At 41.7% G+C, this 144179-nt stretch overlaps 2 protein-coding genes across 4 annotated transcripts; one reads left to right on the top strand and one right to left on the bottom strand.

Annotated features, from left to right (window-relative positions):
• Nucleotides 1-25438: 25438 nt before the first annotated feature.
• On the bottom strand, nt 25439-41071 carry klhl31 (kelch-like family member 31). The gene is made up of 3 exons (XM_048531420.2): nt 40891-41071; nt 38516-39702; nt 25439-27489 (listed from the first exon to the last, which is right to left on the bottom strand). Exons 2-3 carry the CDS (start codon nt 39676-39678, stop codon nt 26757-26759), a joined length of 1896 nt encoding a protein of 631 aa, XP_048387377.1. The 5' UTR covers nt 39679-39702; nt 40891-41071; the 3' UTR covers nt 25439-26756.
• eloal (elongin A, like) lies at nt 41067-134887 on the top strand. Of its 3 annotated transcripts, none has more exons than XM_059645579.1 (11): nt 41067-41200; nt 51600-51656; nt 79716-79828; nt 82244-82724; nt 96057-96162; nt 102588-102743; nt 108758-108855; nt 121146-121326; nt 127325-127448; nt 133718-133851; nt 134675-134887. In XM_059645579.1, exons 1-11 carry the CDS (start codon nt 41129-41131, stop codon nt 134734-134736), a joined length of 1584 nt encoding a protein of 527 aa, XP_059501562.1. In that variant the 5' UTR covers nt 41067-41128; the 3' UTR covers nt 134737-134887. The 3 variants fall into 3 exon arrangements, with proteins under 3 accessions (XP_059501562.1, XP_059501561.1, XP_059501560.1); XM_059645578.1 differs by having other exon boundaries at nt 82244-83180; nt 102591-102743; XM_059645577.1 differs by having other exon boundaries at nt 82244-83180.
• Nucleotides 134888-144179: the final 9292 nt, after the last annotated feature.

Here is a 144179-nt window from a genome sequence, read left to right as displayed (position 1 = left end):
TCTCCCCCCTCCCCTCTCCCCCCTCCCCTCTCCCCCTCCCCCTCCCCTCTCCCCCCTCCCCTCTCCCCCCTCCCCCTCCCCCCCTCCCCCCTCCTCCCCTCCCCCCTCCCCTCCCCCCTCCTCCCCCCCTCCCCTCCCCCTCCCCTCCCCTCCCCCTCCCCTCCCCTCCCCCCCCTCCTCCCCCCTCCTCCCCCCCTCCCCTCCCCCTCCCCTCCCCTCCCCCTCCCCTCCCCTCCCCCTCCCCTCCCCTCCCCCCCCTCCTCCCCTACCCTCCCCTCCCCTCCCCTCCCCTCCCCTCCCCTCCCCTCCCTCCCCTCCCCTCCCCTCCCTCCCCTCCCCTCCCCTCCCCTCCCCTCCCCTCCCCTCCCCTCCCCTCCCCTCCCCCCCCTCCCCTCCCCCCCCTCCCCTCCCCCCCCCTCCCCTCCCCCCCCTCCCCTCCCCCCCCTCCTCCCCTACCCTCTCCCTCCCCCCTCCCCCCTTCCCCCTCCCCCCTTCCCCCTCCCCCCTTCCCCCTCCCCCCTTCCCCCTCTTCCCCCCTTCCCCCTCTTCCCCCCTTCCCCCCCTTCCCCCCTTCCCCCCCTTCTCCCCTCCCCCCCTCCCCCCCCTCCCCCTCCCCTCCCTCCCCTCCCTCCCCCCCCTCCCCCCTATAACAACTTGTCACCCTGGACTATGCTGCCTGTCCGATTGAGATAATGCAGCAGTACATAATTAGCATTGTGTTATATGATCACTTTCCATTATTAATATGGATTTAGGAAGTACAAAATATTAGACTATGTCCCCATAGTTTCCTCCTATCTAACATTGCTTCACCCAAATACTACACTTGACTTTGAGATCCCACAAGTAATGCTGTGAAATCAATGAGTAAAATTGACATTCATTGTGCTTTTTAGTTTTGACTTTTGCGTCAACATTGTTATATGTGCAGGTGTCACCACATTACAATTTCCCCTGATAATATAGACAATAGGTGCTGGGGTAAACCATTCAGCCCTTCAAGCCAGCACCACCATTCATTATGATCATGGCTGATCATCCGCAATAATAGTCAATAGACAATAGGTGCTATATAACTATAGACAATACCTAAGTTGTCATAAGGTCACATGTATAACTTTGCACTTTATACCATCAGATGAGCTTCATTAACTACAGATTCCAGAACTACATCAGCACATTAATGCACGCTGAGGAAAACATGTTTGTTCCTGATTTTCTGTGCAGCTGTGTCGGTGTGCATTTTGTTTTCCCACTTATAGTATCTCAAAGAAAGAGATTGCTCCTGTTCTTCTATAGTAAATAATAGAAATTTCATATGGAATTCTTGTAGTCACCAGGCACTGGAGACTTTCATCTTGTTCATTGCTTTTCTTCGTCCAAAGTTGTCAGTTCTGGAACATCTACTGTTAATTTCTTTGATAAATATTTATGTTTAGATAGTAAAGTTCTTGATCACTCTTTGGGTAAAGAACAAATCCCTCAACTCTAGTCCAGATATGTCTACTAGACCTTAGAATTCATACTAAGCTTTATTATCCTTCTGCTTTAATATATTGGAGGAATAGAATTGGCATATTTGCACTTCAAAAATTGTGACTTTCAGGCATAGGCAAATAAATAAGATTTCCATTTACACATCTATAAATGCTGAAGAACATTATAAAATGTAGGGACATTGTCATTGTCATTGCCATATGATGATAATTGTAAGTTTTGTGGATCGAGTGCCTGCACTGTAAAAGAAGTTGATGGATGAAATTGAAGTTATAAGACCAGAGGGAGGAATGCTACCTATACCTGTATGGATTTTAGGGATGAAGTAATGATATTCAACTCAAATCAATATGTTATACAGAAGCAGAATACCTGGATGCGAGAAATCTGAAAGATGGAAAGAACAAATGCAGGGAATACTCATTAGATCCTATTGGGAAAAATCGCCACAGTCCCAGAGGACCATCGGGCTGCTCGCCAATCAGAGAGAGAGGGAACAAGCTGCCAGAGTTGGTGGTGGAAGTGGATACAATTACAACATTTAAAAGGCACGATGGATTCATTAATTAGGAATGTTTTAGAGTGATATGGGCCAAATGCTGGCAAATGGGACTAATTAGTTTAGGACATCTGGAAAGCATGGATGAGTTGGATTGAAGGGTCTGCTTCTGGGCATAACAATAAGTGGTGGTGATTTGATTTAAGCATCTCCATGACTCAGGCAAGTGAAAGATATTGAGAAGGAGAGTCCTTCCTGCTAACTTCAGCTGCCACAGGAATTGAATCTGTGCCGTTGGTGTCACTCTGCATTACAAACCAGCTGCCCAATCAACTGAGCTAACTGACAAAATAATGTCTGGTTGAAGAATCATAAACTTGGGTAATTTTATCAATGATTTTAGATTTTATTAACTATTAGTGGCCTGCCTTAGCCATTTTTTTGAGACCATAGGAAGCTTTAGCAAGACATGTTTTATTGTTATCTTACGGTCAAGATTATCCAAGATAATTACAACTACTTTATTATAATCATAGAATCCCCAGAGTGTGGTAGCAGGCCATTCAGCCCATCAAATCACACTGACCCTCCAAAGAGCACCCCACCCTTACCCACACCTTCCTCTACAACCCTGCATTTCCCATAACTCATCCACCTAACCTGCACCCCCTCGTTCACAATGGGCAATTTAGTGTGGCCAATCCACCTGACTTGCACAACTTTGAACTGTGGGAAGAAACCAGTACAGCCCCAGGAAACCCAATGCAGACATATGGAGAATGTGCAAACTCCACACAGACCGAGTTGTCAGAAACTGGAATTAAATCCAGGTCCCTTGTGCTGTGAAACAGCAGTGCTAACCATGAGACACCATGCTGCACTTACGTCAATATCATAGTGGTTTGCATTTGTTTACAGCTTCATTTGTCTACATGCAAAAATAATGCAAAAAAACTTAATTTTCATTGCATTATTAGGTAAACTCACCTTATGGAGAATTTAGTACATGCAAAATTTACAGCTCTACAACTGATGTTAAAATGTAACGAACTTAATCAAGTGGTGATGTGCAGCTGCTCTATTGAACGGGTATGCCAAAGAAATGAGTATTCCAGCAGCAGGGGGAAATGAAATTTTGGAAGTTTACCACACAAGAAAAGACTGTTCATTGCAGGGAATTTTTATGTTGAATAGGGTGGATCAGGGTGGTTTATTAAAATTCTTGAAAACATCAGTGTGTCCTGAAGCCAACTGTAACCCAAGCCCTCATTCCGGCATCCCTGCCTTCCTTTGTCAAAAGTCTGAAACCTGTTTTCTGCACCCCCCCCCCCCCACCCCGTTCCCTGTATGATCAGTTCTGGGGAACTATACCTGTTGAACCTGTCATAATCATGAAGTCTCTATCAAATTTCTTCTCAACCTCCTCTAATTCAAGCAGAAATACCCAGTGTCTGGATCCATTCTGATAAGTCACCTGTGTATCTTCTCAAGGATCTTTTCATTCTTCCTGTGGTTGAATAACCAGAGTTTATACATTACTCTACTCTAGCTGTGGTCAAACTATGTTTTATGAAGGTTCAGCTGAGACTTACTGCTTTTGTTTGAGCTGGATTAACATTTTCATCCATGGGTCACAATGTTTAGTAGCTATGTTCACCTGAACAGAATGTAGATGTGGCAAATATGCACCACCCTCTGCTCCACATACTTGTAAACTGTAATTCAGCAGGTAAAAACCTCATGACGTACCTATCTGAATGCACTAAAGCACAAGTATCTGAGCTGGTGCCTTGGAAGCACGAGACCTGTGACAGAATATCCTCCCGAGGACACATTTTTGTTAATAATTCATCCTGAAGTGGGTCCATCAACTGCTGTATGTTGTCCCAGTGCCCTGACAGAGAGCGGGTACGTAAATTAACACTGTGTCAAATTAATTGTATTATTCTATCCGATTATTAGAGTTCTTAAAATTTATTTATCACAATATAAGTGTAGTTGTTCAATCAAATGGCTATTCAAAATATCAACAGTTAATTCAATTTCAAGTCAATTTCTCCTCAAATACAATGATGTCCAAGTAGTCAGTTGGGGGTGCAAGTGAGAAGGCTATTTGCCAGTAAGTCTTATTTAAGGAAAAGTTGCATAATTAAAGTGATTTATGCTGTCAGTAATGAAATATAACAGTGATGTGTGTACTCTTTGCATTATATTTCCATTACTATCAATTGGCAGACTCCTGGTCCCAAAGGTACCAGATTAGAATAAGTTTACAGTACTATTTACGCAGCTGCTGCTTAAGCAATAAGGAGAAGTTCAGAGACAAACTGGAGCTTAAGTGTTGTGTATATATGGAGCTTTGGTTGGTAACAGATTGGTAACTAGTCACTCGTCCATAAACCAATGGCAAAGGTCTTCTGCCTGCCAATAATTATGTGATGGTTTCACAGGTAGCTGAACAGGTTGGGGCTGTGAACATGACAGGGAGCCAGCAGTTTAGGAACTCTCTCTCTTCAGACCAGAAAATAAAGCCATTTTTTCTATCATTTAGCAGTTGTTGTAAGCCGTGACTTTTAATTGATAAATCAGAGACTTTTTAATAAATGAACTAGTCACATGGTGCATCTTAAAAACCACTGGAAGCTTCCAGAGAAGAATGGCAAGCAGCATGCTGACCCGCATAAGACTCACTCAGCTGCCCTTGTGAACAGGAACCACTGAATTGTTTTATCTGTAGTGAGAATTGATTTACTTGCAGTAAGTATTTTTTCCCAAATACAGAAACCTGGTCCTTTTTTTTGCCAACTTGGGTTTAGAAGGCAGGTAAATGAGGATTTTGCCAACTTCTTAAAATCTTTAACTCTGGTGACAACTCTGGGAATAACTGTGCTTGTTATTGTGCACTGTCCCAATAAATCATGACATAGCTAATTTCTTTTTTGATTTAGCAGAATTTCTATCAATGGCTCCTACCTGACTTCCTTTCCCTTGACCTCCGCAAACCATAAATGATTCAGAATACTTCATCTGCAGATTTTTTACAAGCATCATTGACTACTTGTGCCTTAAAGCATTGACTTCAGAAACGTTGTTCTCAATTTAAAGTTATTCTACATTCCTTCCCTTTTTCTGTAGTGACTTGTTACACTTACTTTATAATCTGCATTATGGGTAACTACTTTCTCTGCTTCTCCTTTCTTGAATTCTATATTGGTACCCCTATGCTGGATTTCAGAACTGCCTTGCCCTCCACATTCTCTCATCCTTTCCCTTTTCCTCCTCTTCCTTCATATGCAGTTATCCTATAGAATCGAGTGCTCTTTATGCTGTCTTCCTGTATGAGGAAGAAAAGAGAAAATGTATGTTTTGCAGTACATTAAAACACCTGGCATAGTGCCACATAGTCTCACACACATCAAGACTTCAATAACTATATACTCTAAGTTGTTAAGCTGAAAATGTAAATTATAAATTCACAAATTTCCAGAATAGCTCAGCAGGTCTGGCAGCTTAAGAGCTCTGAGGAAGGGTCACTATACGCAAAACATTAACTCTGATTTCTCTTCACCGATGTTGCCAGACCTGCTGAGCTTTTCCAACAATTTCTGTTGTTGTTTCTGATTTACAGTATCTTTCAGGTCTTTTTTTTAGCTTATAAATTCCTTTCCTGAGTACTAATATGAAGCTCTTAATCAATTGGCACTTACAAGTGACTGTTAAGCTACAATTTATTTTGTGCTATTTCTGTCCAGTTGCAACACTGAAAGACATTTGTAGAAGTATGTGCTTAGGAAAGGTTTGGAGGGATATGGGCCAAACCCTGGCAAGTGGGACTAGTTTGGTCTGAGAACATGATCAATGATGACTACTTGGACCGAAGGGTCTGTTTCCATGCTGTATGACTTTATGACTCAGATATGCAGGATATTATAATTTATTTTAAAATTATCCTTTTTTGTTTTAAAATTGACCTTGCTGTACTTCTAATATGGCTACAGATTACATGATGTGCAAGTCGGCCAAAAGTTCTAACATTGAAGTATAGAAAGCAAAGCTAGGTAGATCACTAGTGGAATTTTGCACTCGTTATGGTATGCCCATTTTATAAATTGACAAGACAATAAAAGCAGACCTTTATCCAAGCCTGCACTGATCATAAAACAGACACCAAAACACATTATAAAAACCATCTATCTCAGTGAAGACTGACGTAGTATCATCTACAAGGCACAGTGATAAACACTGTATAGGTAAGTTGAAGATAAATGTGTAACTACTCACCATTCCTGCCATGGATAAGACCTTAAAAAATACTTCATGAGAACACGGTGCACAATGGTGACTTCCTAGGTCATTTCCAGACACCTTTTTGGCAGTACCAGCTCTCTGTCATCTTATTGCAAAGTAAGAGTATTTTCTGTATTCCTTGCAATAAATTAATACAAAGAAAATTTGTTGTTGAATGCACTCAAGAACCAATAACGTATCAACTCATTAGCATTCATGTAAACTTTTTTCACAAATCAAAATGGAATGGACATCATGGTAATCAAGGAATTCTGAAGGATGTTAACTTGCTGTCCTGGATGAAACATTACCACTTTGTAAGTTATGGTCACCATAGTCCAAGAGGGTTGTGGGGCTACTATCATAAGAGAAATACAGTTGGTTGTGAGTTTAAACTGAGGGTCAACATGACTCAGGCTTGGGACCAAGTAAAGAAGGACTGACTTCACTGACGAAGAACTGCAAGGAGTCCAAGTGCTGCAACTTGTGTGGGGAAGTGGGGCCACCAGTACAAGGCTTGCCTATGATTGGGGGGGGGGGGGGGGGGAGTGCCGCAACATACCCTCAGATTACTGGAAGTGGTAACACAAGCTGTGAACCTGAAGACAGTAAGGTGTTACCCCCCTCCTAGCCAGTAAAGTGAAATGAGGGCCAACCAGAAGGAGGGGCAGGCTAGCGAGGAGGAAATGAAGAAGGTGGGGAGTGGTTACCAATGAGAGACAACTGCAAAATGAAAACACATTGAGCCTCCATGTCCCACAGCAAAACAAGAGTGATGGACGCACCAGCAGCTCCTCTTAATAAATACATGTAGACAGATGGCCACCAATAATAAAAAAAGAGGGACAACCCCGCAGAAGAGAAGCAACCCTCAACTGGAAATACCAGGCACCACAAGAGGCCCAATGAAGCCCAACCTCCAGCCAGCGGCAATCAAGGGTTACCCACCACACCACAGTTCCAGGCAACCAGGAGCTGTGACGTTCCCAATCTAGAACAGAGCATACAATCCCTCTGTCACACTCGGAACTGGACCTTCCTGGCTTTGTTCTCACACTGATAATATCAGATTAGGGTAAATCACCTCGGAAGGAACAGGATAGCTACCTCAGTACTGAGAGTGTCCAACAGTTTTCCCACATGTGGGGTTGCAGGGACTCCTCCAGAGACAAGATGCTGGTGAACAGACATTGTGACTATGGATAATTCTATACACTCTCAAAATAGGTTTTATAATTGCTAGCATTAACGTGCATAGCATAAAATTTGCAACACAATGTGTTTCCACATTGGCTTACCTGGCCAATGGACCTCCTGTTCCTGCAGGAGTGTGGGGATACTGCACCTCAGCAGGTACAGGAAATGGCCAAGCTTCTGGACCCACAGACATTTGATTCAGTCAGGGGAAATGATAGCTGTTCCTCTTGTTTGGGTATTCTGCTACAAGGAGGCAACTTCACCATCTTCAAGGTTAAGGAGGTGGGAGGCAGGTATGTCCTCGTAGCAGACGTTATATACAGAAACACTTCCCAAAACTAATTAACGTGTATGCCACAGTGATTCAAAAGTGAGCACTGGCCATTTTGCAGCAACTTCCACTGCTGCTGGCGATATCCAGGCTGGTCATTATAGCCAAAGACTTTAATTGTATTATCAATGTGGATGGAGGATCCAGAGGGGCTGACAGCAAGCTGGACGCCACATCCAGATCCCTGATGCAAATGATTAAAGTTGCCCAGCTGCATGACATCTTCAGCACCTCTGCAGTTGGACTGCACTATACATATGTATCGGTGATAATGGAAACTGCAGATGCTGGAGAATCCAAGATAATAAAATGTGAGGCTGGATGAACACAGCAGGCCCAGCAGCATCTCAGGAGCACAAAAGCTGACGTTTCGGGCCTAGACCCTTCATCAGAGAGGGGGTTGGAGTGAGGGTTCTGGAATAAATAGGGAGAGAGGGGGAGGCGGACCGAAGATGGAGAGAAAAGAAGATAGGTGGAGAGGAGAGTATAGGTGGGGAGGTAGGGAGGGGATAGGTCAGTTCCCTGGACTGGAATTGCAGGAATCTTCCATCCAATTAGGACTGCAGCATCAGCACTCTGTCACAGTCTTCTTCTAACAAAATTGTCAAAGCTATGCCAGTGCAAGTATGGATACTCGACACCCTGTTTATCCAATGTCATGATCCTGAATTTTGTTAGTTAACCCCATTTCCCGCTCCAAAGATACTGTCTATGGTTCCTGCCGAGTATTTACGGCATGTGGTGCTTATCAGATTTTCAGCGTCTGCAGTATTTTGGTTTAAATACTTAAGGGAGGAACCTTGTTCACAAAAGTAGAAAAGATGACCCTTCTCTTTCCATACTACCATGACATTTTTCATTTACACAGTAAGATAGAAAATAATTCAGCTTTAATACAACAATGACATTTTCCAGACCCTTCCTAAGTATTGCATTCAAGTATTATGTTTTACTCAAATTTTGTATCAGGCTTTGAACTCTCAACTCTCTGAACTCTGCACAACTGACAGGGATGATTTTAATTTCCTTACCATAAGACAGGATTTGCCCATGGGCTTTGGTACACAAATGTTATATTTAAATACAGTCAGAGATCAACACTGTGAGGGAGTTTTTTTTAGCCAAACTGTTCATACTTGTCGTGACACATCTCCAGAACAACTAAGGTTTGAACCCAGATGTTTGGGCCCAGAGGTAGGGGTACTATCACTGCATCACAGAAGCCAGTGCATGATAGTAATTTTCCTGAATTACTCAACTAATGGTCAGTTGTCCAATTAATGAGCAGGCTTTCAAAGTTGGAGGGCCAATTGGAGGCTGCCTTCTCAAGTAAATACACTTCCATTTTGAGGTGCCATTGGTCCAATTTTTTAAAAACACTTAATTAATAAATCCCTACATGATATTGCTGTACACCAACAGTGAGTGTAACTTAAAGGGACTTTGTCCCTATGACCTCCTTTAAGGATAACTTAATGTAGTTCTCTCCAGTCATTTCCGAGAGATAACCTCTTCAAAGGAAAAAAAAGACTGCAAAGTGGACAGACCTTCAACCCTACCACTCTGGCGTTATATCTGGATTTCTGACAGTTATCAGAAATTCAAATCAGAACAAATTTCTTCACCTGAAGTAAAGCGAGTTATGGTTGCTGATCCTATACAATAAATGATAAAGCGATCCTGATATAATTGTGCTGAGTCATGCGACATTCAGAAAAGGGAAATTGTTCATGCTTAAGATCTTTAAGTTAACATTAAATCACATTTGTGCTGACTTATATGAACCCAGGGAGAAAGACCAAATGCTACACACAAGATTAACACTATCAATGTCTTGATGCTCAACCTATTAAAGAATTATGGCTTGTTTTGACAGGATTACTAAAAAATGGAAAGAGTCTCTGGATTATTCTATTTAAAGAAAGCAGCCTCCAGAGTTGTTTGCACAACAAACATAGTGTTCGATCGGTTCAGAATTGCTCCCAAGAACTTAGTACTATTGTACAAACAAGGTCTTCATGAAATGTAGTAATAAGGGTGATTTTACAATGCTGTGCAAAATACAACTTTCCTAAATCAACATATTGGAAATTCTTACTTTTGTGCTTCTACAAGAAACAGCAACCAACAGCTGAGAACCACATTTACAAATGGATCAGAATTCTTCCTGTAAGTTAATCCTTTATCTGTTGTGCTTTATCAGTAGTTTCTTATCAACCTAAAATAAATTTTTATGATCTGATCTGTTTGTTTCATGATTTTCTAGAACCTGGACTAATTTCTTTGAACCGAAGGACATATTTTAATGGAACTGACTCACTGGAGGCTGGGTGTCATGCTAGCTGTGTGTCAGAAATCCAGTCAGTGCAGTAGTGAGCATTACAAAGGTATTTTAATACTGACACTGCATAAGAATCCCACCCAAGTTTCTGGGCCAATTGTAGAGCTATGATGCGATAACGAACTACGTCTCATCAATGGAGGGATTTCATGTTAAACCCTAACAACAGTCAGACTGGCTAAATTCTACATCATATCTTGACAGTTCAGCAATCAGTTGAAAAGAAGTGAGATGTAGATTCCTGCCCACTGTTATAAGTAATTCTTCCTTGGTGGATGCTAAAACTCAGATTCTGAATTGCCTAACCCTCTCCTCCAGAACACTTTTCAGACCACCACACTTTCTATGTTGAGGCATCATTTACATTCCCACCTGAACAGCTAATGCCCGCGATCACCTTCTTCCTTTTGTTATCTCACATCCATGCCTCTTTGTCACTTTCTGTAAATGTTGTTAGACCCTCTACCCTGCATGTACAATTTCTCACATTCATTAATCTGTCTTCTATCTGGGAGTGAGAAGATGTCACAGAATTCCAGCAAAAGTCAGAGAACCAGATGGCCCTCCAATGTTGGCCACCTCAAAACATTATGGAGAAGGACACATTGGAGATCAGCAGAGTAATGGAGTTCAAGGCCATTGATAATGGAATGTTCAGATCCTTCCAGATAGAATTGGAAATCACATTGCCACAGAGCATATAATAATCACTTTGTCACATGCTGTCAGCACCAACTGAAAAGCAAGACCCACGCTGTGACGGCATTTTAGCCTTTTCCTATTGTCAATTCAGTTTTCTATCTTCCCTTTCCCAAATGAACTAGAACAGGAAGAGGCCCAGACTATCCGAATGGGCAGGTGCAGCTAATTAGGTTCCTTCTCTCTCCCAGATGCAGAGTTGTTATCACCCAGCAGTGCTGTACGAGAGACACCGGCAGACCCTTTCTAGAAAAGGCGAGGTAGAGTCCCACAGTTTTCCAAGACCACAGGGCTGCTCTCTCATTATAGAGAGATGACTGATGACAGTTTAACCTGACGATCACTAGCCCTCAGGCAAGGGGAAAGGTTGAGAGAGTCCTTCAGTGGAAACGTCAGTCAGTATGGTAATTGAATACATGCTGTTGGCATCATTCTGTATTCCAGACCAGCTGTGCAGCCAACTGAGCCCCTGAATCACTTCGTCAACAACCTAAGGCTTGCGATCAATTGCCTTTGTAGTTATTCGAGTCAGCAAATTCCAGGAAGTAGCCTGATACAAGGAAAGTCAGGGCTACGGTGACCTTGATGGCCACTGGCAAACCATGCCCACTTGCCCCTTCTAGACATCCTGTTCTAGGAGGCTGCACATATTAATAAGAACCACTGGGAAAACCTGATTCATGAGGCACTGTTGCTCTAACATTCTCATCAAGATCAACACAGAATATTTGTCTATTTACAGAATGTTGGTACAAATTGATTTTGATTTAATTGAAATTGATTTTGGAAAAATCTAAGCCAGTATTTGCACGTAAAACACATGAAAACCAAAGACATTTTAAAAAATGAGATTTTGTTAGTGCTGTTGTGGTATGTTAGAGGCCGTAACCTCTCTGATATTCTGCCACAAAGTACTATATGAGTCAAAGTAAAAACTGTAGACTGAATCTTACCATGTTTTGGCAAAATGTAATTTTTGCAGTTTCATTGAGGATTTCTTTTCATATGGCCTCATGAGTTCTCTCGTAAAATTGTCCCAAACTCCCCTCATTAACTACCTACTATGACTCCATGATGGCCCTCTTGTCTGATGCTAACCTGACTCTCCCATTCACCATTGTTGGAAATGTGCATCATTACCAGGATATCCCACCATGTACAGGCATCCCTGACACTGGTGATGTATTTAAAGTGTTGTGTACCTGGTTAACTGCTGAGAGTCTGGTGTTGCCCTGCATAGTTCTACACATTCTTCCTAGGCAATGCAAGTAAGGGCAGATTGATGCCCAACTTTGCAGAAAGGAATCAGGGCGTTGTGTGGATGGGGTAGTGGGTCTGGCAGAGGAGGCCACACCCCCAAACCCTGCTAGCCTGGTCCAAGATCACCACCCGAGTTAGTAAAGTCCATGGAATTACTCACAATGCAGAAGAAGATGAATGAGCTTTTCTGCTGTGACAGGTAACAGCCATTTTTTTCCCCTGTTATCTCATACTTACCATTACCTCTACTGCATCCACACTGCCCACCAAGGCTCAGGCTCTACCATTCTTATGATTAGATGCAGCATCTTACAGACTCACTCTTACACACCCAGGACCCCTACTCTACAAAACCTGCATGGCTAATTCTATTAACTCTGTGCAGCTTATTCACTTACTCAGACATCTCAACATTTTATCCCCGACATGCAACAGTACCAACAGCTGTGCACCCATCTTCATATCACTCAATGATTCCCTCTGTCTGTCGTTCAATGAAAAAAAGACGCACAAAATGACCAGAATAACCAGGGCAGGTTATGGGGTGCCAGATATGCATCTCCTCATCCCCCACAAGGAGAACATCTTGACCCTTGCTGGGGAAGATTGAGACTGCTCTTGTGGAAGTGTGCAAACCTCGATGTTCTGACAGTCAAGTAAAACACACTGTTCATCATCATGCTAACATCTAATTACCTCCACTGTGCATTCAAATGTTAAGATGCCACAACGTCTACGCCTTGGTTACAATATTCTGTTTTTTGTTTCCTGTAGGCAATAATGAGATGTCTATGATCTTCACAGTCAAATGAGTCAACCCACATGCCCTCTCCATTCTAAGGAATAAGATTACAGATGCATCAGTGGAAACACTATCCACTCTGTACCCTCCACAGGCTCAGAGACTGACGCAGTAAAGGGGTGAACACGTTGTGCCCCAGATGCTCCAGATGACCCTCCTTGAAGTTCCTGTGCAAGGCTTTGCATTTCCATGAAGTCATAAATTGCTAATACCATTGGGTCCCCTCCTGCCTGGTATTTCTCTATCAGTAAAAGAAAAGCAAGTTCAATTTCTTTTAAAAAATTGAACTTTAATGTTGACATTGGCATTGTCATGGACTAAACTGTATATTACATGTATTTAGAGCAAACAAAATACATCCTGTTGAAATCTCTGAAACAGCATTTATAAACCCCTTCCAGAAATATTTAGCTCATGTAAAAATAAAAAGAACATTGTCATTTTACAGCTAATTGAATAGCTGTAACTTCTACCCCCCGCCCCCCAAATTCTCAAATGTTTCCAGCTCACAGTAAAATTTTATCATAGACTGAAATATCACATTCAGTATCACTGGCACTGGCTTAAAACAGACACCTGGTATTGCAAATACCAAGTTGTCCATTCAGCTAATTTGTTGACACATCTGTCAGTACATGAGGGACAAAGTATTTGTGAAAGGGAAAATTGACAATTTGTCAGTAATATGTATATTCCGCCTGTCATATGGAAATACAGCATATTACCGTCAGATGGAAATAAACTGGCAGTAACATTACACCCAGTAAGGACTCAGATATAATGACAACACTGTCAGTGTATGCAACAGACAAGCACAGTCACTCAGAACAAAATACAACCCATTTGTAAAGCTAACAAAGTGTGGATCTGGAGGAACACAGCAAGTCAGGCATCATTAGAGGAACAGGAAAGCTGACATTTTGGGTCGGGACCCTTCTTAGGAAACGGGGAAGGGAGGAGGGCTCAGAAGTAAATGGAGAGAGGAGGGCCTGGGGAAGGTAAGTGGATGGTGATAAGGTGAGTGTAGGTAGGCAGTGTTGTGGATTGGTCATTGAGGTGGGAGAGAAGATGGACAGGTTGTGTCAAGTCAAGAAGGCGGGCATGAGAGATTGGGTTGGATGTGGGATAAGGCTGTGGGTGGGGAGTTTTTAAAACTGGTAAAATCCACGTTTAGGCCATCAGTTTGTAGGTTCCTGAGGCAGAATAGGAGGTGCTGCTCCTCCAGTTTGCGGGTGGCATCATTGTGACACTGGAGGACGCCCAGGATGGAATTGTTACCCAGGGAATGGGAGTGGGAAGGGGAGTTAAAATGTTTCACAACCAGAATGTGTTGTTCGTCACATACAGAGCGCAAATGCTCTACAAGTCTCTGCTTGGTCTCGCCAATGTATAGGAGGCCACATTGGGTGCAGTGGACATAGTAGACCAAGTTGATGGATGTGCAGGTGAAGCTATGTTTGATGTTGAAGGTTTGTTTTATGCCTTGAATGGAGGTGAGAAGGGAGGTGTAGGGGCAGGTGTAGCACTTCCTGCAGTTGCAGGGAAAAGTACTGGGGTTGGTGGGGTTAATGGGGAGTTTGGAGCGAATGAGGGAGTTGCGGAGAGAGTGGTCCCTACAAAAGAAAGATTGGGGTGGGGATGGAAATATCTCTTTGGTTGTGGGTCAAATTGTAGATGGCAGAAGTGGCGGAGAATGATATCTTGGATGCAGAGTTTGGTGGGGTGATATGTGAGGAAAAGGGGGATTCTGTCTTTATTTTTGCTTTTTTTTGGGGGGGAGGTGATGTGAGAGCAGAGGTTGGGAAATGCAAGAGATGCATTTGAGGGCATTTTCAATCACTGAGGGGGGAGGTTACAGTCCTTGAAATAGGAGAACATCTGGGATGTGCTGGAGTGGAATATCCCATCTTGGGAGTGGAGGCGGAGGGGGAGGAATTGGGAGTAGGGGATTGCATTCTTGCAGGAAGGTGGGCGAGAGGAGGTATAGTCTACATAGCTGTGGGTGTCAGTGGTCTTTAAATAGATTGAAACAACCCCACCGCCCCGGCATCTTTTCCTGCATCTGCAGGAAGTATTACACCAGCCCCTATACCTCCCACCTCACCTCTATTCAAAGCTAAAAAACAAACCTTCAAAATCAGACATGGGTTCACTTGCACTTCTGTCAACTTGGTCTACTGCATCCGCTGCACCTGATGTGGTCTCCTCCACATCGATGAGGTCAAGTGGAGACTTGGAGACCGCTTTGTAGAGCATCCATGTTCTGTACACGACAAACAACGCCTTCTGATCATGAAACATTTTAACACCCCCTCCCTCTCCCTGGGTGGCATTTACATTCTGGGCCTCCTCCAGTGTCACAATGCTGCCACCCACAAACTGGAGGAGCAGCACTTCATATTCCGCCTCAGGAGCTGACAGCCTGATGGCCTAAATGTGGATTTTACCAGTTTTAAAAACTCCCCATCCACGGCATCATCCCATAACCAACTCTCCCTCTCATCCCTGCCTTCTTGACCTGACACACCTGCCCATCTTCTCTCCCACCTATTTGCCACTCCTACCTCATTGACCAATCCCCACCACTTCCTAGCTGCACTCACCAATCATCATCCCACCCACCTTCCCCAGCCCCACCCCTCGTCTCTCTCTATTTATTTCTGAGCTTCCCTCCTTCTCCCCATTTCTGAAGAAGGGTCCTGACCCGAAATGTCAACTTTTCTGTTTTGCTGACGATGCCTGGCCTGCTGTATTCCTCCAGCTCCACAGTATGTTATTTCAGACTCCAGCATCTGCAGTTCTTGCTATCTCCCATTAGTAAAGCTATATCTTCACTTGTAAAAATGAACAATGTATGATTGAGCTGAGTATCAGTTTCCAGAGATTTAGGATACTGGCTGTTTGCTGTATGGTTTGGTTTGGAAGCAGTGAATGTTTGGTGTTTAGATAGTGTCAGTGGATTAAATTTTAGTTATGTGTAAAGCCTTTAAAAACAAAATCCAAAAACACATGGTTGTCATACATGCAACTACTAAAAGTTCAGCATTAAATCAGGAGTAGATGGCATCATCTCACAATACAAATAATGTATGCATTTCAATATTTTATTGAATTATAAACTTGATTATTTTTTGACCAAACTAGGTGACATTGCTGGACTTGTTTTTGAGTCAAGCCCGACTTGAGGATTACATGCATTATTGTTTAATCACAAGCAAATATCTTGGACAATTTATTTGCTTAAATAAAACATTCTTAGGTAATTGTCAGAGGGCAGAAAGAAAATGATCCTAAATTTTGGTTTCTTTAAAAGCTATAATATCTTGTTTAAATTTCTTTTAAGGCTGTGATGATCACCAACGCAACTAAGGGGCACAGCTGGCATGCCAACGCACAAACAATGCCGCATCTGCTTGTATGACTACCCATGTAGTCAAAAGAAAGGGCGGAGAGAAACTCACGAGTTTTGTCTCACTCATCAAGAAAATCAACACACTTTTGGTTCCTCATCCCGCTACTTGACCAAAATCATGGGAATTACAACTTTTAGTGGTTTAGAAACCTGTTACTTATTATGCATGACAGTGAGGTTTAATCAGGCTTTCCCTGCCCATCCCTTATAAGTACTTCAGATAAGAAATTCAGCAAACCTTCCTATCTAGCTTAATTGCATTTTATTCATCAAATCCAGAACTGAAAATTATTATAATCTGTGCAAGTGGAAGAAATATAAGACCTTGCCTGGCACTGAATGGGTCTTCATTTTAACTGTTTGTTGAGAGTTGAGTTCAAGTCAAATGATGTTCTGAGGAAGGGTCACTGGACCTGAAACGTTAACTCTGTTTTTTTCCCCTCACAGATGCTGCCAGACCTGCTGAGCTTTTCCAGTAACTTGATTCTTGATCAAGTCAAATGATTTTTGGACAACATATCTATTTTGCCACATCCACCGTTGATTTCATCCACACGTGCGCTAATGCATTCTGGTAATGGAGGTCTTGTCATAACATTATGTCACCTTTGGGGAGATCTGTGCATATTAGGTGAGCTAGTGGGCATCTTTTGTATTGACATTCCATTTTTTAAAATGGACTTTTGCTATATTTTAAAATGGCAGCTATCAAACACAAATTGAGCAAGTTGACTGCATCCAGAAATTTCCAGCAATCACCAGACCAAAAGTGAATTCATTATCTGCTGGAGTGTGATACTCCTTGCATTGTATGAACTTTTAAGCAAAAGCCAACACAAAGAAATTGCTGACAAGATGTCTACCTCAGCCAATTCCGAATAAAGGAGACCGTCAAAACCTGACTTGGTGCTAATAACTCCACAATTACCTGCCACAGATTTTTTTGGTCAGGACATCAAGCTCACCTAGTCAGTCGATGGCTAAGCCAGAAACCCCAGTCACTGACTGACACTGACTTGTTCAAATCATCTTTATATGTCCAACTTCTGACTTTGTTCATTAGACTGCTTGTAACATCAGAGAAGTGAGCAGCTGCAAATCAGGCAAATGATTTTGATTTCAATACCATCACAATTTCAAGAAAGAATCAATTCCCAGCTTACAATGTCTGCAACTTCACTGATAACATCTGAGCTTTTGCAGAAGGGATTTCCATGCAGAGCTTTATGTACTGAGCCTCCACTGGACATTGATTTATTGGACTTTCTAATTCACTTAAAAGTGAAAATGTCTTTCAAATACATTTTAACTTCTTCTCCCCTCTTTATTGGGATGCACGTACATTTGAATGTGTGCTGTGAACATCATGCTACCTTCCACCAACAGCCCCCCCAACTCCCACGAGCTGTTTTTGTAATTCGTGATAAACCTTACTTTGTCTTAACCCTTAAAAAGTTGCTGTGGATAATTTTAAATTAGACTTCACAAACAGGGTGTGCAGAAACAAATCACCATCTATTCTTAAAGGAGAAAAGCAAAAAAGTCAATTATAAACAGTGTTGGAAAAAAGTGGAAAGAATAAAATTTGGTTCAATTCAGCCTTCCGTTTTGATCATGACTCTTGAGTAAACAAATTTTATTTCAATGTTGTATTAATAATCAAAGCTATGTCCGATGTAATATTTTGTTTGCCAGATATTTCCTTGTTTGCATTATCCTGGCCAGTTATTGTCTTTGAACATTTAAACTCGCTGCTGAGGTAATGTTCCATTAATCAGTCACTGTGTAATGTCCAGGTGGACACCCTTCCCACTTAAGCCTCAAAGGCGAGTGGACAAAAGTTGTCAGATTGTGCATAATTGCACATTTGTGCCTCATTTTATTCTCACCAAACTCTCAAACATTTTCCATGGGTATTGCTGGATAATTAACAGAAGTAGGAATCAAATATGATATTTCTCCTGCTTTAAACCCAGATGATGAGACCAATTATGACCTTCAACATGCTGCTTTAGCCAAGATCCATCAACTGTGCACAGCGATGGATCAAACTAAGGATGCTCTAAACCTGCACAATTCAGCTGTTCACAAAATAAACATTGTGATCTACTAGGGAATGTGCTCAGATTTTTTTTCAGATTACAATTTGTATATAGTAATGACTTGGATGAAAATGTAGATGGGTTAGTAAGTTTACAGACGATACAAAGATTGGTGGAGTTTTGGATAGTGTAGAAAGTTGTTAAATGATATAGCGTGATAGAGATCAGTTGCAAATATGGGGGGAAAGTGGCGGATGGGGTTTAATCTGTCTAAGTGTGAGGCATTGCACTTTGGGGGATCAAATGTTAAGAAAAAGTATTCAGTTAACGGCAGAACCCTGAACAGCACTGATGTACAGAGGGATCTTGGGGTTCAATTCCATAGCTCCCTGAAAGTGGCGCACAAGTAAACAGGTAGCAAAGGAGATGTTTGAAGGGTGGGAAAACAGCAACAACAGAAATTGCTGGAGAAACTTAATATGTCTGGCAGCATCTGTTTAGAGAGAGCAGAGTTTACATGGAGTCCAGTGACCTTTCTTCAGAAGAACATGCTGCCTGGCCTGCTGAGTTTCCACAACAATTTCCATTTTGCTTCAGGTTTCCAGCATCTGCAGTACTTTGTTTTATTTTAGGCAAGGAAACAGCTTTGGTACTGATTATTAGTGGGGTGAACTTCACAGTCGAGAATGTTAATGAGATGTGTTTGATGAGCTGGTTTAATTTCGCTGACCTTGTATTATATCAACCCATTCAGCACCAAAGCTTTTGATAGGAGAGTGGGGACAGGATGGTGAAGAGAGAAATGCCAGCTAGTTCTTGATGCTGCGATTCCCAAATTCCCCTTGCTAGTCACCCCTTGTGGGGATTCAGATTACCTGTTCTAAATAATTTGCATAATTAATTACAGCATTGATGTGGCATTGACCCAAAATAATTTAGGATTTTTTCACTACATTGTTTTAACTCTATTTCCATAAACATTTTAGTTCAAACACAAAACTGAATCTTAGCAGTTGAACAGGAATTTCAAGGCTTCTGCTCCCCTTAACTGTTATTTTGACAGAAGTGCAGTGGGCCCTCCTTTGTGTGTGAAAGCAGGCAAGTCACACACTTTTGAAAAAGTGGTGCAGGTGAAGTATATGCGGCCTGTAAACTTTCCCTGACACTCCTGCTATGTGCGTAGAAAGCATGCAGATTTCTCCTCTCGTGGAGTTGAGTATGTAAGCTAAGAACAGGGAAGAAAACTAAAATGTAACTAAAATATAATCCTTTATGTAAATGTAACTACAATAGTGACTATACTTCAAAACCAATTCATTGACTAAAAAGCATTCAATCGTCTGGTGGTCATGAAAGCTGCACTATATAAGGAAGTCCTTTGTTCCTGTAATGAATTTCACAACCCCATGAAGTCTCATGACTCTTCACAACCAGTAAGGTACATTTGTAGTGCTATCACTGTTGTACAAAATGTGGCAGCCAACTTGTGGACAGCATAGTCCCACAAATACCGATCTGATAATGACTAGGTCATTAATGATTTTGTTGAGGGATAATTGCTGATCAGGGCACCCAGGAGCAGGACCATGGTGCTGTGAGACTTTAAGGCCCTGTGGAGAGAGCAGATGGGGCCTGGAGCAAAACATCTCATGTGAAAAATGGCAGCAACAACAGTGCAGCATTCCTTTGTATTGCTGTGGAATGTTAGCTTTGCTTATGTACTAGAATCTCGGTTTAGATTATGGGCTCAAACGTAGAGTGGGACTTGAATCCACTACCTTTGGGCTTGGAGATGAAAGAAAATAATTCTTCGCAATAAGTGCTAAATTAAGTAGGAAGTGGTGATACTTTACCATAGAAGCTTGCAGTCCAGAAGGATATCATTTGAACCATTCTGTTTGGGCCAGCTCTTTCAAAGAGCTGATTAGTCCCACACCACTTCCTATTCCTCACATACTGACAATTTCATTCAAAATGTACACCTAATTTACTATGAAAGTTACAGTTGAATTTTCATCTATTATCTTCTTAAGCAGCACATTCCGCCTCATAAAAAATTGCATAATTTTTTTCATCTCCCCTTTAGGGCTTTTCTTAAATCTGGTCTGGTCTGGTCACTGATGCTTCTTCAGTAAAAGTTTTACGTGTACAAATTTGGCAGTACAGAATGCAACAAAGCAGAAAAATAATAAAATTTCCTAAAGCTTTTTGGCTTTGTACTTCTCAGGACAATTTGCAAGAACTACCTAAGAAAAGCAAAAATAGCATTATATTGTACAAGAGGAGAGTGCCGATTCATTGACAAGTGGACTTTGATTGATAGAACTGTGGCATGTAGAATTCACCAGTCGATGATGATTGGCAGTTAACTGCCAAGTTGTTTTTGAAAGAATTTAAACCAGACAGGTGACTCTGATGGATCAATGCATTGCTCTAAGAAATGAACCATAAAATGATTGTCACCTATTTTGTTGGGCTCCGCTGTTAAATACAATTAATCACACAGTCAAGATTATCTAGCAAATGTTGTCTAATCATAGATTCACATCTAATATTGAACATTATTACACGGAACATTGCAAGCCTAGATTGTTTAGAGATGATTAGTACGTTTCTTGTTGTGAGCAGTTGATATGCTATGTAATACAACCAACCAGTCTCTCGGAAGACTAGCTTTTGTAAACAGCATCACACTGGCACTGGAATTCATGCGCTGCGTAATTTATGTGATAAGCAGAACATCTTTTGGCTTGGTAGCAATATCCTGTCAGTGGCAAACACTACTGCTGTTGCTGCAGCATAGTAGTAATATGGATCAGCTAACTTCACTAGCTGCTCAACATTTTGAGACATCCCAGGGTAAACTGAAATAAACTGGACACTTCCCAGGACCAAAAACGACAGCCTCAGGCCTATTTATGAGCAAAAGTGGAATAAAATCAGACAGTTTTGTTGTGCATCAGAACCCAATAATTCATCTTACTTATTGTGGTCACAGGGGACTGCCTTTCTTCCACTCTTGTGGTTCGTAAATAGTCCAATGCTTTTTACTTATACATCCTGAGACAGGTGGGACTAGTAGTCTTGGAAGGGATAGGTAAGTGTGATGCTTGGTCTTCGTGTGCTTCTTCCACTATTGGTATGTGGCCTCTCTCTGTGCGTGTCACAGATGCTTGAGATGATTTGCACTTTTTCAAATGCTTCTTCTCCAGTTTGAGTGGTCTTGGGCAAGAGATTCCCATGAGTCAGAAGGGATATTGCATCCTTTTAAGGGAGACTTTGAGAACGTCCTTCAAGTATTTCTTCTGCCCTCTTGGTAATTGCATTCCTTGATAAAGCTTGGCGTGTGTTTTGGAAATCTTGTGACAGACATGTGGACAACGTGGCCTGCAGCTGATTGACAGTGACTTGTCTCAATGCTGGGGATATTGACCTGAGACAGAACACTGATACTGGAGCATCAATCCTGCCAGTTGTTTTTTAGAATTTTGTGGAGACATCCCTATGGAAATATCACTAGTGATTTGAGGTGTTTTCTGTGCACTGGAGATTTGGACAATGCATCTTGAAAGATAGACAATACAACTGCCCTATGAATTAAGTGCCTGCTCAAGATTTTGTCATCAGATATGCTGTTCCTTAAATGGTCAAAGACTGCAATGGCACACTGGAGGCAGTATTGAATTTCATTGTTTTCTGGTTTTGTTGAAAGAAGGCTTCCACTGTATCAGCATTAATCCATGTTGAGTGGCTAGCCATAGATCATGATAGTCATAGGACAGTGGAGCAAGCTTGGAGAGCACCTTCATCTTCAAAATGCTTAGCCCAAAGTGCATTCTCTCATTCACCTCAGAGATTGCATTGATGGTAGTTTGGAGCTCAGCTTCTGAATGTGTGCACATAGAAGCAACATCTGTGTACTACAGCTCATTGACAAGAGATTGTGGTATTCTTACTTCTGAACTGGAGCTGATGCCATTGCTTTGCAAGAAGCTCCACTCCAGTGGGAAATTTCACAAATATGTGGAGGTCACAGCAAGAGAGATGGAGAACAGCTTGGTGCAAGGACACAGCCTAGCTCGACCTCTGTACACATATCGAGTCTGTGGTGGATCCTTTGGTGAGGACCACCATTTGTACAGCATCATACAATGGGTGCGAAATACTGTCTAATTTCTGTGGTCAACCAAGCATGAAGACGGTGCTTCATTATCCCTCATAGCTGATAGAGTTGATGGCAATTGTGAGGTTGAAAAAGGGTCATGGTTAAAGGTTGCTGCTGCTCTCTGCACATCAAGACAAGTCCAAGAAAAGTGAAGATCATGTCACTGAGCTTCTTGATTGTAACTCTGATAGGACCTCTTCAACCACTGCTATAAAGTGATCGAAGAGAACTTTTGCAATAACCATCCCTATGGCAGACAGCAGGGAGACCTCTCTGTAGTTACCATAATCAGTCATGTCTCCTTTCTTGATGGTCACAATTACAGCATCTTGTAAATCCCGTGGCATGCTCGCCTCCTTCTGAATGGGGGAGGTGAGTTACTGTAATTGTTTTGTTCTCTGCCGTAATTTGGTACTTAGCATTGCCTCAGTTTGTGCCAGCAGATTTGTTCATTCTCAGCTGCTGGATGGTCTTTTCAATATCATTTTGGAAGCAGTCATGCTGAGGGTAGTGATGGGTAGCATACTGTGGAATGTTGTCAAGGACTCCACAATAAGGACAGAGACTCAAGGTAGAAGATTCTCATACAGTGCTCCTAATTTTTGAAGGGATTTTTAATGTTTAGTTTTATCACATGTTTAAATTGTTCTTATGTTTTCAAAGGAACTGACGACGTGAGAGCAAGAGTAGGCCTTTGGCCATTCAAGCTTGCTCCATTATTTAAAATTATGGGTGACCTGGTTGTGGCCTCACAATAATAGAAGGAATTTCAGTTGCAGTTCAATCCTTGGCCTGGCTGTACGTTTGGAAAGGTGGAAATTAAGGCAGGCAGGAAGGTCGGCTTCAGTCCCATTTGACCTCAAAGAATAAATTGTTTCAAATATGAGTGCAAATAAATAAACACATTCCCCAGCACAAAATGTGTTGAATTCAATTGTGCAACTGAAGCGAGCAAACCAATGATGACTTGTGTTTTCACGTTTGAAACAGTGAAATGTTAATACATTGCAGACTTACAAGAATACAACATTATCTGTGGAACTCTATTGCATATTAATACTACTGTTTTGTTTCCTTAAATCTTCCTAGTTTGTTCACATACTGAGATGTCCTTGGGGACAAAAATCAGGCTTGGCCATGGTACAGAATTCTGTCAGACATTTTATGTTCTCACCACACCACATAACTTCAAAAACTTGGGTCAGTATTATTAACGAGTTCCAACACGAGTCTCACCATTGGTACAACTGATTTGTAGTTAAGGATTAAACTTTAAAAATGCATGTGCTTCCAAATTTGTACACTAGATGTATATTTTATAAACAATTTTAACGGTTCTACACAATCATATTCAACTTAAACTAGGGCAGCAAGTTGGCCGAGTAGTTAGCTCTGCTGCCTCACAGTGCCAGGGACACAGGTTCAATTCCACCCTCAGGCAACTGTATGTGTAGAATTTGCACAATTCTCATGGCCGCCTGGATTTCCTCCGAATGCTCTGGTTTCCTCCCCCAATCCAAAGATGTGCAAGATTGACCATGCTATATTGTCCATAGTGTCCAGGGATATGCAGGCTAGGTGGATTAGCCATGGCAAATGCAGGGTTGCCAGGACAGGGTAAGGCGGTGTGTCTTGGTGGGCTGCTCTTTAGGGGGTCAGTGTGGACTGCATCCACGCTGGAGGGATTCAAATGAATTTCCATAATTTAAAACTAACTTTCCTCTTTCGCCACAAAGGTGCATCAAAATGGATTAAGCAGTATCAGCTTTTCAGTCCCCTAATTTAGCAGGGCATCTAAATGACCACTGCAACTGTATTAGTATCTAACAGCCCCAATTCTTAGGGAGTTGGTGGAATTTACAAGAAAGGGTGGGAGTAATTCAGGTGGAAATAAATAAGCTGATTACGATAGGTGAGTGGATAACTTGAACAACAGAAAGAGAATATCCAACAGCATTAGTGGGACAAAAGGAGCACAGGGAGCAAGTCTAGTTGGTCTGTAGGAATGTGATTATTTCAAAATTATCCTGTAGTGTGAAGACATTGAGTTGGCCACAAAGAGGGAGTGGCAAAATGGAATAAAAATTTCGCCTCATGGCTAATCATATGCCATGTGACTCATTCTGAATTGATAGCTTACTAGAAATCTAACAATTTTTTTTTCTTGTCACAGAGATGTACAGCACAGAAAGAGACTTTTCGGTCCAACTTGTCCATGCCAACAAGATATTCAAAATAAATATAGTCTCATTTGCCAGCAGTTGGCCCATATCCCTCTGAGCCCATCCTACTCAGATATCCATCCAGATGCCTTTTAAATGCTATAATTGTACCAACCTCCAACCACTCCCTCTGGCAGTTCATTCCATACATTCCCTCTGCATAAAAAAGTTGACCCTCAGGTGCCTTTTAAATCTTTCCCCATCTCACCTTCAAACTTTGCCCTATAGTTTTGGACTCCCCCCACCCCAGGGAAAAGATCTTGTCTATTTACCCTATCCATGCCCCTCATGATTTTATAAACTTCTATAAGGTAACCCTTCAGCCTCCGATGCTCGAGGGAAAATAGCCTCAACCTATTCATCCTCTCCCTTTACCTCCAACCCCCCAACCCTGGCAACCTCCTTATAAATCTTTTTGGAACCCTTTCAAGTTTCACAACATCCTTCCTGTAGCAGAGAGACTAAAATTGCATGCCGTATTCCAAAAACGGCCTAACCAATGTCCTGTACAGCTACAACATGACCTCCCAACTACTATACTCAATGCACTGATCAATTAAGGCAGGCATACCAAATGCCTTCTTCACTGTCCTATCTACCTGTGACTCCACTTTTAGGAAACGATGAACCTGCACTCCATTTTGAAACTCAGAACCCCCAGGAAATCAGTGTACAATCTCGTAATGAGTGTAAAAATTGCTTTAATTCAGCAAATAGTCGTTAGAAGCATATAACACAATGAGGTACTGCTGTTTTCAACAAAATTTGAAGTCTGCAGATGGTAAACAGGAAAGCTGTTTTTGAATTCCAATTTCAGTGGAATAATTCTACTGCCGAGAAAACAAACTAGGGTGAACACCACTCCAAACTTAGGATATTGCTTACAGGTTTCCACTGTTTGTCTCTGATCTTTGTTTTCACTGTTTCCATAACAGAAGGCAACTGAAATACACCATTTTTCAGTCCAATTTGTAGAGACATAAGATGTGAATTGAGGAATAGCATGCCATGTCATGAATGCCATTCAGAATTCTGATAATCTTTTGCATTTTAGATAAAGCAAAACAAAACATTTTTCTCTGCAATACAATAGTCCACAAATGCATTGGATAGTTCAGCCTTTGGAAACACTGTCTCAGTTCTTTTGTTGGGTTTTTTAGTGGTTGTGTCAAAAATGGCCTCAATAGATATAGACCGACTTGCCGCAGATTTATAAAAAGAAGCTGAATTTCTACCAAGAAACAGGAAATAACTATGACTTTATAAAGTTAATTATGAAACGATTAAACTATCATATTATTTAGTTTTAAATATTAGCTTATAAAAATCTGCCAGCTCTAGACTGAGACTCAGAATGACTTTCTTTTCCTAGGGAAGCCTGAAGCATCAAAGAACACACATATTCTCTGCAAGTGGAATAGGTTAGTTCCTGAAAACAGAGGTTATAGCTTGAGCAGTGACACAACACGTCAAATATGGCTGACCAGAAGTCTCTCTTGCTCCTACTGTCTGCCGTAGGCATGTCACATATTGGAAGGATTTGTAGATTGATAATCAACCTGTTTGCCCACGTTATGAATGCATCTTTTCTAGCCATCAAGTCCTGGAGTTGGGCTTGAACTCAGAGCTTCTGACTCAGAGGCAAGAGTGTGGCCCACTGTGCCACAAGACACCTACCCTCAGCCACGAATGTCCAGACCGCTAAAAAACTGCAGAATTCTTTACTGAAGCTAACTGTCTTTCTGACTCCAGTTATCTGTTGTGGCATGCCACAAACAATTTGAAAGTCACACCTTCAGATTGATTTATTCCTCCTGTAAACAACCAACTTAAGCAGAGCAATATGTACATCTTGTTTGGTACCATTGTTGTACCACTTCCTTTTAACTTGATTGGATACAAACTGTTTTCTAATTATGGAAGCTTATTTGAGCAGCAATTTATATCTAGCCTCTTTCTGTGAAATTAATTGATTTTAGTTTAAAAATCTCTTCAACTGTAATCAAATACTAACTGGGACTGAAGATACTGAACTGGTCCTGGATTCTTGTGTTCTTTGAATAGGCAAGGTAAAAACACAGCAGGACAAGCCAACTATAGCCTCTGGCAAGTCATCTTCATTGGACCAATCATTAATATCTGGATTAAAACACTGAACACATTTCTTATATTTTTTTTCTATCTCATTCCAACCTCCCAGTAAATAGATTTTACTGTCAAGAGTTGTTACACCAGCAGTACTAACACCAACTTGCAGAGGAGCAGCATAGCTCCATTGCCCAGTATAGGGACTGTAACATTCAACAGAAAGCACATCAATCCTTTCACCCCTAGCTCCAAGCTGACTTCCACCCAATGCATACACACGATCTGCAAGGGAAATGGCACAGTGCCACCCTCTAGGTGTGTTAAGATTACCCTTATCTTGCCAACTGTCCACTGACAGATCATAGGCTATGACTGAACGAGAATATGCACTATTGAGGTATCCTCCAGTTACCAGGATTTTGCCATCAATGACAGCACTAGCATGACAGCACCTAGATATCTCTAAAGGTGTCTTAAGCTGCCACTTGTTTGTTGCTGGTACATAGCATTCAACAGAGGAAAGAGGACCATCTGAATTTCTCCCCCCAATTGCAAATAGTAAACCATTAAAAACATTTAGGCTGAAGTGGGTGCGTCTGTGGATCATGTTCCCCAGATGAATCCAACTGTTGAATCGAGGATCATATCTGTAAAATGAATACAAAGAAAATCAGAAGGTTTATATTGTAGATTTCATAATCTTTCTCATAACATCTTAAGAATTTGTTTGCAATAACCGAATAAGCTTGATTGAGGCACAGGGAACAGAATATAATTAATTCAAGATCTGGGAATTTGTCAAGTATTAATTTTAAAAATCATCCACCCTCCTTGAATGGAGGCTCTTATCTAACTATTTATTTGCTTTTTTAAAAAAACATTCTTGTTCTCCTTGTCTGAAGGCAAGACTAACACTTGGTGAGCAAGTTCACAAGTGGGAAGTCAGTTGCCAAAGCATCATGTGACTATGGAGGAGCAGTACCATCAAATATGATTCTATCCAAAAGGACTAAATGGGAATACAGCAATGGCCAGCAAACAGAATCTGGGAGTGAATACTGTGACCGATGTCCTTCTCCAGGCCCCAGCATACTAAAGTCTTTTATTCTGTCACAGAAGGCTTATGTTATTGGCTAGGCCAGAAATTGCTGCCTAATCCATGACTGCTCAAGAAGGTAGTGGTGAAGGACTTTACTTAAACTGATGCAGTCCATACGGTTTGGATGCAGTGAAGAAAAGAGATTGGATTTTGACACAACCATACCAAAAGGAAGGAATCTTTGTCAGACTCCTTCGACAGCACCCTTCAAACTTATGATCTTTATCACTTAGTTGGACAAGAGTAACAGATGCACAGGAATGCACTACGTGCAAATTCTCCAAACCACTCACTATCCTGACATGGGAATATAAACAACTTTCCTTCTTTATCGCGGAGTCAAAATGCTCAAAAACTAACAGTACTCTGGGTGCCCCTGCTCCCAGAGAACTGCAGTGGTTCAAAACGTTTTCCAGGGTAATTGAGGATGGGCAATATATACCTACAGACATAAATGAAGTACAAAACAAAGTCCAAGTCATGAGGACATGGAGAGCAATTTGCAGGTGGTGATGTTCCTCTGCATTTTCTGTTCCTGTCCTTCCAAGTGGAAGATGTTGTGCTTGTGGGAGGTGCTGTTGAATGACCCTTGAGGTGCTGTTGCTAAGCAAGTTACAGATGGAACACACTGTTGCCACGTGCATTAGTGAAGGAGGTCATTTTGAAGGTGGTAGATACGGTGCTGATTTGTCCTGGATGGTGTCAAGCTTCTTATGTGTTGTTGACACTGCACTTCTCCAGACAAGTAAAGGATTACAGCAATTTCCTGATTTGAGCCTTCTAAATGGTGAACAGTCTTTGAGGAGTCAGGAGGGAAGTTAGGAAAGTTACTCACATCAGAATTCCCAGCCTTTGACCTTGTTATATCAAACATCAGAATTTTAATAATTGTTCAATGAATCAAAGATAAGCTGTTACACATGAAAAAAAAACAATAACTCTGTTTGGAATAAACTATCAAGGGATAAGGTCAAACTTCTTCAGGAACTGAAAGTAATTCTTCCAAACATGGCTAAGAGGGAATCAAAGCTACAGAATTGCTTTGACATCTACTTGATAACTGGGTGCTTTATTGCCACAAGGACAACTGATTGCCCTGCAGAAGAATTTAAGGAGTTAACTGCAGGAAAGCTCTGTCTTCAAATGGGCAGTTAATGCCAAATATAACAGGGAACAAAGAAGCTACTTCAGATAAGAAGGCAAGCTGCAGACTTGCAATACTGTGGATGAAAGGATCTAAAGAATCATCAATAATATCACATCAAGGACCTTAAGGATGAAAATCTGCATAAGAATTCAACAACAGATCAATTCAGTGGCAGAACTTTGGGGTGGCACGGTGACTCAGTGGTTAGCACTGCAGCCTCACAGCGCCAGGGACCCAGGTACAATTCCAGCCTCGGGCGACTGTCTGTGAGGAATTTGCACATTCTCCCCGTGTCTGCGTGGTGCTCCGGTTTCCTCCCACAGTCCAAAGATGTGCAGGCTAGGTGGATTGGCCATGCTAAATTGCCTGTAGTGTTCAGGGGTGTGTGGGTTATAGGGGGATGGGTCTGGGTGGGATGCTTCAAGGGGCAGTGTGGACTTGTTGGGCCGAAGGGCCTGTTTCCATGCCTTAGGGAATCTAATCTAATCAATACTGCACAAAGATTGAACTCTGGACACTTTCAAAGGCAAACACTGTTGGTTGGAATGTAGCTAAATTTCACTATTAAATCAGGTAACAGCCGAGTTGAGGAGTTTTATTTTGGTTGCTACATATGATAACATTCAAAACATTATTTCTATACTGATTGTGAGGTTTTTAGACAAGTAGATAAGCTAAAGATAAGTTGGGGTGATTTAACTACAACCAGCTTCTCATCTAGCCGCACTAATTATATGATTACCCAGTTCAGTTTCCTAATCAATGGTAATCCCCAGGATGTTGATAATGGGGAATCAGTGACAGTGATGCCTTTGAATGTCAGAGGGCAAAGGGCAAAGGTTAGTTGCTTTCACACTGGAGTTGGTCACTCCTTGGCAGTTGTATGAATGCCTGAATGCCTAAGTCTGAAAGTTATTTTGCTACATGTGGAGGCAGACTGCTTCATTGAGGAGTAGGAAATGGTACTGAACACTGTTCAATGAAAATTGAACAATCCCACTTCTGACATGCCAGAGGGAACGTTGTTGATACAGTAGTAGAAGATTATTTGGCCCAGGGCACTACCCTGAGGAAGTTAGCTGTGATTCCTTGTACTGAGATGATGCATCTCCATAAACCACAACCATCTTACTTTGAACTAGGTACGACTCCAGCCAGTGGACAGCTTCAACACACCCCTGCCACCCCACTGATTCCTACTGACTTCAGTTCAGTTAAGGCTTTTTAATGCCATACTCAGTCAGATGCTGCTTTGATGTCAAGGCACTCACTCCTAGCTCACATTAATTCAGGTGTTTTGTCCAAGTTTAGACTAAGGCTGCAATGAAGTCAGCACCTGAGAGATCCTGGCAGAATCCAAACCCAGCAGTAAGCAGGTTGTTGCTAAGAAAATGCCACCAAGCACAAAGACCCTGTCCAGCACTTTGTCAATAATCAACAGTCGAATAATGGGCCATCAACAAGCCAGGCTGGATTTGGCCTACTTTTTATGGACAGCATATGGCTGAACTATTTTCTACATTGCTGGGTGGCTGCTAGCATTATAGCTGTACTGCTGTAGTTTGGCTAGAGGCACAGCTATTTCTGGGAAAATGTCTTTCATATATCTATTGTCAGGGCCCACAGCCTTTGCAACATTCAGGGAATTAATATGTCTTTTTGTTATCAAATGGAATGAATCAAAATGGCTGAAGACTGGCTTCCCTGATGCTGGGATTCCAGAGGAAGCCAAGATGGACTATCAACATGGCACTTCTGATTAAAGATGGGCAAAAAGTTGTTCCCACATTCATTCCAAAGAAACAAACACATGCATATTTCATTGGAAGTAAGCGTTTGGAGATAACACTGTAATATTGCCAATCTTGCCATTAATTATTCTAACTTAAGTTTTTTTTATTTACTCATGGGATTTGGATGTGGCTAGCTGGGCCAGCAGTTATTGCCACCTCCTACTTGCCTCTGAAAAGCTGGTGGTAAGCTGCCTTCTTGAACAACTGTAATCCATGTGCTGTAGATTGATCCATGATGCCATTAGGGAGGGAATTCAGGATTTTGATCCGGTGACACTGAAGGAGTGATGATATATTTCCAAGTCAAGATAGCAGGATAGCAAGTGGCTTGGAGGGATACTTGCAGGTGGAGATGTTCCCATGTATCTGCTGCCTTTGTCCTTCTAAATGGAAGTGACTGTGGGTTTGGGAGGTGCTGTCGAAGGATCATTACTGAATTTCTGCTGTACAACTTGTGGATGATACACATTGCCGCTACTGAATGTCAGTGGTGAAGAGACTGAATATTTGTCAACGTGGTACCAATCAAGCAGGCTTTGTCCTGTTTGGTGTAAAGCTCCTGGAGTATTGTGGGAACTGCACCCATTCAGGCAAGTGGTGGGTGGGTTGCTATTCCATTGCTATTCCTGATTTGTAACTTGTTGATGGTGAATAGACTTTGGGGAGTCAAGAAGAAAGTTAGTCACTACAATGTTCCTGGCCTCTGACCTGCTGTTGTAGCCAATATATTTATATGGCTAGTTTAATTCAATTTCTGGTTAAGGATAACATGCAGGATGTTGATAGTGGAGGAATCAGTGATGATAATGCCATTGAATGTCAAAGGGGTGATGGTTAGATTATCTTTTATTGGAGATGGTCATTGCCTCATATATATGTGTTGTGAATGTTACTAGCCACTTTTCAGTCCTGGTTATTGCTGATGTCTTGATGCATTTGAACATAGACTGCTTTGGGACCTGAGGAGTCATGATGGTACTTAACATTGCATAATCATTGGCAAACATCCCCATTTCTGTCCTTATGATGGAGGGAAAGTCATTGATGAAGCAGCTGAAGATGGTTAGATCTAGGAGACTTACTTGAGGAGCTCCTGCAGACATGTCATGGAACTGAGATGACTGATAACCATTTCCCTATGTACCAGGTATGACTCCAACCAGCAGAGAGTTTTCTGTGATTCCCAATGACTCCAGTTTTGTCAGGGCTCATTGATGCCACACTCTGTTTAAATGCAGCCTTGATGTTGCCTGACCTTTGGAAATCAGCCCCATTGTCTATATTTGAAACATAGCTATAAGGAGGTCTGGAGCTGAGGGGCCCTGGCAGAACCCCAACTGGGCATCACTGAGCAGGCTATTGCTGAGCGGGTGCTGCTTGATAGCACTGTTGATGACACCTTCCATCACTTTATTGATGATCAAGACCAGACTGATGGGGTAGTAACTGGCTGGGTCGGATGTGTTCTGCTTGAATAGATGCCAGTATTGTAACTGTTATGGAACAGCTTGGCTAGGAGTAGAGCTAGTTCTGGAGCACCAATTATTTTATACTATTAACAGAATGCTATCAGGGCCCACAGCTTTTGCAAACTCCTGTACCTCCACCCATCTCTTGATATTATGTGGAGTGAATTCAATTGTCTATAGACTAACACCTATTCTGCTGGGGACCTCTGGAAGAGGCTGAAATGGATCATCCACTTGCAGTTATTTTGATTGCCAGTTGATAAACTAATAAATAGAGGTATGCCATATTAGTCCTGTCATACACCCTGTTCTGTGCAAGAAGCCCTAAATTAGTTTCCTGTGCATATCCAAAAGTGTATGGAATAACTTATAACATCCATCCAAGTTATAAGTTGTAACTTCCATTGTAACTTTTACAGCTTTCTGCTATGTCCTTCCAGCTTTGTTTTTGGATAACTTTTCCACCTGTCTGTGGGCTATAGAATAAATCCAGTAATGATATCTCCATAATTTTTTAACTTTCACTAAGTAAATTCTGTCCTTGGCTTCTCTCAGGACTTTTCTCTCTCACCAGAAACCCTTATGTATACTAATAATAATCCTTTGTTTGAGCAAGAGTAGGAAAGAAACACCATATCTGGGAATCTTTAGTTTCTCGTCCTTTTCTTTCTTAAATCAGGTCTCCATTATCGTCACAGCCTCCAAATCCTAAGTGGTTTTCCACACCTGTAGCTCAATAACCTTATTTCCTACATTCCACGCATTTTCTGATACAGTAAACCTAATTTAGGCCTTATTGCATGGAACAGGACAAACATACCATGTCTCTATTTATTAGATTATCAACTGACTTAAATCAAAATCAACTTGAGAATTAAATGGAACCTCATTGGCGACCTATCAATAACTGCTTCCCTTGTAATGACATCATCTTTATTTTAGGACGTTAATTGCATTATCCAGTTGCAGTTTTAATAATTAGCAACAAATCCACAATAAATTAATAATGAAGCATCTTCCTAATAGTACAGTGCATTTGAGCACTTTACACCGCTGCTCAACAATTGAATAAAGTGGTGGATTACTTACTTTACTGTAAATTAGATTATGTATGGATCCTATACATATACACAAATAATGTTTAAAGAAGAATGCAGGAGGGCATGCCAGAACAACTGCAGGAATCATGGTGAAGCAAGAAGCTACACAAATGGTATTTGATAAGATGTCACACAAAAGGCTAAAACACAACGTAAGATCACTATGGTTTAGGATAACATACTAGTTTAGATAGAGGACTGACTAACCAACAGAAAGCAGCGAGTTGGGAAAAACAGCATATTTCCAGTTGACAAGCTGTAACGAATGGTAAAGCCACTGGGTTTGGTCCTCAGGCCCCAACTATATTAATGACTTGTATACAGGGAGAGAATGTAGTATAGCCAAATTTGGTGATGACTAAGGTTCTTGTGTAGATTTGTAGCTCCGGATGTGGATGCTATGGTTGGTTCGCTCACCGAGCTGGTTCATTAGTTCGCAGAGGTTTCATTACCCTGCTGGGTAACATCATCAGTGCAGTCTCCAATGAAGTGTTTTGCGTTTTTCTGCCTGGTATTTAAATTCTGGGGTCTATTAGAATTGGTTACCTCATTTCTGGTTTTACTTTGCAGTGGTGTATATATAGGGTCTAATTCTACATGTTTATTGATGGCCTTCTTGGTTGAGACCCAAGCCGCTAGAAATTCCCGTGCTTGTCTCTGTTTGGCCTGTCCTAGGATCTTGATGTTGTCCCAATCAAACTGGCAGTTCTCCTTATCCATGTGAGTGGAGACGAGTGAGTACTGGTCATGTCATTTTGTTGCTAGTTAGTGTTCATGTATTCTTCTGGCCAGTTTCCTTCCTGTCTGTCCAATGTAACGTTTGTCACCGTTTTCGCATGGAATCTTGTATATCACTTTGGTTCTGTCCATAGTGGGCAAGGGGTCTTTGATTCGAATTAGCAGTTGGTATAGGGTTGACGTAGGTTTGAGTGCCACTCTGATGCTCAGTGGTTGAAGGAGTCTTGTGGTCAGTTTGAATATGTTCTTGATGTATGGTAACGTGATGAGCGTGTCAGGGCATACTGTATCTTCCTGTTGTCGTTTGTGTGATAAGCATCGTTAGACCCAGCTGTTTGAGTACCTGTTGTCCTTAAATACTTGGTAGATGACATTAAAATAGGTGGGAAGGTAAGTTGCATGGAGAAATAAGAAATTCATAAATGGATATGGATAGATTAGGTGTATGGGCCAAAATTTGGCTAATGATATTTAACATGGATCAGTGTGTGGATTTTTGTTGGAAGAATAAAAAGGCAACCTATTATCTAGATGGAAAGAAACTTCAAAATGCTTCAGAGAAAGAGGGATCTGATATTCTTGAGCATGAATCCCAGAAAGCTTGTATGCAGGTAGAGTAGATAATAAGGACAGCAAAAGGAATTTTGGCATTTATTGCTAAATGAATGGAGTATAAAATTAGGGAAGTGTACAAGGTGTTGGTGAGATCACATTCACCGTGTTTCATACAGTTTTGGTCCCTTACATTAAGAAGGATGGAATTGTGTTGGAGGCAGATCAGAGACGAAAGGCTTGAATAAGGGGAGAAATTTGTCAGTTTAGGCCTTTGTGTGATGATCTAGAATAAGAGTTCATTGTTTTAGGCTAAAAGATAGCAGATTTAAAATAAGGGTCATGAATCAGTGGAATTTACCAACCTGGAGTGTGTTAGATGCTGGGACACTGAATTTTTGATTAGTAATGTTTAAAGGGTGATGGGGAGTGGCAAAGAAAGTGGAGTTGAGGCCGAGATTAGATCAGACATGATCACATTAAATGGCAGAGTTGGCTCAACAGGCTGAATTACCCAATCCCACTCCTCAGTATAATATTCTGATATTGGGCAAATGACTGTTTGAGTACTAAACAACAGAAGCAGCAGGCGATAAAAGGTAAAGGTAAACATAAAAGGTATAGTTTTATCAGACCATAGGGCTACTCTCTCATTGGAGAGAGAGAGAGACGACTGGTGGTGTTTAACCTGAGAGGGAGGGTCACCACACCTAGGGGAGGCGTTAGCCTAGTGGTATCATCTCTGGACTGTTAATCCAGAGACCCAAATAATATTCTAGGGACCGGGGTTCAAATCCTACCAGGACAGATGGTGGAATATGAATTCAGTAAAATATCTGGAATTAAGAATCTAATGATGACCATGAATCCATTGTCCATTGTTGGGGAAAAACTCACCTGGTTCACTAATGTCCTTTAAAGGAAGGAAACTGCCATCCTTACCTTGTCAGGCCTATACGTGACTCCAGACCCACCACAATGGGTTGACGCTCAACTACTCTTTGGGCAATTAGGGATGGGCAATAAATGCCTCCTGTCCAACAATGCCCTCATCCCATTAATAAATAATAAAAATCCTCAGGTGGGGGAAAGAGGTCAAGATGGACAGTCCTTCATGGTAACCTCAGCCAGTGTGAGAATTGGATGTGCACAGTTGGTGACACTTTGTATCGCAAACTAGTCACACAGCCAACTGAGCTAATAATTCCATATACTAGTTATAATGCATTTCTTCCACAAAATTTTAAAAGCAATATTTGTTGTGAATTATTAATTGATTTATTAATTGGTAGCACGTTGCATTTCTCTAGGTTCTGGAGGTTTCTTTTTTAGTTTTGATTTCTAACTAATTTTTTTTCAAATAAAGCATTGTTGAAAAGTTAAGTACAAAGGCAACTCTCAGTGATGCAATTCACTATTTAATAAAGAAATAGAATAAGATTAATGTCGTATTGACATTCTACAGCAGTAGTTAATTCCAGATTTGCATCAACAGTTAAAATCTCATAACATGCTTCATTGATGTCAATCAACTCTAGGCCTAAAACTACAGAAATTTTAAATTATACACTGCTTCAGGTACAAAGTACAAAATGTCTTTCGTGAAGTCAGCCATAGTTTGTGTTACAAGAAGGCCTCCTTGTCAGGGTCAAGGAGAGCTCTTCTTCAGGGTAATACTCCCCTTCTGATATTTAAATACTGCATGAGAAGTTGAATTGTATGATATATTCACTCAAATTTTGCTGAGGACAAGTTCTCAGAAAGTAATTCCAAGATTTTAACTATTAAATTAGAAAGGAGGATTAGAATCAAGTATAAAAGTCAAAAATAGTCTAAAGTACATTTATATTGCGCATTTCAAATACCGAAACATGCCAAGGTGCTTCTCAGGGGTAAAGGCACAACCCAGAGCCAAACACATGATCAAAAGCTTGGTCGAAGCTGAAGGTCTTAGCAAGAGTCTTAAGCAACAAATGACCCAGTGCGAGAGAGAACTCGAGTGCTTAATGGCCTGGGTAATTGAAGGTACGATCATCAATGGTGCAACAATTATAATTGGGAATGGATAAGAGGCCAGAGTTAGAGGAGTGCAGATATCTTGGTGCGTTGTGTGCCTGGAGGACATTGCAAAAATGAGGGGCAAGGCCTAGGAGAGATTTGTAAACAAGGATAAGGATTTAAAAAGTCAAGACAGGAGCCAGTATTAGTTAATGAGCAAACAGGTGAGAGGGAAATGTGACTTGCTGAGAGGCAAGATACGGCTAGCACTTGTCAAAATGAACTCAAGTTTACAGAGGGTAGAATGTGGGAGACCAGTCTCAGTGGGTTTGACTAGTTGAGTCTAGAAGTTACAATGGCATGGATGAGGGTTGAAGCAGCAAATGAATCAAGATAGAGCAAATATAAAGGCTTAGTCTTCTCAATATTTAATTGGAGGACTGTTATTTAATTAATCCAGTTCTAGATATTGAATAAGCAATTTGATAATGTTCCAATAGTAGTGGGGAGATTGAGAAGGGTTAAGGACAGAGCTGGATATTATCAGCTTTCATGTGAAATCTAACAGGGCACCTTCAGACAATATTGCCAAGTAGCAGCACGTAGGCGAGAAACAGTAGGGGCCAAGGATAGATCTTTGTGGGAGACCAGAGGAGTCAGTGTGGAATCAGGAACAAAGGTTGTTGTAAGTGTTATTCTGGCTGTGAGAAGGTAAATAAGATTGGAATTACACAAGAACAGTACATACCAGCTGGACAACAATGGATGGGTGGTAAAAGCCTCAAAGGTCATGGACAGTTTGAGAAGGATGGAACAGACAGTTTGTCTGTCATAGTCACATAGGATGTTGTTTATGGTGGTGGGAATGTGTTTGCAAGTTCAATTATGTAATTTAGGAAAGATGGGAATATGTCTGGCAATAATGTATTATGACATTGTGAAGAGGAATAGAAGGATGGAGACTGAATGACAATTTGGGAGATTGATGGGATCAAGGGTATTTTTTTTGAGGAGACAGGTGATGAAGCAGATTTAAAGACAGGGACAATGCCTGAAGGGAGAGAACCATTTAAAAGATCAGTTAACATGAGGGCTAGGAGGGAAAGTTAGGTGATCAGCAATTTAGTATATACTATAAAAAGATTTTAAAACAAGAGAGAAGATGAAAGAAAGCATAAGGAATAAAAGTTCTGAGCAGAAATGTTAAAAGTATTTCCAATTATTTTTGTAAGCTATGCTTAAAACTATGGAATTAACATTGCTGTCAGATTAGGGCTTGAATCAGTAGTTCTTGGAGAGACAAAAGGTTAAATGATATATATTAAAATGAATATGTTATTGTGTATGTATAAAACACATAACACATCATTGAATAGTTTGGAGTTCTACGGTATAATTGTTTTATGTCTTAGATAGGAAAATGAATTCCTAATGTTAACAAGCTACATGTATGATTAAGTGTATTAACTTAAATCAGCATTTAAAGTGATACGAAAAGCTCATCCGTAAAACAAAAACATTGAAATCTGATAAAGGAAACACAATGAAAATTACCTTTACAGGGCTCTATTATAATAGGAGATGTTGGAAACAACAAGCTCAATCTTTAATATTGTGATCTTAATTTATTTATTTATTACAAAATGCCTGCTGGAAACTTTTAAATTTAAACTTTCTACTCCCCTGTTGGTGCAAGCGTGGTGACTGTTCTAATTAGGTACTACAAGATTTTCAACATTTATGACATGGTTAAGACAAAGAATCAATATCAAATTACCTGCAGAAGTTGCTCACTGCATGCTTCGCCTGATTCCTGGCATCATTTTGATCTTCTCCACCAGCTACATACAGAAATCCATCCATCACAGCTACACATTGATTGAAACTTTTATAAGGCATTTCAGCAAGTTTGTTCCAAACACATTCAGAATCTCTATACAGAATATCTCTGCTGAGTGATTTTTCTGTTAGGTCTAGACGGCCACCCGCGATTGCTAGAACTCTGAGGCCACTACGAACTTTTGTTCTTCTGGACTGTAAGGTGTTCTGTTGATAGGGCAGCAGGTGGTAGTTCATGGCCTCTACCAGAAGTTTATGACATCCCTGGTCTTCCATCATTCTTGGCACCGACTGAACATAGTTCACCAGGTCTTGTGCTGAGATTGTACAAAACCGAATGGTGTTCAGTAAATCTGCTGCATACTTAACCCTGTTATTGTCAAAATCCAGCCATTTAATTGCAATCTGGAATGCTGTGATTTCTGAGGGCAATCGCAGGGTATCATCCAGCATAAATTCCATGATTTGTTCAAAGGTGAGTTTAAAAAACTGGTCCCTTTCTGAAAATTCGAGGAAATTATCAGTAATAAATTTATGTGCTGCTTCCTTAATATTTTTGAGTCCATAAGTTTCTGCAATGTTAACAATGTACATGCAATTCTCAACATTGATTTCCTGCATCAAAAAATCACAGCACATCTTTATGAGAGAGTGAATTTTGAGCAGGTTGGCTGTTGCTATTGTGCTACCAATTGTGTATAATGACAGTGTTATTTTTCCACAATAGGCATAAGTAATAACTGTGACAAGACCAATAGGAGAGATGTCGTTGAGATCTACTCTTTGGATTGACGGGTCTTTTGTCAGAATATTCCTGAAGTACTCACTGGAAGAAGCCATCACCAATTTGTGAACATCAAAACATTTGTTTTTTGTAGCAATGGTTAAATCACACAAAAATTTCTCTTGCCTCATTTTGCTGAGTGCTTCCAAAAGACTGGAACTGTATGAGCAGTTAGTTATCTCTGTGGAAATGCAGCTAAAACCATTGTCTCCATCTATGAGGCCATTCAGATGAATGATTGTACTCTCTTCCAAAACAACAGTAGTCTCTTTATTGTCCATTTTATTCTTTTTAACATTTTTCTTCTTTGGTGCCATGACTGTAGTTATCACAGTCAGGATCTGAAAAATATGTATTGATTTATAAACTGAGTAAATAACACTATATTAAATATTTGTGCATTTAATCAGAGTATTAATAAGTTGTAGACAGACATGCATTACAATGATGCAACTTGGGTTATAATTCTCCTCCCTGCAGAAAAGATTATCTTGCAGTTTTCTTTCGTTTATTAATTATATTAGCTATGCCAAGCAATGTTAAAAATTTTAATTTTGAAAATCTAAAACAAGTCAGTAAATGCTGAAATTTCACGTCAGGTCGAAGCTGTATCCTCTGGTCATTTTAATCACCTTCCTATGAAAGGTTACTTTATTTCATGAAATGTCATCAATTTCAAACATTTTTCCCTGCTTTCTTTTCTCCACCTTGAACGAATGAAGTGCTTTTGGAGTGTTGTTACTGTTGCCATATAGGAAATGTGGCAGATGGTATGCACATTTCAAAGTTCCACAAGCGATAACGAATACGACAACGATTTGACCAGAAATAAAAGTTTGGTTTCAAAACCGTTTAAAATAAAGTTTAGTAGTGAGTTTAAGTATATAGGATTTAAGGTATGCTTGTTAGCAATCACTTGGGGAAAGGCGAGTAAAAAAATATGGTCGTAGTGAGACGAAGATTCAGCCCATGACATTCCTTCTCTCTTTACATCTGCTCATGTGCATCACTCAGCTCCCGGAATAGTATCACGGCAGCTTAAATCCCAGCACTCTCACAGGACTTTCCATATTAAGATTGTCTCAAATTAAGATGCTGGCATTCTAGAGTTGGCAGTGGGGGAAGGACTACATTTCATTCATTATAATTAGTTTTCAGCATAAAACTGTTACTTAGTAGATTATCGACTTCAATAGGGATTCCAACAATGATCACATGCAGCAAAGTTAAAGATCTTAACTCATGCAAAAACATATTATTTAAACTGAAGTTATAAAAAGCTAACAACAAAGGTCACAGATATATTAGTCAAATACTTTCACGGCCGAAGTAAACTGACACACCTAATCAATAATTGGCATGAAATTCACCAATTCAAATATAACTGTTCTTAGGAATATTTCGTGTAGACAAGCATTCCTCTTGAAATGTAATCTTTATACGCCTTCAAATTGCCGAACCGCTTTTTAAACATTTAAATAGAATTAAGTATTGCATTACAATCGATTTCACAGATTTTGAGAGATTACCTTTAGTGACAAGCTCTCTACCTTTCTGTAAATACTAGCAGATTTAGCACCGTGCTCTCTTCTCTATCATACTAACGGCGAAGCATCGGATAACTTCTAAAAAAAAAGATTCTGCGCGTTGCGTCCCCGTTAAATGAGAAACCGGGTGGGTGAGAACGCATTTCCGGGCGTGTATTTTGAGTTCATTTAGAGCAGTAGCTTCAGGTAATTCTATGTGGTTGCGAATGTGGAGCGAAGTATGGCAGAAGAAATAGTGCAAAAAGTATTGCATCTGAAAGAACGTCTGCTTGGAGTCAGCGACTCAAATAAGGTGTGTTTGTGAGTTCTCAATACTCGTTCCAAGCTGGACTGAACTGATATTGCTGTTCTGAACAATGTTACCTGCGCAAAGTGAAATTTGGAGATTCAGTGCTCACGAAGAAATTGCATTCTGAGGTGCATAGAGTTGCTAATTCAGTGCAACTTTATGGAGCAATATTATTTTGAGAGTTTCTAGAGTTAAAGTTGGCAACATAATCTGTTTCCTTCTCATTGAGATTTATTTGAGTAATTTGTACCTGAACCCACATTCCCAAGTTTACTTATTTATGTGGAGACTGTGTACATAACATATGCCAACCTGCAAAACTACCAAAAGCTAACCCAGTGACTGTAATAAAATCTGGCACAATCACCCCAAAGTCAGCAAATCAAAGCAGCTCTGAATGGAGACCAATGACCTATAAATGCGTTGAAAGTAGGAATAGGGATGTAGTAATAGCTGTTGCATCCAAAACCTATCTTTCATTTTTGGTATTAAAATTGTGAGTGACTTTATTGTACATTGTTACTAAAGGTAATAAATTACCCTACCCATCCTCACTTCTCTCTAAACATAGTTGATATCCTATCCAGGAAACAATTTTTGTAAATTGGGTCATGTGAAAAATTGAGATCTTCCATCGATAGCTTCTCGGTTTCAGTTGTTCCAAAGGTGTTTTGGGTCCTGATTGGAGTTTCCAATCAACTTCTACAATAGCATAATGTTAGAATATTAGATACTGAGAACACTGTTGTGATCTGAGCTAGAGTTGAATCTTTTTCATGTTAACTAGTCCTCTGTAAAGTTTGGCCAAATACTTTGTGAAATGAAGGTTATCATTTAATTGATAGTAGGAACTGCGGATGCTAGAGAATCTGAGATAACAAGGTGTAGAAATGGATGAACACAGCAGGCCAAGCGATCAGAGGAGCAGGAAGAAGGGTCTAGGCCTGAAACATCAGCCTTCCTGCTCCTCTGATGCTGCTTGGTCTGCTGTGTTCATCCAGCTCTACACCTTGTTATCTCTATTAACATTTAACTGCTTTTATATAAAGAGTGCCAGTTAGGATTCAAGTTGCCATTTAGTTGTACAACTTGAGTTTATGTCATCTTAAAGTTGAATAAGTGATAAAGATTCTAGATCAGTTTACTTAATGTCTGGGTTTTACATGATGTCTGGTTGTTCTGGGGTGTTTCCTGGGTTGAAGGGATTGATTTATCAAAGACAGCTGAACAGGCTAAGTCTTTATTCACTTGAGTTTAAAAAAATGAGGGGTGATTTTATTGAAGCAAACAATATTCTGAGGGTGCTTAATGGAGTACATGTTGAGAAGATGTTACAACTAGTACAGGAATCTTAATGTAAGGGATATGGTTAGTATTAAAAGAGGAGGTAGACTTTTTTTGAATTAGCAAGTAGTTGACGTCTGTGAGGATCTGGCGCAAACAAGGAGGTGAGGCCTGTGGCAGATCAGCCATGTTCTTATTGATTGGTGGGGAAGGGCTGAGGGGCTGAATAATGTCTCCTATTTCTTATGTGCTCCTGCATTATTTTTAATCTCTTCATCCAGAGTGTTTGCATGTTGACCATCTTTCACCAAGAGATAGGAAATGGAAAAAATTGAATCAGTATATTTGGCAGCATTGGAGGAGGAAAGAATCAGTTAATCTTTTAAGTCTGAAAAATCACCAGACTTGGCATTAAGAGATAACAAGGTGTAGAGCTGGATGAACACAGCAGGGCGAGCAGCATCAGAGGAGCAGGAAGGCTGACGTTTCAGGCAGAGACCATTAACTCTGCTTTCTTCCCACAGAAGCTGCCTGACATGCTAAGTTCTCCAGCAATTTCTGTTTTTGTTACAAATAATCGTAGATGGATATTTGATTTATTTTAATCTTTTAGTCCCTTTAGAACTGGAAATGTAAAGAGATTTTAACCAAGTGAGTAGAATTGAGTGTGGTTGGGGGGGTTGCACGAACGAAAGGCAAGTACTGTGGTGTGTAAAACAGGAGAGATTAAATGACAGAAGGGTTTGTGGTCCACATCTGAATGAAGTGATAATGAGGCAAGTGAAGAAACAAATAATGTGTTGAGAGGAGGCATGTTTGGCAGAGTGGTGATTTGCTGTCTTTCAAAAACAAGAGAAAACAAAAGTAAAACCAATATGTGGAAAGGTGAGAAGAAACAAGTGAGGACAGATTATAATTGGAAATTGTTGAAATTGTTCTGGAAGTTTGTAAAGTTCATAATTGAATGTTTATAGTGCTGGTCCTTGAGCTTATGTTGGATTTGGAACACCGCAGGAAACTGAGGACAGAGGTCAGCATGAGATTAAGGTGAAAAATTAAATCAAAAGGAGATCAGAAGGGTAGGATTCTGTTTGTGGATCGAATATAGAAAACCAGGCTGCGTTTGGTCTTCCCCACAAAGAGCAGATTGCATTGTGAGCAGTGGATTGGAAGCCATATGTATAGTGAAAATGGACTGTAAATATTCAATTTTTATTATTTTACTTGAGACTATCATGAGCCTGAAACCCGGTGGAATAAGGACAAATAATGGACCTAAAATGGCTGCTGCGGTCATCTGACTCGCTTGAGCCAGGCATATGAATCCGTTAATAGATGAGGATCATTCTGAGTGCACTTAGTATCATCATAAAAGGACATCAAAATTCAGATCCAAATCTGCCAGTTGATTCATGCTTTTCTGTGAGTTACGCTTTGATTGTCTGTGGAGTATTCATCTTGGGAAAACAATGAGCAGGAATGTAAAAATGGGTCTTTCATAACAACTTGGTAGGTTCCACATGGTAGACTGGTTAGCAATGTTAGATCACAGGAAATCTGGAGAGAGCTAGCCATTTGGATACAAAATTGGCTTGAAGGTAGGAACCATAGGGTGGTGATGAAGGATTGCTTTTAAGACTGGAGGCCTGTGACCAGCTGTGTACCACAAGAACCGGTGCTAGATCCACTGCTTTGTGCCATTTATAAAAATTATTTGGATGTGAATATAGGAGGAATAGTTAGTAAATTTGCGGATGACACCAAAATTGGTGGTTAGTGGACGGTGAAGAAGGTTATTTCAGAGTGCAATGTGACCTTGATTGGATGGTCTGATGTGCTGAGGAGTTTAATTTGGATAAATGCGAGGTGTTGTATTTTGGTAAGGCAAATCAGGGCATGATTTACACACTTTGTGGTAGGGTCCTAGAGAGTGTTGCTGAACGAAGAAATCTTGGGGTGTAGGTTCATAGTTCCTTGAAAGTGGAGTCGCAGGTAGATAGGTTAGTGAAGAAAACTTTTGATGTGTTTGCCTCTATTGGACAGTGCATTGAGTATAGGAGTTGGGATGTCATGTTGCCGCTGTAATAATGGTCACTTCCAAAGTGCTTAATTGACTTTTCACTGGTTTGGAATCACCCAAGGTTATGAAAGTTTGTTCTCTTATCGATCTTCATTCTTGACTATCAAAACCGGTTTTGGTTCTGTTTTCAGTGTCCTTTTTTGTTTCCCATCTCCTGTGGTCTTTCATTGCTGCAGCTTCCCTTGGTAAAATATTTGCCTGCATGTTGTTAAATGTGTTACATGTTCAAGTGTACAGTCTGAATGACTGACTGCTTGTGAGTTCATAGAAACAAATAGGGAAGTCTAGGGCAACCCAGCAGATCTGTGGATACAGAAACAGCGTTAACATTTAGTCTGGTGTGGAGAGTTGTATCGGACTAGAAACATTAACTGTTTCTCTCTCCATAGATGCTGCCAAACCTGCTAAATTCCTCTGGTCTCTGTGTGTGTTTCAGATTTCCGGTTCCATAGTATTTTGCTTTATTGTAAGTTGCCAGGTTTGGCTGGTGTAACTAAGTTCGATTTAGGGCAGAAATAATTTTCGAAGCTGTAAATGCCTACAATTATTAAATATAAATGGGACACAAATGTACAACAATTGCACATGCGTAGTTAAAAATAGAAGGCACTGTTTTGTTCTGTTATGTCAGAAGCTTCACTATACTATGGAAGAATGTACGTTTGCTATATTAGTGTAATGGACCCATATTAGACTCACTAGAACAAAAAGGTCTGATCTATTTCAGACATACTTTTAAAAGTTGGATAGATCTCAATTTCTTAAATGATGTTTCTGGTATGAAAATTTGCTTTTATTTTGTGGAGTTTCAATAAACTTATTTTATTGGGAAAGATGTAAAGAGTTGCTAAATAGCAAGAACTGTGAAAAGGAACACAAGAAAGTTGTTTGTAAGGGATATCCGGGCCAATACAAAAGGCTTTTTACCACTTATTATTTGAAAGGGAATCATGAAAAGTAATGTGGGCCTTTATGATCAACATTAGTGAAATCGTTGGTGCTGGATTTGAGGTGACAATTGAAACAGAAGAATGTGAGGATTCTTGACAGGGTAGAAGTGGAGGGAACTGTCTTACTGATCACTGTTTTGAAAATCAAGCGTCACCCAGGTAAAACTTTCTCTGAGGGTTGGGAGGCTTTGGAACTCTGTCTTCCTGAAAAGGTAGAAGTAGAATCCTTGATCGTTTTTAGGGTAGAGAGAGGGAGATTCTTGCTAAGCAGGTGGGTGAAAAGTTATTGGGATAGCCAGGAATGCAGGTTTGAGGTTACAATCAGACTCAGCCATGATCTTGTTGAATGACAGAGCAGACTGAAGGGATTGAATGACCTACTCTGCTCTTAATTCTTATGTTTGTATGTCAGACTTATTTCATTATAACAAAGTGTGGAGCTGCATGAACACAGCAGGCCAAGCAGCATCTTAGGAGCACAAAAGCTGACTTACTTGGTAGGGGACAAAGACAAAGTACCTGTGACATGAGAGAAAAATAGAAATAAGCCCAAAGTTGAAACTTGGTAGATTGTGTAAGATTTTTTCAAAAACCTGCATCGTAATGGCACTTTCATTGTGATAAGATATCATGAAGCACTTTGCAGTCAATTAAGTACTTTTTGTTCTGAGCTGTGGTCATTGTTGCTATATAGAAGAAAGAGTGTACTGGAGAAACTTTCCGAGTCAAAGATGAAGTAATCTTCAGTCTTTCATCACTGTTAAAATGTGAGTAAATCTCTTGATTTTAGAGGTTGTTGGCTTGGATTGGAAAGTGGTCACTGTTACTCCTCTATTTAAAAAAAGTAGTTATAGGGAAGTTAAGATAACTTAGAAATTAGGAACTAGGATTTGAGATAGGCCATTTGATCTCTTGTGCTTCTTCTGCTTTTAGATAAGATCATAATCTGATATTCCTGGTGATTCCTGAAAACATGTCACCCTTTTGCTTATCAAAACCTGTCCACTTCTGCCTTAAAGATTCCATAAATTTTCAAAGATTCCGCTTCCTCCAAGTCTTTGAAGGAGAAAGTTACAAGATTGACTACCCCTTTGTGAGAATAAATATTTTATCTTGACTTGAAATGGTTGACCTCTTATTTTTAAGCAGAGATTTCTCAGTCTAGATTCTCTGACAAAAGGAAACATCCTTTCCACATCTATCCTGATGTGACCTCTCAGGATCTTGTGTTTCGATCAAATCACTTCTTTGTCCTTTTAACTCCAGTGGATCCAAGCTTAATCTGACCAACCTTTCCTCATAAGGCAATCTAACCATTCAAGGTATTAATCTGATAAAGCTTTTCTGAACTGCACCCAACGCATTTACATCCTTACTTAAGTAAGGAGACCAGTAGTGGACACACTTCTTCTCCAGCTGAGATCTCACTAGTCTAAAAACTAGTGTTTTTAATAACTGAAGCGTGACTTCCTTAGATTTTCATTCAGTCTTTCCTCTGAATAGCATTTCTATTAGTTCTTTTTTAAATTACTTCCAGTACCTGCATACTAACTTCTACAAATCATGCATGAGGGCATCCAAATCCATCTGGCATCTCGGGCTCCACAATCTTCTTTTTTTCTTTATTCATTCAGGGAATGAGGGCATCGCTGGCTAGGCCAGCATTTATTGCTCATCTGTAATTGCCCAGAGAGCAGTTCAGAATCAACCACATTGCTGTGGGTCTGGAGTCACACGTAGGCCAGACCAGTTAAGGATGGCAGTTTCCCTCCCTAGAAGACATTAGTGAACCAGATGTTTTTTTCTGACGATGGATTCATGATCACGATTAGACTCGTAATTCCAGATATTTATTGAATTCAAATTCCACCATCTGCCATGCCGGGATTTGAACCTGGGTCCCCAGACATTATCTAGGTTTCTGGATTAAGATTTCAGCGATGATACCGCTAGGCTATTGCCTCCCTGTGATTGAGATAAAATGCTCCAGCTTATTCCTCTTGCTGAAATTGATAATGTTTCATTATCCCCCACTTTATTCTGTTTGCCACATCTTTGACCACTCACTGAACCCATGTATTAGTTACTTTAGCTTCCTTCAATCTACTTTCCTACATATCTTTGTGTCAATAGCAAATTTAGCAACCATATCTTTTGCATGCAATTTATGTATGTTGTAAAAACATCATGACCCAGCACTGATCCCTGTGACACACCACTTGTCACATCATGTCAACCAGAAACCTACCCATTTACGTCTACTGTATTCTATTCGCCAACTATTATCTATGATAGTTGCTAGTGTCTCATCTATTGCAGAAGAACAGGACAAAGGAAGTACATTAGTGACAGGGGGCTTCATTATTTGGGGGATAGTTGAGTGTTTCTTCAGACATAGATGTCTTTGAAGATGGCAAGATTGGTCAAGAGATCAGTTAATAAAAAATACAATACCCTGGACTTTATTAATAGGGCACAGAACACAAAACAAAAGGTGATGCTGAACTTTGGAAGACACTTGTTATACCTCACCTATAGTATTGCTTGCAATTCTGGGAGACACACGTTAAGAAGTATATGAACCCATCATGGAGAGTGCAGAAGAGATTCGCAAAACTAGTTCCAGTTATGATAGATTAGAGAGGTTGGAACTGTTCTCCTCGGGGAGAAAAAGGCTAAGAGGAATCTGATAGAAGTCTTCCAAATCATGAGGAGACTGGATAGGGTAGATTTGTAGAAACTATTCTCACTCATAAAAATGATCAGGAACCAAAAGGCACAGATTTTAAAGTGATTTGCCAAAAAAGCTAATGTGCTGTGAGAATAAACTTTCATGAGTGGTGTGGGTCTTGAATGCACTGCCTGGAGGTGAGGTGGAGGAAGGTTCCAATGAGGCATTCTGGAGGGCATTAGATAATTACTTAAATGGGAAAAATAAAAGTGCAGGGGTGTGGGGAAAGGCAGCCAAATGACACCAAATCAAAGTGCTTATTTGGCGAGCCTGTGAGACACGATGGGCCAAAAGGCTTCCTACATTATAATCTTTCCATGATTCCATAGTGTTCTTTACAGTATCACCATCATTGTGCTAAATGGGCCAGAGCTGAAACAGATCTATCATCTCAAAACTACATATCCATGAGATGTTCTAAACCATCAGCAGGTTTGTTTCCAATCCACAAAATGGAACCACATGGTCTGTCATATCTCCTACTCTGCCATTACCATTTAAACCAGTGGATGAAGATACAACATACATGCACACTGAAAGCTGCATGCGATAGACAAGGTTAAGTGAACCAACCAGAACCAACTGATAAGATGTATGCTATACAATCCTGCCACACATATCACTATACGAATGTGGTGGGTAGTTAAACAATGAACTCCACAAAGACTCTACAGATTGCCCCATCATCAATGATGGGGGTGCTCAGCACCAAAGGACAAAGCTGAAGTATTAATACTCATCCTCAGCCAAAAGTGCTGCATGAATGGTCTACCTCCATTACCTCCAGCGGACCCCAGCCAAGCAAATTGAAACAGTTTGTGTCCAGGTCTTGCTGCATATTATCTAGGCTTGGGCTGATAAGTGATGAGTATCATTTGCGCTACACAAATGCCAGGCAATGGCCATCTCCAACAAGAGAAAATTCAATTTTTGCCTATGATTTTCAATGGCATTACCATGTTTGCAACCCCCACGATCAACAGTCTGGGGGTTACTTTGGACCAGAAACTGAGTTGCATTGACTATATAAATACTGCAGTTATGAGACTAGGAATCCTGCAGTGAGTAACTCTCCTCCCCTCTCCCTAGTTCAGGACAATCATTAACAAGGCCCAAGTCAGAAGAATGGCAATTAAATTTGGAAATCGTAGCACTAACGAGCACATTTTCAAATTAGAGATAATGGGAACTGCAGATGCTGGAGACTCCAAGACAACAAAGTGTGGGGCTGGATGAGCACAGCAGGCCAAGCAGCATCTTAGGAACACAAAAGCTGACATTTTGGGCCTAGAGGGTCCAGACTCGAAACGTCAGCTTTTGTGCTCCTAAGATACTGCTTGGCCTGCTGTGTTCATCCAGCCCCACACTTTGTTATCCCACATTTTCAAATTACCCTAGATTTACTGTACAAAAGCCAAGAACTTGTATTGATATGTCATCGGGATGTCCCAAAACACCTTGCAGCCAATGCAATGTTTCTAAGGTGTCATCACTATTGTGGTGTCATTAAAGTCTGCTCAGCTGTATATTTTTCCATCCTCCTATTCTAGTTTAGTAACATAAAGCTATCAACTCTTAATGGCTATACATAGTTTGAGCCAAAAAAAGAGCTGTTGTAAGTTGTATGTGTGCGTTATGGAATAAATGGAATTTAACATTGAGCTACAAACAATGCAGCAGCAGTATTTTTTGTACTTTATCAGTTTGATGGAACCAGAATGTGAGTAGTGTGCATTGTTTGTTTTACACATGCTAGGATTTGTATCCGGAAATACTGTGTCCTAATTAATAATTGCTTCATAATTTTACAAAATTTAAAGATGCTGAAAATTTTCACCAACTTTTTTGTATTTAATAATAGTGTGTAAATCACAAGACTGAATGAGTAACTTTTAGAAAGGTATTTTGAGAATGCACAGAACAAGTGAGCTTGAATGTGTCATTGTCCTCAATTCAGAAGTAACTATTTTCTTTTGTCTCCGGTAATCTACTTAATTTATGGTTACAATTTTAGCACCCACGAGTGCTTCCTTTTTATGATTTATTTGAAAGGTATTAAATCATATATGAAACTGTTACCTGTGTACCAAATATTACAATAATTGTGGTTATGTTAGCAGTTGAAGTTTGCTTATTGTTGGCTTCTGGGCTTGTTTCTCTTCTCATTCTTCTTGACAAATTATATCTGGTTCCTCCTCTTCTTCCCCCTCTTCCCCATATTTTCCCCCTTTTTTTATTCTATTCACTATTGCACAGCCATGAATGCAATTAAGCACTCTTAGTTAAGCTGGCTACCAGAAGTGTGTGAAAGTGATGGATTTACACTGCTTCATTTCTTTAGTCAATTATTTATGCTTATTTGCTGGTCTGGCTTTTGTTAAGAAGGTGTTGGGTGGGAATGGTGTTTCCTACATTCTGTGCTGCAGCAAAAACATGTGCCACATCTAACAATTTTCTCACTTAAATATCTTGTGCAGCCATATGCTCAGCAAAAGAATATATTTACAATGTCCAAAGGTTTTGAAGACATAATCATTTGATGAGATGAGCCTTTTGCAGGAAAGCTTTGACAGTCATGTGAATGATAATGTACATAATGGGGAAACAAATCAAAAGTGAGAATGTTGAAAGTGTAACTATGAAGTTCTCTAGTGATTGGCATTCAGAGCATGTCTTCTGCCAAATCCAGCTGAGGCTTTTCACTTGTGAGAAATGTCATTCGAATTTTCAGAAGGCAGATTTCAGTGAGTGCTGTAGACATTTCAGGGCAATACATTTAGAACATGGTAAATGAAATGCATCCTAATTTATCTTGTGTCCATGATATCTCGTTTTGTTGTTGTGAATATAACCGTCGGGTTTGAAGTTGCGCAGCTTTCAGCAATGTATGTTGTGAACTTGTGGCTAGCCCTGGCTGGGTCATGCTATTTTTTGCTGCCTGTGTAACCGCTGTCACTTTTAAGTTGCTCATTTATAGCACATGGTAAATGAAGTAGGCCAACCAGCATTCCCATAGATAGGCATTTAACATCATGCAGACTCAGTCATTCCATACTTCGAGGGGAAGGGAGTCATTTGCTATATGTTATAATTTTAGTCGACAAAAGTATTAAAAGTTAAAATTAATTATGAAATGTTGGTATTCGAATTAAAACATTTCTAAACTTTTGTTTTAATACCAGACACTGCTTTTGAGTTCCATTGTTAACAGTTTGAACAATTACCTAAAACTAAAATGTGAAGTAAATTCAAGAATAATCTGATGCAGCTGACTTTTAAAACTAATTTCATTTAGACCTAAAATAATGCATGCATTAAAAATCTCTTAAAGCATCAATTTGTGGATCTCTCTTCTAGATTCTGAAATTGTTGAAGAAATTGCAAGATTTAAATATCACAGTGGATATTCTGGTGGTAAGATATTATATCTATATAACTTTGTGTCAGTTTACACCATACATCAGCGCTTCCCAAACTTTTTCTCATTGTGAGTGACCACATTTCAAGGCTTAAATTTTTGCAAACATTGGTGACTGGTATGGGAGCAGGGCAGAGAAAATCTGAGCGCACACAGGTTTGGCTGCTAATTCAGATTCTGACCCCAAATTGCAACCTCACTTGAGGCCCCAACCCCCATTTTTATTTTATTAGAAGCCCTGTTGCACATCATGTTTTTAAGTCTTTTTTTTAAACTGTCGATGGGCTTGAGATTCATCTGTAATGTTTTGCTATTTTGTGTAAATACACCATAGGGGTGATTTTCTTTTAACATAAATTTAGCCAAGGAATCAGCTAAACATGTCTGGTAACTTTTTGAGAAATGATTGAGTTATTTGTGTAAAACCTTTGGTTAACTCTAGGTCCCCACTTGCTTATGAGAACAAGAGAACACACAAACTCAAGAAATAAGACCACAAGAAGGTTATTTTGATCCTCAAATCTGTTCTGCCATTTGATAAATTAATGGCTACTGTTTGTGGCCTCAGCTCCATCTTCCTGTCAGTCTGTCATAATCCTCAACTGTCCTGTCACCTTTTGGCATATTTCGTGTAGGAGCCGAAGTAGGCCATTTGGTCCATTAAATTCATTCTGCCATTCAATGAGATGGTGACTGACCTGATAATATTTTGACTCCACTTTCCTGCCTTTATTCCCATAACCCTTGAGTCCCTTAATGGTTTGGAAATTTGTAGATCTCAGCCTTGTATGTATTTATTGACCCAGCCTCGACAGCCCTCCGTGGTAAAGATTTCCACAGATTCACTACTCTTGGAAAGAAAAAAAAAGTCCCTCATCTCTGTCTTAAAAGGGCGGCCCCTTTTCTGAGATTGTGCCCTCTGGTCCGAGACTATACCGCAAAGGAAACAATTGGTCTCGCGTCTACCCTAATACATCCTGCAAAATTTCGCATGTTTCAATAAAGTCTCCCCTCATTTTCCTAAATTCCAACTGAGTGAAAACCCAATCTACTCCATTTCCCCTCACAAGAAAATCCCTCCTTATCTGAAATCAACTAAGTTAGCTTCCTCTGAATCGGGGAAACCAAGCGGAGGCTTGGGGACCGCTTTGCAGAACACCTATGCTCGGTTCACACTACACAACTGCACCTCCCAGTCGTGAACCATTTTCATCTCCCCCTCCCATTCCTCAGATGACATACCCATCCTGGGCCTCCTGCAGTGCCACAACGATGCTACCTGAAGGTTGCAGGAACAGCACCTCATATTCCGCTTGGGAACCCTGCAGCCCAATGGTATCAATGTGGACTTCACAAGCTTCAAAACCTTCCCTCCCCCATCGCATCCCAAAACCAGCTCAGCTTGTCCCTGCCTCCCTAACCTGTCCTTCCTCCCACCTATCCTCTCCTCCCCCCTCAAGCCCCACCCCCATCTCCTACCTACTAGCCTCATCCTGCTCCCTTGACCTGTCCGTCCTCCCTGGACTGACCTATCTCCTCCTTAACTCCTCACCTACACTCACCTTTACTGGCTCCATCCCCGCCTCTTTAACCTGTCTGTCTCCTCTCCACCTATTTTCTATTCTATCCATCTTCTATCCACCTCATTCCACTCCCCCCCCCCCCACCTATTTATTTCAGAACCTTGTTTCTGAAGAAGGGTCTAGGCCCGAAATGTCAGCCTTCCTGCTCCTCTGAAGCTGTTTGGCCTGCTGTGTTGATCCAGGTCTCCACCTTCTCATCTAAGTTAGCCTTCTCTGGACGGCTTCCAAAGCCAAACATTATGCCTTAGATAAGGAGCCCAAAACTGTTCACAATATTCCAGCTGTGGTTTTACTAATGCCTTGTATGGTTTTATCAAGATCTGCCTTTTTAAAAAAAAAAAATTCCACTCCCTTTAAGTAAAGGCCAACATTCCACTTCATATAATAAAATGTGAGGCTGGATGAACACAGCAGGCCCAGCAGCATCTCAGGAGCACAAAAGCTGACGTTTCGGTCTAGACCCTTCATCAGAGAGGGTCACACGCCAACATTCCACTTATCCTTCTCCCCCACCCCCCACCAGCAATTACTTACTGAATTTGAATGCTGGCTTTTTGTGATTCATGCACTAAAACCCACTGTGGTGTAGATTTCTTTAGTCTTTCTTTATTTGAATAAGAATCAGTTCCTGTATTGTTCCTGCCAAAGTACATAACCTCAAACGCTGTCAAGCCCTTTCAGCATTTTAAATATTTTGATACGATAATCACCTACTCCTCTCAATTCCAATGGATAGGGCCTGAAATACTCACATTTTCCTTATAATAAAACAACTTCATCCCTGGAGTATAAATGATTGAAAAGCAAATTATAGAACTCTGGTAGAAGTACAGAACGCTATAGGATAAAACAAATTGACTTGCATGTAAAATCCCCCTCGTCCTCACGTACCACCCCACCAACCTCTGGATGCAACGCATCATCCTCTGACACTTCTGCCATCTGCAACCCGACCCCACCACCAAAAACATTTTTCCCTCCCCACCCTTATCTGCTTTCTGGAGGGACCACTCTCTCTGTGACACCCTTGTCCGCTCCACACTCCCCTCCAACCCCACCACACCCGGTACTTTTCCTTGCAACCGCAGAAAGTGCTACACCTGTCCCCATCCCAGGCCCCAAGAAGACCTTCCGTATCAAGCAGATGTTCACCTGCACATCTGCTAATGTGGTATACCGTATCTGCTGTTCCAGTTGTGGCCTCTGCTACATCGGGGAAATCAAGTGGAGGCTTGGGGACCACTTTGCGGAACACCTACGTTTGGTTCGCACTAAACAACTGCACCTCCCAGTCGCAAACCATATCAACTCCCCCTCCCGTTCTTAGACGACCTGTCCATCCTGGGCCTCCTGCAGTGCCACAACAATGCCACCTGAAGTTTGCAGAAACAACACCTCATATTTTGCTTGGGAACCCTGCAACCCAATGGTATCAATGTGGACTTCACAAGCTTCAAAATCTCCCCTCCCCCTACCATATCGCAAAACCAGCCCAGCTTGTCCCCACCTCCCTAACCTGTCCTTCCTCCCACCTATCCCCTCCTCCCACCTCAAGACCTACCCCCTATCTACCTACTAGCCTCATCCTGTCCCCTTGACCTGTTCGTCCTCCCTAGACTGAACAATGTCGTCCCTAGACTGACCCATCCCCTCCCTAATTCCCCACCTACACGCACCTTTACTCGCTCCACCCCTGCCTCTTTGACCTGTCTGTCTCCTCTCCACCTATCTTCTCCTCTATCCGTCTTCTATCCGCCTTCTCCCTCTCTCCCTATTTATTTCAGAACCCCCATTCCCATCCCCCATTTCAGAAGAAGGATCTAGACTCAACGTCAGCTTTCCTGCACCTCTGATGCTGCTTAGCCTGCTCTGTTCATCCAGCTCTACACCTTATCTCAGACTTGCATGTAATGTTAGCTTTGCCTCGCTTTTCAATCAAAAAGCATTCCATTCATTTAACATTCAAAATTCCCAATTTGGTGGGAGCTGTGACAATTTCTTTTAACACTTCAGTTGTCATTTTGTGATGATGCTATGGTTTTAAGGGGTATATTTTGTTCCGTGTGTATTTTTAGAAGAAAGGTTGAGACAAGAGGTGCTAAGAATTCTGCTCCAAACCCAATAGAGTAAACAGCTTGTGATGCCTTGAGGGTTCTTTTACAAATTGGAACAATAGAAGCAGCCTGAATGGCTGGGATCATGCTCCCATGGAACCAGGATTTTTTTTCGTTCTAGCCTTCAGTCATAGTTGCTGGGGCATTGAAGCTGGATGTAGGAGCTCCTATTTCTCTCTCTGTTACAGTTAAAAGCTGGGGTTTTCTTCCAGTTGCTGGAATTGCATTTCAGGCAATCTGTTTTACTGAATTTGCCTTTGCCAAGGGTGTTTTTGTGCGATGTTACTATATTGGAAGAGTTAATTGGTCATAGTTAATATATGTATTATTTTGTTAAGCATTTCAATAGAATTAGTAAAGCCAATTTTTTTATTTTGTCGTATTTTAATTATAGTGTACGAGTAAAGTGTGTTTTGTTTCAAGCCTGGTAGATTGACCAATTGAATTGTGTCTAGAATACAACTTTCTGAAGAAGGGCCCCGACCCGAAACATGAACTTTCCTACTCCTCCGATGCTGGCTGGCCTGCTGTGTTCCTCCAACTCCACACTGTGTTATCTCTAAACCTTACAATTCCTCTTAAAATAAGAAAAAGTTGTGGTCCAGACCATCTTCTTTATGTATTTTGAGTGGGTTAGGTCTGATCCATAACAATTTTCGTTTTGAACTAATTCAGTCTATTTCAGGTTTAAATATTCTTCAGGACCCAACCTCTGCAGCTCTCTGCAGTAAAGAATTCTATAGATTCGCCACGATGTAAGTGAAGACTTAAATGGATGATCCCTTACTCAGTAATGATACCCTCTCATCTCCAACTTTCCCACAAGAGAAAATGATTCTGCATCTACACTGTCAAATTTCCTTAAAATATTGTATGTTTTAAAAGTTAAATATCATGAGACATAGTACACTAATTAGTAAAGTTCGCTTACATACGGTTCAGAATGCACTTGTCAATGCATACAAAATTAGCTTAACGGTCAGAGATGAAGTGGTGGTAAAGGGTTGTTTTTTGGATTGGAGGCCTGAAGCCAGCAGTGTTCCACAGGGATTGGAACTGGGTACACTTCTGTTTGGCATTGACATTAAACAATTTGGGTGAGAATATAGGAGGCATAGTTAGCAAGTTTGTAGATGACACCAAAATTTGCGGTATGGTGGACATTTGACAGATGATGTCAACGGGCTGAGAAGTGCAGATGGAATTCAATCTGGATAAATGTGAAGTGTTGCATTTTAGTAAAACCAGTGAGGGCAGGACTTGTACAATTACTGGTAGGGCCTGGGCAAGTGTGGTAAAACGAAGGCACCTAGGGGTTCAGGTACATAATTCTTCGAAATTTGTATCACTGATAGACAGGGTGGTTAAGATGGCGTTTATCACACTTACCTTCATTGCTCGGACCTTTCGAGTATGGGAGTTGGGATATTATGTTGAAATTGTACAGGTCTTGGTTAGGTCTCTTCTAGAGTACTATGTATGTTCCGGATCACCCCACTAGAGTCCTAGAACTGTACAGCATGGAAACAGTCTCTTCGGCCCAACTCGTCCTTCCCGACCAGATATTCTAAATTAGTCCCATTTGCCAGCATTTGGCCAATATCCCTTTAAACCCTTCCTACTCATGTAGCCATTGAGATGCCTTTTAAATATTGTAATTGTACAAGCCTTCACCATTTTGTCTGGCAACTCTTTCCAAACACGCACCACTCTCTGTGTGAAATAGTTGTCCCTTAGGTCACTTCTTAAATCTTTCCCCTCTCACCTTAAACCTAAGCCTCTAGTTTTGGACTCCCTGATCCCAGGGAAAAGTCATTGTCTATTCACCCTATCCATGCCCCTCATGACTTTTATAAACCTCCAAAGTCACCCCTCAGCCTCTGACAATCCAGGAAAATAGCCCCAGCCTATTCAATCTCTCCCTGTAGCTCAAACCCTCCAACCCTGGCAACATCCTCACAAATCTTTTTTGAACCCTTTCAAGCTTCACAACATCCTTCTGATAGCAGGGAAACCAAAACTGAATGCAGAATTCCAACAGTGGTCTAATTATAGGAAGGATATCATTAAATTGGAGAGGGTTCAGAAAAGACTAGGATATTGCTGGGAATGGAGGGTTTGAGTTATAAAAGTAGATTGGGACCTTTGTCACTGGAGCATAGGATATTGACGAGTGACCTTTATAGAGGTTTACAAAATCATGAGGGGCATAGATACAGTGACTAGAAAAAGTCTTTTCCGTAGCGTGGGGGAGTTCAAAACTAGAGGGCATACTAAGTTATAAAACCTGTTTTTAAAAAAAAATCAGTGTTTAATGTTTGAGATGTTATAGAGTCATACAGCATGGAAACAGACCCTCCGGTCCATACTGACCATGTTCCCAAACAAAACTAACCCCACCTGTCTGTGCTTAGTCCATAACCCTCCAAACATTTCCTGTTTATGAGCTTATCCAAATGTCTTTTAAATGTTGTATCTGTACTTGCATCCACCACTTTCTCTGGCAGTTCATTCCATACACACACCACTTTTTTTTTAAATGTTGTCCCTCATGTCCTTTCCAAATTTTTCTCCTCTCACTTTAAAAATATATGCTGCTTAGTGCAGTCTCTAATTGGAGAGCTCAAGTGGTGACAGTGACAGCTTTGCTCAGACTACATGCATGACGCCAACCATTGAATTGCTTGCAATTCTAAAGCAGCACGTGCTCTCATTTCTTATGTCGGAGGCCTGCTGCAGTGTTTTCATTGAAGCCCAACACAAGCTGGAGGATAAGCACTTCATTTCCGTTCAGTGACTTTACAGCCTCCAGGACTCTGCACTGAATTCAACAACTTCTGAACATGAACTCTGTTCTCCAGTTTGTTCTCAAATATCGTTCTCCATCTTATGTTCCCCTGACCTTCCTTTTAGTTCCTTCTACTCTTCCACACCTTTTTCTACAGTACAAAACCCATCATTTTTCCACCTCTCTTTTCAGTTCTGAAGATGAATCAAAATGGATTCAAATCATTAACTTTGGTTTCTTTCTCCACAGACAGTGACAGATCTGTTTCAATCCCATACCTACCTCCACTCCCCGAATATCCTGAGATGATTGTTACAAATGCCTCTCCCAGATTAATTTACTCAAACATGCATCAGCCACAATTGATAACACTGGTTTACTCAAATGATCTCTGTCAGTCTAGGGAACAATCATAGGAATGGTTACCTGGTCAGAAGATAATGGAACTGCAGTTGCTGGAGAATCTGAGATAACAGTGTGGAGCTGGATGAACACAGCAGGCCAAGCAGCATCTTAGGAGCACAAAAGCTGACGTTTCTGGGCTAGACCCTTCATGAAGGGTCTAGTCCCAAAACATCAGCTTTTGTGCTCCTAAGATGTTGTTTGGGCTGCTGCGTTCTTCCAGCTCCACACTTTGTTACCTGGTCAGAAGGTTGGGAGCATGGCTGCTTTTCAGATGGTCAGTTAACTCCCTGTCCTTTTATTTATTGCAAATCTCTGCTATCCTAGGCCATTTTATCCATTCTTCCTTTGATCACTGTATTAACAATGAGACTTGGCTCAAATCTGACATTTAGTTATGATTCTTCCTTCTTTCCTTTGCTACAGCTGTGAATGTTTTCTAAAAAATTCATCCTTTTCTGTAAACTGCAATATGTCTAGTAGTTATGAAAAGTGCAAATCTTCCTTTTTCTCAAATCATCCTCAGTGTTTCTCAAGATGCCTTTTTATAAATCCAGTGATCGTGACTTTTCAGGGTTGTTTCTAAAGGAAGAATGTTTTTCGTTTCATCCCGCTTACCAGTTTTATGGATGCTTGCTTTCACAATCTGCTTTAAATAATAAAATTATAATCAGCAAAATCAAAGCCTTATTACATTGGGTGACAAGGACCATGACTCCAAATAATTTTGCAGCAATCACAGCCTTTGTGTGCAAACATCAGGTTGGAGGATTGGATATTAAATGAATATTTTTTGTCCGTATTTACTGTGGAGAAGGACGCAGAAGCTACGGTACGTAGAAAAACAAATAGTGATGTCTTGACAAGTTTCCTTGTTGCCAAAGAGGAGGTGCCAGAGTTTGTAAAGCGCATGAAAGTAGATAAATCCCCAGGACCTGATCAGGTATTTCCCAGAACCTTGTGGGCAGCTAGGGAAGAGATTCCTGGGCCTAATCTGAGACATCTGTATCATCAACAACCATGAGTGAGGTTTCAGAAGACTTGAGGTTGGCTAACATGGTGCCATTATTTAAGAAAGGTTGTGAGGGAACTATAGACTGGTGAGCCTTGCATCAGTGGTAGGCACGTTGTTGGAAGGCATCCTGAGGGACAGGATTTGGAAAGGCAAGGACTGGATAGGGAGAGTCAACATGGCTTTGTGCATGTTTCACTAACTTGATTTTGTTTTGAAGAGGTGACCAAGAAAATTGAAAGCAGAGTGGTAGACATTGCTGAAGTCCGTACAGATAAAGTGTCGGACGATGTTCGTGCATGGTAGATTGATTAGTAAAATTAGATCACATTGGGATCCAAGGGAGGCTAGTCAATTGGTTACAATATTGGCTTGAAGGTTGGTGACATCGGGTGGTGTTTGAGAATTGTTTTCAGACTGCAAGCCTGTGACCATTGTGTGCCACAAACGTCTGTTAGAAATTTTCCTTCAAAGACCTGCCATTTTTGTTATAGGCTTCATCTTGGGTGCATCATCGGAAGTGAATGGAAGTGATCAGATGTGAATTTGAGTTTTCTCTTTAACCCGCACCAGCTGTTTACCTATATCAACCTCTAAACTGTATTTTGTTTTGTTCTGTTTAATGTCTGTGCTCTGTATGCTGGAAGTATTGGATTTTCCATTTTTTCATCAAGTACTGCAGAGTAAGCTGTCATGGGAATAGTTTTCAATAGATATAATATGAATTGAATCCCTACAGCATGGAAACAGGACATTTAGCCCAGCAAGTCCACACCAACTCTCCGAAGAGCATCCCACCCAGAACCATCCCCCTTACCCTATTCCTGTAATCTTGCATTTCCCGTGGCTAATGCACCTAACCTACACATCCCTGAACACCATGGGCAATTTAGTGTGACCAATCCACTTAATTGCACAAGTTTGGACTGTGGAAGGAATCCAGAGTACCCAGCGGAAATCCGTGCAGACAGGGGGAGAATGTACGAACACCACATAGACAGTCACCCGAGGATGGCATCGAACCCAGGTCACTGTGAGGCCACCGTGCCGCCCTTAATATTGTTTAAATAATCTGCACCCTGGCTGAACTAGTGAATGAAATTTCTGCCCACCCACACATTAATATTTTCTAATCAACCTGTTCAGATATTAGAACACAGTGCTCGAGCAGGTGGGATTTGAACCGAGGTCTGCTGGCTCAGAGGTAGGGAACCCAGCACATTAATAAACCCAGCTCTGATTGCTTTGTTTTTAGCTATTCTCACATATACAGCACTAAGGACAGTAGAATCATTCTGTGAAATTCTGAAGCATAAAGGAGAAAGACATTAGTGAGACCTCCTCATTATTTCTGAGGAAATTCACCAGATCATAAGTATGCAGACATTAAATAAGAACAGAATCAGACTGAGCAATGACATCAACCACTGATTAATGGTCCGTTGCCAACACTAGTGGAATTGTATCCTAACAGGAAACAATGCTTCAAGAAGAAGGAGGGAGAAAGTGGAAGAGCTGGTAGTTTCTCATCTGTTAGCATTACACAATTTGTAACTTCATTTTGTAACAAAATGAACGGTATGATACTTTTAATTTGAATGACATGGTGTGAACTTTGTGAGTCTTGGGTTTCTTCATCTTGTTGCTTATTAATACCAACAGCATCCATAGATTACCTAACCTTCAGTGTTTCAGTTCTTCCTGTATCATAAAAACATGAGTTGCCAGACCAAAACAAAACCATAGTCACTGTAGTTTACTTCTACCATCCTGGCACAATGATATGCCAATTGGCATTCACCACTGACAGGCAGGAAGCCTGGAAAGCAAACCCTGATGGAGTTGCATATGCCCTTCTGGAAGGTCCCTTGTGATTTCCCAAATTAGTCAACTACTGTATAGAATAATTTCTAAAAGAAATCTGTCCCATGTGAATGATTAATATTTACCTATATTCATCAGCTCCCCAATTCTGTACTTACCTTTTTATTCCATGATGACTTCTCTGCATGTGCATCAGTACAAACCAGCAAAATGATTTGGTTGTAATTAGAATATTGAAAGTGTTCAAGAGTGTGACCAATTTAAAATGGTGGAAATGTTCAATTATGAAACATTTTACATTTAATAATGGAGCAAAATGGCAACTGGTCAGAATACAATGGCACCAATAAATTTGTTTGAGCTTTTAACTTTGTGCTTGACGAGTATTTGAAATCTTGTAAATTGAGCAGAGTTTAGTTTTATCTTGAGATTGTGAAATGAACTTGAGTTTATTTTACTGGAATTAAATACAGGTTTTTAGCCAGTATGTTGCTCATTTGCCAAAAATCTATAGCTCAGCTTCTGACCTTGTTGTCCATAACAGAGCACTATTGTAATTGGCTCTTAGGAAAAACTTGATCCCCAGGCAACTAAAATTCTTTCTTTCATTCAGCTTTATTCTTTTGTGGAGAAATGGGACTATGTACAACCACAATGTTCTGATCCTTATGCTGCTACTCACTACATTTCAACAAGCAGTCACCCCCATTCGGTTTCTTTGACTGTTTTGCAACTCCATATATTGGTTCAGGCAAGTTTTTTTTTAAACCCAATGTTGCATGTCGTTCATTCTTGTGGGAGAAACATATTGCCATATGTTTTGTAAGGCTATAGCCTGGAATGTTACGTGTGTTGTTTATGCACTGTTAGTATATGACCTGGTTGGCACACTTGGACTGGTTGTCATCAATTTTGGAATTCACTTGGATCTCAAGCTAAAGCTGCCACTTGCTGGCATTCAGTGACATTTTCATTTGTGTTAAACCTGCCCTAAACCGGTCAAATGACTCATTGAGACTACCTTATTTGTTGGCAGGTAATCCTGTGAGGATTATACCCTCCGCTCCCTCCACTCCAACCCCAACCTCACCATCAAACCCGCAGACAAGGGTGGCGCAGTGGTAGTATGGCGCACTGACCTCTACATCACTGAGGCCAGACGCCAACTCTCCGACACCACCTCCTACCGCCCCCTCGATCATGACCGCACACCCAAGCACCAAACCATCATCTCCAACACCATTCATGACCTCATCACCTCGGGGGACCTCCCACCCACAGCCTCCAACCTCATTGTTCCCCAACCCCGCACGGCCCGTTTCTATCTCCTTCCCAAAATCCACAAACCTGCCTGCCCTGGTCGACCCGTCGTCTCAGCCTGCTCCTGCCCCACCGAACTCATCTCCACCTATCTGGACTCCATTTTCTCCCCTTTGGTCCAGGAATTCCCTACCTACGTCCGTGACACCACCCACGCCCTCCACCTCCTCCAGGACTTCCAATTCCCTGGCCCCCAACACCTCATTTTCACCATGGACGTCCAGTCCCTATACACCTGCATTCCGCATGCAGATGGCCTCAAGGCCCTCCGCTTCTTCCTGTCCCGCAGGCCCGACCAGTCCCCCTCCACCGACACCCTCATCCGCCTAGCCGAACTCGTCGTCACCCTCAACAACTTCTCTTTCGATTCCTCCCACTCCCTACAGACTAAGGGGGTGGCCATGGGCACCCGCATGGGCCCCAGCTATGCCTGCCTCTTTGTAGGTTACGTGGAACAGTCCCTCTTCGGCACCTACACAGGGCCCAAACCCCACCTCTTCCTCCGTTACATTGATGACTGTATCGGCGCCGCCTCTTGCTCCCTGGAGGTGCTCGAACACTTCACCAACACCTTCCATCCCAACCTTCAGTTCACCTGGGCCATCTCCAGCACATCCCTCACCTTCCTGGATCTCTCAGTCTCCATCTCAGGCAACCAGCTTGTAACTGATGTCCATTTCAAGCCCACCGACTCCCACAGCTACCTAGAATACACCTCCTCCCACCCACCCTCCTGCAAAAATTCCATCCCCTATTCCCAATTCCTCCGCCTCCGCCGCATCTGGTCCCACGATGAGGCATTCCACTCCCGCACATCCCAGATGTCCAAGTTCTTCAAGGACTGCAACTTTCCCCCCACAGTGGTCAAGAACGCCCTTGACCGCGTCTCCCGCATTTCCCGCAACACATCCCTCACACCCCGCCCCCGCCACAACTGCCCAAAGAGGATCCCCCTCGTTCTCACACACCACCCCACCAACCTCCGGATACAACGCATCATCCTCCGACACTTCCGCCATCTACAATCCGATCCCACCACCCAAGACATTTTTCCATCCCCACCCCTGTCTGCTTTCTGGAGAGACCACTCTCTCCGTGACTCCCTTGTTCGCTCCACACTGCCCTCCAACCCCACCGCACCTGACACCTTCCCCTGCAACCGCAGGAAATGCTACACTTGCCCCCACACCTCCTCCCTCACCCCTATCCCAGGCCCCAAGATGATTTTCCACATTAAGCAGAGGTTCACCTGCACATCTGTCAATGTGGTATACTGCATCCACTGTACCCGGTGCGGCTTCCTCTACATTGGGAAAACCAAGCGGAGGCTTGGGGACCGCTTTGCAGAACACCTCCACTCGGTTCGCAATAAACAACTGCACCTCCCAGTCGCAAACCATTTCCACTCCCCCTCCCATTCTTTAGATGACATGTCCATCATGGGCATCCTGCAGTGCCACAATGATGCCACCCGAAGGTTGCAGGAACAGCAACTCATATTCCGCCTGGGAACCCTGCAGCCCAATGGTATCAATGTGGACTTCACCAGCTTCAAAATCTCCCCTTCCCCCACCGCATCCCAAAACCAGCCCAGTTCGTCCCCTCCCCCCACTACACCACACAACCAGCCCAGCTCTTCCCCTCCACCCACTACACCCCAAAACCAGTCCAACCTGTCTCTGCCTCCCTAACCTGTTCTTCCTCACCCATCCCTTCCTCCCACCCCAAGCTGCACCTCCATCTCCTACCTACTAACCTCATCCCACCTCCTTGACCTGTCCGTCTTCCCTGGACTGACCTATCCCCTCCCTACCTCCCGAACTATACTCTCCTCTCCACCTATCTTCTTTTCTCTCCATCTTTGGTCCGCCTCCCCCTCTCTTCCTATTTATTCCAGTTCCCTCTCCCCATCCCCCTCTCTGATGAAGGGTCTAGGCCCGAAACGTCAGCTTTTGCGCTCCTGAGATGCTGCTGGGCCTGCTGTGTTCATCCAGCCTCACATTTTATTATCTAGGATTATACTCTGCCTTTATGCTTTTATTGCAAAGAAAGAATTGTATGCTCGTAAGCATTGCTCTATGTCTCTGTGTTTTCATTTAAAAAAGACTGCTGACTGTTTAGAACTTAAGAAATAGTTTTTGAATTGTTGCTGTTCCTGTCTACCGCCTCTTTTAAATGCTTTCAGTGAACTAATTTCCACAACCCTCTGGGTTAGAGAATTCCAGACACTCATTAAGCTGTTGTTGCAATGGCTCAGGAATTCTGAATGCCTCCCATATGATTCATCAAGTAGCCGGTCTCGATAGACAAGAATGCCTTAGAATCTTGATGTATTAGCTGATTCGAATATCATTCTATTCCCATCTATATTTCTTCACACATAACAGTTTTTAAAATGTGCAGAATCAGAATCAAAACAGTGTTGGACAAAACGCTCTAAGATGAACCCTGTTTAAGTTTATCATCTCACTATCACAAGTTTTTTCCACAAGGAAATAAATTTTGTCTCATGCTGCTCCTGAGCCACTTGTATTTCCAATATAAGTATTGCTAGTAGCCTGATTAGTATACTTCTGACTTGTCCTCTTAACTGGGGTTGAAGTCAAAAATAAAGCAGAAAATACCTGCAAAATACTATTAAGAATTTGACCAAGTGCTTTCCCCATTTTTTTGGTATCTTTTAAAAAATTTTAAAGGAACACTTCTAGACCAGTCAGTAATAATAAATGCAGACAGGTCAATGATCTTTCATTCCAATCCTTTTTATCAAACCAGGATTCCAACACTGTACTTGAAAGGGCCTTCAATGGTTATCAGTCCATTTCATGCACTTATGTTTGCACCCTTTCCCTCCCTCCCAGAAATCTAATGTTTCCCTTTTCTGTTCAACTAGTCTTTATATTCGGTGATTATATTCTGCCACACTCACCAACTTTAGTGTGATTTCAACAAATGCATATTTTACACAAGTATTCTTGTAGTCTTTCAAATTAGTTCACTATATTGCCGTTCACAATGTCGTCTCCTTGATATCATGCAGATTGTAAGTAGCCATGACAACCACTTTGCAGAACCTGCCCTTGCAGTCGACAAACATGACCTTGGGCTTCTTGTTGCTGGATGTTTTAATTCTCTACCTTGCTCCCACCGTGACGTTTTAATCCATGGCCTGCTACAATGTCCCAACAAAGCTCAGCACAACCTTCAGGAACAGTACCTTGCCTTGGAGTGGCATGGTGGTTCAGTGGTTAGCACCAGGGGCCCGGATTCAATCCCACTCTTGGATGACTGTCTGTGTGGAGTTTGCGCATTCTGTCCAGGCTGGATTGGCCGTACGAAATTTCCCGTAGTGCTCAGGAATGTGTAGATTAGGTGGGTTGCACGGGGATGGGTCTGGGTGGGCTGCTGTGACAGTCGGTGTGGACTTGTTGGGCCGAAGGGCCTGTTTCCACACTGTAGGGAGTCTAAGTTGAAGTCTTTTGTGTCTGCACACTGGTCTCTCTCTGTCTTCCAGTCTACGTATTGAGTTCAACAGTTTAGATTGCAAGCTTCTTTTGATTCATTCTGTATCCCTTTGTGTCATAATCAGATGGCTACCATACAGCCATTCGCACCACTCTTTCTTGACTATCCCATTGTTCCACTTTGCTTTTGCATCACGAAATTGTTTGGGCAGAGGACAGCAGGGATTAATAAGCAATCAGAGATTCCCAGTTGTTCTATCTGCCCTCTCAGCCAATTACTGTCTTAACTCATCTTTATTTCAATTCTGATGATGAGTCATTTATCCATTTCTTTCAACAGATCCTACTTGAACTGAGGTATAATCAGCATTTCTGATTTAGATTTTCAATACTTAAAGTATATGGTTTGTGTATAACAGTGGTTATTTAAAATTATTTTATACTTCAAATTCTTCAAAATCTGTCATTAGATGCTGTCATTAAATTAGATGTCATTAAAGCAATGGTTTATTTTTCCTTCATGAGCCATTGAATTTGAGGCATTGAGCACAGATATTTAGCCAGATATGACCAGGGTCCGGAGAAATGTCATATCTGAGTAGTGAGTCAGCCAGGACAGAGATTGTTGCTGCTGTTTCAGTCTGAATAGCAATTCTGGTTAGGGCGGTAACTTAACTGGTTAACTAAATACCCTTCAAGTCAATTTTAACATCACTTGGATCTTTTTTAAAAAAAAAGTGTGTGGATTAGAATTCATTATTTGTTCCTAGCTTGCAGGCGCCCTGGCAAGACTGATATTTATTTCGCGTCTTTAACTGTCAATTTAAAGGTAGTGATGTTTTCTTGAACGGTAGCAGCCCATATAGTAAAATACTCCCAAGATCGTTGAAGGAAGTGAGTTCCAGGAGTGTCACCCAGCAGTGAAGAAAGAACCACTAATTCCAAATCATGATTGAGAGAAACTCACAGTAGGTAGTGTTTGATGAGGTCACAGATTCATTGAACAAGACTTGGAGAGTCAGTACGGTGCAGTGCATTTTGTAAATGGTATAAACTGCAGCACTGATGATAGAAGGCGAGAATATTCTAAGGTGATGTTTGGGGTGCCAATCAATGGAATGCTGTGGACTGTTGAGCTTTTCCAATTTTTGAACTGGAGGCCATTAAAATATAATTAAGATATTTTGTCTGATATTATCTTGATCAAATTGGTTAATTGAAAACAAAGCAGCAAACTGAAGGCGAATCTTTTCAACAGCACAACTGAAAGATAGCTGTTTCCTCCTTGTAAGTGTTGGCTGTACTTTTGAAGTAAAAACATTGCACAAAAAGCTTGCATGTGACAAGTGCATTTAACTTTTAATATCAATACTTCTTAACAATAAAAGCTATATTTAACCTTTAATAATGAACAAATTCCATGTAAAACATAATGGCAATCTGGGAAATTGTACATGATGAAAATCCAGCCAGAACCCACAGCTACTATCTCTCAGCTACTCTACTTCATGTGTTTGAGCCCAATTTCAATGCAATGGTTGCTGAAGCCCTTATTCATGACTTTGTTTTCTCTAGGCTTGACTTTTTTTCTTACATACACCTGAATGGTCTCCTGTATTTTACCTTATTTAGATTTGAGGGCATCTAAAACTTTGCCAGTTTCTCAAATCGCAACAAATTCTGGTCCACACTCACCCCTGTGCTGTCTGCCCTGAATTGATTCCCAGTCCATAAGACCATAAGACGTAGGAGTGGAAGTAAGGCCATTTGGCCCATCAAGTCCACTCCGCCATTTAAATCATGGCTGATGGGCAGTTCAACTCCACTTCCCTGCACTCTCCCCGTAGCCCTTGATTCCTTCTGAGATCAAGCAACACCTTGATTTTTAAAGTTCTCAACTTGATTTTTTAACTCCCTCAATGGCCTTAGACCTCACTATCTCTGTCATTTTTGTCAACCCCACAAGTTTGCTTGGTATCTGACCTCATGTACCCCATAACCAAATTGTTCCGTCATTAATAGCTATACCTTCAGTGGCTTAAACGCAACTCTGAATTCCTTCCCTGTGCCTCCTTTCAAAATGTGTGCATTTGTAGGATGTAGGCATTGCTGGCTATGCAAGCATTGATTGTTCGTCTCTTTAAAAAGTTCTTAAAATTCTTCACAAATTATACCTAATTGCCTTCTAACCTATCTTCTTTTATGCCTTGGTTTCATACTTTGGTTTCCGTGCTCCTGGGAAGTGATTTGGGATTGTTGGTTACATTGATGAAGCAATAGTTAATAACTTTCTGATCTTGTTTTCATTTTCTTTTTACAACATAATTTGGCATCTGGCTCTTTCTTTTACTTGTGGCCTGTTATTGGCTACCCTGCTACATGCAGACAGTGCCAGGGGCAAATGTTCTCTTGTTCGATATTGTTGGCTCTGTCAGGCACAATAGCTAGAGTCAGCATTCCAGCAGTATGTCTTTCTTCCATTGAAATAATTCACTGTGCACCAACCAACATTGAATGATGAAATTTGTTTTAAAACATCAATTCCTGACCAACTTCAAAAAAGTGAAAGTTCGCATTGTCCCAAAGGACAATAGGCTGCTCTCTTATTGGCGAGAGATGACTGATGGGCAGTTCAACCTGAGACCTACCACACCAAAAGTGATAGGGGAGTTTGTGAAGATAAGGCCTTCGTAGTGACCTCAGCTGATACAGAAATTGAATCCATGCTGTTGGTGCCACTCTGTCTTATAAACCAGCAATCCAGCCAACTGAGCTCCTCAACCTATTCGACTATGACATTCAGATTGCTTATCATTCCATGTCAAAAATCTCTCTCTCCCAATTGTTCACCATGGCACTAAAGTACTGGATGATATATAGAAACATTGAGTTTATACAGCACGGAAAGAAGCCCTTCAGCTCATTGTCTGCACAGGTCATCAAACATCCATTTATTCTAAGAGAACAAGGTGTGGAGCTGGACGAACATAGCAGGGCAAGCAGCATCTTAGGAGCAGGAAGGCTGACATTTTGGGCCTAGAACCTTCATCAGAAAGTCTTTATTCTAATCTCATTTTCCAATCCTTAGCCAGTGGTCGTTTTATGTTATGGCGTTTCAGAAGTTTAGCTCAATAGTTCATAAATGCCCTAAGTGTTCCTGCATCTGTGGCCTTTTTAGGCAGTGAGCTCCAGATGGCATGTGCACTCTGGTGAAAAAGAATTTCCTCGAATTCCCTCTAAATCTCCTGTTCCTTACCTTTAAAGCTAACTCCCTCCCTGGTTAATGACCCTGCCAAGAAGGGGAAAATATTTCTCTATCTGTACCCCTCATAATTTTGTACACTTCCTTAAGAAATTACATTTAATTATTATTTAACCTATCTTCTTTTGTGCCTTGGGTTCATACTTTGATTTGCTGTGCTTTAGTGAAGTGCCTTGAGATATTGGTGATGGTGCAGATGCTATAGTTACGTAAATTTCTGTCATTTTCAAATTTAGGATCCCTCCCTCCCCCACCCAGCCCACTCTGCTCTGAGGAAAACAAACCACAGTCTATCTATTCTGTCTTCACAACTCAATCGCTCAAGCCTGGGCATCATCCTGATGAATCTCTTCTGCACTCTCTCTAATGCAATCACATCCTTCCTATGGTGCGGGGACCAGAATTACACACAGTTCTCTAGCTAGTCACATAACTAAAGTCACATACCTTTGCTTCACCACCTGCTTGCTCTGGTATTTGGACAAATAAAGCAAGTATCCCACATGTCTTTACCACTTTATCTAACTGTCCTGCTGCTATCAAAAACCTGTGGATATCTGTATCTCTGATCTTCTGTACTTCCTAGGCCCCTGTATTCAGTGTGTATAGCCTTGCCTTGTTAGTCTTCCCAAAATGCACAATTTTTCAGGATTAGGTTTCATTTGCTATAGCTCAGCCCTTCTAGTCCATCTATACTGTCTGATAGTCTAAAACTTGCATCCTCACTAACTGCCACACCAGTTTTTGTGTCATCTGCAAGCATCCTGATCGTACTTCCAATATTCTAGATCATTAATGTACACAACAGCTAAAGACACAGCACCGAAGTGTGTTATGCTACTCTACACAGGCTTCCAGTCACACAAACACCCTTTTTATCATCACCTTCTGCATGTGTAACTGAGCCAATTTTAAATCAAATTTGCCAAATTTTCCATGAGGTCTTAGCAGCTTAGCTTCTTAACCAGTGTGCTATGAGAGATCTTATAAATAGCTTTCCAGCAGTTTATGTAAACTAATCAACTACATTGCCCTCTTCTATACGACTAGTTGTCACCTCCAAAAATTTCTTTCGCATTTGTTAGATATGATCTCCCTGACAAAGACACGTTGACTATTCTTGATTTAATCTTTGCCTTTCCAAGTCGAGATTAAATCTTCTTCTCAGAACGTTTTCAAGAGTTTCCCAGTCACTGTTAGATTCACGGGCCTGTAGTTGGTTGGTTTATTCCCTACCACATTTCTTGATTATTCACACCATATTAGCTATCCTACAGTTCTCTGGCACCTCTCCAATAGCCAGAGATTATTTGAAAATTCATGTCAGAACACATGCAATATCCTGCCTTTGCCTCCCACAGCAGCCTGTGACACATCTCATCTGGGTTTGGGTTTTACCCACTTTCAAACCTGGGAAATACTGCTAATACCTCCTTGCTCTCAATGCAAATTTGTTCATGTATATTGTATTCCTCTGACTTCTCATACTACATTATCCTAATCAACAGTGAATACAGATGCAAAATACTGACAGGTCAAAAGAAATTACAATGTTCTAAACCAAATTTACTAGAAATATGACTTTTGAGAAATTTCATTAAAATCAGAACAATAACTTCAAATTAGCCAAATAACTGCTGTTGAACCTTGGGAAATCGTGAATTTGAATTTGCAGCTTGGATCTAGTCCTGTTGTTTTGTCAATCATTGCCAAATAGTTTTTACAAAAGAAGGCATGGTAATTCTTTTCACATGTATTGGTAAAGTTTTCAAAACAGTTGCAACTTATCTTTTTACTCCACGAGTTTTAAATGCCACACAACCTATCTCAATGGGCATGATCCAATCAATTCTGTCAACTAGCAATAAGTTATCCCTCAACACCTATCAAGAAAACAAATTTTGTCATTTATAGGACATTATGTGCAGAGTGGATATCACATTTCTCATGTTACAATAGCACTTTATTCTCCCAAAGCACATCATAGCCACTGGGGTGATAAAAAAAGTGATGTGTGAAGATTTGTCTTCCGTTGTATTGGAAGCATCAGAAAACAAATGACTGACTGGCTAAATCAAGCCGTGTTCTCATTCCTGACCAACATCTACTGATTCTGGCTGAAATTTTTTCATATGAAGGTGATGGGCTTGCCCGTCAACATTTAACCATCCAGGCTGTCACTACTTGAAATGAGGAAGTGAAAGGATTTCTGCCCATTATACCACAATACAAGAAAAGCTGTGTTTTGAGGAGGATGTAGACTGCAGGGAGGTAGGATGTGGCACCACGATATTTCCTGCTGCACACTGGGTGAGATATTTTTAAAATTGGAGCTGTGATTTAACTCAATGTTATCATAAAATTAATACAGCAGGAAGGAGGCCATTCTGCTCTTCATGTTTGTGACAGTTCTTTGCAAGAACAAATTAACAATTTGGACTCGGCCTTATATTTGAAGTTTTGCAATTTATTTCCTTATCCAACATACTTTTGAAGCTCAAAAGTTTAAAATCTGCACTGTAAGCCATCAATATGTCACAAGATGTTGTGTACACAATATGCCTTCAAGCAGAGCGAGTTTAGAATATGAAAGACCAGCACCCACAAAGGCGTTTTGACAGTTTAAAACCGAAAACTCAATGGTTTTTGAATATGCCTCTTTATCCAGCCAGTATTTATGTTAAGAATTTCTTGTTGCCTTGCAGCAATCATTACTGAGTTGGAAAAGAACGAATGGCAGAAGTTGCCAAGCTCAGAAAAAGCCCTGTAGGAAAGTAATACAGTAACATGCCTCCAGATCCACTTTTACCTTGTGGTATCAGGGTAAACATAGGTAGGGAAATGTCCTGCTGACAATCCGGTATTGCCCCTTCCCAATTCCTCACCCCTTGATTAGTGCCACTTATGTTTGCAGAAATCTACTTGAATAAATTATGTATATTTTCAAAATAGTTCACATTGGATATTATAGAGTACAGAAATGCAAAATTGGAACTAAGTATGGCAAGAAACTATTTATATTCCAATACAAACTGAGGTATTTTATAAGTTAATGGACCCTTGGTTTAACATGGCCAAAAGGCCTTTGAAGTGACCTTTCCCTGCTTCACCTTGGCAGTGGTCACCCCAAGTTTTAGTGTGTCCCTCCAGTATGTTGTTCTGAACCTTGGAATATGCCAGTCTGTAAAACTTGTTCAAGGACAAATCTTTGCACACATTTCAGGCAGATAAAGAATGTCATTCTCCAAGCTGATGGTCGTTCAAGTGCAGTTGATGTTTGTTTGTTCTTGGTGGGTGTCCCAGGGAAGAGCAAGAGTCCTGTGCCCCACGAACCTCAGCAACACAAACTCCCTCCAGACCAGTTTGGCAAAGGCCTGTTCCAGAAGGAGATGTGCAAGGTTCTCTTCACCACTACCATGGCCATCTTGAGGGTAGTGTGTGTGTTGACACAATCTGGACATGCATGAAGGATCTGATGGGTAGCCCCCTTCTCAATACCAAGCAAACTGAGTCTTGGCACTTTTTGGAAAGGTCCAGCGATGAGGCTTTCTGTGAAATACTTATAACAGTCTGCCCAGGGAGCCACCCAACAGGATCAAGCTTCTCCTTGCCTCTCAGAACCTTGAGGATGTTACATGCTGGCCATTTCCTGAAGGAATAATCTTTCCACTTGGACGTGTAGTATGGTATGGTCCAACTACTTTGAGTGTTCCACAACAGCATAGCCAGAGCTGCCGTCTGCAACAGATAGGATCAATTTCTCGATCTCCAGATGAAGTGTATGGAATGGCTCCTGTGGAGAATGGGCCATTTACAGCAACACGAAAAGCATCTCCGACCCATTTAGAGGGAGACAAGTGCTTCCACGTGCCCAGTTTCACTCTTACCTTGGCAATATGCTCCTCACAGGTTTTAACACATGCCCCATATCCAGAAACGTTGGGTAATCTGACAATGGTGAAGGGGATTGAGGATTGGTCAGCCCAGTTCCCAAAGAACATAGCCTCACCCTTGTCTTGACTCCAAAGGTCAGTTCAGATTGCTGGCAGATGCTCATGAGTCTGTGCTCCAACAGCGGTTCCAAACAGAACACAGAGACGTCATCAGTGTATAGGGAGGCCTTGGCCTGTTGGGCTTAGCTGCCTGGGATAGTCACCCGTCTCAAACCTTCATGCTTCCTGATGGACTCGGCAAAGGGCTTTGTGCAACGTACGAGCAAAGCAGGGGAGAGAGAGCGCAGCCCTGCCTGACTCCAGGTTTGATCAGGAAGCTTTTTGATTCTCACCCACTGGTTGAAACTGCACTGGTGATGTTTCTGTAGAGCAGTCAGGTCCAATTGCCTCATCAAAGCCATTTTAGAGACTGCATCTATCATGTATATGTGTGATATTCTGTAAAAGGCTTCCTCTAGGTCCAGCCTGATAAAGCAGGTAACCACTCCACTGTTTTTTATGTAGATGATTGTATCTGTCAGTACCATGAAGCTTTGAGTTTGGAGAGGTATCCTACTCTTTGCCTGCATGATCTTGTATTTGCATGTTTCCAGTAACACATCTGCTCACCCTGAAACCTGCCAGTTTTAGTTGAGCTGACTGACAGGGATATGGAAAATGTCAAAAAATTTCAAACAAAGTATCAATCTGTTTCTCATCATTGAAAGAATTTTTGATCGAAACAAAAACCAGTCTTGATGGAAGGAACAAATTCAGTCACCAAGAACTGATTTAGTCCAAAGAGTGAAGAATTTATTCAATTGAAAACCTATTTCTCACAAAGAAATTTTGTGAAAGGTTCTTTTGGGCATTTAGTGCTTTGCATTTACAGATTATTTGAATTTGACTCTGGGGAATGTTATTAGACTACACTGACAATGCAAATATGGAGAAGGACAGTAAAAGCTTGAGTACAACATAGAAAGGCAGCAGAGACAGATGGCATTGGATAACTTTAATATGGGTAGATCTGAGGTAGCATGGTTTGGGGCGGGGGGAGAAAAATAGCAAGGAATGAGATTATACATTCAATGCAAAGGTGTTGGAGAGTGCTCACGAAGAAAGAAGTTTGGAACCTGTGAGCAAAGAGGATATAATTTTAGATATGACAGTTCTCGAGTACAAGGGTAACAAAGCATTGTATTAGTACCGCCACATTTTTAAATAATGTATAGTCTGAATACCCTACTATTAAAAGGAGATGAAAACAATTGAGCATATAAATTCTCAAGAATGATGCTGGTGCAGAGTGCTACAGTTAAGAGAATTCAAACACAATGAATTACCATTGGAGCTTAAGGCTTAGAGGAGATTTATTAGAGATTATTTTTCAACGATGAAGGGATTTAGTTGTAGGAAAGGAAAAAATTTGTTTTCCCTGGCTAAACAGTTACTTCTACTCTTAGTTCCTCAGGAGCAAGAATAATTTGATTGGTCCTGAGGTACGAGATCATCACAGTGTATGCACTCTGCCAGATGCAGATGAGATGTTTGGAGATTTGTGCATCTCTCCAGTGTCTCAACATTGCTTCTGCATGCGCCTGAAGAAGTATTTCAATGTGTGGGTGCCTTCCTGAATAAAGCTTCTCATTTTGGTCTGTCACAAGCTGGGAACTGCCATGATTTGGCAGGTATGTGCACCACCAAGATTCTTTGAGAACATTGTTGATGCATTGCAGTGCCTTCTTGTGATTCCCTTGTCATGACTGAGTTCTGAGTCAGAGTGTTGCTTCATGAGATTGGAAGGTTTGAGTTATAGGTAAAGGCTAAATACGCTAGGACTATTTTTGCTGGAGCATTGGAGACCGGTGAACTTCTAGGGGTTTATAAAATCATGAGGGCATGGATAAAGTGAATAGCTAAGGTCTTTTTCCAGGGTTGGGGTGTCCAAAACTGGAGGACATAGGTTTAAGGTGAGAGAGGAAGGATTTAAAAAGGACCTGAGAAGTTACTTTTTCACACAGGGTGGTGTGTTTCTGAAATGAGCTGCCACAGGAAATGGGGGAGAGGTGGGTACAATTACAATTTTTAAAAAGGATTCTGTACAGGTATATGAATAGGAAGGGTTTAGAGGGATATGGGCCAAATGCTGGCAAATGAGATTAGGTCAGATTGGCATATCTGATATGTGTCTGTTTCTGTGCTATGATTCCAAATCTGATATTGAGTTTGCAAGTGACACACCTTCCCAGCAGAACTGGTTTTTGAGAGATTAACATTTCAAGGCCGGTTGGGTGGGTTTGGGACAGGAGGCAGTTGTGACACAACTTTTCTGGTTTGTAAAGATTTTGGACGATCTTACAAAGCCAGTCCTGGTGATACTTGTTGTACTTTGAGATCCTTGCTGTAAGTTGTCCAAGTCTCCAATGTGTATAGTAAAATGGGATCACAGCTGCCTAGTAAACCATTACGATCAACCCATGTTTGAGGCTCTGGTTCTCCACTGGACTGCAGTAGTTAAAGAAGTTAGCAAACTATGAACTTTTGCCAATGTGAACTTCAGAAGTTTAATAACTGTTCATGTGTTAAAAGATTCAGCAGTAGCTCTTTCTGGAATAAACAATTTCATGAGATAAAGATACAAGGAATGCAAAGCAATATACCAAGTAGTCATCTCTGGCGGTGGCGGGGTTGGTGGGGGGGGGGGGGTGCGGAATATGGAGACAAAGCTACATAAACCAGCTGTTTCAACAACTGCTTGGTAATAAGCTGCCTTATTCGACAAGGACGAATGATTGTCCTGCAGAAAAATTTAAGGAGCAGAATGTGCTGCATTTCAAACAGACACAAAAAAGCATTGAATGGGACAAGGAAGAACAAAGCCAAGAGACACTGGCTTTCACTTCTGATAAGAAAGCAAGCTGCAGACTTGGTAACTTAAGAAGTGCCATTAATAATGATACATTACAAGATTAACAAAACAGAAAATCCTCTAAGAATTCAACTTTGGGATTCTTCAGCAGTAGAACTCTGGAGAATAACACTGGTATAAGAATTGAATACCCAGTGACAGACACTGTTGTTTGGAAAAGTGGCTAAGTCGGGGCAGCACGGTGGCTCAGTGGTTAGCACTGCAGCCTCACAGCACCAGGGACCCAGGAACGATTCCAACCTTGGGTGACTGTCTGTGTGGAGTTTGCACATTCTCCCCATGTCTGCGTGGGTTTCCTCCGGGTGCTCCAGTTTCCTCCCACAGTCCAAAGATGTGCAGGCTAGATGGATTGTTCATGCTAAATTGTCTGTAGTGTTCAGGGGTGTGTGGGTTATAGGGGGATGGGTCTGGGTGGGATCTTTCAAGGGGCGGTGTGGGCTTGTTGAGCCGAAGGGCTTGTTTCCACACTGTAGGGAATCTAATCTAATCTAATGTAAGTTTCACCATTAATCGAGTAAAAGCTATTGGATTGTGAGGCTTAATTTGCTTATTTGAGAGGTCTTATTTTGGTTGCTATGTGTGATAAATTTAATACAAAGGTACTCTTCTCCCTAACTGGCTGAACTGGCACGTTGGAGGCAATCATGAATTTTATTTGTGTGTCTTTTTAAAAAAAAAATTGATAGTTCCATAGAGGCCCAGAAAGGGAAAAAACTGTCGACATTTTCCTGTTTAAGTTAATCTACAGGTATAAGTATTGCACTGTCAGAGCTGTTTGGAAGGGCACCTTTAGTTTTGTGTATTTAGTGAGAAGCACTTTTTCTCAAACACTTCAGAGAAGGAGTCAGCATTGACTTGAGCTCAATCTCTGGTTTAGTGTTGTAATTCCAGCTGATGTTATTACTGCACCATTCAGAGCCCATTCTGAAATCTCGCATGACAGATTTTTGTTTTAAATGTAACTAGGTGGTTTCACTGAAGCACAAGCATGCAATGCTTAACAATAAAGCAGAAGACTATTATGCAGAAGAAATTAAGATAAAACAATAGATATAACTATTTACATATAATACAGTTTGAAGCATTTCAGAGGACATAGCAAAGTACAATCCCATTTATCTCAACAGTGCCCCTTTACAGGACAACACCTTAATCACCTCTATAGATGACATGACTGTGATTTCAATTCCTGAACCTCAAGCTCAGTTGTGTGAATATCTATTCTTTCTCTGCTTCAGGGTTCTAACCAAACTCTTCTGATCTAGAATTTCTAAATTTAAATCTTTCACCCGAGGTAACACATTTCTTAATCATTATGAATGATCTCCTTTCTTCAGGAGAAATTATTGAAACATCTAACTTCCACCAGGATTTCTGCAAACGGAAAGCAAAAATATTTCCAAGCTACCCGTATGTCTGTTTTCTGTAAACAAAACAACATTTTGCTTATTCTAACTGAAAGTGGTCTAGTGCCTTTAATGAACACAGCAGGCCAAGCAGCATCTCAGAAGCACAAAAGCTGACGTTTCGGGCCTTTAATGGTTACTTTTCATGTTTAAAAACCCCCCCCGTGCAAACAAATCCTTCGAGGATGATTTCTCATACTGTTTAATTTTTTAAAGGAGTGGCGAGACACCCAGTGATAATATCACTGGTCTGTTAATCCAAAGACCCAGGTAATGTTCTGGGACCCGATTTCAAATTCTGCCATGGCAAATGGTGGAATTTGTGTTTAGGAAAAAATATGGAATTAGAGTCTAATGATGACCCAATTGTCAGGAAAAAAACCCATTTGGTTCACTAATGTTCTTTATGGAAAGAAACTGCTATCCTTACCTGGCTTGGTCCACATGTGACTCCAGACCTACAACCATACGGTTGATGTTCAATTGCCCTCAGGAAGGGGTAATAAATGCTGGCCCGGCTGGCAACATCCATTTGATTATAACGATTATAAAAAACTACTGACCAGTTAATCATCAAACACTCTCATACACACAGACCAAAACCTACGTGTCACTCGTTCAAAATTGAAGCTCTATATGTCTTAATATTTTTTTTTTATAAATCATGCATCTTACATCATATGTATCATATGCATGCTAATGCACATGACTGAGGTTGGAGTGATTGTTTTTGTTTTGTGGTTTGCAGGCAATACAATTTAAATAGTTACCAGCCTGTTTTGTAGGTTTCCTCCATGTCTGTGGACGATTTAGTGGAGATGAGGTGCAATATTGCAGCGAGGAAAATGGAGAAAGGTAGTTGGTGCAATAACACAACCTTATTTGATTCTGGCCTTCAATAAGAGGATTTCTGTTGGAGACACAGCACAAATGCATCCGGGCATAGCCGCACAACATTGTAACCCCCTTTGGGAAGAGGAGTACATGCTAAGGGATCAGGGACAATATGATTGTGATTATATTCAAGAAGGGAGATTTGCTTATTGACAGAGTCTCCCTGCTGTCAGCCACCGGAAGAATCTTTCCTAGGTTCTTCCTTGGTAATCTCCTCCCAGTGGCTGAGCAGCTCTTTGCAGAGTTGCAGGTTGATATTTGTCCATTGAAAGGCACCACAATAATGAATTCAATGAATTAAAACACTGTACAAGGAACAGCACCAAGTACAGTATATGGTTTGTTTTTGACTGCACAAAAGCCTCTGCCTCTAGCAACTGTGAAGGTTTGAGGTACATCAGATCTTCAAATTGGCTTACCTTGCAAATTTTTCACCATCCTTTGCCTACTCCACAAAGACATTACAAAGGGATATAGTGCTAATCTAAAATCACTCAGTGAAGAGTTTCAGAGAAATTTCTCTACAAAAGAGAAATATTTTGTAACTGGGAATGGTTGTGTCATGTACACCTTTTTATCTCTTTAAAACTGCATATCTATTTTAAGCAAAGGAAAGACAGCAGCAAGAGTGAGTGGTATTTGCAATGAATTGCTTCAATACTGGCAAGATGAACCAAAATGGCAACCTCTTGTGCTCAAACTAGTTTTGACCATTTCTGCCCACACAGCCAACCATTTTCATCCACCTGTCAGGGATATCCTTGCCACGGAGATGACATGCAGCCTGAGAGATGTTACTCAGTTATTATGTGGATACATTTCACATTTCTTTCAAAACAACCTGAAACTTTCTTTCATAGACAGCTTTTTTTTATTTTGCTCATTAAAGTGAAAAGCTCAACAGCTTTCTAGGATCTGACTGTGAGCTCCATAACACTGTATTAATCAGTAAGGTGCAGCATGATATGACTGTGATGTCAGAATGGAAGAATTCCAAACTAAGAATCTGTTTCTAGGAAGTGGGCAAAAGTTTAAATTTGTGAAGTTCTCAATGTCCACAGAATGATTTTTCCCATTCTTCTTGAAGTTTCCAGTATGTTAGAGTGGCTTTTCTTTCCGTAGGAAACGGGAATAGGAAAAACAGTGAATGGATTCAGGAAAGATGATGCAGTTGGTGACCTTGCCAAAGAGTTGGTATGCCAGTGGAAAAAACTGATTCCTCAGGAAATACCCAGGTATGTGTTTGCTTTCAAGTTATAGCGGAGGTTTGAAATTGAAGTGCACCAATTCTGTTTCCAGGTAGTATCGTGTTGCCATATTGGCAGCTTCTGCTGCATGAATTAACCACCTTCAAATGTATGTGTAATGATTACAAACAAGTTTGTCTGTAACTCAGAGGGTATTCCTCTACTTGGAGGGTGAAGCTTGAGTTCTGCTGATGGCAAGTTAGGAATGTTGGCAGAGCAAAATTATGCCAAGATTTTGACTCCATGCATTGATCACAGGAGAAGGTACGAAGGGGGTTTGGAGATGGAGGTTTGTAGATATCTCTAGAACTGTCAAAAGCTCCAGCATAACTGATATCTTCTGAGAACTGACCTTGGCTCTTTCTAAAATACCTCCAACCTTTGCCCAAGCTACAGTAAAATGACCTAAGAGGACAATGGCTCTGGTCCATAGGCAGCTCTGTCCACTTTCTGACACATGGATAAGCCTGGTCTCATTGAAACTCTGCCCAGGTGTCATGTGCTAATCTTGGACATGCATGTTTACCCACATATTAAGATGAGGTGTTTGAGTTGAGGCTGGGTAAAGCCTCTGGGTTTTTATTAGAAGACTTATTGGTGAAGCATCAGGAATCTCAACAGTGTTTTTGATCTGATTTCCAATCAATTTCCCATTCATTTATTTCCTGAGATTTGTTTCTTGTATGCCTTTTTTCAAATACAAAAGGATGTGATGTACTGAAACAATTTTTAAATCACCCAATGCAAATTGATATAATGAAGATATAGTTGATAAATAGGCAGATTTTTCACTATTTTCAATGTTCCTTCCCACCCCAATGCAAATCAGATAATTTTAATGAAATATTACAAAATTTTAAGGTCATTTTCAAATGTAACAACTGAACACCAAAGCCTGTATGATGAATGTTCAACAGTTGATATTTTGTTGTCCCCAAAATGAGCACAGGATTGGAATGAACCTAAATGTCAAATGTTGCGCCATATGGTGTTCTGTATGTATTAAATACCATTTAGTTCATATACCTCTTTGTTAATATTCTAAGTTCCCAGTTTGAATGGCATTAAAATGGCACAAAACATGGGACTGAATTAGTCGTTTAGTTCAGTCTGGACATTTAAGAATGGTAAAACATCATGCTGTGCAGTAGAAACTGTTCTTGGCATGGTCTTTAGGCATTGTTGAATACACTTGTTACTTCAACTTGGAGAGTACTAGAAATGGGTAAATTATTTATCCCCACCCCCCACCATGAGACTTGTATCTATTTCAACCTCCCCAGAGTTCTGTAATAAAAAAACACATTCAAGGAGTTTTTTCCATGTAGCAGTTACATCATGTGACAATGAGATATATAGAGCGAGTGGAAGTATGGATCATACTGAATTGGTTGACTGGTGGAAACCTGCCATGATTTGAAGTTAACTTAAAAGAATATTAGATGGACATGGATAATTGGCCTCAACATTCTTAGTTAAGGGAGTGGAAATGTTGCATGAGGTTCTTGCTTTTTAATAGTTATTCAGAGATCTCTGTATTAAGTTTACTTCATCAGGGTACTGACTGAGAATGTGATGGTTTCCAAAACCAAACCAATTGCCTCTTGCCCAAAGAATGCTCAGCTGTGTATTCCTAGAGGTAGCAACTTATGGGGAGTTGCAACCCAGCCATGAGTTGTTGCCTTTAGGTGGAAAAGTTTACGGCAACATAGAAGAAAATTTACATTTGTCACATGTTATGAACATAAAGGACTGCCAAAATCAGCACAGTACGATCAGGTCCTTTTTACTAATCTCCGATATACCACCACCGCAACTGATCTCATGTCCTGTTTTCTATACTATTTTTCTCTATGGCCTTGTAAGTAATGCTAATACACCACTAAATGTTAGGTAGATTTATTTTATTTTCACCAGAAGCTGGTGTGAACCAATCAAAATGTTATTTAATTTGGTATTTGCACAATTGACAGTTTTGAGTTGAACGTAAAAAAAAATTGTGATGAAAGCATTTTATCCTATGGCACCATTCAATTCCGGGATCAACCTTATTGTTACTGAGTATGTATACAACAGAAGATTTAACCCTCTAGTCCTATGTTGAATGTCAGGAGATGCTTGGTATGTAAGTAGTTTATTCAAGTTGTTTACACGCTTCATATGTAGCCTCGGAAATGGTAGAGGCTAACGAGTAACTTCAGAGAAATAGCGTCTGCAAATTGTGGCACTCCAAAGATTTAGTTTTACTTGTATGATAGTTTTGAGTACAGTGTACATGCTTGAAGCCTTTTACCATGTGCCAACAATGATTAAGTTAATGTATTGTGAACACATATTTGTTGAGATTCTTTCCTCTCTTCCTTTTATTCCTGAATTTAACTGGAATGTCCCTTTTTATCTTAGGAATTCTACTGAACAAAATGAAAAGAAGAGGAATAATGACGATAGCAGCTTTAGGAGGAAGGATACAAAGAAAAATACAAACAAGTCATCTGGACCCTCCAGACAAGAGGAGATTTTGCATGAGACTGATGTGAATGAGTCTGTAAAACTCTTGAGTCAGGAAGGAAATCCAAAAAAGAAGGAAAGGTCTGCATCTAACCAGTATCCTAAGATCAATCCCTATCAGTTAAAGAGCAATGAATGCCAACCATCAAGGATGGATAGTAAAGAGTGCTGTCATGGTGCATCAAAAAACAATTTCCTCCATCACCAACAATCACTTAAGTTCCAGAAACCCGTAAAATCAAAACCTCTACCTAAGGATGAAAGTAACTTCTCTAGAAAAGATAAGAAATCTACTGACGTCCTGCAGAAAAAAAAATATAATGAAGACCAATACGAGAAGGAGTCATCAATAGAAAGTTCTTCTACATCTTCCAATGTGAGTCAGGAAAATCCTTGTTCTGCAAAAGACACTCCTGAAAATAATAAAGGGCAACTAAGCAAATCTGTGGACAAAACTAAACATAGTAAATTAGCCAGCAAGGTGCAGAAATGTTCTTCAAAGGACAGATCACAGGGTATGTCACGAATGATTAAGGAGAGCAGTAAAATCTGCAAAGTGGAAGATATTTCTGAATTTGAAAAAGAAGAATTTGAAAAACCAACTATGACTTTTGAATCATACTTGAACTATGACGAACCAAAACAGAAAGCAAAAAGAACCCATACAAAAAAGAATTCATCTATTTCGGGGAAAGGAAAGGATTCTAAGTTGGTCAGTACAAGAGCAAATGAGATTGTTGGAGACCTCTGTAAGGAAAGCAAAAAGAGGAGGAATACAGACAGCAGGGATCAAAATAAGGAAGACATTTGGCTTGAAACACCAAATAAAAAGGTATTTGTTTTTGAAGACAACTGGACGTCAGACCAAGTTTAGATCTTGCAGCAGGAAGGAAGGAAGCAGGATTGAGGGATTTAAAGTGGGAAGGCTAGAAGATAGGGGTATGGTAGCTTTAGATGGGGCCACCTATTACAGAACGATGACAGTAAGAAGTAGCACGTCATTATTAGAAGAGCCAAGATAATGTGCAGTTGTGAATGTTTAAATTAAACTTTGTTAGTATTTTAAATTTGAAATAGTAGCATGTTATATTATGCTCCAGTTGCAGTTATGTCCTGTGCCTTTTGCATTTGTGCATGACAAAATGTCCCACCAGTGTCATGTGGCTATTAGGCATTTAGTTGAGATCAAAAGTTTTGAAGTCAGTACAGAAGAATGAAACCAACTTCTTGATCATCCTCAATTTTAATTATGTCACTGCTGATGGTAATACCTTCAGCTACATGAGCCTAAACCTTTGGAACTGCTCCCTAAACCCCCATCTTGTATTTCAACTTTAAGAGCACACTACTTAGCCAGGCTTTTACCGTATTTCCAATCCATTCTTACTTGGCTCAATGTCAAGTTTTGCTTTGGTATGGTAATTGTGGTATACAAATGGATTGTTGTCCTTGTTGCCTTCAGTATAAGGAGACATGATCAAAACCAATGGCTGGAAGTGGGTAAAGATGTTCAGCAGCGTTCTGATTCTGCAATAATGCATGTTTCATTAATGCAAATTGGCGATAATGTGATTGATGAGTAATAGATGCTTTTGGATAACTGGTAGCGTGATTTCTCAATAATGAGATTTTCTGTAGTGCAAGGTTACACAAGAATGCAAATTCCACTTGTATGATTAGATTAGATTAGATTCCGTACAGTGTGGAAACGGGCCCTTCGGCCCAACAAGTCCACACCGCCCCTTGATGCATCCCAACCAGGCCCATCCCCATATAACCCACACACCCCTGAACACTATGGGCAATTTAGCCTGGCCGATCCACCTAGCCTGCACATCTTTGGACTGTGGGAGGAAACCGGCGTACCCGGAGGAAACCCACGCAGACACGGGGAGAATGTACAAACTCCACACAGACAGTTGCCCAAGGCTGGAATTGAACCCGGGTCCCCTGTGGATTTCAGCCAGTGAATTCCTCATAGCCCTGCTTTTGTGTGCCAAAAGCCTGGGATTAGAATTTTAGCGTCACTATCTTTTGTAACTAGTGTGCAAGGTTGTGCAGTCTGTTTGTGGATTCGAAATGAATAGAGAACTCAGCCCTGTGAAATGCTCCTGCTGCAATATGTGGGAAATCAGGGACACTTCCAGTCTCCATGGTGATCATGCAGGCAGGAATTATACTCAGTTGCAGCTCCTGATTTGCTGTGTGGAGCAACCAGAGCTGCGAATGGACTGACTATGGGGCATTCATGAGGCTGAGATTGTCATGGATAACACTTGTAGCAAGCTGATCACACCACCAGTCAGGGCTACACAGACGGAAGAGTTGGGTGGCCATGAGGAAGTTGAGTAAACATAGGCAGGCATTGCAGGAGTACACTGTTCCAGATACTGATAGCGAGGTTGGGATCAGGGAAAGCAGTAGTAGCTAGATCAGTGGCGCCATCACTGATTCTGTTGTATGGCAGGGAAGGTTGAAATATAGGTTGGAGCTCATGAAAGGGAACTGTATAGTCAGAGGGCACAAGTATTTCTTTAGCCACAAGCAAGATTCCAGGATGGTGTGTTGCTTCCTTAGTGCCAAGGCTAAGGGTGTCTCTGTGCGGGCAAATATTCTGAACTCAGAGGCTGAGCAGCCAGAGACTATAGTCAATATTGGTACCAATGACATAGGCAGAAAGAGAGCTGAAGTGTTGAAAAGGGAGTTGGGTAGGAAGTTGAAAAGCAGGACTGCTAGAGTTTTAATTTCAGGATTACTTCCTGTGCTATGTGGCTGTGAGGTTAGGGATAGGAAGATAATACAGTTAAATATGTGGCGGCAGATCTGGTGTAGGAGGGAGGGCTTCGGGTTTGTGGATCATTGGGATGTCTTCTGGGGCAGCTGGGACCTGTACAAGAAGGATGGGTTGCATTTAAACTGGAAGGACAACAATATCTTAGAAGGGAGGTTTGCTTGGGAGGGATTAAACTGGTGTGGCAGAGAGGTGGGACCCAGAGCAATAGGTCAGCATATGGAATAACTGAGGAGGCGTTTAGACACTGAAGTCACTAAGGCTAAGAGCAAAAATAGATTGGAAAGATTTCTTAACATGGCAGGATTGTGGTCAGAGATGTATTTCAATGTGAGTAGTACAATAGGTAGGGCTGATGAACTTTGGATCAGTATATGTAATAATGATGTGGCTATTACAGAGACTTGGTTAAGAGAGGGATAAGACTGGCAGCTTAACCTTCCAGGATTTAAATGTTTCAGGCAAGATAGAGAGGGATGTAAAAGATGTGGGAGGATTGCATTGTTGATAAGGGACAGTATCACATCTGCACAGATGGAGGACATCTTGGAGGTCAATCACTTTGATGGGATTGTATGACACTATTATGGGAAAGTGATGCCTTAGTGGTATTATGGCTGGACTGTTAATCCAGAGACCCAGCTAATGTTCTGGGGACCTGGGTTTGAATCCTGCCACAGCAGATGGTGGAATTTGAAATTGATTAAAAATCTGGAATTAAGAATCTAATGGTGACCATGAGTCCATTGTCAATTGTCGGGGAAAACCGAGCTGGTTCACTACCACACTTTAGGGAAGGCAACTGCCGTTCTTTCCTGGTCTGACCTACATGTGGCTCCAGACCCACAGCAATGTGGTTGACTCTGAACTGCCCTCTGAGCAATTAGGGATGAGCAATACATTTTACCTAGCCAGCGATGCATTCATTCCGTTAATGAATAAAAAAATGTCTCCCAATAGCCAGCAGGAGAGAGGAAGAGACACCTGGTCAGTTTATGGAAAAAGTATCAAAATTTTAAACAGGGTTTTATCATCCATATTGAACAGTGACACTAGTCACCAATTTCTAATTTCATCCCCCTCTTCCCCCTTCAGCTTATGATGATACCTTTTCTCATGGTTTTGCACATGTTATCTGACAGAAGTATACTATCGTACATCTCCAACAGATCCTGGCCCCACAAATCCCACAGAATTGAATACAACTGTGCCGGTAAGCCATTCCTTCCTGAAGATTTAGTCTATTCCGGGGGCTTGTGGACCTTGGTCAGCTTAACCAGAAATAATGGCAGGTCCAGCCCTTCTCACATGCTGTCATCTAAGATCTCTGTGTAGAAGACAGGAGTGACTGGGAGGCTGTATTTTCTGTGGTCTTTGTGCCATACAGTTTCACATAAAAGGATTTGCTGGTCCTCAGTATGTCAGCCTGAGATGACATTACTGAGCCATCGTCTTCCTTCAGGCTGCTGAGCATGGAGCTCTCCTTGTGCACCTGGAAAAAGAAACGCCAGCAAGTCTCATCCTGCTCCACGATGTGGACCCAGGACTGGAAGATTATCTTGGAAGCTTCCAAGGCAAAGAGAGAGGCTTGCTGACTCTTCATTTCCTGGAGATCCACTGTGACATGGATCCTCATCATTGGCAGCAGGAGCAGGTTCTTGATGGCTTTCCAGAGATTGGGCAATTTTACCCATCTGTCCCTTGCCTTCTGAACACCTATGAGTATAAAGAGCCGCTTGACATTCCCTTTGACTATTTTGTTTCACACCAGTCCACTGGAGATCGAAAGAGGGGCTTCATGGTTCTCCAAACTATGTACTCCCACTGGAGCACCTTAACGTGTTCTGGAGTCAACAGTTTCACATACAGCTTCCACGTTCCCTTGCTAGCCCGCTGATCCTACTGTAGGGGACAGCTGGCCAGCAGGAGGCAATGCTTAGATGAACAGCAGTCTGATATCAGTGGGTCTGACTGCAAACATTTGGGATGCAAATAGGAAACCTACCCTTGAGAAGTGCTGAAAATGTCATGCAGCATGGCAACTTTAACCGTTTCCATCAGGAATCTGGACATGGCGTCTGATTTGCTGTCTGCACCCTGTCCTAGATCCTCCATCTGCATTCAAAATGCAGTTGAAATTTCCAGTCAGAATGACAAGCCCAAGACATTGCCTGCAGAAGTGGGAGCTGTTGGAGGATGGCCAGTCACTCATTCTTTACCATTGGGGTGTACAAGTTAATTAGTCTTAAGGAATTGTTTGTGCACATGATGTCAGCTATAAGGAGGTGTAGTCCCACCGTCTCCTTAAGCTCTGAGATGGTGAGGTCGCGATAGAAGAAAATTGGAGGCCCATGGTGCCACAAGTCTGTAGTGGCTGAGGTGCAGTATTCCGCAATCCTGCAGAAACAGGAGCTCCACTGTCACCTTGGCTAGGCATGCCAATGCAGAAGCACGTGGCATAATGACTTTAATGCTACACATGTTAATGCTGGCAATTTTTAAACCCCATTTGAAATGCTTAGTTGATTGCCCATTGTCCAATATCTGTTCACCCACAGGCTTGTCACAAGGCAAGCTCCTGCATCCCCATGGAGCGGACAGACTATTGCAGTCTTACCAAGTTGAGGGAACTACCCTGTTCTTTCCTGGTGGCATTGCCCTTGGAGAAGGCTAAGTACAACAACGTTAGGTAGGATCTGGGATATGTAGATTTGGACAGCTGTTTGAGGATAAATCCACATTTGGAATGTAGGAATCTTTTAAAGGCAAAAGGGGGCCAAGAAATGTCTTTGGCAAATCACATTAAGGAAAACTCAAGGCGTTTTACACATATATTAGGAACAAGAGGGTAGCTCAGAGTGGGGGGGGGGGGGGGGAGGGAGAAAGTAAATTGACTGAAGGGCAAAGGAGGGAATTTGTGCGTGGAGCTGGAGGAAGTGGGTGAAGTACTTTGCATCGATATTCACAAAGGAGGAGGACGACATGATGGATAGTTAGTCTGAGGTGGGGTATATTGATGTTCTAGGGCATGTTGGTATAAAAAAAGTGTTTCTTGGTGTTTTGGAAAGCATAAAACTACACCTAGTCCCCAGGACCTGATCGTATTTATCGGACGGAAGTAGGTGAGGAAATTGCTGGGGCCTTGTCCAAAATCTTTCAGTCTTATTTAGTTACAGAAGAGGTCACAGAGGACTGGAGAATAGCCAATGTTGTTCCTTTGTTTAAGATGTGCAATGTGGATAATCTGTGAAATTTCAGGCCAATAAGCCTTGAATCAGTGGTAAGGAAATGAAGAAATTTATCATGGATAGGATTTAGTCAAATTTGGAAAACTATTGACTTATTAGCAATACTCACATTGTGCGAGGAAGATTGTGTCTCTCAAACTTTGAGTATTGTTGAGAATGTGACAAAGATAATTTGGGGTAGGCTGCCAAACATTATCAATATGAACTTGAGCAAGGCCTTTGACAAGCAGGTTGACACAGAAGGTGAAGTCCTGTGGGATCCACATGAGTTGGTAAAATGAATACAGACTGGCTTATTCATAGACAGAGTAGCATTGGAAAGGTGTTTTTCCAATTGGAGTTCTGTGACTACGATGGCGTGGCACGGTCGCTCAATGGTTAGCACTGCAGCCTCTCAGTGCCAGGGACCCGGGTTCGATACCAGCCTTGGTAAAACGGCTGTGTGGAGTTTGCACATTCTCCCTGTGTCTGCGTGCTCTGGTTTCCTCCCACAGTCCAAAGATTTGCAGGCTAGGTGGATCGGCCATGCTAAATTGCCCGTAGTGTTCAGGGGTGTGTGGGCTATAGGGGGATGAGTCTGGGTGGGTTGCTTCAAGGGGGCGGTGTGGACTTGTTGGGCTGTAGGGACTGTTTCCACGCTGTAGGGAATCTAAAGAAGTGATCCACGGGGATCAGTGTTGGGATCTCTTCGTTAGTATTACACATTAATGATTTGGAGACTGTAGGTGCCCTGATTAGTAAGTTTGTGGATGACCCTAAGTTTGGGAGGACTGTGGACAGTGAGGAGGATTACCAACGGGTACAGCAGGATATAGAGAAGCTGGATACTTGGGCAGAGAAGTGTCAGATAGTGTTTAACCCAGGCAAATGGGTGGTGATGCATTTTGGGCGATCTGAATGGAGGAGGGAAGTATACAGTAAATGGTAGAGCCTTCATAGCATCAATATCTAGAAGGATCTAGGCATACAGATCCACAGTTCCTAGAAAGTGCCAGCACATGTGGATAAGGTGGTCAAAAAGGCATATAGCATGCTTGCCTTCATTGGTGGAGGATAGCTTATAAAAATTAGCAAGTCATGCTGCAGCTGTATAAAACTTTAGTTGGACCATATGTGGAATATTGTATACAGCCCTGGCTGCCAAACTGCCAGAAAAATAGGGAGGCTTTGTGCAGGGTATGGAAACTGTTTACCAGGATGTTGACTGGTTCGGAGGGAATTTAGATTCAGGAGAGATTGGACAAACTTGGTTTGTTTTCACTTGGACATCGCAAGACAGCGGGCAACTTGATAGAAGTTTACGAAATTGAGAGGCATGGACAGTATTAATAGTTGGAGTCTTTGTATTTCCCCAAGGTAGAAATTTCAATTACTAGAGGACATGGGTTTAAAGTAAAAGTTGGGGTTGGGGTTGGGGTTGGTGGTGGTGAATTTAAGAGATATGCGAGTCAAGCATTTCATTCAGAGGGTGGTAAGTGTTTGGAATGGGCCATCAGAGGAGATAATGGAGGCGGATACAGTCAAACTTTTAAGAGTCATCTTGACAGAAAAATGAATAGCCAGGGAACTGAGGGATACAGACCATGTAGAGGCAAAAGGTTTTCGTTTTAGTGAGGCATCATGTGTCAGTATGGTCTTTTGTGGGCTAAAAGTGCTGTTCTGTTTTTTTTGTTCTTTGAGCAAGAAGTAGGGACAGAGGCCAGCATTGTTTGAAAAGATTGGGGAAAGCAGTCTTGATGAATGAAGATGTGCCTCTTAACAATAATACAGTAAGCTGATGAGCTTCAAGACTTGGCCCATTACAAATAACCTCTTACATAAAGTTTTCTTTTCAAAAGCCCAACCAACACATCAACAGGCATAGACAACATTTATCTGAGTGCGGAAGGGGACAAGGGATCTGCTTTAAGAGGCATTTATCTCTGTAGAACCCCTGAACTGTTGGGTTGTTTCCAAACAACATATATAGTGTATTTCTCAATATTCAAGCATGACAAAGCATGTTCAAATTATAGATGTATTAGACTTCAATTCAGACATGGACAATGATAAACATCATTGTCTTTAAAGTTCTATCCCCGGTGAACTACAGTAACCTTTATAACCTGTTGTGTCAGATGTGTTTTGAAGGTATTTGTTCCACATGAAGTCTTCATTCAAGGCGTTGTTTTCAGCAGCTATCATGCAGTTTGAGATGATTTTAGCTTTCTGAAACCCAAAAATAAATAGCTTATCCAACATATTTGAAATTAAGACTGTGAAGTTATTGAATTGTCATCAAAAACCCAGTTGATTCACTAAATTCCTTTTCATAGCTAAGAATATCTGCAGGTCTAAGTGTTGATCCCACGCAACTCATTTCATAAAGCTTATTCAAATCGGTAGTCCTTAAAAAGATTCTGCAGCAATTCAAAAAGATGGCTTATTGCCACCATCTCAGAGCAAATTAAGTTAAACAATAAATACAGGCAAAGGAAAGGCATTTTTAAAGAAGTTCAATAGTTTCAGCCACAATTCCAGTTTTGTCGTAGCTGGCATGATTCTGACCAAATCACAGTTGCGCACTATCAATTTTCAATTAATTGCCTCAAGTTGTATGAAATCTCTATGATACAGATAGAGACCAGTGAGCATCCCACTCTTATACCTGTAACCACACATTTATCATGGCCAATTCGCCTAACCTGCGCATCTTTGGGGCTGTGGGAGGAAACTAGAACACCCAGAGGAAACCCATGCAGACACGGAGAATGTGCAAACTCCTAACAGTCAGTTGCCCAAGGCTTGAATTGAAGCCAGGTCCCTGAGGCTGTGAGGCAGCAGTGCTAACCACTGAGCCACAACCCCGCCCTTCATCTCTACAAACAAAATAATCTTTCTTATTAGTCAAAACACGTATAAGTTTAAAATCTTTTAAATCTCTTCTGGGTCTTCTCTGCTCTGATAGAAAAGGTTTAAGTACCTTGAGTCTTTCTTATAGGCATTTATAATCTATCCCTGGTACTATCCTAGATAATAAAATGTGAGGCTGGATGAACACAGCAGGCCAAGCAGCATCTCAGGAGCACAAAAGCTGATGTTTCGGGCCTAGACCCTTCATCAGAGACGGGGATGGGGGGAGGGAACTGGAATAAATAGGGAGAGAGGGGGAGGCGGACCGAAGATGGAGAGTAAAGAAGATAGGTGGAGAGAGTGTAGGTGGGGAGGTAGGGAGGGGATAGGTCAGTCCAGGGAAGACGGACAGGTCAAGGAGGTGGGATGAGGTTAGTAGGTAGCTGGGGGTGCGGCTTGGGGTGGGAGGAAGGGATGGGTGAGAGGAAGAACCGGTTAGCGAGGCAGAGACAGGTTGGACTGGTTTTGGGATGCAGTGGGTGGGGGGGAAGAGCTGGGCTGGTTGTGTGGTGCAGTGGGGGGAGGGGACGAACTGGGCTGGTTGAGGGATGCAGTAGGGGAAGGGGAGATTTTGAAACTGGTGAAGTCCACATTGATACCATATGGCTGCAGGGTTCCCAGGCGGAATATGAGTTGCTGTTCCTGCAACCTTCGGGTGGCATCATTGTGGCAGTGCAGGAGGCCCATGATGGACATGTCATCAAGAGAATGGGAGGGGGAGTGGAAATGGTTTGCGACTGGGAGGTGCAGTTGTTTGTTGCGAACTGAGCGTAGGTGTTCTGCAAAGCGGTCCCCAAGCCTCCGCTTGGTTTCCCCAATGTAGAGGAAGCCGCACCGGGTACAGTGGATGCAGTATACCACATTGGCAGATGTGCAGGTGAACTTCTGCTTGATGTGGAATGTCATCTTGGGGCCTGGGATGGGGGTGAGGGAGGAGGTGTGGGGACAAGTGTAGCATTTCCTGCGGTTGCAGGGGAAGGTGCCGGGTGTGGTGGGGTTGGAGGGCAGTGTGGAGCGAACAAGGGAGTCACGGAGAGAGTGGTCTCTCCGGAAAGCAGACAGGGGAGGGGATGGAAAAATGTCTTGGGTGGTGGGGTCGGATTGTAAATGGCGTAAGTGTCGGAGGATAATGCGTTGTATCCGGAGGTTGGTAGGGTGGTGTGTGAGAACGAGGGGGATCCTCTTGGGGCGGTTGTGGCGGGGGCGGGGTGTGAGGGATGTGTCGCGGGAAATGCGGGAGACGCGGTCAAGGGCGTTCTCGATCACCGTGGGGGGAAAGTTGCGGTCCTTAAAGAACTTGGACATCTGGGATGTGCGGGAGTGGAATGTCTTGTCGTGGGAGCAGATGCGGCGGAGGCGGAGGAATTGGGAATAGGGGATGGAATTTTTGCAGGAGGGTGGGTGGGAGGAGGTGTATTCTAGGTAGCTGTGGGAGTCGGTGGGCTTGAAATGGACATCAGTTACAAGCTGGTTGCCTGAGATGGAGACTGAGAGGTCCAGGAAGGTGAGGGATGTGCTGGAGATGGCCCAGGTGAACTGACTATCCTGCTGAGTTTATGTTGTGCATTTTCAGTGGCTTTTATGTTCACATTAAAATCTGATCAAGCTGCCTGCAGTGTATTAAATGGAAACTAATCTTTGCCTTGCACAAATTGATTGTTATCTCTTTGAGTTTGAACTTTATGCTAACAGTTACACTTTTAAAGATTAAAAGTGTGGAGCTGGAGGAGAAGAGCAGGCCAGGCAGCATCAGAGGAGCAGGAAAGTTGATGCTTTGGGTCAGGGACCCTTTTTTCTAATTGATCCTCCTCCTTTCTGAAGAAGGTTCCCCACCCGAAACGTCAATCCTCCTGCTCCCCTGATGCTACCTGGCCTGCTGTGTTCCTCCAGCTCCAAACTATGTTATCTCTCTGACGTCAGCATTGGCAGATCTTTCTATCTGAGTTAAGCTTTTAAAACCTGTTTAATATGACTTTATTTTGTACGTTATTTGCTGTAAAGTACTTTGGAATGCCATGATAGCAAGCTTTTCGTTTTCTCTAACTGTACTTGCATTTTCCCATTTGGGTGGACAGTGAGAGTCTTTTTCTGAGGATGATGATGTCAGCTTGCATGAGGGGGCATAGCTACAAAGTGAGGGGTGATAGATTTAAGACAGATGTCAGAGGCAGGTTCTTTACTCTGGCAGGCAGGGCGTTCCATGCCCTTACTACTCTATGTAGTTAACTCAGCCACATTAGGGGCATTTAAACAGTCCTTAGATAAGCAGATGGATGATGATGGGATAGTGTAGGAGGTTGGGTTTAGATTAGTTCGCAGGTCGGCCCAAAATCGAGGGCTGAAGGGCCTGTTCTGCGTTGTAATGTTCTCTGGTGTTCTGGTGCTCTGTGTTGCTCTGGTGTTCGATTCCTGAAGTCGTCTTAATCAATTAACATCACTCTGCAGTCGTGTCCTCGGTCCAACTATTTTCAGCAACTTCACCAATGATCTGTTCTCCATCATAAGGTCAGAGTGGAAACATTGAATACCACTTACAAACTTGGCGTTGAAATATCCCATGCATTGAGATTTGAACAACACTCAAGCTTGAGCAGATACATGGCAAGTAATACATTGCATGCTACTTGCGTGGCAGAAATGACCATCACCAAGATAAGACACTCTAACCTCAACATTTAATGGGGCAGTACCTTTGCTATATTCTCCATTATCAAACCCTAGGAGTCAACTTCTACCAGAAAAAGGGTAGAATATACCCCATTGGTTTTTGAAATAACTTGCAGAGTGAGCAGGAAAGTAAGGGAGGAACAGCATATATAAGAATTGATAAGTCTATTTATTGCAGGCCAAAATTCAAAAATCAAATGCAATGTTGAGCAATATTGGCAGATCAAATTCAAATCTGCTATACTAATGTTCTCGATGATGATGAAATGCCATGCAGGGAAGGGACATAAAACTAGCCCTGAATGTGGACAGCAGTTTTATAAACTTGATCTTCAACTTGAAGCCAAGTGTTGATGTAATTCCATAACTTTATAGTGATATATACATTACCAAGTGAAGTAGAGATGCTTAATCAGACTATTAGATCAAATTGAACAAAAAAAAATGTTGGGAATGGAAACCCAGTTGAGAACCGGAAAAATGAAATTTAGGCTTCAAGTAAGAGTTTTGTTACAGAAAGTGATTAAATCCTGGAATAATCTCGAAGTACAGATAGAAACTGTTGCGAAAGTGGGACTTCTTTTATGAAAAGGGCAAACCGTGTGCATCAAATCATTCTCCTCAGGCACAGGTGAGGTACCAGAAGACTGGAGGTTGGCTGACGTGGTAGCCCAGAACTTTGTGGGAAGCTAGGAACGTGATTGCTGGGCCCCTAGCTGAGATATTTGTATCATCAAGAGCCATGGGTGAGGTGCCAGAAGACTGGAGGTTGGCTAATGTGGTGCCACTATTTTAAAAAGGTGGTAAAGAAAAGTCAGGGAACTATTGAAGGGTTAGCCTGACATCAGTGATGGGCAAGTTGTTGCAGGGAATCCTGAGGGAGAGGATTTACATGTATTTGGAAAGGTATGGACTGATTAGGGATAGTCAAGGTGGCTTTGTGCATGGGAAATTGTGTTGAAAACTATGACATAGTGGTATTAGAAGTGAATCTAACTGCAGGAGTAGAGGAATGTCTCGGAGACAAGTAATAGGACTGAATGTTTAGAATTACTACATGTGGGACATAAAATCTAAGGGATCTGTGACAAGATTCTTTTTGTTTGATAATTTAAGTTAATCATAGAATCCCTACAGTGCAGAAAGAGGCTAATAGGTCAGTCACGTCTGCATCAACACTTCAAACAGTATCACATCCAGACCTGCTCCCATCCTCGTAGCCCTGCATTTAGCATGGCTAATCTACCAAACCTGCACATCTTTGGACTACGGGAGGAACCAGAGCACCTGGCAGCAATCCACACAACCACAGAGAATTTGCAGACTCTACACAGACTGGAATCTCAAGGCTGCAACTGAACCTGATTCCTTGTCCCACAACTGATCTGAATGTAGGTTCCAAACAATTATATTGAAAACTCAGAAATGAAGTCAAAATTCACTGTTATAATAATCAGTGATAAGGAATGTGGAAGGATTGCACATCCAGAATGGGAATATAATTCAATGTGAGGAACCATGAGATTTCCTTGTTTGAGGAGGAAAATTGCATTGAGAGGAAGCACTGTTATGTTTTCCATACAGGAATTAATTATAAGTTGGAATTCTTTATCATCAGGACAATTGAATCGTGGACTGTAGCATATTTTAAAGGCTAAGTATTTGCAAACTGAGAAAACAAGAAAGGGCAGGAAAGTGGAATTAATATTTGCAACAGTGGTTGATGAACCAGCAGCAAACAAAATGGGGCTGATTGACCACTCACTATGTTATAATTTCTTGAATTTCATTTGGACTTCAGAATGATATAATTTAAATGGTAGAAACACAATATCCATTAACATTTCATCAGATCACAAGCTATTGTTGTCTTGACTTTTATTTCCCCTCCCTTTGCCACCACAGTATTATGAAACTGACTACGCAATTATCTCTTTCTCTGCACCAATTGGCTCCCTGCTGGATTTTACACAATGGTGGGCTTGGGGAAGCAGTAGAAAATGTTCTGTGCACTGTTTGTCTTACAGTCTTCTAGGAGAAATTTTGTTGTGCTATTGAAAGAAAAGTCCAGTTCAGTTTTAATTTACCTGGTTTGTTTTGTGTTCTACAGGGGAAGATTGATATAAATACTCTATTAGACATCCCATTGCCTAAATTCCTACCAGATGTTACTGATATGACTTCTGTTAGCCCACCTACATCTCCTATCAAGAAATGTAAGTGAATCATGAACATTTTAATAGGTACGTTTCCTTTTACTGTAGCTTTGGTTTTTCTTTTCGGGTAATCTTTCCAGCATCTGTCTGACTCTATCTTCCAGGCATTTTGCGAATTTCGAAGAATGTGGGATGAGCTCAGAGCTGGTAATCAGAATTTAAAAATGTAGGGTTTCCCATTTAAGTTGGAAATGCAGGGAACCTTTTCCTCTAAGGGTTGCTTAGCCTGTGGAATTCTTTTTAGAAGATAGTGGTGGCAGAGTCATTAATATTGTCATGGGTGAGTTGGGTAGATTCTTAGTGGCCAGAGAGTTGGAGGGAACAAGTGTAGACAAGAAAGTAAAGGCCACAATCTGATCAGATCTTAGCAAACGGCAGAGTAGCCTTGAAGGGCCGAATGGCTTATTCCAGCGCCTCATTCATATGTTCACTTGTGTTATTTAGCTTTAAAGTGATGACTAATGAATGTCTTCCACCAACACCCATAGGTTGGTATTCCTGAGTGTGACAGGGTCACTCAGTGATACTGAATTAATATATCTTCCACTACTTCTGAACGGTGAGGCATCTGACCTCCATTCTAGTGCCTTCCTGTGGTTTGGGATCAGAAACACTCAAGTTTCATCTTGCATATAATTTAATATGCAGACATATTAGGAGCAAGGGTTGGCCATTTTCCCTCGAGATTGTTCTGTTCCTTAATGAGATCGTGGCTGATCCAAAAACTCCAGGATCCTGGCTACCCATGATAACTTTTCACCTGGTTGGTCATCAAGAATCTAGCCACATCTCCCTTAAAAAATTCGAGAAAGAAAGTTTGAAAGTACCGAGACACTGAGGAAAAACTTTTCTCTTTCTCTCTGTCTTAAATGGTGATCCCTTATTTTTAAACAGTGACATGTCTTTCTAGAATCTCCCACTACAGGACCAAGGTTTTCCATATTTGCACTGACCAAGACCCCACGTTACCTTTTGCTTCAAAGAAGTTACTTCTTACTCTTCTCAAGCAGATACAAGTCTAGCCTGTCTGACATTTCCTTAAATATGTGCCCATAGCAGGTATTAGTCTAGTTAACCTTCTCTCTGCTCCTTCCAAGACAACATATCTTTCCTTACATAAGGAAACCAATACTGTACACAGTACTCCAGATGTGGTCTCTTAAATGCCATGTACAACTGAACCATAACATCCCTACTTCTTGTATTCAGCTCCTCTTGTAATAAAAATGAACATTGTATGAGCCTTCCTAATTACATGCTGACCTTCCTTTGCCAACTTTCTACAATCCTACTGGATACATCTGTCAGACTCAGAAGTTTTGAAGATGGTAGCCATTGCACTTAGTAATTTATTCAGATCAAAACATTGAGGCACACTGATGCAGATTGTTTGGATGTAACAAGTATCATGTCAACTGTCTGGTCACCTCAGGCTATAAGTCAGAATAGTGTAACTATTAACTTTACGGTGCTCTGTGCAATACCAAAATGAAAAGTAAGGAACTTCTCAAAAGCTGCTGTGTTTCAGTTATGTAGGTCAGCTGCAAATAGGTCACTGGGCAGTGCTAATGAGGTACTGTGTCACTAGAAGCCGATTAATCAGCTGTAAATGATTTGTGATTCCAATGTGCTTCTAGGGCAATGTATTTCTTCAGCTACCTGCTGAAGCCAAGCTGGTAACAGTGGGCTGAGAACAGACTGTGACCTTTTAACATGGCAACTTGTTGACTGGAAATTTTAGTTTGTGTGCGCACTGGAACAGAGATAAGTGGCAGAAGCACACACATTTATGGTTCAAAAAAGTGGAAAGGAGGAGTTTTGTATTGCCGGACAGCCAAGAATTACCGTAGGAAGGAGCTGTATTGCTATGTGAACTAAATTGGAGACGCTGTCCAAGCAGAAAGGATAAGTGAGAACAAAGGAAAGAATTTTACACCAATACAAGAAAAATAGGGAGGTTCTGAATGGAAATGATTATTGAGAGAAAAAAGGGAATGAGAAAAATGGCCCAAGTCCTAAAAAAAGTTAAGATCTTTCAAATTTCAGTACGGAATAAGGTGTAGGATGTAACAAAATAATTGTTGAAACTAATAGAGGAATGTTTTTAAAAAACATCAGGTGTATCAGGAAAGTATGAATGGTACACCTTTCAGTAGTGCTGTGGGAGAGGGTTAAAGTAATTTGCTGGGAAATGGACACCAGGCAATACAAAATGGTAGAAAATTTGGAGCGATGAACAGTTTACTTAGTAAATGGAGAAATAGATCAAAACATACTAGGGTAGTATTTGAATGAAGGAATGTTAATTCATGTATACCAAGCTATGTGTGCAAGTAACCATATGGGTTATGATCTGATGGCTATAATGGAGATCTGGCTTGAACATGTGCAGAGAGAGGTTCTACTCCCATGAGCAGAACATTCCTTGGTTTTGGTACATTTGTAAGAAATGGGAAGCGAAGAAGAAAGAAGGTGTTGATGATGGAATTGATTTAAGATTAATTTCCATTTCTGTAGAGGGGTGATATACTGGAAAGTTCAATTTCCGACAAAAAAGGAGTTGTTTTTCGTGCTGTCTACAACAGACTGCCAAAGAGCAAAGGCAACAAATATGGACATTTAAAGTAGAAAAAGGAATAGTAACAGAAGAATTTATCAGGATGGTGGCAAGGATTAGAAACTTAAATTATGCAGAAGTTGTGAGCTGTGATCATTCTCATTGGAGCAAGGAAGATTTACGGCCAAATCTAACAAATGTTCAAAACACTGTGTTTTAGTAGACCAAGTTGAGAAAAATTGTTTGCTGGAGAGTGATCCAGGAACCAGATATTCTCATGCTTTTACCAATTATTTTAAACCAGGAGCTGTTATCGTTATAGTTGGAGGTGTTGGCCTTTAAAAGAGCCGGTCATGTGAACTGGAGGAGCAAAGATTGGCTCCAGCCTATAACAGGCTTTGGGGGTGTGAGCCTAATCAGTAGGGTTCCTGTTCAGACTTGGCATTTGTCTACCTGGAATATAATTCCTCATTCCAAAGAAAGCACCAACATAACAAGAGGAAATGTGGAGAAATATATTCACACATTTTAAGATCTGAAATTAAATTTCATGGGAACTTGCAAATGAAAATTAGATATGTACCAAAAAATAATTTGTGGGGGAAATTGCTGGGGTCAGGAGCTAAATTAGAATATCACTTTAAAAGGGCCAACAGAGGTTTGACAGGCCAAAAACCATTTGCTGCACTTCTAAGATTTTATGAATTGGGAACATGGAGTGGAGATGGTCTGTGCTTGAATACATATAGCCAAGTATTAAGACAATAGTATCAGAGATAATGGGAACTGCAGATGCTGGAGAATTCCAAGATAATAAAATGTGAGGCTGGATGAACACAGCAGGCCAAGCAGCATCTCAGGAGCACAAAAGCTGACGTTTCGGGCCTAGACCCTTCTTCAGAGAGGGGGATGGGGAGAGGGAACTGGAATAAATAGGGAGAGAGGGGGAGGCGGACCGAAGATGGAGAGTAAAGAAGATAGGTGGAGAGAGTATAGGTGGGGAGGTAGGGAGGGGATAGGTCAGTCCAGGGAAGACGAACAGGTCAAGGAGGTGGGACGAGGTTAGTAGGTAGCTGGGGGTGCGGCTTGGGGTGGGAGGAAGGGATGGGTGAGAGGAAGAACCGGTTAGCGAGGCAGAGACAGGTTGGACTGGTTTTGGGATGCAGTGGGTGGGGGGGAAGAGCTGGGCTGGCTGTGTGGTGCAGTCGGGGGAGGGGACGAACTAGGCTGGTTTAGGGATGCAGTAGGGGAAGGGGAGATTTTGAAACTGGTGAAGTCCACATTGATACCATATGGCTGCAGGGTTCCCAGGCGGAATATGAGTTGCTGTTCCTGCAACCTTCGGGTGGCATCATTGTGGCAGTGCAGGAGGCCCATGATGGACATGTCATCTAGAGAATGGGAGGGGGAGTGGAAATGGTTTGCGACTGGGAGGTGCAGTTGTTTGTTGCGAACTGAGCGGAGGTGTTCTGCAAAGCGGTCCCCAAGCCTCCGCTTGGTTTCCCCAATGTAGAGGAAGCCGCACCGGGTACAGTGGATGCAGTATACCACATTGGCAGATGTGCAGGTGAACCTCTGCTTAATGTGGAATGTCATCTTGGGGCCTGGGATAGGGGTGAGGGAGGAGGTGTGGGGACAAGTGTAGCATTTCCTGCGGTTGCAGGGGAAGGTGCCGGGTGTGGTGGGGTTGGAGGGCAGTGTGGAGCGAACAAGGGAGTCACGGAGAGAGTAATCTCTCCGGAAAGCAGACACCCACCCTCCTGCAAAAATTCCATCCCCTATTCCCAATTCCTCCGCCTCCGCCGCATCTGCTCCCACGATAAGACATTCCACTCCCGCACATCCCAGATGTCCAGGTTCTTTAAGGACCGCAACTTTCCCCCCACAGTGATCGAGAACGCCCTTGACCGTGTCTCCCGTATTTCCCGCAACACATCCCTCACACCCCGCCCCCGCCACAACCGCCCTAAGAGGATCCCCCTCGTTCTCACACACCACCCACCAACCTCCGGATACAACGCATCATCCTCCGACACTTCCGCCATTTACAATCCGACCCCACCACCCAAGACATTTTTCCATCCCCTCCCCTGTCTGCTTTCCGGAGAGACCACTCTCTCCGTGACTCCCTTGTTCGCTCCACACTGCCCTCCAACCCCACCACACCCGGCACCTTCTCCTGCAACCGCAGGAAATGCTACACTTGTCCCCACACCTCTTTCCTCACCCCTATCCCAGGCCCCAAGATGACATTCCACATTAAGCAGAGGTCCACCTGCACATCTGCCAATGTGGTATACTGCATCCACTGTACCCGGTGCGGCTTCCTGTACATTGGGGAAACCAAGCGGAGGCTTGGGGACCGCTTTGCAGAACACCTCCGCTCAGTTCGCAACAAACAACTGCACCTCCCAGTCGCAAACCATTTCCACTCCCCCTCCCATTCTCTAGATGACATGTCCATCATGGGCCTCCTGCACTGCCACAATGATGCCACCCGAAGGTTGCAGGAACAGCAACTCATATTCCGCCTGGGAACCCTGCAGCCATATGGTATCAATGTGGACTTCACCAGTTTCAAAATCTCCCCTTCCCCAACTGCATCCCTAAACCAACCCAGTTCGTCCCCTCCCCCCACTGCACCACACAACCAGCCCAGCTCTTCCCCCCCCCCCCCCCACCCATTGCATCCCAAAACCAGTCCAACCTGTCTCTGCCTCCCTAACCGGTTCTTCCTCTCACCCATCCCTTCCTCCCACCCCAAGCCGCACCCCCAGCTACCTACTAACCTCGTCCCACCTCCTTGACCTGTCCGTCTTCCCTGGACTGACCTATCCCCTCCCTACCTCCCCACTTATACTCTCTCCACCTATCTTCTTTACTCTCCATCTTCGGTCCGCCTCCCCCTCTCTCCCTATTTATTCCAGTTCCCTCTCCCCATCCCCCTCTCTGATGAAGGGTCTAGGCCCGAAACGTCAGCATTTGTGCTCCTGAGATGCTGCTTGGCCTGCTGTGTTCATCCAGCCTCACATTTTATTATTAAGACAATAGTGTTGGCTGTACAGATTTAGCTTAAAGAACTATATGTAATGACCATTGTCAAAATGTACCAGGTTGCAGGATCTTTAGAAGAGACAAGGAAATTGAGGAAGGAGGAAAAGCAACTACTTTAGATTCTAAAAATAAATAGTTGCAGCATTAGAAAAGAATTTAGTATGAGTGAATAGGTAATTAAAAACAATATGGATAAAACTAAGGAGCATGAATGGATGCAAGACTTGAATGAGAATTGTCCACAGAGGTTCAGTTAGTAATAATACAGGCAGTTTTGTGCATAAATATGAATGGTGGAACGGGCTGTAATGTTGGGTGAATGGCTTATTCTCGTTACTAATTCCTAAAATTTCGTTAAGCAAAAATATCTAGTAACAGATTCACAAGAATGGTTCCAAGGATAAGGAACTTCCAATTGGATTGAGGCAATTAGAACTGCTTTCCTTTTGAAGAGAAAGTCAAATTCAAGGGTTTGATTGCGGGGAAAGTGTGAGGTAGAGTAGATTGGGGAAAACTGTTCTATCTCGTGGAAGAATCAAGAAGGGCACAAGTAAATGGCAGAAAGACATTGGAGACGTGAGAAGAAACTTGTTCGTACAGTAAGTGCATAGGATCTGGGTATGTTTGAGATAAATTTAAGGGGCTTTGAAGAGAGGATTGGATTATTATCTGAGAGAGAAAAATGGGCAAGGTTGCAAGAGAAGGCCCTAGGTGCATTTGGACAGCCAGTACAGACACATTGGCCCCATGTGTTGTAACCTTTCAGTGATTCTGTGACTTGAAATTGAAATAGACTTTTTCCTTTTTGCACCAGCAGCGATGTCCAATATTTCTGATAGTACTGTGGAGTTTACTGGTCGAAGATTGAACTGTAAAATGCAAGTGTACTCTGGCTCCAAAACAACAAATATTATGAAGATGATGTCTCTATATGAACAGTGTATTCGCGTCCTGCAAAACAACATTGATTGTAAGGAATTGGGAAAGTATAACTTCTCTTTGATTTTTTTTTCGTTTTAAGATTTTGCCAAGGGAGAAATAGAAAAAGTGCATGATATTTATTTGACATAGTCCTATCAGCCTCTTTTTAACAAGGAGTTGTAGAGTCGTATAGCATGGAAACAGATCCTGTGCAACACGTCTGCACCGAACAGGTATCCTAAACTGACCTAGTCCCATTTGGCCCATATCCCTCTAAATCTTTCTTATTCACATACCCATCCAAATGCCTTTTAAATGTTATGATTGTACCAGACTCTTCCACTTTGGCTGCTTGTTCCATGTTCGCACCACCCTCTGTGTGGAAAAAGTTTCCCCTCTCATCGTAAACCTATGCCCTCTAGTTTTGGACACCCCACACCAGGGAAAAGACATTGTCTATTCACCCTATCCGTGCACCATCCCATGATTTTGTAGACCTCTATAAGGCCAAGCCTCAGCCTCTGACACTCGACGGAAAATAGCCACAGCCTATTCAGCCTCTCCTTGTAGCTCAAACCCTCCAAACCTGGTAACATCCTTGTCAATCTGTTCTGAACCCTTTCAAGTTTCACAACGTCTTTCATATGGTTGGGAAACCAGAACTGGATGCAATATTCCAAAAGTGGCCGAGCCAATGTCCTGTACAGCCGTAACATGACCTCCCAACCCCTATACACAATGCACAGATAATAAAGGCAAGCATACCAAATACCATTTTCGCTACCCTGTCTATCTGCAACTCTACTTTCAAGGAGCTACAAACTTGCACTCCAAGGTCTCTTGGTTCAGCAACACTCCCTGTGACCTTGTCATTAAGTGTATAAGTCCTGCCATGATTTACCTTTCCACAAAGCAGCAGCTCCCATTTATTTAAATTAAACTCCATCTGCCATTCCTTGGCCCATTGGCCCATCTGATCAAGATCCCATTGTTCTCCTGAAATAACATTCTTTGCTGTGCACGACACCACCAATTTTGGTGTTCTCTGCAAACTTACTAACTGTATCTCCTATGTTCACATCCAAACCATTTATACAAATGATAAAAATCAGTAGACCCAGCACTGATCCTTGTGGCACACCACTGGCCACTGTCCTCCAGTCCAAAACAATCCCTTACCACCACCTTCTGTCCTATCTTCAAGCCAATTTAATACCCAATTAGCTAGTTCTCCCGTATTCTGTGTGATTTAACCTTGCTAACCAATCAGCCATATGGAACTCTTGTTCAATGCTAAGGGTCTCGACCCAAAACTTCATCTTTCCTGCTCCTCTGATGCTGCTTGGCCTGCTGCGCTCATCCAGCTTCTCGCCGTGTTATCTCAATGCTGTGCTGATGTCCATATAGACAACATCTACTGCTCTGCCTTAATCAATCTACTTTGTCACCTCTTCAAAAAACCTCAATCAAGTTAGTACATAGAACATAGAACATTACAGCACAGTACAGGCCCTTCGGCCCTCGATGTTGTGCCGACCTGTCATACCGATCTCAAGCCCATCTAACCTACACTATTCCATGTACATCCATATGCTTGTCCAATGACGACTTAAATGTACCTAAAGTTGGCGAATCTACTACCGTTGCAGGCAAAGCGTTCCATTCCCTTACTACTCTCTGAGTAAAGAAACTACCTCTGACATCTGTCCTATATCTTTTACCCCTCAAATTAAAGCTATGCCTCCTCGTGCTCACCGTCACCATCCTAGGTAAAAGGCTCTCCCTATCCAACCCTCTGATTATTTTATATGTTTCAATTAAGTCACTTCTCAACCTTCTTCTCTCTAATGAAAACACCCTCAAGTCCCTCAGCCTTTCCTCATAAGACCTTCCCTCCATACCAGGCAACATCCTAGTAAATCTCCTCTGCACCCTTTCCAAAGCTTCCACACCCTTCTTATAATGCGGTGACCAGAACTGTACACAATACTCCCAAGTGCGGCCGCACCAGAGTTTTGTACAGCTTCACCATAACCTCTTGGTTCCGGAACTCAATCCCTCTATTAATAAAAGCTAAAGCACTGTATGCCTTCTTAACAGCCCTGTCAACCTGGGTGGCAACTTTCAAGGATCTGTGTACATGGACACTGAGATCTCTCTGCTCATCTACACTGCTAAGAATGTTACCATTAGCCCTGTACTTTGCCTTCGGGTTACTCCTACCAAAGTGCATCACCTCACACTTGTCTGCATTAAACTCCATTTGCCACCTCTCAGCCCAGCTCTGCAGCTTATCTATGTCTCTCTGCAACCTACAGCATCCTTCATCACTATCCACAACTCCACCGACCTTAGTGTCGTCTGCAAATTTACTAAGCCATCCTTCTACGCCCTCATCCAGGTCATTTATAAAAATGACAAACAGCAGTGGACCCAACACCGACCGTTGCAGTACACCACTAGTAACTGGTCTCCAGGATGAACATTTCCCATCAACTACCACCCTCTGTCTTCTTTCAGCAAGCCAATTTCCGATCCAAACTGCTATATCTCCCACACTTCCATTCCTCTGCATTTTGTCCAATAGCCTATTGTGGGGAACCTTATCGAACGCCTTGCTGAAATCCATATACACCACATCAACCAGTTTACTCTCATCTACCTGTTTGGTCACCTTCTCAAAGAACTCAATAAGGTTTGTGAGGCACGACCTTCCCTTCACAAAACCATGCTGACTAGCCCTAATCAATTTATTCTTTTCTAGATGACTATAAATCCTATCCCTTATAACCTTTTCCAACACTTTACCAACAACTGAGGTAAGGCTCACTGGTCTATAATTACCAGGGTTGTCTCTATTCCCCTTCTTGAACAGGGGAACCACATTTGCTATTCTCCAGTCATCTGGCACTATTCCTGTAAGTTAGTGTGACATGATTTCCCCCACACATGGCCGTGTTGACTATTGCTGATCAGCTCTTGCCTTTCCAAATGCATGTAAACCCTGTGTTTCAGAATCCCCTCAAACAGCCTACCAATCACAGACTTCAGGCTCACTCACCTGTAATTTCCTGGCTTTTCCTTACCACTTTCCTTAAATAATGGTACCATATTAGCCACCGTCCAGTTTCTGGCACCTCTCCTGTGGCTATCAATGATACAGATATCTCAGAGTAGGGCCCAGCAATCTCTTCCCTCTCTTCGCACAAAGTTCTGGGATACACCTGATCAGGCCCCAGGGATTTATCCACCTTTTGTGTTTTAAGACATCCAAGCACTTCCTCGCCTGTAATATCGACACTTTTCAAGACATCACCATTTATTTATCCAAGTTGTCTAGCTTCCATATCCTTCTCTAGTAAATACTAATGTGTAATACTCGTTTAGTATCTCACCCATCTCCTGGGTTCTACACTTAGGTGGCCTTGTTGGCCTTTTAAGGGGCCCTGTGCTCTCCCTAGTTATTCTTTTTCCTGCAATGTATTCATTGACTCTCTCTGGATTCTCCTTAACTCTATTTGCTAAAGATATATCATGTCCACTTTTTTGCCCTCCTGATTTCCCTCTTAATTGTACTTCTACTTCTATTGCCCTCTGCAGATTCACTCACTCCCAGCTGTCTATACGTGATATATGCCTCCTTTTTCTTGACCTGAGCCTCGATCTCTCTACTGATCCAGCATTCCCGACACCCACCAGCTTTGCCCTTCAGATGAGCAGGAGCGTACTGTCTCTCTGAACTCTTGTTATCTCATTTTTAGGTGTCCCACTTTCCACCCCTCCCTTTACCTGCAAATAGCCTCTCCCAATCAACTTTTGAAAGTTCCTGCCTAAAACTGTCAAAATTGGCCTTACTCTAATTTAAACTTTAACTTTTGGGTCAGGTCTACCCTTTTCCATAATTCTTTTAGTTTTAAAATAGTTATGATCACTGGCCCCAAAGTCCTTTCCACTGACACCTCAGACACCTGCCCTGCCTTGTTTCCCAAGACAAGGTCAAGCTTTGCTCCTTCTCTAGTAAGTACATCCACAACTGACTCAGAAAATGTTCTTGTACACGCTTAACAAATTCCTCTCCATCCAAGTGCTTAACACTATGGCTGTCACAGCCTATGTTTGGAAAGTTAAAATCTCCTGCCATTACAATCCTATTATTAGTCATAGAGCTGTTTAGCATGGAAGCAAGACCCTTCTGTCCAAGTCATCCATGCTAACCAGCTGTCCTAAATTAATGTAATCCCATTTGCTAGCATTTGGCCCATATCCCTCTAAACCCTTCCTATTGATGTACCCATCCAGATACCTCTTAAATGTTGTAATTTTACCAGCCTCCAGCACTTCCTCTGGCAGCTCATTCCATAGTTGCACCACACTCTGCATGAAGGAACATTGAAATTCTCCCCAATCTCTTATATCAAACAAGAAGAGCACATCACACTACTAAAACTCATCTCTGCATCTTAAATAATGTACAGACTCAGAATACGTTCAAAAACCAAGCCCAACACACTTTCTCAAAATATTTTACTGCTCAAAAACATTACCTGTAGGATAATTTAATATCTACCTTTTTATATTAAAAAATTTAATTGCAAGACAGCGTAAAAGATTTAAACCCTTGCCCTAATCACTATTAGAGACTTTAAAAAAATTAAGATTTATAAGTATTAAATTTAAACACTTGGCTGATCAGGCTCTGAAACCATGGATCATTCTCAGCACTTGTGTGTAGTTCTGATAAAGAGGTCTCCCAAGGTCAGCTGGGCAACTGCACTGTGCTGTTTTTCTTTGACCCATCTCCAGCGATGTTTGTAACTTCAGTCAATCAGCTGTGAAAATTCACTGCTTCATTCTTTTGATTTATTCTTGTTGATCTCTGAAGCCATTCTCATGAACTCCACACAAGGTCACTGTCCCAAAACGTTGTTTCCAGCTCTCCCTCTTTCCTCCGGTTTAAGGCATCATTGCTTTAGATTTTTTAAAGCCTTTTTCTTCTCTCTGTGCACATAATACAATCTGGAAAACAGATAATCGCCACCATTTTTGTTTGTTTTTCTCCTGGACAGCCCTACTCTTGACAAACAAAACATAACTGAGGACCAATTTTATTACAATCCAACTGTGTTGATTCCAAATATGCAAATAGCATACCTTTTATTATGCACCTGTCAAATGTGTTTTTTTTTATTTTTACTCTTTCACAGGATCTGAACATCATTGGCTAGACCACCATTTGTTGCCCATGAGATGAACATATCCAATATTGATTTCTAAAATAGCGGGAGGTAATCCAGAATATCAGGCTAAAGTTCTGAAGGCATTGGTTCAGAACCCACCAGGGCCCGTAGTGAAATTTGAATTCAGATTAGAAAAGATCTGAAATGAAAGGAAATTGTCATGTGGCTGCTGTCAATTGTTGTACAAGCCCATCTAATTCACCAACGTCCTTGAGGGAAGGAAGTCTGCTGTCCTTACCCAGCTTGGCCTACATGTGACTGCCCACCCACAGCAATGTAGTTGACTCCTGCCTGCCATCTGGGTCACTAGGGGTGAGCAGTAAATGCAGGCCTGGCCAGTGGCAGCACAGTGGCTCAATAATTAGTATGCTGTCTCTCGGTGCCAGGGACCCAGGTTCAATTCTAGCCCGTCACTGTGTGGAGTTTGCACGTTCTCCCCGTGTCTGCATGGGTTTCCTCTGGGTGTTCTGGTTTCCTCCCACAGTCCAGAGATGATGTGCAGGTTAGGTGAATTGGCATGCTAAGTTGCCCATAGTTTCCAGGGATGTGTAGGCATGCAGGATTACAGGGATTGGGCCTGGGTGGGATGCTCTTCAGACGGTCAGTATGGACTCAGTGGGCAAAATGGCCTGCCTCCACACCGTAAGGATTGTATGAATCTGTGTTCAAAAGCAATAAACCGTAGTAATACTGAAATGGCTGAACTCAGTCCAATTTTTTTTTGTAACTGGAGCAGTTATGGGTGATCTTAACAGTCAATTTCCTAAATAACGACCAAAAGATAATGGTCTCAATTTTTATTTTTTCCTCTTCCTTTACTACCCAGCTATTCATGAAGTAGGAGGAGTCCCATTTGAAATTCTTGAGCCAGTACTGGGACGATGTACTCCAGAACAACTGTTTCGAATTGAGGAATGCAACCCGGTGAGAGAACTTCTGACATAGGAACTTGTTAATAATGCCAAATAAATAGCAATTACCAAGGTTTATGTAAGAATTTCGTCTTAAAACAACACACCCTGGCACTCCCTTAAGAACAGGATAAGCAATAGTTTTGCAAGTTGCTAGGCTGTGTCTTAATTTCATGTTGGTTTAGACAAACCTGTCATTTATTCTGCCATTAACATTTATTCTGAACTAATGCTTTCGTTACCAAAGGCATACCACTTCCATTTTCCTTTTGTTCAATTTGTCACTTAACCCTCTTATCTATTCCTACATTTTCTTACAAACTGACTTTTGCTGCTATGCAACAAATCATATCAGGCTCAAAATGTTAGATAACAAAGTGTACAGCAGGCCAAGCAATATCTTAGGAGCACAAAAGCTGACGTTTCGGGCCTTCTGATGAAGGGTCTAGGCCTGAAACATCAGCTTTTGTGCTCCTCTGATGGTGCTTGGCCTGGTGTGTTTATCCAACTCTACGTTTTGTTATCTCAGATTCTCCAGCATCTGCAGTTCCTATTATCTGAGGCTCAAAATGTTAACTGTTTCAGGCTCCACAGATGCTGTCAGGCCCGCTGAGTTTCTTGAACACTTTGTTTTTGTTCATATTCCGTGTCTGTAGGGTACTTGCCTTTATTCAAGCAAAATTTGATCAGAGTTAGGTATAATCTTAATAATACTTCATTTCTGGGGTTTTAGATTCAGACAATATCTTGTCCAAATGTTTTAGTCTATTCTTTTCTTTCAAACTTGGCTAAAGTGGAGTTTTAATCAAAAACGCAGTTGTTGACTTCTACATTTTCATTCATGCCTTCATTTTCGTTAAGATCCCATTTACCTTTACTTATATGAAGCTCAGCAAAATGGTAACATGCGAACATAAGAAAATAAGAAATCAGACCAAAAATAGGCCATCTGGCCCATTGAGCCTGCTGTGCCATTCATAAGACCATGGCTGATCTTTTTGTAGACTCACCTCCATTTACCGCATCCCCGCACCACTGCCCCCACCCCCCCACCCCACAAACTCCGCTCTCCTTAACGCTTAATTCCTTCACTGCTCAAAAGTCTATGTACCTTTGCCTTACAAACATTCAATGAAGTAGCCTCAATGCTTCACTGAGCAGGGAATTCCACGGATTCACAACCATTTGAGTGACGAAATTCCTCCTCAACACCATCCTAAATCTGATCTCCCTTATTTTGAGGCTATACCCCTGGTTCTAATTTCACCCGCCATGGAAGCAACCTCCCTGCTTCTATTCTTTCTATTCCCTTTATAATTTTATATGTTTCTATTTGATGCCCCCACCTCATTCTTCTAGATTCCAATGAGTCTATGCAAGCTCTCCTCGTAAGCCAACCCTCTTGACTCCAGAATCAACGTAGTAAACATCCAGTGCCAGTACATGCGTTCTCAAGTAAGGAGACCAAAACTGTACACAGTTCTCCAGATGTGGCCTCACCAGCACCCTATACAGCTGCAGCATAACCTCTGTCATTTTAAACTCCATCCCTCTAGCAACAAAGGGCAATATTCCATTTGCCTTCTCAATTACCTGCTGTATCTGAAAACCAACATTTTTGTGATTCATGCACAAGGACAACTAGTTTTTCTGCACAGCAACATCCTGTAATTTTCAACTTTTTTAATAATAGCCCATTTTGCTGTCACTCCTAACAAAATGGATGACCTCACATTTACCAATATTCTACTCCATCTGCCTGGCCCTTGCCCACTCTCTTAACCTACATATATCCCTCTGCAGACTTGTGTCCTCTGTATATTTGCTCTATTTAGTGTCATCTGCCAACTTAGACACACCACACTTGGTCCCCAATTCCAAATCATATTTGTAAATTGTAAAAAATTGCAGTCCCCACAGTGATCGCTAGGGCAGATCACTTGCCACTGATCTCCAATCAAAAAATCACCTGTTTATCCTCACTTTGTTGCTTTCTGTTAGTTAACCAATCCTCTATCCATGCTAAACATTACCCGTAACATGTGCATCTTGATCTTATGCAGCAGCCCTTTCTGTGGCACCTTGCCACATGCCGTCTGGAAATCCAGATACACCATATCCACTGGCTCTCCATGTCCACTGTGCTCATAATGTCTTCAGACTTCCAGTCAATTGATTAAACATGACCTGCTTTCATGAACCTTTGTGCATCTGCCCTATGGGACAGTTTCTATCCATATATCTCACTATTTCTTCTTCAATAGATTCACGCATTTTCCACACTATAGAAGTTAAACTAATGGGCCTATAGTTACCCACCTTTTGTCTACTTGCTATTTTTAAAAAGTGGCATCACATTTTTGTTTTCCAGTCTGCCAAAACTGCCCCAGAGTCCTGCAAATATTGGTAATTTACCACAAGTACGTTTGACAATTCCCTCGCCATCTCTTTTAGGAGCCTAGGATGCATACCACCAAAGCCAGGAGACTTGTCTACCTTTAGTCCCAATAGCTTGCCTAACACTTCCTCTTCAGTGATGGTGATTGTTTCTAGGTCTTCACCTGCTACGGCTGCCTCATCATTAATTTTTGGCATGTTGTTGGTGTCTTCCACTGTGAAGACAAACACAGAATACCTGTTCAATGCCTTGGCCAGGCATTTTGTATTGTTTGTATTTAAATTATGAACAAGATATCAAGTATGAATTTCCCAACATCTGCCCTTTGAGTTGTGTATTGCCGACTAATTATTTTTAAAAATCTGGTTTCACACGGTTCTTGTATAATTTTACCTGTAGTGTTGAAGATTTCTTGCCTTATTTCAGACTTAATTGGTAACCACTTGGCCTTTGTTCTTTGTTTTTGTTGATTTAAACAAGTCCCACTAATCATCATCCTATATGTGTGTGAAAATTGGTCATCTGTCTCACCTCGATTTACATCAACGTAGCATTTTGCTAGCTAAAAGCATACATTTGCAATTAAATTCAAACTTTTTCTTTTCTAAGAATGACTCTGACTTTGGTACAATTTTTACATCTTGCTTGCCTCAACTTGGCACTCAGTTTAGTTGTTCATATAAGGTAGGGTATTGTTTTAATAGCTGTAAAAAAGAAATGATATTTTATGTGTGCATGTGTTTATTTGGTGTGGGGGTGAAAGGGGAGGATTGCAGTTAACTCAGCTGGATGGGTTGTGTGTCGTTCATAATAATGCAGTAACTTGGATTTGATTCCTATTCTGGCTGAAGTAAACTTGGAGATCTGTGTCATTGCCCTGTCCCTGACATTGGAAAGCAATCGCAAAACTGTCAAGAGAAATGGCTCAGGATGAAGTATCATGGGCAAAAAAAATCAAAGACCTGCCTTCAGGGCAAGTAACTTGTGGAATGGAATAATTTCCTATGCAGGCAGATCCTGACCTATGACCGTCTTGTAATTATGGGTGCATTAATATTAATTTTAATTTGATATTCCAATATTTGCACATGTTTATGAGAAGCTACTTTATAATGTACGGTTTGGAGTTCCAACTTGCATACAATTTGACCCAAGAACAGAACACTTTTGTAACATGGTTACTACCCTGTAAGTACTAGTGCTGATACCAATGGGTTGCTGGTCCCTGTACCAACATTTATGTTTCACAAGCCATGAGGCAATTTACCTCAAATGACTTGTCCTGTTTTTTTTGTGTATTATGTGAAATATCACATCGATATCCTTAATATGTATAGATGACCTGAATCCCAATTTTTACTAAAGTTGTTTCTCCTATTAACTCAGGGATAAAGAACAAAGTTCTCCAATGTACAGATGCGGATTCTTACAAGAGGGTATCAGCTGTACAGTGTTTTATAATTGAATCTACTGTAACTAACCAAATTTACTTTTGCAGCATGGTTTGTTTTAAAAGAAAGCACAAATTAGATTTAAACTTGGGATTTAATTGTTAGGATGAGTTTGTGTCGGATTTGTGTTTTATTCTTTAACAGTAAATTGGTTATGCCAGCATTTATTGTCCACCTTTAATTGCCCTTGGAAGTGGTGGTGAGCTGATGCTTTGAATCACTTTGGTGTAGGTATACCCACAATTTTGGTAGGTAGGGAGTTCCAAGATTGACCCAGCAACACTTAAGGAATGGATACATTCCCAAGCCAGGATGGTACGTGGCCTGAAGGGGAACTTGGAGCTATAACTATTGACTTCTAGATGGCAGTGGTCATGGGTTGAGGAGATGCTGTTGAAGGACTCTTAATGGATTTCTGCAATCTTGTTGATAGTACAAAGTGCTGCTACTGAGCATCAGTTGTGGAGGGAATGAATGTTTGAGGATGTGACACTAGTAAGTGATCAACCCTGATTTGGATGGTGCCAAGCTTCTAGAGTGCTGTTGAAGCTACATTCACCGAGACAAGTGGGGAATATTCCATTCTACTCTTAACTGGGTGTCTCATATGTGATGAGCCAGGAAGCAAGTTATTCACTGCAGGATTTCTGATCTCTGACTTGCTCTTACAGTAGCTGTGTTTATATGGTCAACCCAGTGTGTGGCCAATGGTAACCATGTGTTGATAGTGGGAGATTCTGCTGTGGTAATTCCATTGAAAGTCAAGCAGACATGGTTAGATTCCCTCTCATGTCAGATGGTCGTTCCTGGCACTTGTCCTGCACAAGGTTACTTGTTATGTATCAGTCCTAACCTGGATGTTGACCTTCTCTTGGTGCACGTGGAGTCAGCCTAATTCAGTATTCAGGAACCAAATGACCTTTTTCAAATTTTCCACATTGCTGGGCAGATGCCAGCTATGTTGGTAGCTATATTGGAATGGCTTCTCTGAAGAAGCGCAAGACTCCAGTGTCTCACCACAATATTGTTAGGGTCCACAACCTTTTCAGTGTACAGTGTCTTCAATTGTTTCTCAAGATCATGTGGAGTGATGTGAAGACGAGGTTCTGTGGTGCTGGAGATGTCAGGAGGAGGCAGAGATGGATGTGTGCTGAAGGACTAGTAAAGCTCTTCTAGTGTTTTTCATTTAGATAGTGTCAGAAATTTGAGTATTGAGGTTATTGCAAGTTAATCTCATTTTCTTTGTGTTCAGCTCTGCTGTTGCGTGGAGTGCTGTAGAAATGCAAAATGTTTTTTTTGTGCTGACTCCATCTTGAGTCATTTAGTTTTAAAGATGCTGATGTGTACGATGTTATCTGTGGTTCAACAACTGTTGATTTAAACATTGCTTTTAGAAGATTAACATCAAGATTTCCACAGCATTTTCTAAAGAGTTTCCTACTAATGAGCTGTGGTTTGCTTTATGTTGTTATCACTTTACACAGAGTTATTAGTCTGCAGCATAGAAATAGATAGTTCCAAACCAACTGCTCTGGGCTATTAGTTCAACTCTTTGCAAGCTTCTTCATCTGACCCAAAAATTACGCTCATCTCCAATTCCCTTAAAGCCACTTTGATACTCACGTCAATTATTCTCTGTGATAGTGTATTCCACGCTCTTACCACTTAATAAATGTATAGAATTCAAAAGAAATATTTTTTCACTTATTAATGGCTAAGTTATGCTTATGACATTAAGTTTTGTCTTGCCACACACGAAAACTATGATGCATTTTTTTCTGTTTCTACCATGTCAAGCCCGGTCATAATTTTAAATGTCTCTATAAGACCAGCCCATTGACATTTTCTGCAAGTATTTTGTTATTTTGCGTATTGAGAAAAAATGTGACAATATAAACCATTCCTGCCCACAAGTTTTAATATTTTACATTCTGTTCCCAAAACTCCAAGATGAGCCTTTGACCACGCATTCATTCTATCAAAGCATTTTATGGTGCCCAAGCATCAAAACTCTGTGAAACACCATTTATCCACCCTTTTTGTCATTTTGTATAGCTACCCATAGCCTTTTTTAAAAATGTTGCAAATCCGAATATATTGCACATCGTAGAGTCCCTTTTTCATTATTTGTTACCTCAAAGAGCAATATGTATGTATATAAATATGTATAGAGCCTTTACTGTAATAACATTTTCAAAGCTTTCTCTGCAGGAGTAACATTAAACATAAGTTGGCACCAAGCTACATAGATTATCAGTGACCAAAACCTGATGAAAGAGATCAATTATTAAGGACTGCCCTTAAAAAGGGGATAAAAATGCTGAGAGGTTGAAGAGGGGCTTTCGGAGCATACAGGCCAGGCAGCTGAACATATACTCACCATGAAGTGGAGCAATTGAAGACTGTGCAACGGGCAAGAACTAAAGGACAGCAAATATCTTGAAACTTTAAGATTGAAGGGAATTATTTGAATTAGGAGGGATTTTTAATTAAGATTGAGAATTATAAAATTTGTGGTATTGCTTGACAAAGAGCCACCTTAGGTCAGTGACCATAGAGGTGATGAACGGATAGGATTCCATGTGGATTCAGGATATGGGCAGAATAACTTTGAGTTCACTTTTATAGAAAGTAGCGATTTGGAGGCTGCCAGGTTTAGTATTTGCATGGTAGAAACTAGAGGTAGCAAAGTAAAGAATGCAGGTTGACAACAGTTAGCTGAGGTGAGGTTAGAGCTAGGTGATATTACAAAAGTGGAAGTAAATGGATTTGGTAATAGAGCGAATGTGTGTTGGAAGCTCTTCTGAAGTTCCAGCAGGGTGCAGAGATCTTGAACAGTAGGCTGAGGACCAGGGTTTATAGCAAGATCTGGGGGAAAAAATAGCTTTGGTTTACCCAACATTTAGTTAAAGGAATTTTTTTCCTCCTTTAATACTGTATAGTGATTAAATAGTAGGAGAAACTAGAGACTGGCGGGGGGCGGTGTCGGGGTGGGGGGATTGAAGAATGCAAAAGGTTCATAAAGCAATTTTTAAAAAAAAATCCATGTTTTATCATATTTTCTGCCCTTGATGCTTTTATTAAATGTTGTGTAAAGCTTCCACTACCACCTCTTTGAAAACAGATGATAAACTCATTAATAGCTCTCAGGACTTGTCCTAGTTCCTTTATAGAAAGGTCTAAATTTACCATCTTTTGAGTTAAACTTTTGATTCTTTTACTTTTAACTTGCAAATGAAAAATGTTTCAGTTACAGTACTTAATGCACATGCTATGTGCATAAATAGCATGTAAGTATAAAGAGTATAATACAGGGTGGACAAAATATACACTGCTAACAGTAAAACTTCTTCAGGGTTTCCTACAATAAAAATAACTACTAATTAGAAGATGTGTTTTGTGGGGGGAGGGGGGGGGAGAAGTACAGCAGTAAATGTGGTTAATTCATTGAAAGTCAGATTTTTGATGCCTCATAATATCAGTTCTCATCTTTTTACATATTGCACAGTATTCTTGCAAAGGTAAATTCATGTCTTCAATGTGTCTTTCCTCTCAGATTGTTGTAAGTCATGCTCACTGAGACGTATAGACAGAAACAGACCCTTTGGTCCAATTCATCCATGCTGACCAGATATCCTAATAAATCTAGTCCCATTTGTCGTCATTTGGCCCATATCCCTCTAAATGCTTCCTATTCGTTTACCCATCCCCATGTCTTTTAAATTTCGTTATTGTTGCAGCCTCCTCCACTTACTCTGGCAGTTCATTTCATACACGTGCCATCCTCTGCATGAAAACGTTGTCCCTTACTTCCTTTTTTACCTTTCCCCTCTTAGCTCAAACCAATGCCCTCTAGCTTTGGACTCCCCTACCCTGGGGAAAAAGACCTTGGCTATTCACCCTATCTATGCTCCGCATGATTTTATAAACCTCTATAAGGTCACTGCTCAGCCTCCAGTGCTCTAGGAAAAGTAGCCCCAGTCTGTTCAGCCTCTCCCTAGAGCTCAAGCCCTCCAGTTTCAGCAAAATCCGAGTAAATCTTTTCTGCACCCTTTCATGTTTAACAACATCTTTGCTAAAGCAGAAATACCAGAAGTGAATGCAGAAGTCCCTAAGTGGCCTAACAAATATTCTATACAGCCACAATGCAACATCCCAACTCCTCCATTCAATGCACAATCTAATAAAGGCAGACGTACCAAACACCACTTTCACTACCCTGTCTACCTGTGATTTCACTTTCAAAGAGCCATGAACCTGCACACCAAGGTCTGTTTGTTCAGCAACACTCCTGTATGATTAAGTGTATAAACCTAGCCCTGATTTGCCTTACCAAAATGCAGCAGCTCACATTTATTTAACTTAAACTCCATCTGCCATTCCTCAGCCAATCTGATCAAAGTCCAGTTGTACTCTGAGGTAACCTCCTTCGTTGTCCACTACACCACCAATTTTGGTGTCATCTGCAAACTTACTAACCATACCTCTGAGACTAGGTCCACTGTATTCCATCTGCTCTAACCTTGCTTGCCAATCTATGATGTGGAACATTCTCAAAGCCCTTGCTCAACTCCATAGGCAACGTCTACTGCTCTGCCATCTTCAATCTTCTTCACTTCTTCAAAAAACACTCAGTCATATTGGTGAGACATGATTTCCCATGCACAAAGCCATGTTGACTATCCCTAATCAGACCTTGCCTTTTCAAATACATGTCAGCCCTGTGTCTCCGGATTCTCCCCAACAACATGCCCACCACCGATGTCAGGCTTGCCCGTCAATTGTTCCCTGGCTTTTCCTTACCACCTTTTTAAAATAGTGATACCACATTAGCCAACCTCCAGTCTTCTGGCACCTCACCTATGGCTCTTGATGATACAAATATCTCAGCAAGGGGCCTAACAATCACTTCCCTACCTTCCCTCAAAGTTCTGGGGTACACCGACCAGGTCCTGGGGATTTATCCACCTTTTGTATCTGAAGATGTCTAGCACCACAACCTCTCTAGTAATTTCAAGATATCACTATTTATTTCCCCAGCTTCCATATCCTCCTCCACAGTGAATACTAATGTGAAATACTCATTTAGTATCTCTAACATCTCCTGTGATTCCACACATAGACTGCCTAGTTGCTCTTCTGTATTTGTAGAAATGCTTTGGATCCCCCTTAACCCTATTTGCTAAAGGTGTCTTATGCCCCCTTTTTGCCTTCCTGATTTCCCTTTTTGAGTATACTCCTTTATCCTTCTTGAGGATTCACTCAACCCCAGCTGTCTATACCTGACACATGTCTCCTCCTTTTTCTTGACCAGAGCCTCAGGTTTTCAGGTCACCCAGTATTCCTGATACCTACTAGCCTTGCTGTTTGCACTAACAAAAACATACTCCCATTTTCCAGACGAACGGCCAGTCCTCAGCAAGGGGCTCACCTTTGTCCCCCTCCACCCACACATCAACGAATACCAGTCACATCTGGACATTGAGCAGTTTTTCCGCTGCCTCCGCCTCCACGTTTACTTCTCTAACTGTGAGCCTAACCCTCCCTCCACTGACCCCTTCACTGGCCTCCAACACCAGTCCTCCTGCTGGACACCACCCCCAGGCCTCCGACACTCCCTTGACCTCTTCATCTCCAACTGCCGTCGAGGTATCAACCACCTCAACCTCTCCACTTTTCTCACCCACTCCAACCTCTCCCCTGCAGAACGGACAGCCCTCCGCTCCCTCCGCTCCAACCCCAACCTCACCATCAAACCCGCAGACAAGGGAGGCACAGTTGTAGTATGGCACACTGACCTTTTACGTTGCTGAGGCCGGACATCAACTTTCTGACACCTCCTACCGCCCCCGGATCATGACCCCCCCCACCCCCCCCAGCCCCGAGCACCAAACCATTCACAATCTCATCACCTCAGATGACCTCCCACCCACAACCTCCAACTTCATTGCTCCCCAACCCCGCACCACCTGCTTCTATCTCCTTCCCAAAATCCACAAACTCACCTGCCCTGGTCGACCCATTGTCCCTGCCCCACCGAACTCCTCTCCACCTATCTGGACTCCATGTTCTCCCCCTTGGTCCAGGAACTCCCTTCCGACGTCTGTGACACCACCCACGCCCTCCACGTCCTCCAGAACTTCCAATTCCCTGGCCCCCTACACCTCATTTTCACCATGGACACCCAGTCCCTATACAGCAGCATTCCTCATGCAGATGGCCTTAAGGCCCTCCGCTTCTTCCTGTCCCGCAGGCCTGACCAGTCCCCCTCCACCGACACCCTCATCCGTCTAGCCGAACTCGTCCTCACCCTCAACAACTTCTCCTTCGATTCCTCCCAAGGCTAGTAGGTATCAGGGGGTGGCCATGGCTAGTAGGTATCAGGGGGTGGCCATGGGTACCTGCATGGGCCCAAGCTATGCCTGCCTCTATGTAGGTGACATGAAACAGCCCCTCTTCCGCACCTACACTGGCCCCAAACCTCACCTCTTCCTCCATTACATTGACTGTATTGGTGCCGCCTCTTGCTCCCAAGAGGAGCTCAAACAGTTCATCCACTTCACCAACACCTTCCACCCCAACCTCAAGTTCACCTGGACCATTTCCAACACGTCCCTCACCTTCCTGGACTTCTCTGTCTCCATCTCAGGCAACCACCTAGAAACTGTCCATTTCCATCCCACTGACTCCCACAGCTACCTAGAATACACCTCCTCCCACCCACCCTCCTGCAAAAATTCTATTCCCTATTCCCAGTTCCTTTGCCTCTGCCGCATCAGCTCCCAGAATGAGACATTCCACTCCTGCACATCCCAGATGCCCGCATTCTTCAAGGACTGCAACTCCACACCGCGCCCACCACCCCCCCCCCCCCCCCCGCCACAGGCGTCGAGAACGCCCTTGACTGTGTCTCTCATGTTTCCCGCAACACATCCCTCACACCGCACTCCCGCAATAACCGCCCTAAGAGAATCCCCCTCATCCTCACATACCACCCCACCAACCTCCGGATACAACGCATCATCCTCTGACACTTCTGCCATCTACAATCCGACACCACCACCCAAGACATTTTTCCATTCCCACTCTTCTCTGCCTTCCGGAGAGACCACTCTCTCTGTGACTCCCTTGTCCACTCCACACTCCCCCCAACCCCACCACACCCGGCACCTTCCCCTGCAACCGCAGGAAGTGCTACACTTGCCCCCACACCACCTCCCTCACCCCCATCCCAGGCCCCAAGATGACTTTCCATACCAAGCAGAGGTTCACCTGCACATCTGCCAATGTGGTAAACTGTACCCATTGTACCCGGTGTGGCTTCCTCTACATTGGGGAAACCAAGCGGAGGCTTGGTGACTGCTTTGCAGAACACCTCCGCTCATTCGCAATAAACAACTGCACCTCCCAGTCGCGAACCATTTTAACTCCCCCTCCCATTCCTTAGTCGATATGCCCATCATGGGCCTCTTGCAGTGCCACAATGATGCCACCCGAAGGTTGCAGGAACAGCAACTCATATTCCGCCTGGGAACCCTGCAGCCCAATGGTATCAATGTGGACTTCACCAGCTTCAAAATCTCCCCTTCCCCCACTGCATCCCAAAACCAGCCCAGCTCATCCCCCTCCCCCCACTGTGTCCCAAAACCAGCCCAGTTCGTCCCCGCCTCCCTAACCTGTTCTCCCTCTCACCTATCCCCTCCTCCCACCTCAAGCCGCACCTCCATTTCTGACCTACTAACCTCATCCCACCTCCTTGACCTGTCTGTTCTCCCCAGATTGACCTATCCCCTCCTACTTCCCCACCTATACTCTCCTCTCCATCTGTCTTCGGTCCGCCTCTCCCCCCCCTCCCCTATTTATTTCAGAACCCTCTCCTCATCTCCCTCTCTGATGAAGGGTCTAGGCCCAAAACATCAGTTTTTGTGCTCCTGAGATGCTGCTGTGTTCATCCAGCCCCACACTTTGTTATCTTGGATTCTCCAGCATCTGCAGTCCCCATTATCTCTGATCATATGATGTACCTAAATGACTAAAGGAATATGCATTTGTGGATAGATTCAGAACATAGATAACAATAAGCATTAACGGTCAGAATTTAAACTAATGGAATAAGAATGGATGAAAGCTAATTGTGATTTGACAACTTTAATGTGTCAAAAGTATTATTGGATTACAATAATATAATTTGAGCACACTCTGGCCTACAGCTGAAACTTGAGAGGGGAATTGAACAATTCAAGTCACAATCCATACTCTGATAAACCTAACATCATCTTAACAATGCATTTTTTTAATAAAATGCATTCTTTCAATTCCACACTCTGTATTTTAGTTTACAAGACATATCATCTAGAAGTTAAATGTACATTATGTGCAAAGCTGAACATTGAATAACTTGTACCCTTTTCTTTTGATAAGGTTCTTTGGTATTTTGTTTGTTACCTTAAACAGAGCTTTATTGAACAGAGCAGTCATTTCTGGATGAAGCATTGTAAAAAGGATTTCAAAAATGAGGAGCCCCAGGAGTATGAATCATGGCGTGAGCTATATTTGAGGCTTCATGATGAAAGAGAAGAGAAACTAAAAATATTGACGCAAAGCATTAGTTCAGCACATGCTAACAAGCCCAAAGGTCAGTGTGAACTTAATATGCTTTTAAGATGGGACCATGAAACATTTACATTGGTGATTCATTATAATGTTACTAATTATTCAAATTTGATAATTTTGTATATTATTAACTTGGAGTTAGAGGTCACTGCAGGAAGTGACCCTCTGTAGTTTCTTCGCCAACCTTGAAATTACATTAGGTTGAAATGAAGTTAATTTAAATTCAGTATAGTAAAGAAATTTCAGTACGACTGCTTCAAGAATTTTACACATGGCATTGTAATAATCTTTTTATTGACAATACAAGGCAAATTTTGAAAGCGACAATTTGGAAAGGTTGAAGGGGACCTTGCAACAGCCATATTGTTGGCTTTTCCTATTTAAATCTCTCAAGTTAAGTTTCAAAAATTTTGAGTTGCTGCCCACAGTGTTAGCTTTACCCATAAAATAAAGACAGAGAAACAAGCTTCGTTCTGAATCGGAGCAAAGGAAATAGAAGCAGGGGTAAGCCATTTCGCCTCTTGAGGCTGATCCACCATTCAACTACACTGTGGCTGATCTTCTACCTCATTGCCATCTTCCTGCGTTATCTCGATATCCTTGATATTTTTAATAATTTGAAACCTATTGAGCGCAGAGTTGAACATACTCGATGGAGCCTCTACAGCCTTCTGATGTAGAAAATTCCAGTCTGCAACTTTCTAGGTGAAGAAATACCTCCTCAGTCCTAGGTAGTCTATTTCTTGCTGTAAGACTGTCATTGAAGCATATAAACGTAGGAAGCTAGAAAATAGAAGCATAAATAGGCCAATTTTCCCTTAAAGCCTGCCCTGCCATTCAGTATGAACTTGGCTGATCATCCAACTCAATACCCTTTACCCGCTTTCTCCCCCCGATCCTTTGATCCCTTTATCCCAAGAATGAGAGCTATATCGTTTTATGAAAGTTTTTTTCAGCGTTTTGGCCTCAACCATATTGTTGCAGACAATTCCACTTTCTGGGTGAATAAATTTCTCTTCATTTCTGACCTGAAATGCTTACCCTTATCCTTAAACAATGGTCCTTGGTTCTGGACTCCTGGGACATTGAGAACATCCTTCCTGCATCTACTGTGCCTAATCCCTGTTCGAATTTTATACGTTTATATGAACTTCCCTCTCATTCTTCTGAGCTCTGAGTATATCCTAATTGATGCAGTCTCTCTTCATATGTCAGTCTTGCCATTCTCTCCCTTGCTAGAAGATCCTTCTTTAGATGAGGAGACGAAAACTGCACATAGTATTCCAGGTGTGGCCTTGCCAAGGCTCTGTATATTTGAAGCAAGAAATCCTTTTCTCCAGCACTCAAATCCTTCCACAATGAAGGTCAACATATCATTTGCCTTGTGTGCTTACTTTGTGATTGTCAGACAAGGATACCCAGGTCTTGGTGCATTTCTTTTCACAATCTATTGGTATTCAGATAACTTGCCTGCCTGTTTTTGCCATCAAAATGGATAGCCTGATGCTTATCTGCAAGATGCTTCATTTGCCCACTGACTTAATTTGTCCAAATTGCATTACTTGTCTGCATCCTCCTCTCAGGTCACCCTCCCACCCAGCTTTGTGTCATATACAACCTTGGCAATACGAAATGTACTTTCCTCATCTAAGTCATTAACTTATATTATAAACAGCTGAGGAACCAAGCACTGACCTGATCCCTGTGGTATCATGCCAGTTACTGTCTGCCACTTGGAAAAATGGCTGTTTACTCCTACTCTGCTTCCTGTCTCTCTGCCAACCATTTCTCTGTCCATTTCAGTACACATCCTCGATTTCCATACACTTCAATTTTGCATTCTGATTTCTGATGTGGGACTTAAAAATCCAAATAAACCACATCCACTTGTCCCCCTTCCCCACTCTACCAGTTATATCCTCAAAACATTCCAGATTTGTCAAACACCACTTCTCCTACATAAATGAATGGAGATGTTGATCTATTGGTATTATCACTGGACTAGTGATTCAGAGAGGTACTGTCCTGGGGACCTGGGTTTGAATCCTACAATAACATATGGTGGAATTTGCATTCAATAAAAATTTGGAGTTGAAAGGCTAATAGTCAGCATGAAATCATCCTCAATTGTCAGAAGGACACATTTGGTTCACTAAGGAACCTGTTTTGGCCTACTTACAACTCTATATACATAGCAAAGTGGTTGACTCTTACTGCTGTCTAAACAATTACAGATGGGAAATAAATGAATTTTTTTTTAAATACCCACGCTAACTCTGCCCAATCCTGTCACTGCTTTTCAAGTGTTCTGCTGTTCGATCTTTTATGACTCACTCTCTAGCATTTTTCCCATTATTGATGTCTAGCTAACTGATCTGTAATTTGTTATATTCTCTCATACTCCCTTTTCAAATAGTGGGGTGTCATGTGAGCTACCCTCCAATCCATTGAAACTGTTCCAGAGTCTGTAGAATTTTGGAAGACGGCCATTACTGCAGCTGCTATTGGTAGGGTCACTTTCTTAAGTATTCTGAGATGAAGGCTATCAGAGCCTGAAGAATATTCGTCTTTAATCCTCATAGTTGCCCCAAAACCATTTCCCTACTAATACTAATTGCTTTTAATTCTTCCAACCCTAGATCGCCAGATTTTTGGGATGTTATTTGTGTCTTGTGAAGGCAAATCTAAAGCATGTATTTAATTGGTCTGCCATCTCTTTCGCTCATGATTCTGAACCTCTATTGCCAAGGAAAATTCCTTCCTGTATCTATGCTGTCAGGCCCTGTAAGAATTTTGAATGCTTCAATGAAGCCATCTCTCTTTCTTCTAAACTCGAGTGAATACGGGACTTGCTTCCTCTGTTGTATTGGAGCAGTTTCCAGACTTGAAGGCCTGTCCCTTTAAAACAGTTGTATGATGTCCTGCAATGTGACATTTCAGTATACATGTACCCACCCCTCCTTCACTCCCAGTGTAATGGAATCAGTATAGCGTACTTCACTCAGTCCGCGAGCAAGGGACTTGGATTGTGCACTAGGTATTGCAACATTGTAAACAATTAAAATTTCAAAAATGTCTGCATTTCTGCTTTTCCACCCAAAAACCATGTTATATTCCATCTGCCGTGCCTTGCCCAATTATTTAGTATGTCTAATTCCTTTGCCTTTTCACGTCCCTGTCATGCTTTAATCTGCCTACAGCTTTGTATCAACAACAAATTTGGACATATTGCATTTGGTACCCACATGCAAACCATTGCTACCAATTGTGAAGATGAGATCTGACTAGTACTTTATCAAGTTTTAGCAAGTCTTCCCTATTTTTATGCTCTACCACTTTTGAAATGGGGAGTTCAAAACTAGTGTTGACGCTTCGCTTCTGAAGAAGGCTCCCAACCTGAAACATCAACTTCCCTACTCTCCGATGCCGCCTGACCTGCTGTGTTCCTCCGGCTTCACACTCTGTTAGACTCTGACTCCAGCATCTGCAGTTCTTGCTGTCTTCGAAATTAGAGGACATAAGTTTAAGGTGAGAGGGCAAAGATTTAAAAGGGGCCTAAAGGGCAACTTTTTCATGCAGAGTGTGGTGCATATGTAGAATGACCTGCCAGAGGAAGTGGTGGAAGCTGGTACAATAATGACTTCTAACAAGCATCTGGATGAGTACATTAGAAGGAAGGGTTTAGAGGGATATGGGCCAAATGCTGGCAAATGAGACTAGATTTATTTAGGATATATGGTTGTTGTGGGCGAGTTGGACTGAAAGATCTGTTTCTATGCTATATTGCAATGTGGTCTAAACAGTGATTCTTATGGTACCCCATTGCTTACCAATTGGCAACCTGAGAATAATCATTTATTCCAGACAGGGGTTTTCTGTTTATTTACCAATTCTTCATCCAGGCTAGTATATTCCCTGTCATCCCATGTGCTCTAACTTTATTTAATAACTTCTTGTATGAGACCTTATTGAAAGTCTTTTGAAAATCAAAATACACCACAACCACTGGCTTTCCCTGTTATCTATTATGCTAATAGCATCCTCAAAAAGCTCTAACATATTTGTCAAACATGATTACCAGTCCATGTTGGCTCTGCCCAAACAGATCATTCTAAGTATACTATTTTTTTGTAATTGTAAGGAACATAATTGAATCTACTTGTGTCAGGCTCTTCGGCAGATAGTTCTCAATTTTTGTCTGTCCTTCCTTTCTTAAACAGTGGGTTATATTTTCTACCTTCTAAACTGCAGGAATCTGTAAATATTTTGGAGGATAACCACCAACACCAAAAACAGTCTCTGTACAATCCACCTCTTTCAATGCATAGGCAGTTTTGCAAGTTTTTTTTTTCAAACGCACATTTGAATTAGTGTTCCAAACCTAAATTTAAAATATCGCTTTGAGACCTGATTTTCTTTTTCTTAAAAACAATTCTATTTTGTAAGCAGGAGAACATGATTTGACAAAATGCTGCACAAAAGATTAATATCCTCTCAGAGTAACATGAGCGGAGGACTGATAAATAGACAGTAAGCAGAGGATGGGGATAACAGCATGTTTTTAAGGTGGTGGATTCTAAAGCGTGGTGTGACACATGGGTCAGTGCTGGCACTTGGCTGTTTACAATTGATATTACTGACTTGAACAAAGGCTGAGGAGTGATGTGTAGAGCCAAATTTGGCGAAGACATAGAGAGGTGGGAATGCAAACTGTGAAAAGGACATAATGGCTGCTAAGAGATTGATTAAATTGGTGGCAGATAGAGAAATAAGTGGATAATTATGAGTTCATTTTGGAAGATAAAGTAGAGCTGTAGAACATTCTTTGAAACGCCATGAATCTTTTACAAATTTTATGAACAAAGTATATTTTTGGAAATAAATGTGGTTCAGGAAGTTTTGGTGCACTTGTACAAGGAAATGGAAAGTTTGCACACAGATTTCGCAGGAAGTTAGAAAAGAAATTAGCATATTTGCATTTATTGCAAGGGGATTTGAGTACGAGAGGGAAGTCTTGCTCTAGCTAAGTAGGGCTTGAGTGGATCCATACAAGGAATATTGTGTGTACTTTCGCTCTGTATAGCTAATGAAGAATATGCTTGCATTGGACAGGATACAGCAGAGATTCACTAAAGCAGTTCCTGTGATGAGAGAATGAGTAAATTGACCCAATTCTGTGGAGTTTAGAAAAATAAGAAGTGATCTTATTGAATTATACAAGAATTTGAAGGGCCTTGATAGGGTAGATACTGAGATGTTATTTGTTAGATACTGGAAGGTTCTTTTTTCCATGAGTTGAAGAATCTAGAACTAGGGAACCCTTAGGATAAGGAGGTGGCCACCTTGGATCACGATGAGGAGAAGGTTCTTTGCTTCAGGCATTGTGATCCTTTTCATTTCTCAACCCAGCGGGCTGTGAGTACTTCATTCAATCGTCGTGTATATTTAAATCTGAGATAACATAATTTAGTATCTCAATTCTCTGAGAGATCATGGGAGATGCAAATGGGAAAGTGGGATAGAGGCAGAAGGTCAGCCATGATCGTATTAAATCGTGGAGTGGGTTCAAAGGACCATTGCTGGCCTGCTTCTGCAAGATATCATGTCTTGTAGTTTCCAAACCAGAGACTTTGCCCTTTAACTGTTGTATTGATAGCTTGTGATTGACTGACTGATTGTAGATGTTATATTTTTGTTTGTGGATGGAAATTATTTTAAGAATTCTTGAGTGTTTTATTTCTTGGGTGTCTATGTCAGTATCTTTATGCTTTGCCTTAAAGCCGCAAAGAATGCAATTTGGTTTAAAAATAATTTGTTTCTCAGCATGCAGAAATCTCTTAGGCCTGCTCCTGGAGTGAGAAGATGACATTAAGTTACAATAGTGTAAAAAAAATTGTAATTGTCACCATCATTAGCATAACAGCTGGGAATGATGTAAATTTCATTGACTCAGCAAACGTCCGTTGCAATGCTAGAATGTGCCAAGAGGATAATGATTTGAACAATGATTCTCTCCTCAGGCCGTCAAGTGAAATTAGCCTATGTAAATACATCTGCAAAACCACCAAGAGACATTCTGCGCCAGCAAGGCAAACATCGCAAATCATGCTCTGCCCTTCTCAATTCTCCCTTTGGCAAAAACAAGTAAGTATTCTTAATACACAATTTTCACTAACAACTGAAACATGTTTAAAATGAAAATTGTACATATTGCATTTTTAAGGAGGTTATGCCAAACCTTGATTTAGGTTTGGAAGCAGCCAGAAAACAGTGGTTAATTCTAGGCACCAAACTTTGATGGTAATGCCTTGGAGCGGGTTCATTGGAGAATAATGAGAATGATGCCAGGGATATATGCTTCAGTTCTAAGATGCTGGAAACTGGAATCAGAAAAAGTTTCAGGAAGGCATGGACAAATTGGACCGAAGGGTCTGTTTCTGTGCTGTTTGCAATATTGCTCACTTTACACAACACACTGGTATCAAACGTTGCTGTAAAATGCAGGAGATGAAGCTGAAATACGCTGAAATATTTAGTTTACTCTTTAGAGAAAACAAGTTGCTATTAAATGCACAATTTTTGGAAAATACAAGGCTTTTCTCTGAGTATTGTAAGCTTTGATTTTGAAAACTGGTACTTTGTGAATACCATTTGAGTAATTTTAGCAGCTGACTAATCTGTCGTCAGAAACCTGCACAAAGATTTCATCTCAATTTGTTGTTAAGGACAGCTAGTGATTTACTGTTAATGCTGTGTCATATTTTGTTTTGTTTGCCAATTTCTTCTGGGCAATTGTTTTCATTATAGTAGTATATTTAATAGACAGTTTGGTTTGGAAAAACTATTTCTAGCTAAATTTCAGTTGAATTCAAAGCAGGAATAGGCCATTTGGCCCTTATGTTTTTTCTACAACTTACTAAGATCATGGCTGATGTATTTATGACCTGAACTCCATTTTCCTGTTTACCTCCTTCCCCTTTGATCCCTTTTGACCATTAACGATCTATCTAATTTGGCCTTAAAATAAAATCAATGATCCTTTTTCCTCTGCACTGAATGGAAAAGAATTCTACAGATTTATGATCTGGGGAAAAAAAATGTCTCAACTCTGGCTTAAATGGAAGGTCCTTAATTTTTTTAAAACTCATCCCTAGTTCTAGTTTTTCCCATGAGGCGGAAAGATCCTTTTAGCCCCCTTCCTGCTGAGAACTGACAAGATTTTGTGTGTTTCAGGAAGGTCGCTTATCCAATGCCTCCAGGCCTCCAACACTTCAAGAGCGTAGGTCTTCAGTGCTGTTCCTGTAGCGTTGTTGGGGCCCATGGCCTTTTCAATATCCAGTGTCTCCAGCCATTTCTTGGTGTCACATGGAATGGATCAAAATAGCTGAGTAATGGTATCTGGGATGCTGGGGAGTGCTGGGAAAGGCTGAGATGGATTGTCCCCTTGGCATTCTTGGCTGGGGATTGCGCAGATGCTTCAGTTCTGTCTTTTGTGCCAATGTGGTGGACTGTTCCATCATTGAGAGTGGGGTTGTATGTGCAGTCTCCTCCTCAAGTAAGTTCTTTAATTGTCCACCACCCGTTCACCAAGCCGTAGACGTGCAGGTTAGTTGGATTGGCCATGCTATATTGTCCATAATGTCCCGGGATATGCAGACTAGCTAGAATAGCCATGGGAAATGCAGGATTACAGGGATAGGGTAGAGGGTTGGATCTGTGTGGGACGCTGTTCAGAGGGTCAGTATAAACTTGATGGGATGAATGGCCTGCTTCCACACTGTAGGAATTCTTTGATTCTCTAAACATTCCTCATTAATTAATCCCTCATCTCAGGAATTAGTTGGGTGAGTCCTGTTTGAACTCCTAAGGCAATTGTATCCCTTTTTAAATAAGGAAACAAAACCGTACCCAATACTCTAAACCTGTAATGTTGTAATAAAGATTCTGTATTTTGATATTCTAGTTCTTTGAAAACCTGACAGCATTCCATTTGCCTTCCTAATCATTTGTGCCACCTGCATTCTTACCGAATGATTCATGTAGTAGGATACCCAGATCACTCTGTACTGCAGAGTTCTGCAGTCTTTCTCCATTTAAATAGTATTACACTTTGTTCTATTCTTCCTCCCAAAGAGGGCAGGTTTACATTTTCCGCCAATGCTTTTGCTTATTCAATAGTGAGTCTGTGTTCCTTTGCAGATTCTTTGTGTAGACTTCACAACTTAGTCTCTCACCTATCTTTGATGTCTGGTTGCTGTATTTACAAATGACCTAGTCCCTTCATGCAAGGTTGTGAATAGTTGAGGCCTTAGCACTGATCCCTATGGAAGCCTGATAGCTACAGGTTGTGAACCTGAAAACACTCAGTTTATTTTTTAATTTATTTGTTTCAATTACAATTCATCTTTTGAGGTTGGCCCTGGAAAGAAAATGTCTTGGAGATTGATGTGATACAAATTGTTTCACTAATTTATAAAATAAAATGACTTGTAAAGAATGAGCTTTCTACTGCATTGCATTGAGTATTTCCGTTTGTTTATATTGGTGAGCAGGGATACAGTGGTCTTTAAATTATTTAGTTCTTAAATTGCAGCTTAGTTAAATTGAGTTTAGTTTTGTTACTGTAAATTATGTAGTTATTTTAAAGTTATATAGTTTTTGCCTTCTGAGCCAATAGATCCAGTATTAAACTTTATGTATTTGCAATATCTTTATTCATAGCTAACTCTAGTCACCTTTTTAAAATTTATCCATTTGTGAAATATGGGCATTGCCAAGCAAGATCAGCATTTGTTATCCACCATAATTTCCCTTTGAATAAGTGATCAGGCTATTTTCAGAGGGCAGTTAAAAGTGAGTCATTTTTGAGAGAAATCAGGAAAGCATAGAATGGTTAAGAGATAGCATTGATGGATAAGACTAAGGAAAATCCAAAGAGATTCTACAAATACATTAAAAGCAAGAGGGTAACTATAGAGAGAGGAGTGGGGACTCCTAAAGATCAAGAAGGTCATCTTTGTGTTGAATCCCAGGATATGGGAGAGATGATAAATGAGTATTTTGTGTCAGTTTTTACCATCAAGAAAGAAAAGAAGTCTAGAGAATGCAGAGAAATAAAATATTGATTTTTTAAAAAAAAATAACATTTCACGTTACAGCTGAGCAAGCTTGTGATGTCTTAGAGAATATAAAGGTGGATCAATCTCCAGCACCTGATCTAATGCATCCCAAAACATTGTGGGAAGAAAGGGAGGAAATTATGAGACCGCTTGCACAAGTATTTGCATTATCTATATCAACGCGTGAGGTGCCCTGATGACTGGAGGTTGACTAATGTTGTAATTTTAAGAAAGGTAGTCAGGAGAAACCGGAGAGTATAGACCTGTGAGTCTGACTTCAGTTGTTGGTAAATTGTTGGAGGTGATTATAAAAGATAGGATTTGTGGACATTTAGAAGGATAAAATTGATTAGGGATAGTCAGTGTGATTTTGTGCAAGGAAAGCCGTGTCTCTCAAACTTGATTGAGTCTTTTGAGAAAGTTACCAAAAAGATTGATGGCAAAACAGTAGATGTAGTTCATTTTGATTTCAGTAAAGCCTTTGACAAGATTCCGCATGGTAGACTAATTAGTAAACCTAAGTCACTGGGATTCAGGATGAGCTTGCCAACTGGATATATAATTGGCTTAATGGTAGGAGACAGAGACTAATCATGAAGGGTTGCTTTTTGGACTGGAGGCGTGTAACTAATGGTGTTCCACAGGGATTGGTTCTAGGTCCTCTTTTGTCATTTATGTAAATGGTTTGGATGAGAAGATAGAAGGCATGGTTGTAAGTTTGAGGATGACACCAAAATACGTGGCATAGCAGTGAAGAAGAGATAGTAAGAACTGCAGAGGTAACACAATGTGATACTGGAGGAACACAGCAGACCAGGCAGCATTGGAGGAGCAGGAAAGTTGACCCTTCTTCAGACCCGAAATATCAACTTTCCTGTTGCTCTGATGCTGCCTGGTCTGCTGTCTTCCTCCAGCTCCAGACAGTGACGAAGGTTTTCTCAGGTTACAGCGGGATCTTGATCAAATCAGTCACTGGGCTGAAAAATGGCAGATGGAGTTCAATCTGGATAAAAGTGAGGTATTACATTTTGGCACAAAACTCAAGGTTAGGGCTTATACAATTAGTGGTAGGATCTTGGGTCGTGTTGTAGAACAGAGGGACCTAGGAATGCAGGTTCATAATTCTTTGAAGTTTGCGTCACATATAGTCAAGGTGGTTAAAAAGGTGTTTGGCACGCTTGCCATTATTGCTGTGTCCTTTGACTGTTGGAGTTGGGAAGTCCTGTTGAGGTTGTATGCTATGTTGGTGAGGCCTCTTCTAGAATAGTGTCTGATTCTGGTTGCCCAGTTACAGGAACGATAGTATCAAGCTGGAGAGGGTTCAGAAGAGATTTACCAGGATGTTGCCAGGAATGGAGGTATGAAGGAAGGCTGGATAGTTTGGGACTCTTGTCACGTAGGAGAGTAGGAGGTTGAGAGGTGACCTGATAGATATTTAAAAACTAATTAGAGATATACATAGTGTTAATGCTTTTCCCTAAGATGGGGGATTTCAAGACTAAGGGACACATTTTTAAGGTGACAGGAGAGTGCTTTAAAAAAGACAAGGCACTTTTTTTTTGCACAGTGAACTGCATGTGGAAGGAACTTCATGCTGAAGTGGTGGATGCAGGTACAATTACAACATTTAAAAGACATTTTTGAGGACATGCTAACTGTGTGGTTGTGGGCATAGGGTAGGGGGCTGATGCTGGGCAGTATGCTTGTCAGAGTCAGTGCAGGCTAGATGGGTCAAATGGCCTTTTGGCACTGTAGGGCTCCTGAGAAAATAATGCATCTATTTGGATTGTAAAACTTTTACTTTGTATTCTTTCCATTGTGAAACAACTGTATCAAGCTCCATCCTAAAAACAATGGAGTCAAAAACTTCCAGACAATTCCAGCCTGATATCAACAGTGGGAAAAATGGTAGAGTCCATTATAAAAGATTCAACAGCTGAGCGGCTTGGAAAAGAATGACAGCATGAGGCAGAGACAGCATGGATTTACAAAAGGGGAATCCTGCTTGACAATCTATTGGAACTTCTTGAGGCTGTATCTCATAGAGTTAATAAAGGAGAGCCATTGGATGTGGTTTATTTGAATGTTCAGAAGGCTTTTGATAAGATCCTGTATAAGAGATTAAAATGTATGCAGTTGGGATAGTCAATTGATATGAATAGAGAACTGGTTGGCAGACAGGCAACAAACAGGAGGAACACACAGGCCACTTTCTGATTGGCAGTCCATGAGTGGATCCCAGCTATTCACAATACGTTAATTATTTAGAAGACGGTACTAAATGTAATATCTCCAATCTCAGATGAGGCAAAGCTTGGTGGAGATGGACTGATCTAGACAAGTTGAGTAAATGGGCAAATGCATATTAGATGAAGTGTAATTGTGGATGGATGTGAGGTTATCTTTTTGGTCATAAAAACAGGAAAACGGATTATCTGAATGGCAATATATTGAGAAAGGGGAAGTACAACAAGACCTGGGTATCCTTGTACACCAGTAGCTGAAAGTAAACACGCGGGTGTAACAGGTGGTGAAGAAGGCAAATGATATGTTGACCTTTGTAATGAGAGATTTGGAGTGTAGGAGCAAGGCTATCTTGCTGCAAATATACAGAGCTTTGGGAAGACCACACCAGGAATATAGTGTGCAGTTTTGGCCTACTTATCTGAGGAAGAATGGCCTGGCTATGGAGGGAATGCAGCAGTTTTCCCAGACTGAATACTAGAATGGCAGGGCTAACATATGGAGGGACACTGGATCAGGTGAGGGCTATATCCTCTGGTGTGCAGAAGAATGATGGGGGTATCTCATTAAAACTTACAAGATCTAACAGGATTGGACAAGGTCGTTACAGGAAGGATGTTCCCAGTGACTGGGGAGCCCAGACCTGGTGCCACAGTCTAAGCGCAAGGCCATTTATAGGAGAGATGAGGAGAAATTTCTTTACCCAGAGAGCAGTGAGCCTGTGGAATTCTCTGCAACAGAAAACGTTTGTGGCCAAAATATTGAATGCTTTCAAGAAAACATTAGATACAATTCTTAAGACTAAATAGATCAAAGGTTAATTTGGCAAAAGAGGGAAACGGTACCGAGTTTGATGATCAGCCATGATTATATTGAGAGATGAAGCACATGTGAAGGGTTGGATGGCCTGCTCAACGTTCCTTTTTTGTAATGTTTCTGTATTTCTATGATGTACATGATTCCAGTTTGGTTTTAGTGGAGTCTAAGGACGCGAAATGGTTGTGAGCTTTCAGATTCCTGAGATATATTTGAAAGATTTTTCTCCCTTAGGAAGAAGTTTGTTGCAGGTACAGAATGCTCTAGTTTTGCTGGAGGAAGTGCCTGCTCCGACAGACCAAAGGCCAATAGTGGCTGTGTTGCTCCAAACAGTTATTCAGGACCAGATGCAAAGAGGCAAGTTAAAAGTAAGTAAATTTAAACTGTTTTTAAATGGTGCAGAGATGGATTTCAATGGCCATAAAAAAAATTGCAATGAGATGATGTAATGTTCCCAATTGTTCTAAATCCTGAAATGTGTTAATACTGTGCTTGAAGTTAATATAGCAAGTACATCTGTGACACTATCTGACTTTGTTGGAGTGGGGTGACTGCTGTGAAAAGCCGATGCGAGTTAGATTCTTTTTCCCCCCACGAGATGTGGGTGTGCCAGTTAGTTAGGGAGCAGTGTTGACAAAGGACCAGACCAAATTGTGTAGCTTAAAATTATAAGATGGATGGATCAGATGCCCAAGGAATTGGAGAAGACAAAGTTGACACCTTGGTCAAAATAAATTGTAAGTGTTACTTCAAATAATTTAAGGTAGTTAATAGAAGAATCATAGGAACAAGGTAACCTTGTAACTTTTGCTGTGATAATTATTGGATAGATTTGTGAATAAAATCAGTTTCTGACTGAATTGGAAAGGTTTGTGACTAAGTGAGAATGCTGCAATGCATTTCACTCCAAAGTCTTGGAGATGTGTTACCTCGAAAGATACATGTGCTGTGAGTGCAGGTGAAAACCCAGAACTTCCATGTATGCACATCTTGAACATTTGTCAAAATCTAAATTTAGCAGTGGAATTTTCCATTTGGATAATTTGTTTTTAGCCTGCTATTCTTGCACTTTTGTAATGGATTAGTCTTTTTTTTAAAAAAAAGTGCAGTGTATTAATAACTAGCATGGTCTGGATGTTGCTTTCTTACTGGAGATAAACACTGTTGATTTAAAGAATTTTCTCTTTTCAGAAGTTGCACCAATGATGGCAAAATCTTTGCGTGCCTTTAAGAACAGACTGGGTCCACGATAAATATGTTCAGCAACAGCTGCTTCACCTGTAAATAAACGTAAATTGTTCAAAAGATGAAACATTTACTTTTTCGAAACTATTTTTTGACTAAAGAGTGCATCTTGTACATATTTATTTTCTGGGGAAAATCTGATTGTTTGCAAAATTATGGAGTAATAAGTGCAGTCTGAACTTAATTTAAAAAGAAAACTCAGATACTAGATTGAAATGATTTAAAGTTTCACAAACAATTCAGGTTGATATTCATGTTCAAAATAAAAGCTGAAATTTATTTTGATGTAAAGAGTTTGTTATCCTTGGGGTGTTTGGAATGTGCAAGATATAATTAATTCATTTCTCATGTGATTGCATTACCTAAATGTGGTTTTCAAGCCATTTGGACATGACTGTCAATCACTTTGACACTTTTTAAACAGGTACTGAAATTCTGCAATAAACAGTGTGTTCAATGATCATTGTTAACAAAAACAACTAAGTCTAGTGTTGCATCGTGTGCTTGTGATCCATTCAGTACTCCGACCCCAGTTTTTCATTAGTGAAGTCCTTAGTGGAAATAACCTTCCCCCATTGCTGATTCTTTACCCCTGCTTGATTCTGAGGTTCTCAGCAGATCATTATCAAATCCTTTATTCTATTCACTTTGGAGGCTCAGCACTTTGAAAGTCCTCAACAAATGGATTCTGGAATTTCTAGACAGCACTGCTGAAGCTTCGAAGCTGCCTAAGTTTCTGCAGAATGTTAGAATCACTTTAGTCCTATCAAGATGGTTGTGGTTAATTGTTTTGCAAGCCTTGTTTGAATGAATGGTTTGTTTATAACATCTGTTGGTTTGCAGCTGGCTGATCATCCTTTCTGCTATTATGGCCAAATAAGTTGTTCATTGAACAAACTGCTAAGTGATTAATGTTAAATTAACATGCAATACACCCACTGGAGTGCATTTATGAACAAGGAAACTGAAGGAAGATGGGACACAGCCCATTTTTTTAATAACACCATCTGCCATGTGGTAAGTTTAAAGGCCCAGTCTTTGAATCTTAGTGAATGGATGAGTGTATGAGTGGATGGATGGTGGATAGTTGCGTCAAGTTAGTTGGGTCAGGACTGAATAATCAAGTGGGGGGCTAGTAGAGGTGTTAGCGGTGTGATTGGTAGGTCTTGGAGAGGATGGGGACAGTAACATGTAGAGTTAACCAGCTAGGCTTTAATTGTCGAACATTTTTGTGTAGTTTCTCAGGTATTATGGCTACGTCTGAATCTCTGACTATAATTTTGAATCGGAGATTCCCGCTGAATCATAGCGAGCAGGAAGATTGCCTAGTGAATGTTTGAACTTTAGACAATTCCCACACAGATTGGCATGTCAGGACTTCGAAAAGATCCTGATACACACTTCAGTTAAACTTTAGTTTGACATGGGTCAAAATGTAACAGGCATTGAACTCAAAGTCAGTGAGTAGACTTAGAGCCATGACTCATAATATGCAGAAACAGCCCCTTTGGTCCAGCTCATCCATGCTGACCAAGACTCCCCAGCTAAACTAGTCCCATTTGCCTGCATTTGGCCCATATCCCTCTAAACCGTTCCTATTCGTGGAACAATCCAAATGTCTTTTAAATGTTGTAACTGTACCTGCATCTATCACTTCCTCTTACAGTTCATTCCATATGCATCACCCTCTGTGTGAACACGTTGCCCCTTAGGTCCCTTTTTAAATCTTTCTCCTCTCATGTATGAAAATATGCCCTCTAATTTTGAACTCCCCTAACATACGTGATGAGGCAGCCCAGAGCGGGACAGTGAGGCAGCCCAGAGCGGGTCTCTGGCAGAAGCGTGACAAGGGCTGGAAAGCACAGAGCAGGACTGCAGCAGTGGAAAGGAAAGTTGGACCCTCTTAAGTTATCCCTTTTTCCTTATCTTATTCTAAGTTAATGTGAATGGTGCCATGTACTTATGATGAAAGTATGCACTATTCACTGTATTTTTTTCAGTACATGTGACAATAAATGATTCAAATACAGAAGAGATCTTTGCTGTTCACCTTATCTAGCCCCCTCATGATTTTATAAACCTCAATAAGGTCACCACTCAACCTCCTTTGCTCCGGGGGTGGGGGGGGGTGGGGAGGGAGTCATCTATCCAGCGTCTCCTTATAACTCAAACCTTCCTATAGCTCTCTCTCTGCTCTCATTAATACATTATGTAGTGTTCCTAAAGGACTACACTGTAGCTTGCAACTATATGGTTAACCACTGGACTAATACATCACTGCCTGCTGTTGCTAGCTCTGCTAATTTAGTGATTGTGTCAACTGCTATCATCAAGTCAATGTCAATTAATGACTGTTAGGCTTATTTTCTTCTGGTATTCCCCACAATTAGTACTAAGAATTCCCAGTAGCTTCTAGTCCCCGACAACAAAGTGTGAAGCTGGATGAACACAGCAGTCCAAGCTGGATGGAAAAATGGCTTGGGTGGTGGGGTCGGATTGTAGATGGCGGACGTTTCGGAGGATGATGCGTTGTATCCGGAGGTTGGTGGGGTGGTATGTGAGAACAAGGGGGATCCTCTTGGGGCGGTTGTGGTGGGGCCGGGGTGTGAGGGATGTGTTGTGGGAAATGCGGGAGACGCGGCCAAGGGCGTTCTCGACCACTGCGGGGGGGAAAGTTGCGGCCCTTGAAGAATGTGGACATCTGGGATGTGCAGGAGTGGAATGCCTCATCCTGGGAGCAGATGCGGCGGAGGCGGAGGAATTGGGAATAGGGGATGGTATTTTTGCAAGAGGAATTTTTCCATCCCCACCCTTCTCTGCCTTTCGGAGAGACCACTTTCTCCGTGACTCCTTTATCCGCTCCACACTCCCCTCCAACCCCACCACACCCGGCACCTTCCCCTGCAACCGCAGGAAGTGCTACATCTCCTCCCTCACCCCCATCCCAGGCCCCAAGATGACTTTCCATATTAAGCAGATGTTCACCTGCACATCTGCCAATGTGGTATACTGTATGCATTGTACCCGATTGTGGCTTCCTCTACATTGGGGAAACCAAGTGGAGGCTTGGGGACCGCTTTGCAGAACACCTCTGCTCAGTTCACAATAAACAACTGCGCCTCCCAGTCGCAAGCCATTTTAATTCCCACTCCCGTTCCTCAGACAACATGTCCATCATGGGCCTCCTGCAGTGCCACAATGATAGCACCCGAAGGTTGCAAGGATAGCAACTCATATTCCGCTTGGGAACCCTGCAGCCCAATGGTATCAATGTGGACTTCACAAGCTTCAAAATCTACCCCCCCCCCCCACTGCATCCCAAAACCAGCCCAGTTCTTCCCCTCCCCCCTCTGCATCACTAAACCAGCCCAGCTCGTCCCCTCCCCCTACTGCATCCCAAAACCAGCACAGCCTGTCTCCGCTTCCCTAACCTGTTCTTCCTCTCACCCATCCCTTCCTCCCACCTCAAGCCGCACCTCCATTTCCTACCTAACACCTCATCCTGCCTCCTTGACCTGTCCGTCTTCCCTGGACTGACCTATCCCCTCCTACCTCCCCACCTATACTCTCCTCTCCACCTATCTTCTTTTCTCTCCATCTTCGGTCCGCCTCCCCCTCTCTCCCTATTTATTCCAGTTCCCTCTCCCCATCTCCCTTTTCTGATGAAGGGTCTAGGCCCGAAACGTCAGCTTTTGTGCTCCTGAGATGCTGCTTGGCCTGCTGTGTTCATCCAGCTTCACACTTTGTTATCTTGGATTCTCCAGCATCTGCAGTTCCCATCATCACAGCTTCTAGTCCTGAATCTTTTTCAATCTTTATTTTAAAGGAATTTGATCCCCCAGTTGAAATACATTGAGCATTTGATCTTTTCTTCACGTTTACCTCTTTAAGACATGCAAACTCAACACATAATTCTAATCTCCATATTTACATTTTTGTGTTACACAGTTGGTTATTATAGAATCCCTACAGTGTGGAAACAGGCCCTTTGGAGGGGCCGGTGTGGACCCTCCAAAAAGCATCCCACCCAGACCCATTCCCCCTACTCCTTTTCCCTGTGACCCACCTAATGTATATATCCTGGAACACTATGGGTAATTTAGAATGGCCAATCCACCTACCATGCACATCTTTGGACTGTGGGAGCACTCGGAGGAAACCTGTGCAGACACAGGGAGAGCATGCAGACTCCACACAGGCATTTTCCCAAGGTGGGAATCAAACCCAGATCCCTGGCATAATGAGGCAGGAGGGCTAACCTCTGAACCACCATGTTGCCCTGTGGTCTTTTGTCTGTATAGATTGTTTAATGGCAATCACATCATTCTGTTTTACAAACTGTTTTATTGAAGTCCTGTTGCATGTTTAGACGGACACTGTGCTTTGGCCTTAATGCTTTTTGTAACTGGGATGCCACCAAGAATATTCTTCTATTGCTCTGAATATGCTCATTTTTCTTGATGTAGTCTAAGATCACAGGCAGCAGGATGATTGAATAGTTTTAAAGAAGTTATGTTTCTTTCTCAACTCTTATAGTAACAATTCTACTGGTTTCTAGTTCCTCTTGCATTGATCGTGTGAGTATTGATGAATTAATGTTCCAATATGACTTGTTGGAGATGCTACCGAACTGTAGTTCTATTTATCAGCTGTGTACAGACCACAGATAATTTCCTTTCTCACATGAAAGGAATTTGGCTGTGCTTAACAGACAAACTGAATTCTCCAATTTAAGTGTGTGCTTAGTTTATTTTCCTGGAAAGTAGTTGAATAAAGCAGTACTCATTATAATTTCCTACTTTGATACCGCTTCTGCCTGATCTATGTGTAGTTGAAGCAGTTTTACTAGCCTTTTCACTCTTCCCCCACCCCCTTCACCACTCCTCACTCACTCTACTTTCTACTTTCTCCTAAAGTATGTTCAGGCAGTCAAACACAATAGTTTAAACTTGTATTCAGATCCTTCCATGGCCTCATCCCTCTATCTATACATTCGTACAGCCTGACAACCCTCAATCTCTGTGTTCAACTAATACTGGACTCTCCATTTCAGTTCATAACTTCCTTTGCTTGGCAAGATGTTGAGGCCTTCAGTGCTGGAATTATATCCATAAATCTCACCACCTCTTTTAAGATATTCCTCAAAACTTCTGTCACTGACTAAACTTTGTTTCATCTGCCCTGTTTCTCATTGCTTTTCGTTAAGTTTTTTTATTTCATAATTACATCTGTGGAGCACCTAGGGGATTTTACTGTGTTAGGGAAGAGAGTTCGACTCCAAGGAAAAAGGAGTATATTAAAACACGAGAAGCTAGGAGGTGGGTCAAGAGTTCTTTGGTCACTGTTATGCTGCGCAAACTGTTTTCACATCAGTGGTTTAGATAGTGAGTAAGTTGCTCTACCTGCACAAATTGTTCACTTTGTGTCATTCTCTCTCCTCTGTCAGTATTCTGCATTCTTCCTTTGCACGCAATTATCCAGAACCCTACTGTCTGAACCCTTGGTCATTTTGAATACATCTATCAATCTCCTCACAATGTTGCCAAGGAAAACAGTCCCAACTTCTCAATTTTCTCTATGTAACTGAAATTCCTCATTCCTGAAATTATTATTGTACTCTCTCTCTTGTGCCCAAATATTTTTTACACAATAGGGTGAATGCTCTAGTTGAGGCTGAATCAGTTTGCTTTTGTTTAACCTGCACAGTTCAGCACAGCCCCCTTGCTCTTATCCTTTATGTCCACGTTTATAAAGCCTAGGATACTGTAGGCTATCACATACCCGATTCCTTTCAAGACTTTTCATCCAGAAACACACGTGTCACCCTCGACCATGCTCCTAAATTTATTCTATAAATGTTCTTTCAATCAAAAGTAATCTCTTCTCACTTGATACATTTTGTCTGCCCTTGTTTGTTCATTCCTTGACTTGTCTACATACTTTTAGAGCTTTATACTATCTTCTTTATGGTTCATAATGCTTCCCCCTGCTTTGTATAGAACATAGAACATAGAACATAGAACATAGAACAGTACAGCACAGAACAGGCCCTTCAGCCCACAATGTTGTGCCGACCATTGATCCTCATGTATGCACCCTCAAATTTCTGTGACCATATGCATGTCCAGCAGTCTCTTAAATGACCCCAATGACCTTGCTTCCACAACTGCTGCTGGCAACGCATTCCATGCTCTCACAACTCTCTGCGTAAAGAACCTGCCTCTGACATCCCCTCTATACTTTCCACCAACCAGCTTAAAACTATGACCCCTCGTGCTAGCCATTTCTGCCCTGGGAAATAGTCTCTGGCTATCAACTCTATCCATGCCTCTCATTATCTTGTATACCTCAATTAGGTCACCTCTCCTCCTCCTTTTCTCCAATGAAAAGAGACCGAGCTCAGTCAACCTCTCTTCATAAGATAAGCCCTCCAGTCCAGGCAGCATCCTGGTAAACCTCCTCTGAACCCTCTCCAAAGCATCCACATCTTTCCTATAATAGGGCGCCCAGAACTGGACGCAGTATTCCAAGTGCGGTCTAACCAAAGTTTTATAGAGCTGCAACAAGATCTCACGACTCTTAAACTCAATCCCCCTGTTAATGAAAGCCAAAACACCATATGCTTTCTTAACAACCCTGTCCACTTGGGTGGCCATTTTAAGGGATCTATGTATCTGCACACCAAGATCCCTCTGTTCCTCCACGCTGCCAAGAATCCTATCCTTAATCCTGTACTCAGCTTTCAAATTCGACCTTCCAAAATGCATCACCTCGCATTTATCCAGGTTGAACTCCATCTGCCACCTCTCAGCCCATCTCTGCATCCTGTCAATGTCCCGCTGCAGCCTACAACAGCCCTCTACACTGTCAACGACACCTCCGACCTTTGTGTCGTCTGCAAACTTGCTGACCCATCCTTCAATTCCCTCGTCCAAGTCATTAATAAAAATTACAAACAGTAGAGGCCCAAGGACAGAGCCCTGTGGAACCCCACTCACCACTGACTTCCAGGCAGAATATTTTCCTTCTACTACCACTCGCTGTCTTCTGTTGGCCAGCCAATTCTGTATCCAAGCAGCTAAGTTCCCCTGTATCCCATTCCTCCTGACCTTCTGAATGAGCCTTCCATGGGGAACCTTATCAAATGCCTTACTGAAGTCCATATACACCACATCCACAGCTCGACCCTCATCAACCGATATCATCTACAGATTTTGAAATTTCACTGTGTACATGAAGACCAGCGTGAAAGTGAACTGCCCTTGACATCAAAGCTGAATTTGAGTGAGTGTGGTATCAAGGAACTTTAATAAAACTGGAGTCAATGGAATTGGGTGAAAAATTCTCCGCTGATTAGAGTCATACTTAGCATAAAGGAAAATGGTTGTGGTTGTTGTGGTTTAGTCGTCTGAGCCCCAAGACAACTCTGCACGAGTTCCTCAGGGTAGTCTTCTGGGCCCAACCATTTTTAGTTGCTTCATTAATGATCTGCCCTCCAGCATAAGGTACAAATGGGGTTGATTGTGTGACTTTCAGTGCAATGGGAAGGTGGCAGTCTAATGATATTATCACTGACCTGTTATTCTCGAGACCCAGGTACTGCTCTGTGAATGCAGGTTTGAATCCCATCACAGCAGATGGTGGAATTTGACGTCACTAAAAATCTTGAATTTAATTAGAATCTCAATTCATGAAGCTGTGTTGTCGGTTAGAAAAGTTCATCTTGTTGACTAATTACCTTTTAGAGAAGGAAGCTGCTGTACTTACCTGGTCTTGCTTACATGTGACTCCAGACCCACAGCAGTGTGGATGACTCTTAACTTTCCTCTCTGCAATTAGGGATAGGCAGGGCCGCCTTCATCTTGTAATTGAACTTCTTTTTTAAAAAAAAATCAATTCCTCAGATACAGAAGTAGCCCATTTCAATATGCAGGAACAATTGGCCTACATTCAGGCTTGGGCTGATATCTGGTGTGAAAGTTAATTGCCATTTAAGTGCCAGGCAATAACCACCTCTAACCAAACAAGTATCTAACCATTGCCCCATGACTTTGAATGGTATCGCCAACACTGAATCCCATACTGTAACTTCCTGGGAGTGACTATTGACCTGAAACTGAACTGGACCAGACTGTAACTGCAAGAGTAGGTTACAGGGTAGAATTCTGCAACAAATTGCTTGCCACCATCTACAAGACAAGTCAGGAGGGTGATGGAGTAGCTTCCTGGGAGGTGAATCAGCTCAGCTCCAACGACACGCAAGAAAGTTATGCAGGGCTTAACGGCCTGCTTAATTGGCACCACATCCATCACCTTGAACATTCCAGTCATTACTGACATACAGTGGCAGCACAGTGCATCATCTACAATATGCAGTAACTCATCAAGCTTCCTTTGACAGCACTTTCCAAACCAACAATCTCTACCACCCCAAGGACAAAATCACCACCTGTCAAGTTGCAGTCCAAGTCACAGACTTTCCCGACCTGGAATTGTATCACTGTTGCTTCACTATCAATGGGTCAAAATAGTGGAACTTCCTCTCTAACAGCACTGTGTGTGTTCCTGCACCCAAGGCCTTCAAAAGTGATTCTTTTGAATTCAAAAAGCGATTCAAAAAGGCAGCTCATCCCCACCTTCTCAAGGGCAATTAGGGATGGGCAATAAATACTGCCCCAGTCAGTGATGCCCACATTGCATGAACAAATGACTTGATTCTGTTATGTATTTCATTAAAATTGCTCAATTATCTGCTTTTTTGTGATGTGTTACAACTGTTATAATTTTTAAGATCCCTATTAATAATTTGTTTTTCTTAAATTGTAGCCAAAGTTTCATTATTGCCTGCACAGACACAGATTTTGTGAAGGATCAGCTATCTGCCAAAATCTTTGATGGAGAATGATGCTCCTGACACTGAACCCTGTAGACCTTAGCTATGTTTTCTGTCACACAACCAAATTCATATCCATGTCATTCCTGTCCCTTTTAATCCATGAGCTGTAACCTTGCCGACAAACATGATGTGCAGATGTAGAGAGATTGAGTTTTAGAGTCATACAGCATGGAAACAGACCCTTCAGTCCAACTCATCTGCCTGACCACCATCCCAATCTGACCTTGTCCCATTTGCCAGCATTTGGCCCTTTCCCTCTAGACGCTTCCTATTTGTGTGACCATCCAGATGCCTTTTAAATGGTATAATTGACCAGCCTCCACCACATCCTCTGACGGCCTGTTCCATATACGCACCACTATCTGCATGAAAACGTTACTCCTCGGTGCTTTTAAAATCTTCCACCTTAAGCCTATGCCCTCTAGCTTTGGACTTTCCCACCCTATTCAAAATACTTTAGCTATTCAACCTAGCCATGTCCTCATGATTTTATAAACATCTGTAAGGTCACCCCTCAGTTCAAACTCCAGTTCTGACAAAAATGTGTAAAATACA

This window comes from Stegostoma tigrinum, chromosome 4 (genome assembly GCF_030684315.1).
Source record: "Stegostoma tigrinum isolate sSteTig4 chromosome 4, sSteTig4.hap1, whole genome shotgun sequence".
In the NCBI taxonomy this organism is placed as follows: Eukaryota; Metazoa; Chordata; class Chondrichthyes; order Orectolobiformes; family Stegostomatidae; genus Stegostoma; species Stegostoma tigrinum.
The sequence above is the reverse complement of the archived record's forward strand: the minus strand, read 5'-3'. Positions and strand labels throughout refer to the sequence as shown.

What these genes read in the sequence shown, in the direction of transcription:
- klhl31 (XM_048531420.2), bottom strand. Translation starts at nt 39,678, where the DNA reads ATGGCACCAAAGAAGAAAAATGTTAAAAAGAATAAAATGGACAATAAA. An exon ending in GCAGTGAGCAACTTCTGCAG is followed by an intron (nt 27,490 to 38,515) that starts GTAATTTGATAT and finishes TTCATTTTACAG; the next exon opens with ATATGATCCTCGATTCAACA.
- eloal (XM_059645577.1), top strand. Translation starts at nt 41,129, where the DNA reads ATGGCAGAAGAAATAGTGCAAAAAGTATTGCATCTGAAAGAACGTCTG. An exon ending in TCTCCCTTTGGCAAAAACAA is followed by an intron (nt 127,449 to 133,717) that starts GTAAGTATTCTT and finishes TTTCTCCCTTAG; the next exon opens with GAAGAAGTTTGTTGCAGGTA. An exon ending in TGCAAAGAGGCAAGTTAAAA is followed by an intron (nt 133,852 to 134,674) that starts GTAAGTAAATTT and finishes TTCTCTTTTCAG; the next exon opens with AAGTTGCACCAATGATGGCA.